We start from the raw sequence: 144,179 nt of genomic DNA on the forward strand, positions 1-144,179 counted from the left end.
GATTATAGTTGAAAATAGTTTGATTATAATTGAAAATTGTTTGATTATAGTTGAAAATTGTTCGATTATAGTTGAAAATAGTTTGATTATAGTTGAAAATTGTTTGATTATAGTTGAAAATTGTTTGATTATAGTTGAAAATTGATTGATTATAGTTGAAAATTGTTGGATTATAGTTGAAAATTGTTCGATTATAGTTGAAAATTGTTCGATTATAGTTGAAAATTGTTTGATTATAGTTGAAAATTGTTGGATTATAGTTGAAAATTGTTTGATTATAGTTGAAAATTGTTCGATTATAGTTGAAAATTGTTTGATTAAAGTTGAAAATTGTTTGATTATAGTTGAAAATTGTTGGATTATAGTTGAAAATAGTTTGATTATAATTGAAAATTGTTTGATTATAGTTGAAAATTGTTCGATTATAGTTGAAAATAGTTTGATTATAGTTGAAAATTGTTTGATTATAGTTGAAAATTGTTTGATTATAGTTGAAAATTGTTTGATTATAGTTGAAAATTGTTCGATTATAGTTGAAAATTGTTCGATTATAGTTGAAAATTGTTTGATTATAGTTGAAAATTGTTTGATTATAGTTGAAAATTGTTTGATTATAGTTGAAAATTGTTCGATTATAGTTGAAAATTGTTTGATTATAGTTGAAAATTGTTTGATTATAGTTTAAATTGTTCGATTATAGTTGAAAATTGTTTGATTATAGTTGAAAATTGTTTGATTAAAGTTGAAAATTGTTTGATTATAGTTGAAAATTGTTGGATTATAGTTGAAAATTGTTTGACTATAGTTGAAAATTGTTTGATTATAGTTGAAAATTGTTCGATCACTGATTCTATTAATTCTTCAACATTGTTTTGTTCAGCATCAGTTGATGTTCATGGTTCATGAACCAAGAAGACAGATGCATTATGGGAACTACAGCACGGCCCACATGGGTTCACGTCTCATCAGAAACACTGAACAAGAAACTTTAATAACGTTAATATTGCTCGTGTCAATGTGTGACTTCTCACTGGAACGACATTCTTTTCATCCTGGATCCTGTATTTGCTGATCAGAGTCATTGATCCTGTATTTGCTGATCAGAGTCATTGATCCTGTATTTGCTGATCAGAGTCATTGATCCTGTGTTTGGCTGCGTCTGAGAGGATCTGCAGGAATGTTTGGTTCTAGTAGAGACTGATCATAAATATGAACTCAGTCATTTTCCATCAGACATGACAAACAAATAAAGACGTTTGCTCTTAAAAAAAAGAAGATTCTTAAACATCTTCCATCACTGGAACAATATTCCCGACTTTTATTCCCGACACCGTGAATGAAAGACGGACGATGTTGGCGCCGGAGTCGAGTTATTTATGGGTCGGTTCTGCTCGTGAAGTCGCTCATATTTCCGCACGAAGAAACGATGCTCGCGCAGAAGAAGAAGTTCAAGTCATTTCCTGTTTGGCCGAGTGGATGATTCACTGCGATCTCTGTTGGCTCCACTTCGCTCCTCCGGGGGCAGGTTTGAGTAAATCATGGAGAGTCGAGACGCTCGTGAATCACAGGATCTCGTGGTCAGCATCTCTGCAGGAGGAGGTGCAGGAAAGCAGCCGACGCTCCACGAAGCTGCTGGAATGAAGCTTGTTAAGCGTGTAGTTGTAGGTTCTAATCCCACGATAATCCTAATCTCCGCCCAGACGCTGGTGTTCTTACATCTCAGGTCCGTGTTCATCCTTCGCTTCTTCTTCAGGCTCGAGGCTCGAGAAACACAAGGCATGGGTTCAACTTCAGTTCAACAGAAGTTCCTCTAGGAACTCGGATTTCCTCGGTTTCCTCTGGTGCACCAGGGTGCTCCCTGTCTTTCACCCTGAAGAGCTGGGATAAACTCCAGCCCTGAGTTCCATCTCCAAGAGAATAAAAGACAAAACTTTATTGAGTTCATTCATTGATTGAAATACTTGAAACAGAAAACAAACAGCATTAGTTAAAGCTGCACTAAGTAACATTGACCAGTCGTTGAGAGTTTGAAAAAGTACAATCAGTTTAAATGAATCAAATCTAATATAACTATCGTCTCTGACCCACTTGCCTAGTGACCACTAACTACCGTATTTTCCGGACTATAAGTGGCAGTTTTTTTCATAGTTTGTCCGGGGGAGCGATTTATACTCTGGAGCGACTTCTGTGTGAAATTATTAACACATTATTAGCGGTATATCATTTCACATGTTATTTTCACACTAAACCACCAGAGGGCGCTCTAGGCCTGTGTTGATCATTTCCACGTAGAAGAGGAAGAATCTTCTACCTCCGGAGTTAGTTAGTTGTTTAAAAGTGACACGAGGATGAAGAGTTATTTGGAGTTACACGGATGGTTTGGTAAACTTGTTAGTTATTGATGCTATAGTTCTCTGAATAACTCTTCATATGTTATGTTAACATACCAGGTTCTCACTTCATGTAACGTAACATTATTCTGTTGTTGCCTCTAGTTTTATTTTTAATTGTCTTTCAAGATCACATGTCTGTTCTTGGATTTTATCAAATCAATTTCCCCCAAAATGCGACTTATACTCCAGTGCGACTTATATATGTTTTTACTTCTTTATTATGCATTTTATGTCTGGAGCGACTCGTGCTCCGGAGACACTTATAGTCCGGAGATGTTGGTCTCTGGTCCATCATCTGAAGCTCACGGAGCTCCGGAGATGTTGGTCTCTGGTCCATCATCTGAAGCTCACGGAGCTCCGGAGATGTTGGTCTCTGGTCCATCATCTGAAGCTCACGGAGCTCCGGAGATGTTGGTCTCTGGTTCATCACCTGAAGCTCACGGAGCTCCGGAGACGTTGGTCTCTGGTCCATCACCTGCAGCTCACGGAGCTCCGGAGACGTTGGTCTCTGGTCCATCACCTGAAGCTCACGGAGCTCCGGAGATGTTGGTCTCTGGTCCATCACCTGAAGCTCACGGAGCTCCGGAGATGTTGGTCTCTGGTCCATCACCTGAAGCTCACGGAGCTCCGGAGACGTTGGTCTCTGGTCCATCAGCTGCAGATCACGGAGCTCCGGAGACGTTGGTCTCTGGTCCATCACCTGCAGCTCATGGAGCTCCGGAGATGTTGGTCTCTGGTCCATCACCTGAAGCTCACGGAGCTCCGGAGACGTTGGTCTCTGGTCCATCACCTGAAGCTCACGGAACTCCGGAGATGTTGGTCTCTGGTCCATCACCTGAAGCTCACGGAGCTCCAGAGATGTTGGTCTCTGGTCCATCACCTGAAGCTCACGGAGCTCCGGAGACGTTGGTCTCTGGTCCATCATCTGAAGCTCACGGAGCTCCGGAGACGTTGGTCTCTGGTCCATCATCTGAAGCTCACGGAGCTCCGGAGACGTTGGTCTCTGGTCCATCATCTGAAGCTCACGGAGCTCTGGAGACGTTGGTCTCTGGTCCATCATCTGAAGCTCACGGAGCTCTGGAGACGTTGGTCTCTGGTCCATCATCTGAAGCTCACGGAGCTCTGGAGACGTTGGTCTCTGGTCCATCATCTGAAGCTCACGGAGCTCCGGAGACGTTGGTCTCTGGTCCATCATCTGAAGCTCACGGAGCTCCGGAGACGTTGGTCTCTGGTCCATCATCTGAAGCTCACGGAGCTCCGGAGACGTTGGTCTCTGGTCCATCACCTGAAGCTCACGGAGCTCCGGAGACGTTGGTCTCTGGTCCATCAGCTGCAGATCACGGAGCTCCGGAGACGTTGGTCTCTGGTCCATCACCTGCAGCTCATGGAGCTCCGGAGATGTTGGTCTCTGGTCCATCACCTGAAGCTCACGGAGCTCCGGAGACGTTGGTCTCTGGTCCATCACCTGAAGCTCACGGAACTCCGGAGATGTTGGTCTCTGGTCCATCACCTGAAGCTCACGGAGCTCCGGAGATGTTGGTCTCTGGTCCATCACCTGAAGCTCACGGAGCTCCGGAGACGTTGGTCTCTGGTCCATCATCTGAAGCTCACGGAGCTCCGGAGACGTTGGTCTCTGGTCCATCATCTGAAGCTCACGGAGCTCTGGAGACGTTGGTCTCTGGTCCATCATCTGAAGCTCACGGAGCTCTGGAGACGTTGGTCTCTGGTCCATCATCTGAAGCTCACGGAGCTCCGGAGACGTTGGTCTCTGGTCCATCATCTGAAGCTCACGGAGCTCTGGAGACGTTGGTCTCTGGTCCATCATCTGAAGCTCACGGAGCTCTGGAGACGTTGGTCTCTGGTCCATCATCTGAAGCTCACGGAGCTCCGGAGACGTTGGTCTCTGGTCCATCATCTGAAGCTCACGGAGCTCCGGAGACGTTGGTCTCTGGTCCATCATCTGAAGCTCACGGAGCTCCGGAGACGTTGGTCTCTGGTCCATCACCTGAAGCTCACGGAGCTCCAGAGATGTTGGTCTCTGGTCCATCACCTGAAGCTCACGGAGCTCCGGAGATGTTGGTCTCTGGTCCATCATCTGAAGCTCACGGAGCTCCGGAGATGTTGGTCTCTGGTCCATCACCTGAAGCTCACGGAGCTCCGGAGATGTTGGTCTCTGGTCCATCATCTGAAGCTCACGGAGCTCCGGAGATGTTGGTCTCTGGTCCATCATCTGAAGCTCACGGAGCTCCGGAGATGTTGGTCTCTGGTCCATCAGCTGCAGATCATGGAGCTCCGGAGATGTTGGTCTCTGGTCCATCAGCTGCAGCTCAAACTGAACATGGTTGAGATGTTCTCGAACTGGTGCACACACGTGTGGAGCTGCAGGAGATGGTGATGTTGCAGCTCCTGCAGGAATAGTCAAGGACACGAGTGGAAGTTGTTGGAAGAGGAAACAAGGCTTTTCCCGGCGGATCTCATTAATGTCTCCAGGAATCTCAACTTGTGGAATATTTAACGCGGCACGTAGTACATTTTAAAAATGAATTAAAAAACAGAGTCAGATCCTGTTTCCGCGAGAGTTGATCCGTGGATTCATGTTTGTGTTTGAAGATCACGGAAAATAAAGGAGACAATAACACGCGTGTGCTGGAGATATTGAACTTTCATCCTTGATGTCAGTGAAGAAACATCTTATATGTTTAGAGTCCTAATGTGTGTGTGTTAAAGTGTGTATGTGTGTGTGTGTTAAAGTGTGTATGTGTGTGTGTGTGTTAAAGTGTGTATGTGCATGTGTGTGTTAAAGTGTGTATGTGTGTGTGTGTTAAAGTGTGTATGTGTGTGTCTGTTAAAGTGTGTATGTGTGTGTGTGTGTGTGTGTGTTAAAGTGTGTATGTGTATGTGTGTGTGTTAAAGTGTGTATTTGTATGTGTGTGTGTTAAAGTGTGTATGTGCGTGTGTGTTAAAGTGTGTATGTGCGTGTGTTAAAGTGTGTATGTGTGTGTGTGTTAAAGTGTGTATGTGCGTGTGTGTTAAAGTGTGTATGTGCGTGTGTTAAAGTGTGTATGTGTGTGTGTGTTAAAGTGTGTATGTGCGTGTGTGTTAAAGTGTGTATGTGCGTGTGTGTTAAAGTGTGTATGTGCGTGTGTGTTAAAGTGTGTATGTGTGTGTGTGTGTTAAAGTGTGTATGTGCATGTGTGTGTTAAAGTGTGTATGTGTGTGTGTGTTAAAGTGTGTATGTGCGTGTGTGTTAAAGTGTGTATGTGCGTGTGTTAAAGTGTGTATGTGTGTGTGTGTTAAAGTGTGTATGTGCGTGTGTGTTAAAGTGTGTATGTGCGTGTGTGTTAAAGTGTGTATGTGCGTGTGTGTTAAAGTGTGTATGTGCGTGTGTGTTAAAGTGTGTATGTGTGTGTGTGTTAAAGTGTGTATGTGTGTGTGTGTTAAAGTGTGTATGTGTGTGTGTGTTAAAGTGTGTATGTGCGTGTGTGTTAAAGTGTGTATGTGTGTGTGTGTTAAAGTGTGTATGTGCGTGTGTGTTAAAGTGTGTATGTGCGTGTGTGTTGAAGTGTGTATGTGCGTGTGTGTTAAAGTGTGTATGTGCGTGTGTTAAAGTGTGTATGTGCATGTGTGTTAAAGTGTGCATGTGTGTTAAAGTGTGCATGTGTGTTAAAGTGTGCATGTGTGTTAAAGTGTGCATGTGTGTTAAAGTGTGCATGTGTGTTAAAGTGTGTGTGTGTGTTAAAGTGTGCATGTGTGTTAAAGTGTGCATGTGTGTTAAAGTGTGCATGTGTGTTAAAGTGTGCATGTGTGTTAAAGTGTGTATGTGCATGTGTGTTAAAGTGTGTGTGTGTGTTAAAGTGTGTGTGTGTCTGATCATCTACAGTGACTCGTGGAGCAACTGGAAAGAAGTTCAACTCAAGAGGAAAATCTAAAAAAGGTCAAATGTGTGTTGAACTGACTCACGTGGATCTTCAGCAGCAACTGTGTGGAGAAGGAGATGTTTGTTGTGAGGCTCAGAGGAGCATCGTTGCTGCAGCTCGACAAATGATCTCCAACATATATATAGAATATTGACACAAACTCTGAGGAAGATGGAAGTTGATTTCTGTGATCGTATCAGAATCTAGAGTTCAAACTGTTGTTTTTCTTTCACTGGTTCATTGAAAGTCTCTTTATAGGTTTAATTCAATCATATTTTGCCTGAAAATTCAATTTATACAAATTTAATTAAATGTTCAAATAGATTTTCATTCATTTGTAGGTTTTAATTTTATTCATTTGTTCACGATTTTATTGATTTGAGACTTTTTTCTTTAAAATGTTGTTTTTTATATTATAAAAACTCTCTCAGGAGGAGGTTGAACCTTCAAGTAGCTGCGGCTCCAGATGGACCTCAACTCTCTCAGGAGGAGGTTGAACCTTCAAGTAGCTGCAGATCCAGACTGACCTCAACTCTCTCAGGAGAAGTTGAACCTTCAAGTAGCTGCAGCTCCAGACTGACCTCAACTCTCTCAGGAGGAGGTTGAACCTTCAAGTAGCTGCGGCTCCAGATGGACTTCAACTCTCTCAGGAGGAGGTTGAACCTTCAAGTAGCTGCGGCTCCAGATGGACCTCAACTCTCTCAGGAGGAGGTTGAACCTTCAAGTAGCTGCAGCTCCAGATGGACCTCAACTCTCTCAGGAGAGGTTGAACCTTCAAGTAGCTGCTGCTCCAGACTGACCTCAACTCTCTCAGGAGGAGGTTGAACCTTCAAGTAGCTGCAGATCCAGACTGACCTCAACTCTCACAGGAGGAGGTTGAACCTTCAAGTAGCTGCTGCTCCAGATGGACCTCAACTCTCTCAGGAGGAGGTTGAACCTTCAAGTAGCTGCAGATCCAGACTGACCTCAACTCTCACAGGAGGAGGTTGAACCTTCAAGTAGCTGCAGCTCCAGACTGACCTCAACTCTCTCAGGAGGAGGTTGAACCTTCAAGTAGCTGCAGATCCAGACTGACCTCAACTCTCACAGGAGGAGGTTGAACCTTCAAGTAGCTGCAGCTCCAGACTGACCTCAACTCTCTCAGGAGGAGGTTGAACCTTCAAGTAGCTGCAGATCCAGACTGACCTCAACTCTCTCAGGAGAGGTTGAACCTTCAAGTAGCTGCAGCTCCAGATGGACTTCAACTCTCTCAGGAGGAGGTTGAACCTTCAAGTAGCTGCAGCTCCAGATGGACTTCAACTCTCTCAGGAGGAGGTTGAACCTTCAAGTAGCTGCGGGTCCAGATGGACTTCAACTCTCTCAGGAGAAGTTGAACCTCCAAGTAGCTGCAGCTCCAGACTGACCTCAACTCTCTCAGGAGGAGGTTGAACCTTCAAGTAGCTGCGGCTCCAGACTGACCTCAACTCTCTGTGCTTCTCCTGCAGGTCAGGAGCAAACATGCCGTTCGGCTGCTTAACCATCGGCGAGAAGAAGGACTACAACAACCCTTCGGACGTGACGGACAAGTACGACGTGGGTCAGCTGGTCAAATCGTAAGTTCATCGCTTGAATCTGCTGCACGTTCAGATGTTCTTTGGTTTCACAATTCCAGTCATTTCTCGAGTCCCTCAGATCAGAGAAAAATGATGTTTCATCATCAATAACTGGTTAATAACGTCAGGTTAGACCATCCTACCTCTGACGACATTTGAACCAGAGCATGAATGACACGCTTGATATAAAGTGTTCAACATCTCATGAATCTTCCACAAGTTTCCACTGACACTGGTGAAGCTTCAGAAACACTAGTGCTGTGTCTCAAATCACATACTTCTCTTAGTATACTAGAAGTTAGTATGCATCAGGATAGTGTACGTACTAACTAGTAACTAATCCTCCACAGATAGTTTGTCTCAAATCACATACTTCTCTTAGTATACTAGAAGTTAGTATGCATCAGGATAGTGTACGTACTAACTAGTAACTAATCCTCCACAGATAGTTTGTCTCAAATCACATACTTCTCTTAGTATACTAGAAGTTAGTATGCATCAGGATTGTGTACGTACTAACTAGTAACTAATCCTCCACAGATAGTATGTCTCAAATCACATACTTCTCTTAGTATACTAGAAGTTAGTATGCATCAGGATAGTGTACGTACTAACTAGTAACTAATCCTCCACGGATAGTTTGTCTCAAATCACATACTTCTCTTAGTATACTAGAAGTTAGTATGCATCAGGATAGTGTACGTACTAACTAGTAACTTATCCTCCACAGATAGTATGTCTCAAATCACATACTTCTCTTAGTATACTAGAAGTTAGTATGCATCAGGATAGTGTACGTACTAACTAGTAACTAATCCTCCACAGATAGTATGTCTCAAATCACATACTTCTCTTAGTATACTAGAAGTTAGTATGCATCAGGATAGTGTACGTACTAACTAGTAACTAATCCTCCACAGATAGTATGTCTCAAATCACATACTTCTCTTAGTATACTAGAAGTTAGTATGCATCAGGATAGTGTACGTACTAACTAGTAACTAATCCTCCACAGATAGTATGTCTCAAATCACATACTTCTCTTAGTATACTAGAAGTTAGTATGCATCAGGATAGTGTACGTACTAACTAGTAACTAATTCTCCACAGATAGTATGTCTCAAATCACATACTTCTCTTAGTATACTAGAAGTTAGTATGCATCAGGATAGTGTACGTACTAACTAGTAACTAATCCTCCACAGATAGTATGTCTCAAACATACTTCTCTTAGTATACTAGAAGTTAGTATGCATCAGGATAGTGTACGTACTAACTAGTAACTAATCCTCCACAGATAGTATGTCTCAAATCAAACTCTGCTGCTACACACTAACAGGAAATGACGCGACAGCTTCTTCTTCTACTACTATTTAACGATGGTTTCAACCAGCTGTAGGAACACTAGCGCCACCTGCTGGCAACACGTTTTCGCAAGTTTGGAAGAAGAAATAATGAAAAAATATGAGAAACAAAATATTTGCGAGATATTTAAGCTGATATCAGCAGCGAAGATGTGTCGTCCATGTATATATATATACTGTATATATGCATATATATATATATATATATATATATATATATATATATATATAAATACATATATATCACGTAACTTCCGTTTACAACGTCACTAAGATGGAGCCGTTTAGTGTAGAAAGTGTCCATCGATCCATACTCAGTTTTGTGGACGTTTTAGTGACAAATGAGTGTGTATGGAGCACTACACTTCGCATACTAAGAATTGAGACGCAATTATGCACTAAAAATACTCACCACGAGTACGCAAGTATGTGATTTGAGACACAGCACAGGTGAGAGTTGAGATGTTGAGATGTTGAGATGTTGAGATCAGATCAGATGTTGACGATGTTTTCAGTTTCATTTTCGTTCAGTCACGAGTCCTTCGGGACATTTTTTCAACGATGCTCTTCAATGATTCCAGAACAACAGTCAGAACAACACGTGTAACATCTGGACAAGGTTTTTACTAGTGGAGCTGAGATGAGAAAACAAAACCAGATAAATGTACTATTCTGTGTTTATAGTCTTTTTTTGACATTAGATTCATGGATACAATAATTCACAGTAATGACCAGTGAGGTATTAAAACATAAACGTGTTTTTTTTCAATGTAAAAAGTGAAAAATACTTTGAAATACCAGATTCAATTGGTCTCACTTCTGGTCTGCGACACGTATCTTCACTGAGGTCAGAGAAACCAAAGGTTCAAAGAGAAATCAAGCAAAGTTTCATGGAAACACTGACGTCCTGTCGACTCATCTGTCACCAGATCAGTGAATCCTCACCAGATGTCAAACCATAAAAGTACTGATTGTTTTCATCGATAATCGTAATAAAAATGATTCCGTGCTCGACCCCGGTGACCCCTGAACTGTTTCACAGCAGCGGGTCGGAGCAGTCGGTTGCATTCATTTCCATCGTGGCTGAAGAACCAAGAGAAACATCTTTTTTGGAAGATGTTCTAGAACATGAAGATCAGTTCCAAGAGTCACACTGACATGATCTAAAGGAAGGAAATCATTTTGGAAATAAATCATAGAAAATACACCAAAAATAAACCTTGTGAAAACCTGGAGTGTACTAGCGTTCTGCACACACGCACTCTGACCTGTGACCCGTGACCTCTGACCCCTGCACTGAGTGAGTATAGAAACCAAAGAGAACTCCAGTCGATGCAGTGAGTCCTAAAGTTTTGTTGAAGGCAAGAAGTTCCTGCTTCAGGAAGTCAGGACAAGAACAAACGTCAAGTGTTTGAGGAGGAACTTCAGACAAAGCTTAACCTTTGACCTTCACCAAACCAAGGGGTCATAATGATTAGAATAAAAATCATAAAAAAAAAAAAGGTAAAATGACTCTTTTTTTCAGGGAGGAGTTCTGTGAGATATTCCGGGCCAAGGACAAGACCAGCATGAAGATGTACACGTGTAAAAAGTTCCTGAAGAAAGATGGAAGGAAAGTCCGCAAGGCTGCGAAGAACGAGATCCTGATCTTGAAGATGTGAGTGTTTGTGTCGTCCTCCTATGTGTCGTCCTCCTATGTGTCGTCCAGTTAAACTTGCATCAGTAACGAATGTTGTCACGTTGACATCGACTAAATTCATCAATTTGAACAAGAAAGAAAGAAAAATGTCAGGAACGAAGCTTTGACGGTTAAACAACATCTCTGAGTTAAACACGTCTATAGTTTAATGAAATACACTTCTAGGTTAAACATCAACTCGTATCAACTCTGGTGTCATTAAACATCAACTAGTATCAACTCTGGTGTCATTAAACATCAACTAGTATCAACTCTGGTGTCGTTAAACATCAACTAGTATCAACTCTGGTGTCATTAAACATCAACTAGTATCAACTCTGGTGTCATTAAACATCAACTAGTATCAACTCTGGTGTCATTAAACATCAACTAGTATCATCTCTGGTGTCATTAAACATCAACTAGTATCAACTCTGGTGTCATTAAACATCAACTAGTATCAACTCTGGTGTCATTAAACATCAACTAGTATCAACTCTGGTGTCATTAAACATCAACTAGTATCAACTCTGGTGTCATTAAACATCAACTAGTATCAACTCTGGTGTCATTAAACATCAACTAGTATCATCTCTGGTGTCATTAAACATCAACTAGTATCATCTCTGGTGTCATTAAACATCAACTAGTATCAACTCTGGTGTCATTAAACATCAACTAGTATCAACTCTGGTGTCATTAAACATCAACTAGTATCAACTCTGGTGTCATTAAACATCAACTAGTATCATCTCTGGTGTCATTAAACATCAACTAGTATCAACTCTGGTGTCATTAAACATCAACTAGTATCAACTCTGGTGTCATTAAACATCAACTAGTATCAACTCTGGTGTCATTAAACATCAACTAGTATCAACTCTGGTGTCATTTAACATCAACTAGTATCAACTCTGGTGTCATTAAACATCAACTAGTATCATCTCTGGTGTCATTAAACATCAACTAGTATCAACTCTGGTGTCATTAAACATCAACTAGTATCAACTCTGGTGTCATTAAACATCAACTAGTATCAACTCTGGTGTCATTAAACATCAACTAGTATCATCTCTGGTGTCATTAAACATCAACTAGTATCAACTCTGGTGTCATTAAACATCAACTAGTATCAACTCTGGTGTCATTAAACATCAACTAGTATCAACTCTGGTGTCATTAAACATCAACTAGTATCAACTCTGGTGTCATTTAACATCAACTAGTATCAACTCTGGTGCCATGAAGTGAATGTTCTTCAAGACGCAGTAACTTCTCATCATGACCATGTTTTACACTTTATTACTTTATAAAGTTGCTCTGAAATCTGGACGAACGAGAGGTTACGAGAGTCCAATATGACGTAATAATGGCTTCACTCCTCCTCCAGCTATAATCATGCTTTGTTTTTACAATGAGTAGCTTGGAGGTGGAGAACATTGATGACGCGCAGTGACAAACCTCCATGTTTGACCAATCACAGCAGAGTTGGTGTGGTTATGGTCAACAAGATTTCATCTTCAGAAAAACAAAGTGTCTTCAGTGGGCGGAGCTTAAGATCACGTACACACTGATGATACAATAGAGTCACACATCACAACAACACACACACACTGATGATACAATAGAGTCACACATCAAAACAACACACACACTGATGATACAATAGAGTCACACATCACAACAACACACACACTGATGATACAATAGAGTCACACATCAAAACAACACACACACACACACTGATGATACAGTAGAGTCACACATCACAACAACACACACACACACTGATGATACAATAGAGTCACACATCACAACAACACACACACTGATGATACAATAGAGTCACACATCACAACAACACACACACACACTGATGATACAATAGAGTCACACATCCCAACAACACACACTTTAACACACACACGAGCATACACAGTTTAACACACTCGCACATACACTCTTTAACACTCACACACACACACTGATGATACAATAGAGTCACACATCACTTTAACACACACACACACACACACAAACATACACACTTTAACACACACGCACACAAACTGACGATACAATACAGTCCAACATCACAACAACACACACTTTAACACACACACACACACACACGAACATACACACTTTAACACACACGCACATACACACTTTAATCAGGCTCTAAGAGAACAATGTTTATAAAAGATGTATTTCGGTCGCCGTGACTGAGAGTGTTGTTGAGAGTGTTGTTATCTCACACTAATCAATGACTCACTTCGTCCACTGATCACTGACACAATCTGCTGGTGTTTCTGTCGACAGTCTAGTTAACTGGTGTGTTTCAGGTGAACCTTCGTTTGCAGCTTTAACTCAGTCTTACTGAACCTGAAGCTGACGACACCTTATCTTCTGACGTGTCTGAAGCTCGTGATCAGGATCACAGGCGATGAGGCGAGAAGGTGTGATTTCAACAAATGACTCGCATCGAGCTGGAAATGATTCTTTAGAAAGTGAAGAAAGGAAACGAAGCGTCCAATCACGAGCGGAGGATTTCGGCGAATCACGTGACTTTGAAAAAAGGTCGAGATGATTGACAGCTCGGCCTGGAAGCGTGTTTTCAATGACATGCAACGACAGATCAGACGATATGAAGGATCTCTGATTGGATTTTAAATGATATTTATGTCACTTTGACTCGCATCCTGGTTCGACCTTCACCGAAGACTTGAAGGTTACTGTCAAAGCTCACGTTGAGTTATTCTGGGATGCACCACCTTGGCTTGCGTGGAGTGAATCCACCAGGACGTTCTTCACGTCATTGAAGCTGATCATGTGATCAGTGTCTCCTCAGAAATAGCTGAGATGGAATATTCATGGAGCTTCTACATGTGACGCTCCACAGAGATCTTCATGTTCCTCACGTCGTTTCTTCTGCGCGAACAGAGACACGAGTCTCTAAACAACACCTTCAGGATCCAGACGGAGCCGCGAGGAAGTGTCAGAAGAACCAGACGTGAGGAGCAGCTCAAGTGTTTGGATCCAGAGACTTGAGATGAATGTTGAGGAACAGCAGTTACCACAGGATGACGAGAAGTTCATCTTCTCCGTCGACGGCAACGGTTCGAACTAGAAAAACTTTTAAACTTTTTCTATTTAATTCAAGCAAACTTTGATGATAATCAACATCTACACTCTTGACGAGCGACACTTTGGTTGCTAAGATACGTCCCTGATCATCAATGAGAAAGAACTCCAGCAATTAATCTTTAAATGTTGAAAAATGTCTTATTTAAAGAAGGTTGAAGGTCATTTAAACTTGAAGAAACACTGACGTCAACATCAATCAACATCTAAAGTTTAGCCTCAGACAAAAACAACAGATCACATGAGGATGGAAAGAATGATTCGACCTTCATTTACTGGTAACATTTCTTCGTTTGACTTCAGACGAACACAAGCAACAAATGAAAGATTGTGTTCCAGAGGTTTTCAGATGTTTACTCGTCTATCAGTGAAAGATCAATATGTTTCAATGAGGTCCATACATGACAACCATCTGGATCCACTGAGCTTCTGAGGGTGTGTTTCGTGAACGTGGGATTTCCAACGAAAACATTAAATGACAATAATAAACTCAATATAGTTCTATTGAGTAGAAACATCATTAAAACTGAGCAAAAATTAAATATTCATCGACAAATTCACGCAATTATTCAACCGAACCTCGACCTTCACGCTGCGACACAATCAATCCCTGGATCGAAACTTCTTCATGAGGAACATGATCATTTTCTCCTGCTGACTAACAGAGTGATGACCTTGAACCTTGACCTCTTCTTCCATCAGGGTCAAACATCCCAACATCCTCCAACTGATGGACGTGTTCGAGACCAAGAAGGAGTACTTCCTGTTCCTGGAGCTGTGAGTTCACCTTCCGCTCGACTCGTAGTGACGCACTTGTGAGGAAGGGGGCGCTGTTGCCCAGAGGTCACCCTGACTGTGTGTGACCTTCACGACCAGCATGTGTTCTCGCGATGATACCGACGCTCGTCTCCCAAGAGACGAGTCTTTTCTTGACTCAATCACAATATTATCAAACCACAATATTCTTCACCATCGACACAAACATGTATTTAACAGAAAACTTTTTCTTCCTGACAGTTTTGACGATAATGACTTGTTTCTATTCATCAGTTTGAGCCACTGTTGCTCGAGGGTCTCTTCGTTCATATGTTCCTCACTGAGGACTTCATTAAGTTCAAGATGAAATGTTGGGACAGCAAGAGAATTTGTTTTTAAAATTGAATAGAAAGAACAGCCAGAACTTTGTCCTTCAGGCTTAATTAGCAAAAGTACTCGTCAACCATTCTGTCAGATGTTTGGAATCAACCTCCTGTCACTGTTGACGTCCAACGACACTCGAGCTCACGCTCGCCAGAGAAGTGAAGGAAAATCTGGACGATCACGACTTCTGCTGAAACTATTTCACTCCAGCAACAAAGTTTACATTTATTTATTGGATAATTATTACATGCACTAACATGCACTGATGCTAGTAATAACGACTTATTTAACTAACATGCACTGATGCTAGTAATAACGACTTATTTAACTAACATGCACTGATGCTAGTAATAACGACTTATTTAACTAACATGCACTGATGCTAGTAAGAACGACTTATTTAACTAACATGCACTGATGCTAGTAATAACGACTTATTTAACTAACATGCACTGATGCTAGTAAGAACGACTTATTTAACTAACATGCACTGATGCTAGTAAGAACGACTTATTTAACTAACATGCACTGATGCTAGTAAGAACGACTTATTTAACTAACATGCACTGATACTAGTAAGAACGACTTATTTAACTAACATGCACTGATGCTAGTAAGAACGACTTATTTAACTAACATGCACTGATGCTAGTAAGAACGACTTATTTAACTAACATGCACTGATGCTAGTAAGAACGACTTATTTAACTAACATGCACTGATGCTAGTAATAACGACTTATTTAACTAACATGCACTGATGCTAGTAAGAACGACTTATTTAACTAACATGCACTGATGCTAGTAAGAACGACTTATTTAACTAACATGCACTGATGCTAGTAAGAACGACTTATTTAACTAACATGCACTGATGCTAGTAACAACGACTTATTTAACTAACATGCACTGATGCTAGTAAGAACGACTTATTTAACTAACATGCACTGATGCTAGTAATAACGACTTATTTAACTAACATGCACTGATGCTAGTAAGAACGACTTATTTAACTAACATGCACTGATGCTAGTAATAACGACTTATTTAACTAACATGCACTGATGCTAGTAAGAACGACTTATTTAACTAACATGCACTGATGCTAGTAAGAACGACTTATTTAACTAACATGCACTGATGCTAGTAAGAACGACTTATTTAACTAACATGCACTGATGCTAGTAAGAACGACTTATTTAACTAACATGCACTGATGCTAGTAAGAACGACTTATTTAACTAACATGCACTGATGCTAGTAACAACTACTTATTTAACTAACATGCACTGATGCTAGTAAGAACGACTTATTTAACTAACATGCACTGATGCTAGTAAGAACGACTTATTTAACTAACATGCACTGATGCTAGTAAGAACGACTTATTTAACTAACATGCACTGATGCTAGTAAGAACGACTTATTTAACTAACATGCACTGATGCTAGTAAGAACGACTTATTTAACTAACATGCACTGATGCTAGTAACAACTACTTATTTAACTAACATGCACTGATGCTAGTAAGAACGACTTATTTAACTAACATGCACTGATGCTAGTAAGAACGACTTATTTAACTAACATGCACTGATGTTAGTAAGAACGACTTATTTAACTAACATGCACTGATGCTAGTAATAACTACTTGTTTAACTAACATGCACTGATGCTAGTAAGAACGACTTATTTAACTAACATGCACTGATGCTAGTAAGAACGACTTATTTAACTAACATGCACTGATGCTAGTAAGAACGACTTATTTAACTAACATGCACTGATGCTAGTAAGAACGACTTATTTAACTAACATGCACTGATGCTAGTAAGAACGACTTATTTAACTAACATGCACTGATGCTAGTAAGAACGACTTATTTAACTAACTAGTAAGAATGAATTGAATTTTGTCTGAACTATGACTTTAAGTTGAGATCGTGAGATCAAAGACGTTAATACTATCGCACATGTTTGGATGTCAACGAGGTCCCTGACAAAGTTGTGCGTCATCTCAACACAACACTCGGTGTCTTCCAGAGCCACAGGCCGGGAGGTCTTCGACTGGATCCTGGACCAGGGCTACTACTCGGAGAGAGACACCAGTAATGTTGTACGCCAGGTCCTGGAGGCCGTGGCCTACCTTCACTCGCTGAACATCGTCCACAGAAACCTCAAGGTGAGAGTCACATGACTCGTGTGTGGTCACAGCAGTGGAGTTGAGCAGATGAACGGCAAGTTTCAACTGTTTTTGTGTTAAAGTCAACTTTAAAATGAACAAGAAATCCGAAGGAAAAAAAGAACCGTGTGCGTGAACATGAAGAAATGAACCTTCTAATGAAAATTCATCCAAAAATATGGGGCGATAAAAAAGTTTTCATTCTGGGTGATTTTTCTTTTGTGTGGAAAAGTGTGGAACTAGTTTTTACATATTACAGCCAATTAACTTATTTATGTGGCCCATCAATCCTGGGCTGGAAGATATCCATGGCTGCACTAAAGCAGCAGCAGCTCTCGACACACACTTTTATTTCCGCGCCTCATTAATCCTGACACAGCATCTTGCAACATTCATTCACACGAGTCCTGAAGTCAGGAGCTCCAGTTAAACACATGTCGCTTCAGTTGGAGAACCTGGTCTACTACAACCGTCTGAAGCACTCCAAGATCGTCATCAGCGACTTCCATCTGGCCAAGCTGGAGAACGGGCTCATCAAAGACCCGTGCGGGACGCCCGAGTATCTGGGTGAGAGTCCAGCAGATCCACAGTCAAGTGAGATGTTGTCGTGATGGACGTGCCTTCTTCTCGCAGCTCCTGAGGTGGTCGGCAGACAGAGATATGGACGACCGGTGGACTGTTGGGCGACAGGAGTCATCATGTACATCCTGTGAGCCTCACATTCATCTTCTTAAATCACACGACTGTAAAACCACTCGTGAAGGATCGAGACTCAACACGATTCATTCGTTAGATTCTGCATTAGTGGCTGAAATACACAGTATTATGTATTCATGACATGAGATCAGCACATAAGTGACCAGGTTTTTAAATGTTAAGAAAACTGTGGTTTTATCAAATAAATACTTTTGTAATTTTAGATCATTTGCTCCTGGAACCTTAACTTGCTGAGGCTGGTAGTAGTTTAGATAGCATAGCATAGCTTAAAATAGCATCGCATAGAATAAGATACCATAGCATAGCATAAAATAGCATAGCATAAAATAAGATATCATAGCATAGCATAAAATAGCATAGCATAGAATAAGATACCATAGCGCAGCATAAAATAGCATAGCATAAAATAAGATATCATAGCATAGCATAAAATAGCATAGCATAGAATAACAGCATAGAATAGCATAGCATAGAATAAGATATAGCATAGCGTAGAATAACATAGCACAGCATAGCATAAAACAGCATAACATAGAATAGCATAGCTAGCAAAGCATAAAATAGCATAGCATAGCATACCATAGAATAAGATATCATAGCATAGCATAAAATAGCATAGCATAGAATAAGATAGCATAGCATAAAATAGCATAGCATTGAATAGCATAGCATAGAATAACATAGCGCAGAATAGCATAAAACAGCATAACATAGCATAGCTTAGCTAGCATACTATAGCATAGCATAGCATAGAATAGCATACCATATTCTAGCATAGAATAACATGTGTCAGTACAGGATTACCACAATTACAATATTCCCACGAGCGCACCGGCCTCTCAATTGATCACAGTTTAGATCGCACTACAGTATTGACAAACGTGAAATGACGATGTTTTGGCGGATGTGACGTATCACGTTAAAAAATATAACTTTGTTGAAAAAACAGAAAACAAAGTGAACGTTGTTTTACACTGATCAGGTATGGTATGGTAAGGTATGATAGGTAGACGTAAATTAAAACCAAATGAAATCTACCTTTTCTAGCGAAAACGTGTTGTTCAGGATCAGTTGTCAATACTTCGACAATATTTCAAACACAATCCAAGACACAAACGGCTCAGATAAAGAGTTAATGTTGTGCATCAGCAACATGTCGGTGACGGTTCTGTGGGTCCAGGCTGTCAGGAAACCCTCCCTTCTACGACGAGACGGACGACGACGACTATGAAAACCACGACAAAAATCTCTTCCGCAAGATCCTGGCGGGAGATTACGAGTTCGACTCCCCGTACTGGGACGACATCTCCGACTCAGGTATCTTCTCTAACAAGCGTGAACTGTCGATGCGTCACTGTCGGCCAAACAAGTCGCTCCATCCATAGAACAAAAGCCTCTTCGCTGATGTTACTGTTTCTGACAGCAAAGAGTCTGGTGACGCGTTTGATGGAAGTGGATCAAGACCAGAGACTGACGGCACAGGAGGCCATAAACCACGAGTGGTAGGAAACTTGTGTTTGTCAAAGCATCGTCAATATAGACCTGAACCTTGACTACAACCAAGAGCCGTGGAGGTGAATCTCATGATAACATAATAAACATTCATATCCGACGATCATTCGATTACCCGAGGAGAAGATCAATATCATGGACCGAGAGAATCAGCATTTATTTTAATTTAGGAACGACTCCTGAAGAGATTCTTTCCAGCTTCGTCAGGAATATTATTTTGAGGAGAAACTTACCGTATTTTCCGGACTATAAGTCGCAGTTTTTCTTTTTCATAGTATTTTCTTTGTTCATATATTGTCCGCGACTTATATTCTGGAGCGACTTCTGTGTGAAATTATGAACACATTATTATATCATTTCACATGTTATTTTCACACTAAACCACCAGAGGGCGCTCTAGGCCTGTGTTGATCATTTCCACGTAGAAGAGGAAGCATCTTCTACCTCCGGAGTTAGTTAGTTGTTTAAAAGTGACACGAGGATGAAGAGTTATTTGGAGTTACACGGATGGTTTGGTAAACTTGTTAGTTATTGATGCTATAGTTCTCTGAATAACTCTTCATATGTTATGTTAACATACCAGGTTCTCACTTCATGTAACGTAACGTACAATTATTCTGTTGTTGCCTCTAGTTTTATTTTAAATTGTCTTTCAAGATCACATGTTCTTGGTGTTGGATTTTATCAAATAAATTTCCCCCCAAAATGCGACTTATACTCCAGAGCGACTTATATATGTTTTTACCTCTTTATTATGCATTTTATGGCTGGAGCGACTCGTGCTCCGGAGCCACTTATAGTCCGGAGAATACGGTAATCAGGATCATTGAAGCACAGGAACAAGATGTTCGGTTAAAGAGGAAGTGATGTCGTTCACAGGTGGATGAACGTTAGTTTCTCAGCGTGATCCTGTGACACGGAGGCAGTTCTTCAAGATCCCGAAACAAAACGCACTGGATTCGGAAACATAACTTTACTCGTTCGTCTCGAGAGTCTACAAGTCGACGAACAAACTCACTGAAGAACTACAATTATAAACGTCACCTAAATGACTAAAAAGACTAAAAGACTTGTTTCACCATCAGTGCTGGAGAATATCACTCGTTTTTTTAAACCTTCAAAGGATTTCAAGCAAAATTCAAACTTCCTTTTAAACTCACGCTCATGTCGACTCAACGTTGATCTATGGTTTTATATAGTTCGATAGAAACCAGTGCTCAGTCGTGTTCGTCTTCATCTTCGTCCTAAAAGACACTTAACAACATCTAAACACCTCCATACGTCTGTAAGGTCTTTACTGAAGCTCCAGGTGACAAGAATGATCAGAAAAATCTTAATCAATAACTAACTTTAAACGAACTGAATATCGGCGGGAGCTCCGGTGTAGTCGTGCGTCTTTTTGGGCGAAGAAAAGTGAGCAACGAGCACAATATGGATTTTATATAGAACAACATTTCTGCTTTAACTCCACATGACATGAGAGAAGATCATGAGTGGGGTTTAAATTCTGGGTGAACTTCAAGTATACTAGACTATAATGAGAAACAAACACCTGGAGATACAAAACAAATGACACCTGTGTTGATATCAAACAAGAACATCTTTGCAAAATGTCAAAAACACAAGAATAAAGTTGACGTTTCAATCATGGTTTCACCTCCAGGATCTCTGGTGGTGCAGCTTCAGACAAGAACATCAAGGAGAACGTCTGCGCGCAGATCGAGAAGAACTTCGCCCGAGCCAAGTGGAAGGTGAGCGTCTTCCTCCCGAGCGTCTTCCTCCCGAGCGTCCCTCAGAGTCTGAGCTTCCTCGTCCGTCCGCAGAAAGCCGTTCGCGTGACCACCATCATGAAGAGACTCCGAGCCCCCGATCACGGCGAGTCCAGGGCGGCCAGTCCGGCAGCCGGAGCCCCCGCCGACCCCACCGCCCCTCAGGCCGCGGCCGACCCCTGCGTGCCGACCCCCGCCGCCGCGGCGCCCGAGGGTCCCGCCGCAGAATCGGACCAGGCGGCGCCCGAGGCGGCGCCACCGCAGCCGAGCCCGGAACCACAGGAGGCGTCGCGCTGCAACGGCGACGCCTCCGCCCTTCATGCGGACCCGGACGCCGGGACCGGACTGGGTTAGACCACCTGTTGACCTGTGACGACCAAGACCGCGACACTCCTGCACTCTGTACATTCGCTGCTAGCATGGTGACACAGACTCTGCTTCTCTTAACTTCAGTATTAGCTCCAGAGGCTGCTTTCCCCGAGTGATGTTGCTTCTTTACCGTGGATCCGTCTCTGGATCCGCAGCTGAACCCACACGAGGAGGGAATACTCTTTATCGTTCATGGTTTTGGGTCGAAGGAGGTTTTGACTCGTGTGTCTTTAACGTGTCCTTCGATGACCAGCGTAGATGAAATATTGCTTTAGAATCTTCACTCATGTCTTTATTCTCCCGTCCAGAACGCTCTTGTAGGACAAGCCATGTTAAGAATCCCACGTTATGCAAGACACACGTTTTCAGGCACAAACACTTCTTAAAATCAACCTTTTTTATCTTCTCTCAGAGTTTACTTTGTGAGACAAATGCATGAATTTATTCCAAAAATCTTTTCCTCTTATGGACAGTGTTGCTAAACAATCGAGGCTCTTCGGAATATATGTGTGTTTGTTTAAAATACAGAGAAACAAAGTGAAGTTTGACAAACACAAGAATCAACTTTGTCTTTTATTACAAAACTGTTCAACATTAATAGTAAAACAGTTTATTCACAGGTTAACGGAACCTCTTGCCTGTTTGAGACACTGGCTCCTGCAAGGGTTTGAGTTACGTCGTCAGTTGCTCATGATGTCAAAAACAGTGTCTTTGTAACAGCCACAAAACAAAAGTATTATAAGATAATTTAAGATATATTAAAGCACAGAACAGCCATAAATAAAGATTTAACTAGTGTATTAATATATTAAATGAAAGTTCTACGTGTAAATGCTTCAAAAAAAAGAAAACAAATGAATGTTTTCACGACACTTGAGTTCTCGCTGATCTTTTTCAATATATTTAAGACACTTTTGTTTGAAAGACTCAAGAAAAGACTCAAAAAGCCAAGATTTTCAGCTGAAATTCTGCAAAAAGACGAGTGTTTTCAGGCAGAAATACATTTTTGTCCGGTTACAGAGACGACACCTTCTCTTAAACCACACACACTTTCCATCACTTTAGACGAGTCGTATGGAGGTGGAACAGACGACCAAAGACGTCCTTGTATCAACAACATCTCTTCGTTCTCCACCGATTTGTTCTGCTGCGAGAACGTGTCTAAAGTTGAAATTATCATCACCCAAGAAAACTGTGTCGTGGATCAAGAGGTTTGAGGGACATTTTCGATGCCTAAACTTAACACTCGCTTTAACATATTAGGATGATTTTGTTGTTGTTATTTTTTATCTTGGCAGCTCGACACGTAAGCACATGGTTCGTTGACTTCCTGCTCAGGAAAGAATCTCACAGCTGTAAAGATTCTGTACATAGAGACCTTCGTAGAAGTAGCCGAACCCGCATGTATTCTCTCTCCGGATGAACATGTGCTTCATCCGCGGCTACAAGCCATGCTAACGTTGCTAACGCTGTTCCTTTCCCGTCCACCGCCGAGACGCCGTCGTCTCCGTCACGCGTAGACAAGAACTTCATTAGATCAGTTCTATGCAGCGAGTATTTGTAGCTTCCTTTTCTTTCTTAGACAAACTAGTTCCGTGACTCGTTACGCCACAAATGTCTTAATATTATTTCAACTGTACAAACAAAACGTGCATTAACTGACCATGTGTGGCTTTCATCGAGGACATCGGTTTGTCGGGGCCTTGACCCTTGACCTTTTTCACACCGATAACATTTGACATTTTTAATTGAGTTCCACACTTGAGTGTCTCTTGGCTTGTGTTAGTGGGTCCCGTATGATATAGATAAATACATACAGAGTTTTCTGTAGAAGGAGCAATATATTCGACTTTAGAAACTGTGATCATTGATGTTCTGAGTAGATGATCGTCCTCGTACCTGTTGACGTCCGAGGAGCTCGGCATACATTAGTTTCATCTGTTATGTTGCTATTATTATTGATGTTCAGGAGGGTCGTTATTTGAATCAGCGTTGATCTTGTTGACCAACGATGAGAATGAACAAATAATAATGATGACGATGAGACATTAACCATCACAACTATATCATTACAGTTCATCGTTGACTTAATACCATCGTTTCTGGACCATAAGCTGCAACTGTTTTCTCACACGTTCATCTCACCAAGAGTTAAAAACACACAGTGTTTGGTTGTTAAACCAGATCCACTGTCTTTAAATCAGAAAAATCGATGAGTCATTATCTCGTCTACATCCAGCTGTTTTACTGTCGTGTTCCAGGCACTGCGAGGGAAATATTGATTTAAAACTTAAATTCAAACACTTCTGTAAACCATGTGATGTTTACACATCCTGGTCCACAGAGGTAGTTTTGGTTTTAAGTGGGCGTGGCTTATCTTCAGGTGCGGCCTGTGGTCCTCGATGATGGTACAAAACATGAACGCGATGAAAAGAGTGACTTTGACGACCCGACAATGTAACAAATACACAGTGTATGCCCGGCTTCACACACCATTAACACTTTATCGCACAAATTTACTGTGATTCAGGATTCGGCGTTGTTTTGTTGTCGGATGAGTCGCACAACATTTGTATAGACTTTTGATCAAAAAGGGACATTTGCTACGAAGGATCATATTTCTTACTTTTATTGATCTTGTATTTTATTGATATATATATATATATATTGATTGGTCTGCAGGCCGGTCATGTACTTCTTCTGTTCAACGAGAGGCTTTATTTACTTCTGTGTCTACAGAGAAGAGGCGTCAACGTTTCTACACGTGAGGGTTCCATCCAATTACACGCAGTTGCACTACATAACCACTAGAGGGCTCCACCTCCATATTAAGTAAGTAAATACAGCAAAACAAGTAGTTATCAGACAAACATGTTTATTTTCACAGACCCATTTCAAATACTAAATTATAGTCAACATAGCAGATAAAACACACAACTTAATTCACTGTATTTTCAGACTATACACACAAAACCCTTTCGACACTTTCTCGAAGTCAACATGTATTGGCCTGAAGTATTCATTCTTGTACTCACTGACCTCTAACCAAATTGAATGAGGTACATGGTACTCTGTTGGCGAGCTGCTCCCCGAGTCACTGTAGTTTTAACTCAGACTCTCATAGTATTACTCCACGAGTCAATGCAGTATTACAATGCGTGGATCCATAGTAATAGTACTACAGACTGCACTATATTAATTTAGGGACATGTTTAAACCTGTATAAGTACAATAAACACTTACTAGTGTTACTAGTAAAATTGTTGTACTTGTCGTATATTTTAAAATTCATCATAAAAGCTTGTGAGTCGTCGTCGTCTCAAAACTTTATTGACATTACAGTCTAGCGTCTAAACAAACAAACCTCATTGGTCGACAGTAGCAATTTATACATTTACATCCGTGAGAAACGAACGAGGAGAAAACGAAAGATGGATTCTTCTACACAGTAATATCCTATAAGTGTTGACACGTGTAGACGTCGACTCCTCTTCACACATCATGACTCATGTTGTTCACGATGGAAAACGTCACAAGACTCTTCTCTGGGTTCCTCACTTCCTGTAGCACCTCCAGGTGTTTCTGTAACTGTGATGTTGGACCAGAGGTCGCCTGAAGGTCCTTGCATTCGTGAGCTCTTGTATTGTATCTTCGACGAGTCGATGACTTCGATGGTAATAAAAACTCAACTCATCCGTCTCAGCGACTGTTTGTGCTGAAATGTTTTGGACCATGATTTCTTGGAGGAGATGGTGAACAGCTTGCTCTCTCTCTCGCTCTCTCTCTCGCTCTCTCTCTCGCTCTCTCTCTCGCTCTCTCGCCTCCGAACCCGGCGAGAGCATCTGTGTTGCAGCTTTTGTCTCGGTGCGAACTTGAGCTTCCAGAAATCCCTGCAGTGTCATTTGCCGGCACTTCTGGATACTCGAGTCACTTTCCCTCGGAATAGAAACGCTCTTGTCAGGCTCCTCTGGCTCGTCGCAGCTTCCTCTCCAGAGGTTGGTGCTTCTGCGTTGCATCCACTCGCGTCGACTCCAGGGATCGGTTTCCTCGCAGTCCTGGTGACTCACTGTTATGCTCCAGTGAGAGGCGGCGATGAGAACAATCATATCTGATCAACATAAAAACAAATGACATCATCCGTCCACGGATTCACCTGCACATGTGCCGACTGTCAAATCATCATGGAAGTAGTTTGAAGAGCTCGTCAAAAACCTGTCAATACGACAGGTATCACGATACAGGCTCAACGATACACAGCCTGAATATTAGCATGTATATTGTAAATAAAAACATCATTTATTTTACACCCACTTTTTTTTAGCATTGAGTTCAATGTGACCTCGAGGAACTCACTTGCACAACACACGTGCGATAGAAGCAAAGCAGAGACGCAGCCGCTCTCACCCCAGAGAGATGGAGTCATTCTTAAAGTTTAATTCACATGTTCCTCGTCCCTTCATCCCCTAAAACTGAAATGTAAGTAAGTAAGTAATATTTATTTATATAGCGCTTTTCCAGACCAGGGTCACAAAGCGCTTAAACAATCAAAACAATACTCAAAAAAGTACATACTTTAAAGATCAAGATAATACTGAGAACAACACAGGAGTTCCAGAAAATTAAGGAAAAGCCTGAACAAATAGAAACGTCTTAAGATGTTTCTTAAAAGAGTCAGTAGATCATCAAGCGCAAAGAGAGAGAAGATCGTTCCAAAGCTTAGGAGCAACAGCCTGAAAAGATTTCTCTCCTCTGGTCCTGAACCGTGTGCAAGGAACCATAAGTAGATTCTGATCCACAGACCTCAGAGCCCGAGCTGGGGTGTAAGGCTGGATCAGATCAGTGATGTGTCTTTCATTCTCACGCTCCATTCTCCCCTCACTCGTCAATAAGACCCAGAGATACTCAAACTCCTTCACTTGGAGAAGGAACTCGTCCCGAACCCGAAGAAAACACCTCATCATGCAACGTCTGAGAACCATGGACTCAGATTTGTACCATCTGAATTTCATCCACTTGTCTCCAACAGCTCCAGTCCTCATCTGATGAAACAGAACCCGATGAATATACAAAATAAAGTAACAGAATGATTGGTTTTAAAGTATCTTGAACAATTATATATGCTTCATAAAAATACTAAAAGTGTTGTTCACATCCAATGTTCTGCAGAAATATGAACAAAGATGATCTTAAACAACAACAGTACAATAGTAAGTATAAAACAAATGACATATACTCAAAGTAAATAAACAATACATTGTGACGAACACAATGATAAAAAATAAGAAACAGAAACAGTGATTTCTATGAGGCTGTAGTTGCTCAAAACGTTTCTATCCTGCCATCTGCTGGACGACGATGAGCAGCGCAGTATGAACAGACCATATTATTCTCACTGAGCGTCAGCAGGGGGCGCTGTTGTCTCCTCGTCGTGAGTGCGTCTCACTTCTCTCGTTTGAATTATTGACAAAGTCCAGATGAACAAACCAGAAGTAAACGCACGAGTCTCCGTGATCCTCGAACCACAGAGAGCGAGAAGATCCTCATCCAAGTGATGGTGAAGATGAGAAGAGAACGAAGGTTTCTTATCAAACACTGAGACTTCTGTGAGGAGCAACATGAGATACTGACTCAGTCTTCTGTGAGGAGCAACATTAGATACTGACTCAGTCTTCTGTGAGGAGCAACATGTTAGATACTGACTCAGTCTTCTGTGAGGAGCAACATTAGATACTGACTCAGTCTTCTGTGAGGAGCAACATTAGATACTGACTCAGTCTTCTGTGAGGAGCAACATTAGATACTGACTCAGTCTTCTGTGAGGAGCAACATTAGATACTGACTCAGTCTTCTGTGAGGAGCAACATTAGATACTGACTCAGTCTTCTTTGAGGAGCAACATTAGATACTGACTCAGTCTTCTGTGAGGAGCAACATTAGATACTGACTCAGTCTTCTGTGAGGAGCAACATTAGATACTGACTCAGTCTTCTTTGAGGAGCAACATTAGATACTGACTCAGTCTTCTGTGAGGAGCAACATTAGATACTGACTCAATCTTCTGTGAGGAGCAACATTAGATACTGACTCAGTCTTCTGTGAGGAGCAACATGAGATACTGACTCAGTCTTCTGTGAGGAGCAACATTAGATACTGACTCAGTCTTCTGTGAGGAGCAACATTAGATACTGACTCAGTCTTCTGTGAGGAGCAACATTAGATACTGACTCAGTCTTCTGTGAGGAGCAACATTAGATACTGACTCAGTCTTCTGTGAGGAGCAACATTAGATACTGACTCAATCTTCTGTGAGGAGCAACATTAGATACTGACTCAGTCTTCTGTGAGGAGCAACATTAGATACTGACTCAGTCTTCTGTGAGGAGCAACATTAGATACTGACTCAGTCTTCTGTGAGGAGCAACATTAGATACTGACTCAGTCTTCTGTGAGGAGCAACATTAGATACTGACTCAGTCTTCTGTGAGGAGCAACATTAGATACTGACTCAGTCTTCTGTGAGGAGCAACATTAGATACTGACTCAGTCTTCTGTGAGGAGCAACATTAGATACTGACTCAGTCTTCTGTGAGGAGCAACATTAGATACTGACTCAGTCTTCTGTGAGGAGCAACATTAGATACTGACTCAGTCTTCTGTGAGGAGCAACATTAGATACTGACTCAGTCTTCTGTGAGGAGCAACATTAGATACTGACTCAGTCTTCTGTGAGGAGCAACATGAGATACTGACTCAGTCTTCTGTGAGGAGCAACATGTTAGATACTGACTCAGTCTTCTGTGAGGAGCAACATTAGATACTGACTCAGTCTTCTGTGAGGAGCAACATTAGATACTGACTCAATCTTCTGAGGAGCAACATTAGATACTGACTCAGTCTTCTGTGAGGAGCAACATGAGATACTCACTCAGTCTTCTGTGAGGAGCAACATTAGATACTGACTCAATCTTCTGTGAGGAGCAACATTAGATACTGACTCAATCTTCTGTGAGGAGCAACATGTTAGATACTGACTCAGTCTTCTGTGAGGAGCAACATTAGATACTGACTCAATCTTCTGTGAGGAGCAACATGTTAGATACTGACTCAGTCTTCTGTGAGGAGCAACATTAGATACTGACTCAGTCTTCTCTGAGGAGCAACATTAGATACTGACTCAGTCTTCTGTGAGGAGCAACATTAGATACTGACTCAGTCTTCTGTGAGGAGCAACATTAGATACTGACTCAGTCTTCTGTGAGGAGCAACATTAGATACTGACTCAGTCTTCTGTGAGGAGCAACATGAGATACTGACTCAGTCTTCTGTGAGGAGCAACATTAGATACTGACTCAGTCTTCTGTGAGGAGCAACATTAGATACTGACTCAGTCTTCTGTGAGGAGCAACATTAGATACTGACTCAGTCTTCTGTGAGGAGCAACATTAGATACTGACTCAGTCTTCTGTGAGGAGCAACATTAGATACTGACTCAGTCTTCTGTGAGGAGCAACATTAGATACTGACTCAGTCTTCTGTGAGGAGCAACATTAGATACTGACTCAGTCTTCTGTGAGGAGCAACATTAGATACTGACTCAGTCTTCTGTGAGGAGCAACATTAGATACTGACTCAGTCTTCTGTGAGGAGCAACATGAGATACTCACTCAGTCTTCTGTGAGGAGCAACATTAGATACTGACTCAGTCTTCTGTGAGGAGCAACATTAGATACTGACTCAGTCTTCTGTGAGGAGCAACATTAGATACTGACTCAATCTTCTGTGAGGAGCAACATTAGATACTGACTCAGTCTTCTGTGAGGAGCAACATTAGATACTCACTCAGTCTTCTGTGAGGAGCAACATTAGATACTGACTCAGTCTTCTGTGAGGAGCAACATTAGATACTGACTCAGTCTTCTGTGAGGAGCAACATTAGATACTGACTCAGTCTTCTGTGAGGAGCAACATTAGATACTGACTCAGTCTTCTGTGAGGAGCAACATTAGATACTGACTCAGTCTTCTGTGAGGAGCAACATTAGATACTGACTCAGTCTTCTGTGAGGAGCAACATTAGATACTGACTCAGTCTTCTGTGAGGAGGAACATTAGATACTGACTCAGCCTTCTTTGAGGAGGAACATTAGATACTGACTCAATCTTCTGTGAGGAGCAACATTAGATACTGACTCAGTCTTCTTTGAGGAGCAACATTAGATACTGACTCAGTCTTCTGTGAGGAGCAACATTAGATACTGACTCAGTCTTCTGTGAGGAGCAACATTAGATACTGACTCAGTCTTCTGTGAGGAGCAACATTAGATACTGACTCAGTCTTCTGTGAGGAGCAACATTAGATACTGACTCAGTCTTCTGTGAGGAGCAACATTAGATACTGACTCAGTCTTCTGTGAGGAGCAACATTAGATACTGACTCAGTCTTCTGTGAGGAGCAACATTAGATACTGACTCAGTCTTCATTGAGGAGCAACATTAGATACTGACTCAGTCTTCTGTGAGGAGCAACATTAGATACTGACTCAGTCTTCAGTGAGGAACAACATTAGATACTGACTCAGTCTTCTTTGAGGAGCAACATTAGATACTGACTCAGTCTTCTGTGAGGAGCAACATTAGATACTGACTCAGTCTTCTGTGAGGAGCAACATTAGATACTGACTCAGTCTTCTGTGAGGAGCAACATTAGATACTGACTCAGTCTTCTGTGAGGAGCAACATTAGATACTGACTCAGTCTTCTGTGAGGAGCAACATTAGATACTGACTCAGTCTTCTGTGAGGAGCAACATGAGATACTCACTCAGTCTTCTGTGAGGAGCAACATTACATACTGACTCAGTCTTCTGTGAGGAGCAACATTAGATACTGACTCAGTCTTCTGTGAGGAGCAACATTAGATACTGACTCAATCTTCTGTGAGGAGCAACATTAGATACTGACTCAGTCTTCTGTGAGGAGCAACATTAGATACTGACTCAATCTTCTGTGAGGAGCAACATTAGATACTGACTCAGTCTTCTGTGAGGAGCAACATTAGATACTGACTCAGTCTTCTGTGAGGAGCAACATTAGATACTGACTCAATCTTCTGTGAGGAGCAACATTAGATACTGACTCAGTCTTCTGTGAGGAGCAACATTAGATACTGACTCAGTCTTCTGTGAGGAGCAACATTAGATACTGACTCAATCTTCTGTGAGGAGCAACATTAGATACTGACTCAGTCTTCTGTGAGGGGCAACATTAGATACTGACTCAGTCTTCTGTGAGGAGCAACATTAGATACTGACTCAGTCTTCTGTGAGGGGCAACATTAGATACTGACTCAGTCTTCTGTGAGGAGCAACATTAGATACTGACTCAGTCTTCTGTGAGGAGCAACATTAGATACTGACTCAATCTTCTGTGAGGAGCAACATTAGATACTGACTCAGTCTTCTGTGAGGAGCAACATTAGATACTGACTCAGTCTTCTGTGAGGGGCAACATTAGATACTGACTCAGTCTTCTGTGAGGAGCAACATTAGATACTGACTCAGTCTTCTGTGAGGAGCAACATTAGATACTGACTCAGTCTTCTGTGAGGAGCAACATTAGATACTGACTCAGTCTTCTGTGAGGAGCAACATGAGATACTCACTCAGTCTTCTGTGAGGAGCAACATTAGATACTGACTCAGTCTTCTTTGAGGAGCAACATTAGATACTGACTCAGTCTTCTGTGAGGAGCAACATTAGATACTGACTCAGTCTTCTGTGAGGAGCAACATTAGATACTGACTCAGTCTTCTGTGAGGAGCAACATTAGATACTGACTCAGTCTTCTGTGAGGAGCAACATTAGATACTCACTCAGTCTTCTGTGAGGAGCAACATTAGATACTCACTCAGTCTTCTGTGAGGAGCAACATTAGATACTGACTCAGTCTTCTGTGAGGAGCAACATTAGATACTGACTCAGTCTTCTGTGAGGAGCAACATTAGATACTCACTCAGTCTTCTGTGAGGAGCAACATTAGATACTGACTCAGTCTTCTGTGAGGAGCAACATTAGATACTGACTCAGTCTTCTGTGAGGAGCAACATTAGATACTGACTCAGTCTTCTGTGAGGAGCAACATTAGATACTGACTCAGTCTTCTGTGAGGAGCAACATTAGATACTGACTCAGTCTTCTGTGAGGAGCAACATTAGATACTGACTCAGTCTTCTGTGAGGAGCAACATTAGATACTGACTCAGTCTTCTGTGAGGAGCAACATTAGATACTGACTCAGTCTTCTGTGAGGAGGAACATTAGATACTGACTCAGCCTTCTTTGAGGAGGAACATTAGATACTGACTCAATCTTCTGTGAGGAGCAACATTAGATACTGACTCAGTCTTCTTTGAGGAGCAACATTAGATACTGACTCAGTCTTCTGTGAGGAGGAACATTAGATCACGTCATCACGTGAGCTCCTGCAAAAATTGCCAAAAACAGTCGTTTTAACGACTACTTGTCCGGATATTATGCTCATATCACTTAAGATATGTCTCAAGCATCTCGGATCTATGATCGTGATGCTCTTTTCAACATCAGAGAGTCGATGGAGGACTTCACTCGCGACCGTTACCAACGTCCGGTGAACGTGTTTCCGGCTCCGCTTCTCATCGACTCGGACTCTGTGGAATATCGTTTGATCTCTCGAGTACCGGGCGATTTCCACAAGGGATCGAGTCGGGCTGGAGTACAGGTCAGGATGAGACGCGCAGTTGCGATCGCTCGGAACAACTCTGACGTCATCGAACGTCATCGGTGTTTGATCGACATTCCTCTCACTGTGTGTGACGACACATCAGCGCTGCCGTCTGTCCAGACCTCAACGAAAGGTGGTAAGATTTTTTCATTTCCTCTCTTTAATTCGACTTTTACAACCGAGTTGAACTTCAGTGACAGCTGGTACCCACGTGACCGCTGTTCGCTTCAAAAGATCCCGCTCTGCGCGCCTGTCAGTGACGCGGCGTCGTCAGTGACGTCATCGGTGCTGAATGTGGGACTTCTTAATGTTCGCTCCATTACTAATAAATCCTTTATTCTTAATGATCTTTTCACAAGAGTTAATTTGGATTTATTATGTCTTTCTGAGACTTGGCAGAGAGAGGAAGAGTTTATTCATCTGAACGAACTCTGTCCAGTAGGGAGCGCTGTCCTGGGGAAGCCTCGCCTCTCTGGTCGTGGAGGAGGTCTTGCTAGTGTTTTTAGGGAGAGTTGTTCTTGCAAAGTGATTCAGACACAGGAATTCACTTCTTTTGAGTCTCAGATGATCTTGGTTGGTTCTACAAGACCTTTCTATTGTGTGTCAATCTACCGTCCGCCTGGTCCTGCGGCGATGTTCTTGAAAGACTTTAGTGACTTCTTATCTTCCATTATTCAGATGGAATCTGTTCTTATTCTTGGAGACTTTAATCTTCATGTTGATGACGTCACATCTTGTTCTGCTAAAGAACTTTTAACTTTAACTGAAGCCTTTAATTTTGAGCAACATGTTTCTGAACCCACTCATCAAAAAGGCCACATTTTAGACTTAGTTTTTACTCTTGGCCTGAACATTTCTAATGTATCTGTACATGATGTCCATCTGAGTGATCATTCTCTTGTCTTGTTCAACCTGGACTTCATCCCTGAACCTAAGCCTTTGAAAGTTAGGTCTCAGAGGCGTGTCATCTCAGCCGATACTGCAGACAGTTTTTCTGCTATGTTTGACCGTCTTTCCTTTGATGACTGTCCAGATGTGGACAGTTTGATTCACTGTTTTACTGATCATTGTGTTGAAATACTAGATCAAGTGGCACCTGTTAAATCGAACTTGAAAATTCAGAAAAAACGGTGCCCTTGGACAAATGAAGATCTCCTGAGTCTGAGGAGACTTTGTCGAAAGACTGAGCGTCTCTGGAAGTCTACTAAACTTGAGGTGCACAGACTTCACCTCAGGGATCTGTTGACTTCTTACAATGAGATGGTAGAAACTGCTAGATCTGATTACATCAGAAAACTGGTAGCAGCAAATAGGAAAAACCCCAAAGTTTTGTTTGACACGATTAATTCTCTCGTGTCTCCTGCTCCTCAAATCACGCCGGTCTTCTGTGAAGCTGACAGCAATGCATTGTTGAGATTTTTCATTGACAAAATTAAATTGATCAAAGAGAAAATCTCTCCCCCTTTGTTGGGAACCCCTACTGTCTCTGAGCCCATCTCCTCCTCTTGGTCATCCTTCTCTGCTGTATCTTTGGGTGATATTTCAGCACTAGTGAACAAGATGAAACCCTCCTCTTGCTCAGATGACGTCCTTCCTTGTAGGCTTTTTATCAAAGTATTTGATGTAATTGGCCCCTGGGTTACCAATATGGTGAACCTCTCCCTTTCCACAGGGGTTTTTCCCAATGCATTTAAACATGCCATTGTGGAGCCTCTGCTCAAAAAACCAGGCTTAGACCCAACTGACCTCAGTAATTTCAGGCCTATTTCTAAGCTCCCTTTCTTGTCCAAGATCTTGGAGAAGGTGGTGTCCGAGCAGCTGTCTTTGTTCTTGGATCAGAGCGACATCCATGAGAAGTTTCAGTCTGGCTTCCGTAAACATCACTCTACGGAGACAGCTTTATTGAAAGTGTCCAGTGACATCATGATGTCGGCTGACTCTGGTAAATTCACTGTTCTGGTTCTCTTGGATCTGTCGTCAGCCTTTGACACAGTTGATCACCAGATCCTGCTGAGAAGACTAAGGGATGAAGTGGGACTGTCTGGGTCTGTGTTAGAATGGTTCTCATCTTACCTTTCTGGGCGCAGTTTTAGTGTATCTGCCAATCAAATGAGGTCTGAATCGGCAGATCTGTTGTGTGGAGTCCCTCAAGGTTCTGTTCTGGGTCCTTTATTGTTTTTGCTGTACTTGATTCCCCTTGGTAAAATCATTCAGAGATTTCCAGATGTTTCTTATCACATTTTTGCTGATGACATCCAGCTCTACTGCTCTTTTGACCCAACTGAGCCCCAAAGGCTGAACAGCTTAGTCAATTGTTTGCTAGAAATCAAACAATGGCTGAGTGATAACACTTTACAGCTTAATGTGGACAAAACTGAAACTCTGGTGATTGCTCCTGATGATACGATTCCAGGGTTGAGTCAGTACTTGGGTGACTTAGGTCAGTCTGTCAAACTGAGCCTGAGAAACCTGGGTGTTGTATTTGATAAAGACATGTCTCTTGTTCAACACTGTAGAAAACTGACCAGAAACTGTTTCCTTCAACTGAGAAAAATCTCTAAACTTAGGAAAATGCTGTCACAACATGATCTGGAGCTTGTAATCCATGCGTTTGTTTCTTCTCGTCTGGACTATTGTAACAGTTTGTTTTCATGTCTTAACAAGAAGGAGCTGTCTCGCCTGCAGTTGATTCAGAACTCTGCAGCGAGAATTCTGACCCGCTCTAGTAGAAGAACTCACATTTCTCCGGTCCTTAAAACTCTTCACTGGCTTCCAGTTTCTTTCAGGATCAACTTTAAAATTCTGGTTCTTACTTTCAGATCTATTCATGGTCAGGCTCCTCCTTACATCACTGATCTGATCCAGCCTTACACCCCAGCTCGGGCTCTGAGGTCTGTGGATCAGAATCTACTTATGGTTCCACGCACACGGCTCAGGACCAGAGGAGAGAAATCTTTTCAGGCTGTTGCTCCTAAGCTTTGGAACAATCTTCCTCTCTCTTTGCGCTTGATGGAGTCTACTGACTCCTTTAAGAAACATCTTAAGACGTTTCTATTTGTGCAGGCTTTTCCTTGAATTTCTCGAACTCCTGTGTTGTTCTCGGTGTTGTCTTGATCTTTGAAGTATGTACTGTTTTGAGTATTGTTTTGATTGTTAAAGCGCTTTGTGACCCTGGTCTCGAAAAGCGCTATATAAATATATATTACTTACTTACTTACTTACATTAGATACTGACTCAGTCTTCTGTGAGGAGCAACATTAGATACTGACTCAGTCTTCTTTGAGGAGCAACATTAGATACTGACTCAGTCTTCTGTGAGGAGCAACATTAGATACTGACTCAGTCTTCATTGAGGAGCAACATTAGATAATGACTCAGTCTTCTGTGAGGAGCAACATTAGATACTGACTCAGTCTTCAGTGAGGAACAACATTAGATACTGACTCAGTCTTCTGTGAGGAGCAACATTAGATACTGACTCAGTCTTCTGTGAGGAGCAACATTAGATACTGACTCAGTCTTCTTTGAGGAGCAACATTAGATACTGACTCAGTCTTCTGTGAGGAGCAACATTAGATACTGACTCAGTCTTCTGTGAGGAGCAACAGAACCACTGGCCTGATAAGATGTAGATATGCTGTCATCTCTCCAGGGTCGATTGATGTGATGAAGCTCTGCATGAAAGTTCTGAGGGTCTCTGTTCGACAGGCTGTGTTTGCATGACAAGAAAACAGATCCACTGCTGAGGTCGTGTTCATAACCTGGAGCTGAACAAGTTCTGTAACATATTTGTGACTTAAATAAAAAAACTAACAGCAAAAAGAAACTTTGGTAAAAGTTAAATCGTCACTTTTGTTCTAGAGTTCATGTTGATTGATGTCAACGTAGATAAAGTATTAGATTTATTAAGATTATTGACGTCAACTATGTTACAGAGACGTGAACGATTGTTAAAAGATACGACAAGTACAACAATTGTACACGTATATAAGTGTTTATTACTTAAACAGGGTTTAACTATTTGGAAATGACTAAATGTAGTGTGGATTCGCAGTATTACCCCACCAGGTATAATACTACGGAGCTTCGCAGAGTAACACTACGATGACTTGCGGCTTCCTAGTTTACATTTGAAAGATTTTTGAGCGCCGTTTATCACATAAAATCTGTTTGTGGTCAACCACGATTAAAACGTAAGTTTCATGAGCTGCCCTGAAGATTTTTGAAAAAGATTTAAGGATTATAAGTGCACCTCATAGTCTGAAACATATGGTAAAGGTATTTGTTTGATTCATCTGTTATGAAGGCTGTAATTGAGTCAAAGAATAAATAACTAGCGTCTGATAACTACTGGAAGGGTTTTAATGTAATGGGATTAGGTGTTTGAATGGAGACAGAACCCTCTAGTGGTTGTGCAGCACAACTGCGTGTAATCAGTTACACAACGGTTACAACCCTCGACTTAATGTGTAGAAAATATTGTAAATGTTGACACTAATTTAATCTGTTATCTTTGGCACAAAAACTCATGTTCTTTCACTATAAATAAACTATTAAGTTAAGGTTTAATTAACATATGTAGATCATTTAACATAAGAAACATGTTTGACTTGTTGAAGAAAAGAAAGTCGATCTCCATCAAACCAGCTTCTTCCAGAAACAACTGCCATGAATAATGAAACAGTCGTCGTGACATTTGGGGAAACACAGCCTTGTTAATTATTTACACACACTTTGTTCTGCCCAAATATTTATACTGTGAGCAGCAGATACTCGTCGTGAATCATACATGCAGGTGAGATCCTCGACCACAAGATCATCCCTGGACTGTCCACGAACAAATCCTTCTGAGAAACACCAGTGCTGTGTCTCAAATCACATACTTGTGTACTTCAACTTAGTAGTTTTAGTGCATAAGTGAGTCTCTAAAAGTTGTGTGTCTCTCACAGATGTGCGTATCACAGGTGTGTGTCTCACAGGTGTGTCTCTCACAGATGTGCGTATCACAGGTGTGTGTCTCTCACAGGTGTGTGTCTCTCACAGGTGTGTGTCTCTCACAGGTGTGCGTCTCTCACAGGTGTGTGTGTCTCACAGGTGTGCGTCTCTCACAGGTGTGTGTCTCTCACAGGTGTGTGTCTCTCACAGGTGTGTGTCTCACAGGTGTGTCTCTCACAGGTGTGTGTCTCTCACAGGTGTGTCACTCACAGGTGTGTGTGTCTCACAGGTGTGCGTCTCTCACAGGTGTGTGTCTCTCACAGGTGTGTGTCTCTCTCAGGGGTGTGTCTCTAACAGCTGTGTGTCTCTCACAGGTGTGCGTATCACAGGTGTGTGTCTCTCACAGGTGTGTGTCTCACAGGTGTGTCTCTCACAGATGTGCGTATCACAGGTGTGTGTCTCTCACAGGTGTGTGTCTCTCACAGGTGTGTGTCTCACAGGTGTGTGTCTCTCACAGGTGTGTGTCTCTCACAGGTGTGTGTCTCTCACAGGTGTGTGTCTCTCACAGGTGTGTGTCTCTCACAGGTGTGTGTCTCACAGGTGTGTGTCTCTCACAGGTGTGTGTCTCACAGGTGTGTGTCTCACAGGTGTGTGTCTCTCACAGGTCTGTGTCTCACAGGTGTGTGTCTCTCACGGTGTGTGTCTCACAGGTCTGTGTCTCACAGGTGTGTGTCTCACAGGTGTGTGTGTCTCACAGGTGTGTCTCACAGGTGTGTATCTCACAGGTGTGTGTCTCACAGGTGTGTGTCTCTCACAGGTCTGTGTCTCACAGATGTGTGTCTCTCACAGGTGTGTGTCTCTCACAGGTCTGTGTGTCTCACAGGTGTGCGTCTCTCACAGGTGTGCGTCTCTCACAGGTGTGTGTGTCTCACAGGTGTGCGTCTCTCACAGGTGTGTGTGTCTCTCACAGGTGTGTGTCTCTCTCAGGGGTGTGTCTCTAAAAGTTGTGTGTCTCGCACAGATGTGCGTATCACAGGTGTGTGTCTCACAGGTGTGTCTCTCACAGATGTGCGTATCACAGGTGTGTGTCTCTCACAGGTGTGTGTCTCTCACAGGTGTGTGTCTCTCACAGGTGTGTGTCTCTCACAGGTGTGTGTCTCACAGGTGTGTGTCTCTCACAGGTGTGTGTCTCACAGGTGTGTGTCTCACAGGTGTGTGTCTCTCACAGGTCTGTGTCTCACAGGTGTGTGTCTCTCACGGTGTGTGTCTCACAGGTCTGTGTCTCACAGGTGTGTGTCTCACAGGTGTGTGTGTCTCACAGGTGTGTGTGTCTCACAGGTGTGTCTCACAGGTGTGTGTCTCACAGGTGTGTGTCTCACAGGTGTGTGTCTCTCACAGGTCTGTGTCTCACAGATGTGTGTCTCTCACAGGTGTGTGTCTCTCACAGGTCTGTGTGTCTCACAGGTGTGCGTCTCTCACAGGTGTGCGTCTCTCACAGGTGTGCGTCTCTCACAGGTGTGTCACTCACAGGTGTGTGTGTCTCACAGGTGTGCGTCTCTCACAGGTGTGTGTCTCTCACAGGTGTGCGTCTCTCTCAGGGGTGTGTCTCTAAAAGTTGTGTGTCTCGCACAGATGTGCGTATCACAGGTGTGTGTCTCACAGGTGTGTCTCTCACAGGTGTGCGTCTCTCACAGGTGTGTGTGTCTCACAGGTGTGCGTCTCTCACAGGTGTGCGTCTCTCACAGGTGTGCGTCTCTCACAGGTGTGTGTGTCTCACAGGTGTGCGTCTCTCACAGGTGTGTGTCTCTCACAGGTGTGTGTCTCTCTCAGGGGTGTGTCTCTAAAAGTTGTGTGTCTCGCACAGATGTGCGTATCACAGGTGTGTGTCTCACAGGTGTGTCTCTCACAGATGTGCGTATCACAGGTGTGTGTCTCTCACAGGTGTGTGTCTCTCACAGGTGTGTGTCTCTCACAGGTGTGCGTCTCTCACAGGTGTGTGTGTCTCACAGGTGTGCGTCTCTCACAAGGTGTGTGTCTCTCACAGGTGTGTGTCTCTCTCAGGGGTGTGTCTCTAAAAGTTGTGTGTCTCGCACAGATGTGCGTATCACAGGTGTGTGTCTCACAGGTGTGTCTCTCACAGATGTGCGTATCACAGGTGTGTGTCTCTCACAGGTGTGTGTCTCTCACAGGTGTGTGTCTCTCACAGGTGTGCGTCTCTCACAGGTGTGTGTGTCTCACAGGTGTGCGTCTCTCACAGGTGTGCGTCTCTCACAGGTGTGCGTCTCTCACAGGTGTGTGTGTCTCACAGGTGTGCGTCTCTCACAGGTGTGTGTCTCTCACAGGTGTGTGTCTCTCTCAGGGGTGTGTCTCTAAAAGTTGTGTGTCTCGCACAGATGTGCGTATCACAGGTGTGTGTCTCACAGGTGTGTCTCTCACAGATGTGCGTATCACAGGTGTGTGTCTCTCACAGGTGTGTGTCTCTCACAGGTGTGTGTCTCTCACAGGTGTGCGTCTCTCACAGGTGTGTGTGTCTCACAGGTGTGCGTCTCTCACAGGTGTGTGTCTCTCACAGGTGTGTGTCTCTCTCAGGGGTGTGTCTCTAACAGCTGTGTGTCTCTCACAGATGTGCGTATCACAGGTGTGTGTCTCTCACAGGTGTGTGTCTCTCACAGGTGTGTGTCTCACAGGTGTGTGTCTCTCACAGGTGTGTGTCTCTCACAGGTGTGTGTCTCACAGGTGTGTGTCTCTCACAGGTGTGTGTCTCACAGGTGTGTCTCTCACAGATGTGCGTATCACAGGTGTGTGTCTCTCACAGGTGTGTGTCTCTCACAGGTGTGTGTCTCACAGGTGTGTGTCTCACAGGTGTGTGTCTCACAGGTCTGTGTCTCACAGGTGTGCGTCTCTCACAGGTGTGTGTCTCACAGGTGTGTGTCTCACAGGTGTGTGTCTCACAGGTGTGTCTCTCACAAGTCTGTGTCTCACAGGTGTGTGTCTCACAGGTGTGTGTCTCTCACAGGTGTGTCTCTCACAAGTCTGTGTCTCACAGGTGTGTGTCTCACAGGTGTGTGTCTCACAGGTGTGTGTCTCACAGGTGTGTGTGTCTCACAGGTGTGTGTCTCACAGGTGTGTTTCTCTCACAGGTGTGTGTCTCTCACAAGTCTGTGTCTCACAGGTGTGTGTCTCACAGGTGTGTGTCTCTCACAGGTGTGTGTCTCACAAGTCTGTGTCTCACAGGTGTGTGTCTCACAGGTGTGTGTCTCACAGGTGTGTGTCTCTCACAGGTGTGTGTCTCACAAGTCTGTGTCTCACAGGTGTGTGTGTCTCACAGGTGTGTGTCTCACAGGTGTGTGTCTCTCACAGGTGTGTGTCTCACAAGTCTGTGTCTCACAGGTGTGTGTCTCACAGGTGTGTGTCTCACAGGTGTGTGTCTCACAGGTGTGTGTCTCACAGGTGTGTGTCTCTCACAGGTGTGTGTCTCACAAGTCTGTGTCTCACAGGTGTGTGTCTCACAGGTGTGTGTCTCACAGGTGTGTCTCTCACAAGTCTGTGTCTCACAGGTGTGTGTCTCACAGGTGTGTGTCTCTCATGGTCGACCGTCAGTTGCTCATTAAATTAAAAGTTCACTAATAATTCAAACGCACTCATTCCTCCTCACTCTTGTGTCGAGGAGTCGAATGGTTCGTTATTTTCAAACTAATCTGTTTCCTTTTGGAGTTAAAAGAGAAAATATAAGTTCATTTCAAATGTATTTTCGCGGGTGATGTTTGTCTTTCTGTTTGCTGACGACGAGCATCATGTGATCGACTTTCGTTTTTATCTAAAAATGTATTAAATTAATATTATTTATCAGATTGTTTTCATTAACACCCAAATAAAATATTTATATACAGAAATATTGAGTCATGAAGTTTTTCAATAATAAAACTCAACAAAAGTCAAACAAATTTTGTTACTTTGTCTTCAAATTCTAACGATAATTATCATTAGAGTAACGACTTAAAACACTAAAACAACTGAAAGGTGATCAAAACCATGAATACATTTAAAAATATTTCAATAAAACATGATTTGAGCCTAAAGACAATCAAATATCATGAATGTATATATGATGTGAGCAGGAAACACGTGTTTAATGAGTCGTATCGACCCGTGAGTCGAGTCTTATCACAAACACTGTTAATGCGAGTTAATGATCCGTCAATGAAGCGAGTGATTGATTGACACGAGGACTCTCTGATAGAGACGTGCATACGTGTCACTTTGACAGATACATCTTTATTCCAAGGATTCAGTGGAAAACATTCAATATCAGGACATTCACAATGAAGGGGGAGCATTCCATCTTAAAAAATATAGAGCTTTAATTCATCAGTCAGCGACAACAATGTGAAGGAAGAGAAGAGGAATTTACACATCATTTCTTTTTTTCCAGAACCAGCGACGACGGAGAGTAAAAGTACAAAACAAGAGACGACACTTTATAAAAATAACACATTGCACGACCGTTGCTCGTCTCCATTGATCCCGAGCCGAGGATGAATTATTGATGCGTCTTCCCAGCGGCGCTGATGGAGGCTGAGTGCAGGCGAGAGACAGGGCGTGTTCAGACGCTTTAAACAGACTCTTGCTTCCAAACATGCTCGTGTTACAGCTTCAACCTTGACCTCGTTCCAGTCATTCATAAAAAAAAAAGCTCAGGTTTGACTATTTACAGGAAACTGTATAAATAGGTGAGTCGGGAGTGGAAGCTGCATCATGCAGGGGCGTCGAACCGACAACCCCACGGATGAAGGAACATCATCGTAGTTACAGTACAAACACGGGTTCATGCACACAGTGGCAGCTTCTGCTGAGACTCCTGGGATCCTCGGAGATCCACAGAGATCCTCAGAGATCCTCGGAGATCCTCAGAGATCCTCGGAGATCCTCAGAGATCCTCGGAGATCCTCAGAGATCCTCAGAGATCATCAGAGATCCACAGCAGCAGCTCTTCAGGCAAACATGCGAAGGACCTTCAGGATCTTCTCCTCATTACCCAGGAGTGCTTGAGACATGCTGACGTCATGGTAACGGACAGAGAGAGGATCTGGTGTGATTGACAGCTGTTTTTGGTCCACGAGAGTTTTGGTTTGTGAGTCGACGCAAGTATTTGTTGCACAAACGCGGAGAAAAATCATCTGAATCCATGGTTTGTTTTCGTGGCCTTGTTGCCGTCGCCGGCGTTCTTTGGGATGTCAATCAATTATTTGAGCGTTTGGTTAAAGTGTTTGTTTGTGAAAATGTTTATTATTCGTTTGACTAACACGAGTTTGTGTTGCTGTTGTTTGTGTTGTTTTATTTCTGCCTCCAGACATGAGACGCTTTGAAGAACAAACGTCGACCTTCACGTTTCATTTCTTGGGAGTTTGACTCGTGTCGAGGTTTTATGTTCGAGCGGCAGATCTTGGGTCAGTTTTGAAACTAGTTTCTAATCTGCGACTTCAATATTTCTGAAGCCAATATCTTCCTTTTGAGTTTAAATCACATAAAGTTACCACTTTATTTAAACAAAAGTTCACTTTGTGCTTTTAATTCCATGTCAATAAAGCCGTGGATCATTATGTGCTTTAAAACCATGAAACGTTCAGTCAGAAAACCATTGAATTCTCTCTGGTTGTTGGTTCGAATCCCAGAAGAAAACATCCTCACGTCTGAGCGACGACATTATGTCACAATCCATCCTCTGAAGCAGGAAAAACATGTAGTTTAAAAAAAAAAAAAACTGGTCAAGAATCCGTCTCCTGGACCGACCCTGGCCTGGACCGACCCGGGCCCGGTCGGACCGGGTCCACTCGTCATGGGTCCGCTCGCAGCATCCGGTCCACGGAGAGACGCTTTTGTGAAGGACCACGAATGAGACTCGATCCCATCGCCTTCGACTCATGATCACAACGACGGTAACAGCAACAATAAAATAACATCAACGAGAACAAGTTTTGCCCCAAAAGTACCTTTTGATGAAGAGCATGTTGTATAAGTACAAGTCCACAGATGATACTATGTACAACCTACAATAAATACTGTGTATCATATATCTGATGCCAGTGGAGTCTCACTGCTCTTCTCTTCTCCGTCTGTGCATTTTTTCATTCTCTCAGTGAGTCTCTCCCGGGTCCGGGCGGGTCAGAACCGCCTCATGTCTCCTCCTCCCCGTGATGCCGGCGGTTCCGAGGCTTCTTCTGCTCCTTGAGCTCCTTCGGGTCTTTGCTCTTCACGGGGGCCGCCAGCGGGTCCCCGGACTGCCAGTAGTCCTGGCAGTACTGGTTGATGAGGCTCATCTCGGGCTGGCTCAGGATGGTCAGCAGGTCCTTGTACTGGACCGCGCTGGGGGTCCACTGGGTGCTGCTGGAGTGCAGGGCGGACGGCACCGGACCCCCGCCTCCCTCCACCAGCACGTTGTTGACGGCCCGGCCCGACAGAACCACCAGCTGCAGCTTGACCAGCGTGTGTTTGAAGTTCTTCTCCGTGGCCGTGCACTGGTACATGCCGGAGTCGGAGGGCTGCAGGGCCCGCAGGAGGAGGCCCTGCTCCGTCTTCAGAACCCGACCGTCGCAGCGGATCTGGACCAGCAGGAGAGGATCAGTGAACACATGAAGCTTTTCTCATCAAAGCAGATTCAAATGTTGCTCATGTTTTCAGAAACTTTATTCCCTTTTAGCTCTCGATTAAAAACTTTTGTTTCTCAATTAAAAACTTTTATCTTTCAAAGAAAAACTTTTATCTCTGATTGAAAACTTTTAGTCTTTCAAAGAAAAACTTTTATCTCTCGATTTAAAACTTTTGTCTCTCAATGAAAAACTTTTATCTTTCAAAGAAAAACTTTTATCTCTCAATGAAAAACGTTTATCTCTCAATTAAAAACTTTTATCTCTCAATGAAAAACGTTTATCTCTCAATTAAAAACTTTTATCTCTCAATTAAAAACTTTTGTCTTTCAAAGAAAAACTTTTATCTCTCGATTTAAAACTTTTGTCTCGCAATGAAAAACTTTTATCTTTCAAAGAAAAACTTTTATCTCTGATTGAAAACTTTTAGTCTTTCAAAGAAAAACTTTTATCTCTCGATTTAAAACTTTTGTCTCTCAATGAAAAACTTTTATCTCTCAATGAAAAACTTTTATCTCTCGATTTAAAACTTTTGTCTCGCAATGAAAAACTTTTGTCTCTCAATGAAAAACGTTTATCTCTCGATTTAAAACTTTTGTCTCGCAATGAAAAACTTTTGTCTCTCGATGAAAAACTTTTATCTCTCAATTAAAAACTTTTGTCTTTCAAAGAAAACGTTTATCTCTCAATTAAAAACTTTTGTCTCTCAATGAAAAACTTGTATTATTATTTGTATATTAAGAAGCAGAGCCGGCCGTCCCAACAGGCGAACTAAGAGGCTGGTTGTGAACAAAGTGTTTAAACTCTTGTTCCTTCTGTGATCCTTCTATAAACAAGACATTTCTGATGAAGTCCCATAGTGCACTGCAACAGTCTAAGCATGTCCAGATGTGTCTTGAAGATCAATATATGTAGACTATTTACAATAAAACTTCTTGTTGCTTCAGTATTAAAAACACTTTCATAAAACGTTTGTTTTCCACGTGAAGCTCGTTCACCTCTTTCCTGCGGTCGCTGTTATCTCGCTGCAGATGCCACTTGATGAGGGCGTGAGGCGAGCGAGCCTGACACTCCAGGAAGCTGCTGCTGCCCTCCACGCCGTACTGGACCATCTCCAGGGTGTTCTTGTTCGCTAACACAGCAGAGGACAATATAAATATACACTTCATTAGGTCTAGTGATTTTTTATCATGAGTTACGACCATATATATATATATATATTCTACTCATCGGCTCTCATGTTGTTGACGTGTGGATATAAAATAAAAAGTGATTTCATTATCATTTGATGATGAATCTGTGAAGAAAATACAAGAGATTCTATGTTGTTGATGCTAATAACACTTCTTTTAATTCACTAATGTTTAAGTACAGTTGAGTTGGTTTATTTGATCATATATTTGACTACGGTTTGGTTTTTATTTAAAAATATAATTATAGTTTTCTGATTTTAACAAATATAGAGTGAAAATATATAATGAATAAATAAACAAAAGACATTTTTATTTAGAATTGAAAAACGACAAACGTCAGATACAACAAAATCGATTTAAATGATAAAGTTATTTGGTGAGTTAAGCGTATCTTTAAAAATTGATATAAAGAAGATAAAAATTAAACTTTCCTTATAAAAGAAGTGATAACATAAACTGTAGTTTCAAAATAAGTTATTTAATCATTTCAATAACTAGAAATAAATCACCAAAGACTCATTTTAACAGAGATTTCAATTCTCCTCCAGATCAACCCACCGTTGGAGTTGAAGCCTCTGCACTGACGGATCGGGTTCCCGTACTTGACGTCTTGCCTCCTGCTCCGTCTAAAGGGATCAGACCAGTGATGCCGAAGAGAGAGAAAACACACATAAAGCAACAGCAAACCATTCAAAGCCATCCAAGAACACAGTGTTAGAGCCACTGCAGTTATTCACGTTATTACTGTTGTTATTATTATTATTGTTATTATTATTATTATTGTTACTAACACATGCGCAACAGAAATCATCAACCATCACAAAACATTTTAAAGGAAATATATAATATAAGTTAGTGGCATTAGCACATGCTAACACTTCTGTGGGAGTTTGTTAGCTCATGCTAACACTGCTGTGGGTGTTTGTTAGCTCATGCTAACACTGCTGTGGGTGTTCATTAGCACATGCTAACACTGCTGTGGGTGTTCATTAGCACATGCTAACACTACTGTGGGTGTTTGTTAGCTCATGCTAACACTGCTGTGGGTGTTCATTAGCACATGCTAACACTGCTGTGGGTGTTCATTAGCACATGCTAACACTACTGTGGGAGTTCGTTAGCTCATGCTAACACTGCTGTGGGTGTTTATTAGCTCATGCTAACACTTCTGTGGGTGTTTGTTAGCTCATGCTAACACTGGTGTGGGTGTTCATTAGAACATGCTAACACTGCTGTGGGTGTTTATTAGCACATGCTAACACTTCTGTGGGTGTTTGTTAGCTCATGCTAACACTGCTGTGGGTGTTTATTAGCTCATGCTAACACTTCTGTGGGTGTTTGTTAGCTCATGCTAACACTGCTGTGGGTGTTTATTAGCACATGCTAACACTGCTGTGGGTGTTTACCTCTTCTGCGAGGCTGAGTAGCGAGAACACGACTTCCCATCCCAGGCACAGTAAGGGTCTCTGGCGAGGCAACAGTCGGCACAAGCTTCTCCGTAGACGTCGCAGCGGTGAAGAGCTAACTGTGTCAAGCCGATGTTGGACGAGACGTACAACTGTTGCTGTAGAGAAAAATATAGAAAAGTGTTAGAAAAGCTTTGATGGAAAAACAGCTTCTTCTGAACGAATGTGACGACGACAAATGTGAATTTAAATTATATCTTATACATTAAATTAATATTATTAAAGACTTAATATAATATTAATCTATTTAATATTAATTTCAAAACATAACATAATTTGTTGAGCTACATGGAAGATAGCAACTTAGCATGGCTATGACATTAGCTCGGTAGCTAACAAGCTAAATACATCTATAAACATTGTTGACATACTTTGATATTAAACTAAAAGATAATATCTATAGGTTTAGATTTAATCAGAAGAATTTATCCAACACTGGATTCACTTCCTGGTTCCTCAGAGACTCGGGATAAACAAACATGAAGATATTAAAGCAAAATGTTAAAAAAAATGAAGCTTCCAGTTAAGTTTAAGTTATAAAGACAAATGTTATTTATTTTCAAAAAAAAAAAAAAATGTAGTGATTTATTTATTAACATTCTAGTAACAATGTTTCAAAATAAATAAATAAATATTTTTAAAAATAAAATGCATGAAAGTATATTCGCTTCTATCTCTATATTTATTTATTTTCAATTAAATAAAACAAAAATCATTTAGTGATTTATTTATTAACATCCAACAAAGTGATGAATTTTTCAAAATAAATGAGAAAATAATAAAAAAAAAATAAACATGTTATTGTAAATAAATAAATATTTAGAATAAATACATGAAAGTTGTTGTTGTTGTTCTTTCTCACAAAGTTACAAAGTGAAACCTTTCAAACCAAATAAACTTTATAATGGTACGTTTTTTTTAAACGTTAATTCATGGTATTTCACTCAATAAAACAATTATTCACAAAAACGTTCCATAATTAATGAATTAAACCAACATTTCTCAGAGTTGGATCAGTCGATTGAAACGTTCGGTATTTAAAATTGATTTAAAAACTTGTGTCTCTGAGACGAACACGATCCTGGTTCTTACCCGTTTGGACGAGATCTTCATGGTGGTGATGGGCGTCGGAACCTGAGAGCGAAAGAACAACTTGTGAATCATTTTACTTCACGAAAGCATCAACTCTGAGCCTAAAAGAACAAGTTGTGTTGAATCATTTCATTTCACCAAAGCATCAACTCACCCTGAACACCTCCACCTCCTCCAGGACCAGCTCCTCCGTCTGCAGGCTGTCGCTGGGCAGGACGATGACTTTCTGAACGGTTCCTTTGTCTGTGGAGCAACACACACACCTGTCAGTCACACACACACCTGTACACACACACACTCCTTCCTGTCATCAGCCCCTTCACTCTCCAGTGTGTTCCCCCGCCAGAGTTAATCTTCACACCAACAAAACGACTTATTCCATCTCAAGATGACAGACTTCCTGTCGTCCTGCTTCTCTCTGCAGTTCCTCTGACGTTCCTCTGACGTTCCTCTGACGTTCCTCTGACGTTCCTCTGACGTTCCTCTGACGTTCCTCTGACGTTCCCGGGTCGTCCTGAGAACCGTCAGCGTCACGCCTGAGATGGACGAGGACTCGCGCCTCAGTGCGAGGCCCGGCATGTGCCAGAAGAAGGAGGAACATTCCTGCCTCGCTCTCGGGCCGCGAGCGTCGAGACAAGACTCCAGTGTGTCGTCACAGAAGCTTCCGAGGATCGTCTTCCGTCACCACTGGGCAGGATTAAGGTGAGATTCAAACTTCTTTTAATTCTTCCCCCTCCTGCTGCTAATCCTCGCCCTGGAGGTTCAAATCCCTTCAGTGAACGAACAAGCTTTTGATTTGTTCCACAAAAGCAAGAATTCTTTTCTCCACTGAAGATTCCAGGAGACAATCCTCTTGTCTCTGACCCTCCATCACTGACCGACCAGAGGGTCAAGAGTCACGTCGACCCAACATCTACACAGACATGAAGGACAGTAAAAACCCACCTGTTCCCAGGAAGAGGACTTCGTAGTTGCCGTCCGCCGCCGTCACCTGGTCCACCGTGACGGTGGTGAACTCGTAGTCCACGTTGGTCCTGACCACCAGGGGGCGCTTGTGCATGGGGTACACGGCGTTGTACATGGCGGGATGGTTCCTCATGAAGTTGATCACCTCGTCCGGGTAGTCTTTGGTGGACTTCATGTTGGGGGTGAAGGTCCCGCCTGGACACTGCGGGGGGGAACGTTCTGGGTCAAACCTCAGGACGCGTGGAGTCGTCTCAGCTGGTCTTCATCTGAGGGAGGACTTACTGTGCCGGGTCGAGGGTACGGGATCTTCCCGGTGTAGGCCACCCACTGGTAGTTGGGACCCTCTTTGTGGGCGAAGGGTCCGTTGAAGACCATGCGGATGTCGGCCATGGAGTAGACGCAGACGGCCGAGCCCTTGAAGACGGAGCTGTGGGAGCGAGAAGAACCAGAAGATCAACGTGAGAAGTTTGAGATTCTTAGACATACTTTCATGTTTCACACATGAACTGAACGTACATGTTAGCATTAGCTCACCTGCTAACTTTAAATAAGACCTTTATGACTTTATTGTGTCTCAATAATTCAAGTTTATTCATCAAAGATTCAAGACACGAGCAGGAAGACAATGTTTGTGTCAATAAACTTAATGTCATTATCTTGCATTAGTGTTTACTTACTAGTAAGTCATTTTTATTTATATAGTGCTTTTCCAGAAGGCGATTATAATAATCATCATAGATTATAATCTATGATGATTATTATAATCTATGATGATTATAATCTATGATTATCATAGATTATAATCATCATAGATTATAATTCTCATAGATTATAATCATCACTGTATTATTAAATTCACTGGATAGATATAATCTATGATGATTATAATATATGATAATCTATGATAATTATAATCTATGATGATTATAATCTATGATGATTATAATCTATGATGATTATAATATATGATAATCTATGATAATTATAATCTATGATGATTATAATCTATGATGATTATAATCTATGATGATTATAATCTATGATAATTATAATCTATGATGATTATAATCTATGATGATTATAATCTATGATAATAATAATCTATGATGATTATAATCTATGATGATTATAATCTATGATAATTATAATCTATGATGATTATAATCCACTGATGATTATAACCATCATAGATTATAATCATCACTGTTTTATTAAATTCACTGGATAGATATAATCTATGATAGTTATAATCTATGATGATTAAAATATATGATGATTATAATCTATGATAATTATAATCTATGATGATTATAATATATGATGATTATAATCGATGATGATTATAATCTATGATAATTATAATCTATGATGATTATAATATATGATGATTATAATATATGATGATTATAATCTATGATGATTATAATATATGATGATTATAATATATGATGATTATAATCTATGATGATTATAATCAATGATAATTATAATATATAATGATTATAATCTATGATAATTATAATCTATGATGATTTTAATCTATGATGATTATAACCATCATAGATTATAATCATCACTGTATTATTAAATTCACTGGATAGATATAATCAATGATAGTTATAATCTATGATGATTAATCTATGATGGTTATTAGAATCACTGGATTATTAGATTCACTGGATAGTAATATTATTATTATTATTATAGTAATATTACTGCAGTGAAGAATATTCTCACAAGTCATTTTAAAGCTTCTCAGTTCAAAGTAAAGCAAGAGTTTGTGACTCGTCTCTGATCTTCAGACATCATTGACTTGTTTGCACTGAAGTAGAAAAACTCACCCGGAGACGGAGAAGACGCCGTAAATAACTGGGTTCTTGGTGTCCTGGGTCGGCTGAATGTAAACATCTCCTGAAAGAGAGAATCACGTCGTGACTAATATGAACCGGAACCAAAGGACCTCCGACTCTTCATGTGTGGACGCACTGGATGGACTCGTGTGTTTATGATCTCATGAGAACCACAGAGTGTGTTTCCATCAGACCTTCATGAAGCCCTGATGCTCCACAGACCTGCTCAGACGGATGACTCCTCCAGGACAACATCACAGGTGAAACGTAAATGTAGGACAGCTGCTCCGTCCACACGAGAGTCCATGTTCATGAAGCTCAATCATGATGTTCTCACGCTGAGCACAGACAGTGAAGAACCTTCAGAACCCGACCCGGATTCAAGTCCCAGGAGGAACATTTGACTGGTTCTGATTAAACCATCATTTAACTTTATTCCTTTAATTTATCATTATTTTATTAACTTTTTGAAAACAAGATATAAAAAAGCACTTTATGAAAATTATAAAAGCAAAAACCCATAAAATTTACAAACAAAAGAGGAAAAAAAAGGAATTCAAACAAAGATCTTTAGAACAAAACATGATAAAGAAATAACATTAAGTAAATAAATAAATAAATTGTGACATATTTAATTTTTATATATATTTCATGTAAAAATATCACATAAACACTACAAGAAAAGAGAGGTTCAAACAAATATATTGACGAAAATAAAGGCTAGTAATAGTTTTGTTAAACATTTATAACAGTTTAAAAAATATGTCATTACTATAAAATAAGTCAAAGTTTCAAATGAAGCCTCTTTATCTTCATCAGTTCATCATTTATCAAAATAAACCTGTTTTATCGTCAACAATAAATGAATCATCGATAAATTCTTACGTGAATGATTTGAATATTTATGTGTATATTTACATAATAGTTTAAGAAGCGACGCACACGTCCTGAAGCAGTCGTGAAGCCACCAACATCTGATCCAGTCGTGAAGGACACGAGAAGACACTGATCAGATGTTGTCGTGAAGGACACGAGAAGACACTGATCAGATGTTGTCGTGAAGGACACGAGAAGACACCGATCAGATGTTGTCATGAAGGACACGAGAAGACACTGATCAGATGTTGTCGTGAAGGACACGAGAAGACACCGATCAGATGTTGTCATGAAGGACACGAGAAGACACTGATCAGATGTTGTCGTGAAGGACACGAGAAGACACCGATCAGATGTTGTCGTGAAGGACACGAGAAGACACCGATCAGATGTTGTCGTGAAGGACACGAGAAGACACTGATCAGATGTTGTCCTGAAGGACACAAGAAGACACTGATCAGATGTTGTCCTGAAGGACACGAGAAGACACTGATCAGATGTTGTCATGAAGGACACGAGAAGACACTGATCAGATGTTGTCCTGAAGGACACGAGAAGACACTGATCAGATGTTGTCCTGAAGGACACGAGAAGACACTGATCAGATGTTGTCCTGAAGGACACGAGAAGACACTGATCAGATGTTGTCGTGAAGGACACGAGAAGACACTGATCAGATGTTGTCCTGAAGGACACGAGAAGACACTGATCAGATGTTGTCGTGAAGGACACGAGAAGACACTGATCAGATGTTGTCCTGAAGGACACGAGAAGACACTGATCAGATGTTGTCCTGAAGGACACGAGAAGACACTGATCAGATGTTGTCCTGAAGGACACGAGAAGACACTGATCAGATGTTGTCCTGAAGGACATGAGAAGACACTGATCAGATGTTGTCGTGAAGGACACGAGAAGACACTGATCAGATGTTGTCGTGAAGGACACGAGAAGACACTGATCAGATGTTGTCCTGAAGGACACGAGAAGACACTGATCAGATGTTGTCGTGAAGGACACGAGAAGACACCGATCAGATGTTGTCCTGAAGGACACGAGAAGACACTGATCAGATGTTGTCCTGAAGGACACGAGAAGACACTGATTAGATGTTGTCCTGAAGGACACGAGAAGACACTGATCAGATGTTGTCGTGAAGGACACGAGAAGAAACCGATCAGATGTTGTCGTGAAGGACACGAGAAGACACCGATCAGATGTTGTCGTGAAGGACACGAGAAGACACTGATCAGATGTTGTCGTGAAGGACACGAGAAGACACTGATCAGATGTTGTCCTGAAGGACATGAGAAGACACTGATCAGATGTTGTCATGAAGGACACGAGAAGACACTGATCAGATGTTGTCCTGAAGGACACGAGAAGACACTGATCAGATGTTGTCCTGAAGGACACGAGAAGACACTGATCAGATGTTGTCATGAAGGACATGAGAAGACACTGATCAGATGTTGTCCTGAAGGACACGAGAAGACACTGATCAGATGTTGTCCTGAAGGACACGAGAAGACACTGATCAGATGTTGTCCTGAAGGACACGAGAAGACACTGATCAGATGTTGTCCTGAAGGACATGAGAAGACACTGATCAGATGTTGTCGTGAAGGACACGAGAAGACACTGATCAGATGTTGTCGTGAAGGACACGAGAAGACACTGATCAGATGTTGTCCTGAAGGACACGAGAAGACACTGATCAGATGTTGTCGTGAAGGACACGAGAAGACACCGATCAGATGTTGTCCTGAAGGACACGAGAAGACACTGATCAGATGTTGTCCTGAAGGACACGAGAAGACACTGATTAGATGTTGTCCTGAAGGACACGAGAAGACACTGATCAGATGTTGTCCTGAAGGACACGAGAAGACACTGATCAGATGTTGTCCTGAAGGACACGAGAAGACACTGATCAGATGTTGTCCTGAAGGACACGAGAAGACACTGATTAGATGTTGTCCTGAAGGACACGAGAACGATCAGATGTTGGAACAGACGCTGCAGATAAAGTCAAGAGAAGGAAGCTTTGAGCTGACTTGACAGCACCGCGGTGCGTTCAGGGCTCCGGGGGAAACTGCTATATTAATAACAGCAGGAAACAATGGAGGCTCAACCTTCCCTGAACGAGTGCGAACATCGTTTCACTCTCACCTCGTCCTGAGACTGTTTCGCTTTTTAACTGCGTATCGACGGAACGAAGCCCTCGACGCTTCACGGTTATAATGGAACTAGAATTCTGATCTAAATGTGTTTCTGTGCGTCTCAGTGTTTACGTGTCGAACTCTTGGGCCGACGTTACTCATTACGCTCGGAATTGCCAAGTACAGCAAAACAAATGAACATAAATACTCCCGAGAGTTGAGAGCAAACACACGACGCTCCAATAATACAGCTGCCCTCGAACCTCGGCTCCTGAACCAGGTGAACAAAGAGGCTCTTGGAAAAGGATCCCTTTCAAATCTGTCACAGATGGAAGTGTTTTTTCCAGAAGTCTTTTCTACTCAACAGAACTTCATATTTTCAAGATTAAATTCAAGATTAGTGGAGGTTTTGTTATGTGATGATATTTCTAAAGATACTTCATTAAGAACGCAGGGTGTGGAGACGACTGAGACAAACCCTCATGTTCATTATCTTCAGAGTCATCTGTTCTTTTTAGAGAAAAACATGTTTGTTCATTTTAATGTAGCGACAGAAGCTCAGTCGTCTTCATCTTCGTCCAAAAAGACTCTTAACAACATCTAAACACCTTCGAACTGCTCGACTGTAACGTCTTTATTGAAGCTCCAGAAGAATTGATCAGAAATAAAAAGTCTATATTTTAAGATGTTTTTTAGCAGAAGCTAAGAGGCTAACATGCTAACATGCTAACATGCTAACACGCTGCACAGACAGGAAACACTCTCTGGTCTGATGTCGAAACACTTTAACTTCCTGTGTGAAAACTTCATTAAATGAATGATAGTTCACGTAATAACATTGTTTAATAAGACATTAAATATATTTAAAGTGATTTAAAACGAGAGAGAGTCAAATGGTGAAGATAATAAGATAAAAAGAAGTTAAAGTAAGAACCTTAATTTAGTTTTACTTTTAATGAAGGCCAAATAAATACTTTCAAATGGCCCAATATGGCCCACAGACTGTACTTTGTTGAGTTAACTGAAACAAAAGATCCAAACACTGCGAGAAATGTTGTTGAATGAGAAAGAAAACGAAGCATCACTGGACTGAACACAGAGAGTGTTTAGATCAGACAAATATAAACGTTTGTAAATATTGTATTTGACCTTCATGACCTTTGTCTGGATGAGATCAAAGTGGTTTCAATGAAATCATCAAAGTTAGAAAATGCACTTCTTTATCTTTCTTTGGAGTTTTATCATAAATAAATCATGGTTAGTGACTCTGCAGTTAACCTGGTCACTTGTTAGATCCAACTAAATTAATTTCACTATTGAAACAAGTGGTCTTGGTGTCGTTTCCTCATGTGTCACTTTCTGCACTTTAACACACTTCAAACCAACACACACACACACACACACGCGCACACACACACACACACACACACACACACACACACACACACACACACACACACACACACACACACACACACACACACACTTGTCCACACAAGCCTGAGTCAGCAACACAAACCAGGAGCCGAACAAACTTCCTCTTGAGCCAAAATAACAACCAACGCTTTTCCACAAATGTCTGGAGCGAACAGAACCGAGACAGAACCGAGACAGAACCGAACAGAACCGAGACAGAACCGAGACAGAACCGAACAGAACCGAGACAGAACCGAGACAGAACCAAGACAGAACCGAACAGAACCGAGACAGAACTGAGACAGAACCGAGACAGAACTGAGACAGAACCAAACAGAACCGAGACAGAACTGAGACAGAACCGAACAGAACCGAACAGAACCGAACAGAACCGAGACAGAACCGAGACAGAACCGAACGGAACCGAGACAGAACTGAGACAGAACCGAAAAGAACCGAGACAGAACCGAGACAGAACCGAGACAGAACCGAACAGAACCGAGACAGAACCGAGGCAGAACCGAGACAGAACCGAGACAGAACCGAGACAGAACCGAGACAGAACCGAGACAGAACCGAGGCAGAACCGAGACAGAACCGAGACAGAACCGAGGCAGAACCGAGACAGAACCGAGACAGAAACGAGACAGAACCGAACAGAACCGAGACAGAACCAAGACAGAACCGATGGACGGTTCGAGCAACAATGTGTCGTTTATGCTGCGACGTTTGACACAGAAATAAAATCTTTCATTTCATTTTGTCAAGTTTCATGTTTGTTTTCTCGACTTCTCTTCACACTGTTCATGAAAAAAGCTGCTCGACACGTTAGTGCAGTTGAAAGAGTTCAACCGTCATCTGAACATATGGAATAATAATAATATTAATGAATAATAATAATAGAATCATGAGCACGAAACAATACATAAATACATTTCAACAAGAGTTTAAGTTTAGTAAGTAAGTAAGTAGGTAATTTTTATTTATATTGCGCTTTTCCAGACCAGGGTCACAAAGCGCTTAAACAATCAAAACAATACTCAATAAAGTATATACTTTAAAGATCAAGATAAAACTGATAACACAACAGGAGTTCCAGGAAATCAAGGAAAAGCCTGAACAAATAGAAACGTGTTAAGATGTTTCTTGAAAGAGTCAGTAGATCATCAAACACAGATGTTTCTTGAAGGAGTCAGTAGATCATCAAACACAGATGTTTCTTGAAGGAGTCAGTAGATCATCAAACACAGATGTTTCTTGAAGGAGTCAGTAGATCATCAAACACAGATGTTTCTTGAAGGAGTCAGTAGATCATCAAACACAGATGTTTCTTGAAGGAGTCAGTAGATCATCAAACACAGATGTTTCTTGAAGGAGTCAGTAGATCATCAAACACAGATGTTTCTTGAAGGAGTCAGTAGATCATCAAACACAGATGTTTCTTGAAGGAGTCAGTAGATCATCAAACACAGATGTTTCTTGAAGGAGTCAGTAGATCATCAAACACAGAGATGTTTCTTGAAGGAGTCAGTAGATCATCAAACACAGAGATGTTTCTTGAAGGAGTCAGTAGATCATCAAACACAGAGATGTTTCTTGAAGGAGTCAGTAGACGTCACGCTCTAGACGGACGAGTGTCTTCACAACGCTTCAGCTCCACAAACGACAAACAAACTCTCGACTGAACAAACTCCTCGCGACCTTGAGCACCTGAGCCTGGAAGAAGTTTCTTCTAAAGTCCAACTGAATAAAAGAGGGAGTGAGGAAGCAGCCAAGCGGCAGATCAGCAGGGGATGAGGATCTGAAGTTTTGCTTGTGTCGACAAACGAGCGTCAGACTCGATTCAAAAGAGTCGAGACAATCCTTCAGCGAGAACCAGGTCGAAGGTCAGATGGATCCAGATTCACAAAAACATTGAACACAACTGTCGTCACTTGACGTTTCCAGGAGTGAATGTTAGATCCTTCAGAGTGAGATCAGGAGTGACTGTGTCTTCATGGGTTCTCGTCTCTGGTGGATGAGTTTCTTCAGGTCCTCACACCTCGAGCTCCAGGCTCGTGCAGAAGGTGAAAAGTCTCACAGTCTCAGTCGGAGATTCGATCCTCTCGCCGTCAGCTCTTTGACTGACAGCTCCGGCCAGAGAAGAGCCGTCGACTCGCTCCGGTTACATTTGTGCTCTTTTGGCCACGAGAAGAGCGTCGGACAAAAGAGTCCCGAGCCAAGAGTCTCGCTTTCTCAGGGAGACACGGAGACTTGGCAGGTGCTCCATGAAATCACCTTCTTCATACATCAGATTAGATCATACATGACAGGAACCTGAAAGTGAATATGTCAGGAATAAATCCAAGCCTGTCGTCTGTCTTTTTCTCTCGCTCGCCATTCAATACGTTTCTGTCAAGATGATGAAGTGGATTCAAGTCACAGAAGAAAAAGAACGTCACGCTGCTCAAGAACTTCTGGAGGATCGAGTGTAAGTTCCAAAGATCTTCATAGAAGATGTGTGTTCTTTGTGTTAGCGTGTGTTTGTGTGCGCGCTGTGTTGTGTGTCTCTGGTGTTGAAGGTGTGTTTGTGTGCGTGCTGTGTTGTGCGTCTCTGGTGTTGAAGGTGTGTTTGTGTGCGTGCTGTGTTGTGCGTCTCTGGTGTGTTTGTGTGCGCGCTGTGTTGTGTGTCTCTGGTGTTGAAGGTGTGTTTGTGTGCACGCTGTGTTGTGTGTCTCTGGTGTTGAAGGTGTGATTGTGTGCGTGCTGTGTGCGCGCTGTGTTGTGTGTCTCTGGTGTTGAAGGTGTGTTTGTGTGCGAGCTGTGTTGTGTGTCTCTGGTGTTGAAGGTGTGTTTGTGTGCACGCTGTGTTGTGTGTCTCTGGTGTTGAAGGTGTGATTGTGTGCGTGCTGTGTGCGCGCTGTGTTGTGTGTCTCTGGTGTTGAAGGTGTGTTTGTGTGCGTGCTGTGTGCGCGCTGTGTTGTGTGTCTCTGGTGTTGAAGGTGTGTTTGTGTGTGCGCTGTGTTGTGTGTCTCTGGTGTTGAAGGTGTGTTTGTGTGTGCGCTGTGTTGTGTGTCTCTGGTGTTGAAGGTGTGTTTGTGTGCGAGCTGTGTTGTGTGTCTCTGGTGTTGAAGGTGTGATTGTGTGCGCGCTGTGTTGTGCGTCTCTGGTGTTGAAGGTGTGTTTGTGTGCGTGCTGTGTGCGCGCTGTGTTGTGTGTCTCTGGTGTTGAAGGTGTGTTTGTGTGCGTGCTGTGTGCGTGCTGTGTTGTGTGTCTCTGGTGTTGAAGGTGTGTTTGTGTGCGTGCTGTGTTGTGTGTCTCTGGTGTGGAAGGTGTGTTTGTGTGCGAGCTGTGTTGTGTGTCTCTGGTGTTGAAGGTGTGATTGTGTGCGCGCTGTGTTGTGCGTCTCTGGTGTTGAAGGTGTGTTTGTGTGCGTGCTGTGTGCGCGCTGTGTTGTGTGTCTCTGGTGTTGAAGGTGTGTTTGTGTGCGTGCTGTGTGCGTGCTGTGTTGTGTGTCTCTGGTGTTGAAGGTGTGTTTGTGTGCGTGCTGTGTTGTGTGTCTCTGGTGTGGAAGGTGTGTTTGTGTGCGAGCTGTGTTGTGTGTCTCTGGTGTTGAAGGTGTGATTGTGAGCGTGCTGTGTGCGCGCTGTGTTGTGTGTCTCTGGTGTTGAAGGTGTGATTGTGTGCGTGCTGTGTGCGCGCTGTGTTGTGTGTCTCTGGTGTTGAAGGTGTGTTTGTGTGCGTGCTGTGTGCGTGCTGTGTTGTGTGTCTCTGGTGTTGAAGGTGTGTTTGTGTGCGTGCTGTGTTGTGTGTCTCTGGTGTGGAAGGTGTGTTTGTGTGCGAGCTGTGTTGTGTGTCTCTGGTGTTGAAGGTGTGATTGTGTGCGCGCTGTGTTGTGCGTCTCTGGTGTTGAAGGTGTGTTTGTGTGCGTGCTGTGCGCGCTGTGTTGTGTGTCTCTGGTGTTGAAGGTGTGTTTGTGTGCGTGCTGTGTGCGTGCTGTGTTGTGTGTCTCTGGTGTTGAAGGTGTGTTTGTGTGCGTGCTGTGTTGTGTGTCTCTGGTGTGGAAGGTGTGTTTGTGTGCGAGCTGTGTTGTGTGTCTCTGGTGTTGAAGGTGTGATTGTGAGCGTGCTGTGTGCGCGCTGTGTTGTGTGTCTCTGGTGTTGAAGGTGTGATTGTGTGCGTGCTGTGTGCGCGCTGTGTTGTGTGTCTCTGGTGTTGAAGGTGTGTTTGTGTGCGAGCTGTGTGCGCGCTGTGTTGTGTGTCTCTGGTGTTGAAGGTGTGTTTGTGTGCGTGCTGTGTGCGCGCTGTGTTGTGTGTCTCTGGTGTTGAAGGTGTGTTTGTGTGCGAGCTGTGTTGTGTGTCTCTGGTGTTGAAGGTGTGATTGTGTGCGTGCTGTGTGCGCGCTGTGTTGTGTGTCTCTGGTGTTGAAGGTGTGTTTGTGTGCGAGCTGTGTTGTGTGTCTCTGGTGTTGAAGGTGTGATTGTGTGCGTGCTGTGTGCGTGCTGTGTTGTGTGTCTCTGGTGTTGAAGGTGTGTTTGTGTGCGTGCTGTGTGCACGCTGTGTTGTGTGTCTCTGGTGTTGAAGGTGTGTTTGTGTGTGCGCTGTGTTGTGTGTCTCTGGTGTTGAAGGTGTGTTTGTGTGTGCGCTGTGTTGTGTGTCTCTGGTGTTGAAGGTGTGTTTGTGTGCGAGCTGTGTTGTGTGTCTCTGGTGTTGAAGGTGTGATTGTGTGCCCGCTGTGTTGTGCGTCTCTGGTGTTGAAGGTGTGTTTGTGTGCACGCTGTGTTGTGCGTCTCTGGTGTTGAAGGTGTGTTTGTGTGTGCGTGCTGTGTTGTGCGTCTCTGGTGTTGAAGGTGTGTTTGTGTGTGCGCTGTGTTGTGTTTCTCTGGTGTTGAAGGTGTGTTTGTGTGTGCGCTGTGTTGTGTGTCTCTGGTGTTGAAGGTGTGTTTGTGTGCGAGCTGTGTTGTGTGTCTCTGGTGTTGAAGGTGTGATTGTGTGCGTGCTGTGTGCGCGCTGTGTTGTGTGTCTCTGGTGTTGAAGGTGTGTTTGTGTGCGAGCTGTGTTGTGTGTCTCTGGTGTTGAAGGTGTGATTGTGTGCGTGCTGTGTGCGTGCTGTGTTGTGTGTCTCTGGTGTTGAAGGTGTGTTTGTGTGCGTGCTGTGTGCACGCTGTGTTGTGTGTCTCTGGTGTTGAAGGTGTGTTTGTGTGTGCGCTGTGTTGTGTGTCTCTGGTGTTGAAGGTGTGTTTGTGTGTGCGCTGTGTTGTGTGTCTCTGGTGTTGAAGGTGTGTTTGTGTGCGAGCTGTGTTGTGTGTCTCTGGTGTTGAAGGTGTGATTGTGTGCCCGCTGTGTTGTGCGTCTCTGGTGTTGAAGGTGTGTTTGTGTGCACGCTGTGTTGTGCGTCTCTGGTGTTGAAGGTGTGTTTGTGTGTGCGTGCTGTGTTGTGCGTCTCTGGTGTTGAAGGTGTGTTTGTGTGTGCGCTGTGTTGTGTTTCTCTGGTGTTGAAGGTGTGTTTGTGTGTGCGCTGTGTTGTGTGTCTCTGGTGTTGAAGGTGTGTTTGTGTGCGAGCTGTGTTGTGTGTCTCTGGTGTTGAAGGTGTGATTGTGTGCGCGCTGTGTTGTGCGTCTCTGGTGTTGAAGGTGTGTTTGTGTGCACGCTGTGTTGTGCGTCTCTGGTGTTGAAGGTGTGTTTGTGTGCGTGCTGTGTTGTGCGTCTCTGGTGTTGAAGGTGTGTTTGTGTGCGCGCTGTGTTGTGGGTCTCTGGTGTTGAAGGTGTGTTTGTGTGCGTGCTGTGTTGTGTGTCTCTGGTGTTGAAGGTGTGTTTGTGTGCGTGCTGTGTTGTGCGTCTCTGGTGTTGAAGGTGTGTTTGTGTGCGTGCTGTGTTGTGCGTCTCTGGTGTTGAAGGTGTGTTTGTGTGCGTGCTGTGTTGTGCGTCTCTGGTGTTGAAGGTGTGTTTGTGTGCACGCTGTGTTGTGCGTCTCTGGTGTTGAAGGTGTGTTTGTGTGCGTGCTGTGTTGTGCGTCTCTGGTGTTGAAGGTGTGTTTGTGTGCGTGTTGTGTTGTGCGTCTCTGGTGTTGAAGGTGTGTTTGTGTGCGAGCTGTGTTGTGCGTCTCTAGTGTTGAAGGTGTGTTTGTGTGCGCGCTGTGTTGTGCGTCTCTGGTGTTGAAGGTGTGTTTGTGTGCGCGCTGTGTTGTGCGTCTCTGGTGTTGAAGGTGTGTTTGTGTGCGCGCTGTGTTGTGGGTCTCTGGTGTTGAAGGTGTGTTTGTGTGCGCGCTGTGTTGTGTGTCTCTGGTGTGTTTGTGTGCGCGCTGTGTTGTGTGTCTCTGGTGTTGAAGGTGTGTTTGTGTGCGTGCTGTGTTTTGGGTCTCTGGTGTTGAAGGTGTGTTTGTGTGCGCGCTGTGTTGTGTGTCTCTGGTGTGTTTGTGTGCGCGCTGTGTTGTGTGTCTCTGGTGTTGAAGGTGTGCTTGTGTGCGTGCTGTGTTGTGTGTCTCTGGTGTTGAAGGTGTGTTTGTGTGCGCTGTGTTGTGTGTCTCTGGTGTGTTTGTGTGCGCGCTGTCTTGTGTGTCTCTGGTGTTGAAGGTGTGTTTGTGTGCGTGTTGTGTTGTGCGTCTCTGGTGTTGAAGGTGTGTTTGTGTGTGTGTTGTGTTGTGTGTCTCTGGTGTTGAAGGTGTGTTTGTGTGCGCGCTGTGTTGTGCGTCTCTGGTGTTGAAGGTGTGTTTGTGTGCGCGCTGTGTTGTGCGTCTCTGGTGTTGAAGGTGTGTTTGTGTGCGCGCTGTGTTGTGGGTCTCTGGTGTTGAAGGTGTGTTTGTGTGCGCGCTGTGTTGTGTGTCTCTGGTGTGTTTGTGTGCGCGCTGTGTTGTGTGTCTCTGGTGTTGAAGGTGTGTTTGTGTGCGTGCTGTGTTTTGGGTCTCTGGTGTTGAAGGTGTGTTTGTGTGCGCGCTGTGTTGTGTGTCTCTGGTGTGTTTGTGTGCGCGCTGTGTTGTGTGTCTCTGGTGTTGAAGGTGTGCTTGTGTGCGTGCTGTGTTGTGTGTCTCTGGTGTTGAAGGTGTGTTTGTGTGCGCTGTGTTGTGTGTCTCTGGTGTGTTTGTGTGCGCGCTGTCTTGTGTGTCTCTGGTGTTGAAGGTGTGTTTGTGTGCGTGTTGTGTTGTGCGTCTCTGGTGTTGAAGGTGTGTTTGTGTGTGTGTTGTGTTGTGTGTCTCTGGTGTTGAAGGTGTGTTTGTGTGCGCGCTGTGTTGTGTGTCTCTGGTGTTGCAGGTGTGTTTGTGTGTTCATCAGAAAGCCTCCAGGAGCGACGCTCCACAGATCAGCTCCAAACTCTCGACAACAAACACAGTTTACAGGTTCGTACTCACGGAGTTCGTCGAAGTGCGTCTCCATGCCGTCGGCTCCCGGCACTGAGCAGATGAGGCGAGCCTTCAAGAAGGTGCTCCACTTGTTGACCAGGCAGCAGTGACCGCCGTCGTCGTTCTGAGGCGAGCGAGAAGAGGTCAACGTTACTGTGCGAAGATGATGTCAGAGGTCAGAGGTTATTGATGGAACCAAATCAATGATTACATCTTAACACATGTTTAGTCTTGTTCAATGTTTGAAAATCCTCATTTTGAAAGTACTTTAACATTTAATTTATAAATAATGGGACAGGAAGTTTAGTTTGTCATATTACCATCTGGATCTACTGTTTTCTATAGGGATTTGTCTCCAAAGCCCCCAAATCTTTCTTCCTCGCTTACTGGGTTTTTAAAGAAAGTTCCAGAATATTACTGCCATGATAATGCCTTGAATTTGATTCCAATGATATTTCAAATCATTGGTTATCAAAAAAAACAGGTGAAAATATATCTATATATAATCTATATATATATATACAGTATATATATTTATATATATATACTGTATATATATATATATATATATATATCTATATATATAAATATATCTATATATATATAAATATATATATATATATATACTGTATATATATATATAGATATATATTTATATATATATACTGTATATATATATATATATATATATATATAGATATATATATACAGTATATATATATAGATATATATATATATATATCTATATATATATAGATATATATATATATATATATATATATATATATATATATATAGATATATATATAGATATATATAGATATATATATATACTGTATATATATATATATATATAGATATATATATATATATATACTGTATATATATATATATATATATAGATACATATATATATCTATATATATATACTGTATATATATATCTATATATATACAGTATATATATATAAATATATATACTGTATATATATATCTATATATATATATATATCTATATATATATACTGTATATATATATCTATATATATATATATATAGATATATATATATATAGATATATATATATATATATATCTATATATATATATAGATATATATATATATATCTATATATATCTATATATATATATATATAGATATATATATATATATATATATATATATATATATATATATATCTATATATATATATAGATATATATATATATATCTATATATATCTATATATATATATAGATATATATATATACGGCACGGTCACCCTTCACAGAGTAGTGTTTCTACGGCACAAACCGTCGGTTCCCACTGTTACGTAACAACAAGTCTTTACAGGAACATTTATCAACCGTCGTTTGCAACATAAAGTCAGAAAACGTTGAGTTAAAACAAACTTCTGTTGATTTAACTCAACGTTAGAGACTCAAAGATTCTCATGAAGACGTCAAACTCCTTCTCTTAAATCTAATGACTTTAACAAAGATGATAAATCTTTGTGTGGCTCCAATACTTCGTGACCTTCTTAAGCGTGTGATTCAGGTGCAGAAGACAGAGATTGAATCACAGCACAGACGTGTAGAAACAAACACACGTGACCGAGAGCCTGGATCCAGGAAGGGAAGCGTGTCTGTGTGCCGGGTCGCTGTCTGACCCTCAGATAAACACCAGCAGCAGCTGCGAGGACGAGCGCCGGCGACACATTCTCGGGTCAGACCTGCACGAGGATCATGGAACCTGAGCTCTGGGTGTCAGGAGTCGCTTCAACGCCGTCGCTGAGACACACGTTGATCTGCAGCCATGACTCTTTGAAAGCTTTAGGAGTCGCCGGGAGGAGAGGTCGGAGGACCGCGACCCTAGAGGTCGGAGGTCGAGCTCATAGACAGAGAGATGCATTGTGGACCAGGAGGTTAAAGACACATGTGGATTCCAGCACATCAACGTGGACCAAACACTGTAAACACGGCGGCGCGGCGGGTGGTTTCCCTCGGGACTCGTCCTCGTGTTTACATCCCAGAACAAACAGTACACACCAGGCAGATGCGTCCGATCCGGGACTGGGTCACGGGGGTCTGGCCCATCTCAGAGGACTTCTCCCGGAAGAAGAAGTAGAGCTTGTCGTCGTTTCTCTCGGCGCTGTCGGGGATGAGCTTCACGTGGACGAAGGTGGGGTCTGTGGGGTCAGAGGTCACACGAAGAGAAGGTTATTCAAACCTGATCGAGACAAAGACCACAGAAGATCCTTCAGCTAGAGGCTGGTTTAGCTTCTAAAACGATTTACTGTTTGATGCTCAGAACAAGAACATATGTTGAGCAAAAATACACTTTTTCGTGACAAAACATTGTTTTTCTTCAACAAACATACTTTCAGATGCGGTCCAAGCTATTACGGGGCCCTGAGCAGAATGTCCCCCCCGGCCCCCCTCACCATCATTCCAGAGGCTACACTGTCTGTGTTGAATACGTGTTAAATATTTACGTTTACACACGATAAGTTACTCAATGGACTTCATTTTGTTTTTAGTTTTATTAAAAATGTGAACTTACGAAACAAAAAAAGGAAATGACGTCACATTATCATCTTACGAAATAAAAAAAATAAACGTAATTAAACGTCAATAATGCCTCATAAAGAACATAGAAATAAAGAATACCACAGTTTTGAAATGTTGCCAAAACATTAGTATTTTTTCAGAAACTTCCTTGTTTTTCTGGAATCAATTAAAACGTCATCATAACAAGTGTCATGTGATGAAGAAACATTTGTTTGTATCGTTAAAAACATTTAAAAAGATATTTGTAAAAAGCCTCTGATGGCGAAGGAAACACTCGTCAAGTTTCATCATCATCTTCACGCTTTAGACTCTAGAATGTTTGACGACATCATGTCACGATGAGTGAACTAGTCGAGTGAACATGACACCAGTGACTGATGTTTCAAGACCGTAAACAAGGACTTGGACGGCGGTGTTTGGCCCCCGAGCCGAGCACATCATGATCCTAACGTCATCACAGACCAGGTTCAGGCTCGACCCGGCGCGAGGAAGAAAAGTACCGTTGAGCCATCTGGAGTTGTACTGATCCGTCCGCATCGCCGTCTTCGAGCCCAGAGTTCGGAAAATGGCCGAGTCTGTTCCCATGAAGTCCACGTAGACGCCGGCGTAGAGTTCTCCGTCTGTCGGCAATCAAAAGGTACGACTTTAACGTCAACAAACCCAACACAACAGCCATTACATTATGACCACCACTTTCATAACTTCTCAGCTCAGATGAGTTTGTTTCAGTTGTGCTAACATGCTAACATGCTAACATGCTAACGAACCAGACCTTGGGTCAATCTTATATTATGATCTTTTATTTGAATTTAAATCTCATAAAGATGTGAAATAATGAATGTTTTTTTACTGAACGCTCGCTTGTTCCGCCTGCAGTTCTTTTCTTGTTATCCACCAGTTACTAACAGTTTGTTTAGACTAGTTCATTAGAACTTGAGAAGCGCTGAGTCAGTGCATACCTCCTCCAAGGAGCTTGTTTCAAATTAATTTATTTAAAAAAACATCATCATTTAAAAATAAAATAAGATTTGTTATTTATTTTGGATAAATGTAAGACATTTTGTCTTGTTTGGGATTTGAACCAGTGACCAGTTAAACCTGGTAGTTAAGATTTCAAGTTATAATGAAACCGAGTCACTGTTTGAAGGTCATCAAGGTTTAGTGAAATGTAAAATAACGGTGATGACGTGACGTGTGATGTGCAGGCGAGCAGAGGATCAACTGATCTCATGCGAGCGTCAGCAGCTGATCTGGTGCTCATGTGAGGAAACTGTGGCTCAGATCCACACGGATCCACTGGAGGCGACTGTGGTGACTTTGACTGAAGAATCTCTGAAGAACTGATGAGACAACAAGAGTGTTGAGCTCTTCGATGATACAATGATATTCATCACATTTGAACAACCAGTGTTTTATAATGTTTACAATCATTTCTTGTTGTTCAACTTTGGTTCTATTTCTTTACACTTGAAACGATGGTTGAAGTCAGTTTTAACAAGAACCGCCTTCGTGTCCATCTTTTACTCTGACAGTAACACTTCCTGTCTTGACCTTTCAAGGTCAAAGACAACCTTAACATCTTCAACTGCTACTTCCTGTTTCGAGCCTCAGAACAAGATGTTTGTCGAGCAACATTCAAGGAGGAGGAAGAGAAAGAGAATTTATATCTACAAGAACAAACATCATGTAACTGCAGTGAAACTCTCTCTTGATGATACTTGTGAACTTCCACCGTGTCTTCACTCTCTTCATCGACCTTGATCTCCATGGAAGGTTGACTTCATGTCTCCCTCAATGTTCTCTTAATACTAGGAATGTTTCTAAACTTTCATTTTGAAATCCTCGTCTGAGGTGAAGGTAAAAATCCAACATGAGTCTCTGATAAACTCACAACATCATGTGTGGTTTAAAGGTTAAAAAGTAACATATAAAACAACATTTGAGTCGTAAAGATTAAAAAGAAACAAAGAAAACAACATTTGTGTCGTAAAGGTTAAAAAGTAACATATAAAACAACATTTGAGTCGTAAAGGTTAAAAAGTAACATATAAAACAACATTTGAGTCGTAAAGGTTAAAAAGTAACATATAAAACAACATTTGAGTCGTAAAGGTTAAAAAGTAACATATAAAACAACATTTGTGTCGTAAAGGTTAAAAAGAAACAAACAAAACAACATTTGTGTCGTAAAGGTTAAAAAGTAACATATAAAACAACATTTGTGTCGTAAAGGTTAAAAAGTAACATATAAAACAACATTTGAGTCGTAAAGGTTAAAAAGAAACAAACAAAACAACATTTGAGTCGTAAAGGTTAAAAAGTAACATATAAAACAACATTTGTGTCGTAAAGGTTAAAAAGTAACATATAAAACAACATTTGTGTCGTAAAGGTTAAAAAGTAACATATAAAACATCAACATTGAAACAGTTTCTTTCACAACGAAGCGACTCACTGATCAAGGCCGACACACTGTTGAGCTTCGGGTCGTACGAACACTTTCCTTTCCCAGATTCTACTCTTCCCGGCTCCAAGTGGAATATTTCTTCCTGAAATGGAAAAATCACACAGAGACGGCAATAAATTCTGGCTCTTCATCTTGTCACGGAGCGTCCCTGGAGAGCCGGAGAATTAGGAAGCATGTGCTCTCCAGCGGCTCCCGAGGGACCCGAGGGCCTGATGGGGGATGAAGTATTGGAATAATGAGCGTGCGTTCATACAGAAAAATACATGCAGGGAAAGACGGGAATCTTGGATCCAGAAGAAAACACCGAGCGCTGCCTCTCCCTGAATATCAAGTCCCTGCAGTTGAACCGACAACCCTGGAAATATTCTACGGTTGTTCGCGTTCGTTGATAAAACGTAATGAACTGGTTTCATCTGCTGGTAAGTGATTAAATATTAAGTGCGGGTCAACGTCGAGTCGAACTCATGGTCCACTGGTCTGGGATTAAAGTCACGTCCGTGCAAATAAGAAGGTGTTGAGAGTCGCTGCCAACACAGCAGATGGTTCCTCACACAGAAGGTCAGAACCAGGTGGACGTGCCAGAGCAGAACATGTGGCGAGACGTTCATATTCTACTTCTTCTCTTGTTCAGAGACATAGTCGTGTCAAATACGTTTGATATTTTGGGAGAATTCCATCAGAAAAAACTAATAAAGCTATTTCTCTTTTTCTAGACATAAAATCCGTTTGATTTATGTAAAAATGTATTTTTTCTTCACTATAAAGTTCTATAGAATTAACAACAACATGCTTCAATCATTTAAATTACATCAGATTATCCATCAAGTTATTCAAATGTATATCATTTATAACATAACATATGCAAGATACAGTATATACATTATAAAACTAAATAAATGTAAACTAATTACTTCTAAATATTTTAATACAACACACAACAGAAATAACACAATTATTATATTTGTTAATCTTTGCAAATGTGTATAATGGTTAAATACTTTATTTATTACGTTATTAAAATACTTTTGCATCGTAAACGTAGAATTTAAATAGATTATTTGCCTTTTTTTAAACAGTGTCTAAAGTCTTGTATTAAAAGATATTGTTCATCTTGTTAAAAACACTGATGTGTTAGTTTAACGTCAGTAAAGTTCTGAAGCGTGTGACCTTGAATCACCTTCGATAAGAAGCATCAGAACCAACATGGATCCAGTGATTTCATGACCATGCAGACGATGACCAAACAAAGTGCTGAGTCATGCTGGGACGATGGTGCTAACGGAATGATATTAGTGCGAGGATGATGGTGCTAACGGAATGATATTAGTGCGAGGACGATGGTGCTAACGAAATGATATTAGTGCGAGGACGATGATGCTAACGAAATGATATTAGTGCGAGGACGATGGTGCTAACGAAATGATATTAGTGCGAGGACGATGGTGCTAACGAAATGATATTAGTGCGAGGACGATGATGCTAACGGAATGATATTAGTGCGAGGACGATGGTGCTAACGAAATGATATTAGTGCGAGGACGATGGTGCTAACGAAATGATATTAGTGCGAGGACGATGGTGCTAACGAAATGATATTAGTGCGAGGACGATGGTGCTAACGGAATGATATTAGTGCGAGGACGATGGTGCTAACGAAATGATATTAGTGCGAGGACGATGGTGCTAACGAAATGATATTAGTGCGAGGACGATGGTGCTAACGAAATGATATTAGTGCGAGGACGATGGTGCTAACGAAATGATATTAGTGCGAGGACGATGATGCTAACGAAATGATATTAGTGCGAGGACGATGGTGCTAACGGAATGATATTAGTGCGAGGATGATGGTGCTAACGAAATGATATTAGTGCGAGGACGATGGTGCTAACGAAATGATATTAGTGCGAGGACGATGGTGCTAACGAAATGATATTAGTGCGAGGATGATGGTGCTAACGAAATGATATTAGTGCGAGGACGATGATGCTAACGAAATGATATTAGTGCGAGGACGATGATGCTAACGAAATGATATTAGTGCGAGGACGATGATGCTAACGAAATGATATTAGTGCGAGGATGATGGTGCTAACGAAATGATATTAGTGCGAGGACGATGGTGCTAACGAAACGATATTAGTGCGAGGACGATGATGCTAACGAAATGATATTAGTGCGAGGACGATGGTGCTAACGAAATGATATTAGTGCGAGGACGATGGTGCTAACGAAATGATATTAGTGCGAGGACGATGGTGCTAACGAAATGATATTAGTGCGAGGACGATGGTGCTAACGAAATGATATTAGTGCGAGGATGATGGTGCTAACGAAATGATATTAGTGCGAGGACGATGGTGCTAACGGAATGATATTAGTGCGAGGACGATGGTGCTAACGAAATGATATTAGTGCGAGGACGATGATGCTAACGAAATGATATTAGTGCGAGGACGATGATGCTAACGAAATGATATTAGTGCGAGGACGATGGTGCTAACGAAATGATATTAGTGCGAGGACGATGGTGCTAACGAAATGATATTAGTGCGAGGACGATGATGCTAACGAAATGATATTAGTGCGAGGACGATGGTGCTAACGAAATGATATTAGTGCGAGGACGAGGACGATGAGGCACAAACAAGCGTGACGGCCGTGATGCAGACTCCGCCCACACCTGCAGTCCGAGCGTCTCGTGGACGGCGCCGAGCTCGGCGGCGCGACTGGCGCGTCCTCGGGCCTGAGCCAGCTGCAGATACATGGACGTCTAGAACAAGAGACACAGTTACGCCGCGAGGAAGGTCACGTGACCCTCGGAGCGTCTTCACGAACACACGCGTGATGTTCAGGACAAGAATCAAAATGTGTTTCCAACAAATACTCCTCGTGGTTGCAGGTTTGAATCCCAAACTGTTGTATTTCATTGTTTCTCTTTTAACATGTTTTATTGAGAATGTCTAATGAGCTCCTTTGCAGAGGTTTGCATCGTCTCAGTGCTTTTCAAGTTGCACAGTTTTACTGAACGACTTATGAACGTGTGTTTAGATGTTGGTCAAACTGTTGCCATAGTAACAGCCGATCATGAAAAGGTCACGTTTATAGTTCATCTATTTTCACAGAGATGAATATGAATATAATTTTATTATTATTTAACAGTTATTGACTAGAAATTCATTGAATGATATGTTCAGCTTATGTAGATTTATTTTGTTATTCAAGAATGTCCACCAAATACCTAAGAGGTTTAGAAACGGATAAAACTAAAGCTTTGAGGATTAATTTTTCTATCTTGGTTCATTCGAGCAGAATCAACGTGTGGGAGTTGAAGTTAAAAGAATCAATTATTTTCTCAATTAAATGTTAGGTTCTCTAGTGTGAGGTTCTCTAGTGTGAGGTTCTCTTGTGTGAGTTTCTCCAGTGTGAGGTTCTCTAGTGTGAGGTTCTCTAGTGTGAGGTTCTCTAGTGTGAGGTTCTCCAGTGTGAGGTTCTCTAGTGAGAGGTTCTCCAGTGTGAGGTTCTCTAGTGTGAGGTTCTCCAGTGTGAGGTTCTCTAGTGTGAGGTTCTCCAGTGTGAGGTTCTCCAGTGTGAGGTTCTCTAGTGTGAGGTTCTCTAGTGTGAGGTTCTCCAGTGTGAGGTTCTCTAGTGTGAGGTTCTCCAGTGTGAGGTTCTCTAGTGTGAGGTTCTCTAGTGTGAGGTTCTCCAGTGTGAGGTTCTCCAGTGTGATGTTCTCTAGTGTGAGGTTCTCTAGTGTGAGGTTCTCTAGTGTGAGGTTCTCTAGTGTGAGTTTCTCCAGTGTGAGGTTCTCTAGTGAGAGGTTCTCCAGTGTGAGGTTCTCTAGTGTGAGGTTCTCCAGTGTGAGGTTCTGTAGTGTGAGGTTCTCTAGTTAGAGGTTCTCCAGTGTGAGGTTCTCTAGTGTGAGGTTCTCTAGTGTGAGGTTCTCTAGTGTGAGGTTCTCCAGTGTGAGGTTCTCCAGTGTGATGTTCTCTAGTGTGAGGTTCTCCAGTGTGAGGTTCTCTAGTGTGAGGTTCTCTAGTGTGAGGTTCTCCAGTGTGAGGTTCTCTAGTGAGAGGTTCTCCAGTGTGAGGTTCTCTAGTGTGAGGTTCTCCAGTGTGAGGTTCTCCAGGATGTGTGGCACGAACACTGAGGGATTTAGTTCCCTGAAAACTCTGCTGGTCATAACGAGGGAACAAGTGTGATGTTTAGAGAGCGAGGTGTTCATGGTGAGGTTACGAGTCCTGGCCTGGGTGAGGAAGTCCAACAGGTCCCATTAAAGGTTGAGACTAAACAGAGGAGCTTTGACGGCTCACGAGGGACTCGAGTCTGGACAAGTCTTCACAATAGAGGCGAGTCAAGAGGAAGGTCAAGGGAAGAAGGAGAGAAACCAACACCGAGGGGAACACGAGGAAGAGCCTGACCTGAGGTTTGCGTCCGCGGTTGACGAAGGTGCAGACGGGGTTGTAGGCTCCGGTGCCGCACACGTACAGCTGGGTCCGGTTCCAGGGTTCGATCAGACGGATGAAGTTCGCACACTCCACCTGCAGACACGCTCGGAGAGTGAGAACCTGTCGTCGCGCCGAGCTGAAGAACATTCCATGAACATACGACAAACTTTGAAGAAAAACAATCCAACGCTCCTGGAACGAACACCGCCACGTAGGAAAGTTTCAGCTCTGGTTTGTTTAGTTTCACACTCTCGGGTGAAGGTCGGCGGGTGAGGCGTGTGTGCTGTGTCAGCGAGTTCACTCACCTTGGCGTCCTTCCCGCTCACCAGACACTCCTTCCTCCGGGCCTCCGACACCGGCCAGTGGATCTGCAGCAGAAACACCAGGTTCAAGATCAAACCTTTGAGAGGAGGACGACTCCTCTTACAATGTGAGGCTCCTTGTTGATGTCGTGAAGGTCCAGCGACAGGATGTGGTCTTTGCTGCCGATGTACATGCGGTCGTGGTCCTCGTCCATGCGCAGGATCTGGTAGTCGGTGGTGTTGAGGACGAAGGCGAAGTGGTGAGCGGTGCCGGTGGACCTGAGCTCTGTGGAGACACGAACAGAAGCTGAACATTCCTGTCGGACCTGATGGATTCAATCATCTAAAAGTCTTTTGTCACGACGGCAGGTCGACGAGTGATTCATGTTTCGAACGCAGCCATGGCTCAGGGGTGTTCTGGCATCTTTTCTGACAGTCGAGCCGGAGATTTAAGACTTTATTACAGGTAATAACAGGAAGCCGAGCAGATGAAGGAACGGTGTGTTGTGTGAGAGGAAAGTAGTCATTAGAACATCCATGATGTAAACATGAGCTCAGAGTACACGTGTAGTAAACATGTCGAAGTACATCATTTTAACCCCAGATCACACGTCTTAAACATGTACAAATCTTCTTTAACTCTGACATTATAAACTTCTTCACTAACATCCAGTCCCAGCCTTTCGTTGTGTGTCCACCACCTGCTACCTTCTGGCAGTGGGCGGGGCCTTCGTAACCATCGCCCAATGACACTCGTCGTTTTCCACGCAACACAAAGACGAAGAACTACAACAATGGAGGTCAATGGTTCACTTCCTCGATCTGCAGCCTGAAGGTCTGAAGCTTGTCCAGATCGTTCTCCTTCTCTTGTTGTTTTTTAAAAATGAGTGAGTTTGTTGATCTCTGACCAACCCGTGGTCGCCTGGAACCAGAACCTGCTCGGACGTGTCGTGCTGACGAACACAACGATGGACCAGGAAGAGTCGAGATGTTTGGACCCGCGATGGAAGTTACCGACACGTGTCCAGAGGCTCATTGAGGCCGAGATCTGATTGATTTAATCCACAAAGAAAAGCAGCTCATTGGTTCCTTTTCTAGCTGGTTCAGGTCCAGTCACATCTGGATCAAACATCTGAGCGCGTCGTACACATCTATCAAACTCCAGGTCTAAGATCTGTTCGTTCAAAGTGTCTCGTTGATGTGAGTTAACGTTAACGTGACGATGACTGTGTTTAAGATAAGTTAAGGCTCAGAGATCATGGAAGTTAAAGTGGATTGTGAGAAGAAACTGATATAATGAAGATCGATTGAGAATGAAAAACAATATTCTCGTTAAATCAATGTACATTTGGTTCGACCTTGACCTGATGAAAGACCTTGTGACCCTGGGGTCGCGTCAGTACAGTCGTGAATCTACTTAAGTATCTCCAAACATTTCAGATGTAACGATGTGTAGTAGCGACCCGATGTGTTACTTCACCGACTCTACACACATTTTTACAAGTTCCAGTCAAAAATAAAAACAAGTTCTGAAAATAAACCTGATCTGATCGAACCAGCGGCGACACATTATCCAACAGGTCCGGTCAGGCGAGCGGGTCTTCCTGCCGGCGCCGAGTGTTTGCTCGATTCTTCACTCCGAGGTTCATCAACTCTAAACAACAGGCTGAGGCCACACCGTGAGCAAACACACTTTATCTGGGCTGGCGTTCATAAACTGCTGGACAAACAACCTCACCAGAGAATAACTCTCTTTGCTGAAGAAAATGTTCTGGTTTCAAGAGCAGGAAATCTAGTCGTACGTGTCGATGAAATCAACTCTAAGTTTAAACCCACCAGATGTGAGTCACAGATATTAGCGGCGTTAGCTTCTCTATATTGACACAGAAGTCTTGAGTCACTGAAGGATATTTACAGGTCAGGGCTGTGATTGACAGCTGTCGAGAGTCCTGCGGTCAGGAGCAACAACATGTGGTCGGACCCTCTGATTATTTGTGTTGAGGTCTTAAGTTGAATGATGAGTCCCACTGCACTCCCGCGTGTTTGTGTATGTGGATTAGTGCGCACACACGCATGTCGCACACGCACACACACGCGCACACACACACACGCACACACACGCACACATTCCTTGGACGTCTCCGAGCAGGTTGTCAACTCCTCGCCGCGTGTTTGTTGTCGCAGAAGCTGGACGACCATCTGTCGCTGAACGAGAGGCACGTCAACACTTCCTGATGTTTGTGGTTTTCACGGACGTACCAACGGATAAGGAAGCTGACGCTACACATTACTAGAATACTTTACTATAATACTATAATCTACTGTGTGTATAAAGTGTTTTTAGTTGAAGCGAACATTGTCGTTGAAGACTTCTTGAATCTAAAGATATATTGTTTGCAAAAAAATTACACTTTTCTGCATTTCTCTGGACGTACATGTACTGGTCTTGATGCATCAAACATCCAGATGTGTCACCAAAAGTGTGAAGATATTCCAGTGGATTTATCATCACGAACTTCCCAGTAAGAAACTTTATCTCGTTTCAAAACAAAGCCCGACGACAACATTTCTACTGTCAGAACCAGGAGTTCACAAATGGTAAATGGTTCTCACTTATATAGTTATATATGTTCTCCGCTTATTCAGCAACACTTTACACTAAGTTACACGTTCACACACTCACTGGTGGCAGTAGGCTGCGACGCAGCGCAAGCTCAACCATCAGGAGCATTCAACATAAAGGGGGGACGGAGGGTCTTAGCAAGTCTATGACAAGTGAGTCTAAGACAAGTAAGTCAATGACAAGTGAGTCTATGACAAGTGAGTCTATGACAAGTAAGTCTATGACAAGTCAGTCTATGACAAGTAGCCTATGACAAGTAAGTCAATGACAAGTCAGTCTATGACAAGTCAGTCTATGACAAGTCAGTCTATGACAAATAAGTCTATGACAAGTCAGTCTATGACAAGTAGCCTATGAGAAGACCATATGACAAGTCAGTCTATGACAAGTGAGTCTATGACAAGTGAGTCTATGACAAGTGAGTCTAAGACAAGTAAGTCAATGACAAGTGAGTCTATGACAAGTGAGTCTATGACAAGTAAGTCTATGACAAGTCAGTCTATGACAAGTAGCCTATGACAAGTAAGTCAATGACAAGTGAGTCTATGACAAATAAGTCTATGACAAGTCAGTCTATGACAAGTAGCCTATGAGAAGACCATCTATGACAAGTCAGTCTATGACAAGTGAGTCTATGACAAGTGAGTCTATGACAAGTGAGTCTAAGACAAGTAAGTCAATGACAAGTGAGTCTATGACAAGTGAGTCTATGACAAGTAAGTCTATGACAAGTCAGTCTATGACAAGTAAGTCTATGACAAGTAAGTCTATGACAAATAAGTCTATGACAAGTCAGTCTATGACAAGTAAGTCTATGACAAGTAAGTCTATGACAAGTGAGCCTATGACAAGTCAGTCTATGACAAGTAGCCTATGAGAAGACCATCTATGACAAGTCAGTCTATGACAAGTGAGCCTATGACAAGTAAGTCAATGACAAGTGAGTCTATGACAAGTCAGTCTATGACAAGTAAGTCTATGACAAGTCAGTCTATGACAAGTGAGCCTATGACAAGTGAGTCTATGACAAGTAAGTCTATGACAAGTCAGTCTATGACAAGTCAGTCTATGACAAGTAAGTCTATGACAAGTCAGTCTATGACAAGTGAGCCTATGACAAGTAAGTCAATGACAAGTGAGTCTATGACAAGTCAGTCTATGACAAGTAAGTCTATGACAAGTCAGTCTATGACAAGTGAGCCTATGACAAGTGAGTCTATGACAAGTAAGTCTATGACAAGTCAGTCTATGACAAGTGAGTCAATGACAAGTCAGTCTATGACAAGTAAGTCTATGACAAGTGAGTCAATGACAAGTGAGTCTATGACAAGTAAGTCTATGACAAGTCAGTCTATGACAAGTGAGTCAATGACAAGTCAGTCTATGACAAGTAAGTCTATGACAAGTGAGTCTATGACAAGTAAGTCTATGACAAGTAAGTCTATGACAAGTGAGTCAATGACAAGTCAGTCTATGACAAGTAAGTCTATGACAAGTGAGTCAATGACAAGTCAGTCTATGACAAGTAAGTCTATGACAAGTGAGTCTATGACAAGTCAGTCTATGACAAGTAAGTCTATGACAAGTCAGTCTATGACAAGTGAGTCTATGACAAGTAAGTCAATGACAAGTCAGTCTATGACAAGTGAGTCAATGACAAGTCAGTCTATGACAAGTAAGTCTATGACAAGTAAGTCAATGACAAGTGAGTCTATGACAAGTAAGTCTATGACAAGTCAGTCTATGACAAGTGAGTCAATGACAAGTCAGTCTATGACAAGTAAGTCTATGACAAGTGAGTCTATGACAAGTGAGTCAATGACAAGTGAGTCTATGACAAGTGAGTCTATGACAAGTGAGTCTATGACAAGTGAGTTTATGACAAGTCAGTCTATGACAAGTGAGTCTATGACAAGTGAGTCTATGACAAGTCAGTCTATGACAAGTCAGTCTATGGCAAGTCAGTCTATGACAAGTCAGTCTATGACAAGTGAGTCTATGAGGTCCAGGTCTACTCTGGAGGTCTGCACTGGCACAGCAGGTCTTTCTATCAGTGGACAGTCAACACTCGACTTCCTCTCGGAGAAAAGTCAACTCTCTGGAGCTGAGAAGGAAACCAGAGCCTGGATCGCGTCTCTCCTCGTACTCAGCAGAACTTTTGCTCCTCATTCGTGGCGTTCTTGTTCGTTCCTGTCCACGTGCAGCGAGATGTGCGTGATGTGTGTGATGTGTGTGTGTGATGTGTGTGATGTGTGTGATGTGTGCGATGTGTGTTATGTGCGTGATGTGTGTGTGTGATGTGTGTGATGTGTGTGATGTGTGTGTGTGATGTGTGTGATGTGTGTGTGATGTGTGTGATGTGTGTGATGTGTGTGATGTGTGTGCGAGTGCAGTTACACCGAGAGGCAGGAGCAGCTCATCAGTCACTCAAGCATCACAATGAAGGGATTTGAACCTGAAACCTTCAAGTCCTTTTAAAAAGAGACGATTAATAAAATAGATTTGAAGTGAGAGAAGATGTTTGGAAACATGACGCGTGTGAAAGTTAACACTTGCTGTTGAAACAAGAGAAACGATTGTTTAAAACTCACAAATACATGAAACAATGAGATTCAAACATAGCTTCAGAATTAGAAACTATTTGTTTTAAAGTAGATTTATTTCATGTTTTATCTTGAATCAACTTTTTTTTAATCAGACGATTACGAGTAAATCAAATAAAGTAATAAATCAAACACATTAACTTCCCTCTAAAGACTCAACATTTGGATATAAAATAATAATTTATTTGTAATAATCGCGTCGAAAAAGAACCGACGATGTTTGACGGAGAACGTGTCGTCAAACTTCTGCTCCAGAGACGTCGACAAGTCAAAGCAGATCTTTTTCTCTTTTCAATTAATCGCCGACGGGTCGACATTACTGAGCAGATGTGTTCGGACAAGAATCGATCCGAGAAGAAAGACTCGCTCGTCAAACGGTTTTTCTGCACCTGGACCGAAAATCACAAGTTTGTATTTATTTGTACTTCACTTCCTGGATTCTTTGTATCTTCTCACCAGGACGTCTGGAGCCACTGAGGTGACTCCACCGCTGATGTCGACTCTGATGTCGTGTAATGACGCGACACGACAGGTCGACCACATCGTGACCCGAGTCCAGTCCTGAGGCGTCGCTGAGGCCGAACGTGACAATTACGGTGTTAGCAGGGAGTGACGTGATCTCACACATCAAAGGAGACCCGAGTCCACGAGTCCAGGAACCTGGTCTGAGTCTGTCTAACTGCTGACTCATGCTTTGATCACAGAAACATTGACGCCCAGCGTCAAAGTGACTTGATTGACAGCTGACTTTGTTTGAAAATGAGCAAAACCCTTAAAAGCCCTGGAGTCTGAAATGACAGCAGTGCATCATGGGAACGCAGCAGCTGGTGGACGTAGCTTAGCGACTCTTTAGGGATCAGATGTGAAGCATTACTCAGCAAAATAAAGCAGTGAGCAAATATATTTACTTGTTACTACACTATCACAACACCAGAGTCAAGTACTCGACAATACTACAAATATATGTACTTGTTACTACACTATCACAACACCAGATTCAAGTACTCGACAATACTACAAATATATGTACTTGTTACTACACTATCACAACACCAGAGTCAAGTACTCAACAATACTACACATATATGTACTTGTTACTACACTATCACAACACCAGAGTCAAGTACTGGACAATACTACACATATATACTTGTTACTACACTATCACAACACCAGAGTCAAGTACTGGACAATACTACAAATATAATTACTTGTTACTATACTATCACAACACCAGAGTCAAGTACTCGACAATACTACAAATATAATTACTTGTTACTATACTATCACAACACCAGAGTCAAAAACTGGACAATACTACACATATATACTTGTTACTACAGTATCACAACACCAGAGTAAAGTACTGGACAATACTACACATATATACTTCTTACTACACTATCACAACACCAGAGTCAAAAACTGGACAATACTACACATATATAATTGTTACTACAGTATCACAACACCAGAGTAAAGTACTGGACAATACTACACATATATGCTTGTTACTACACTATCACAACACCAGTGTCAAGTACTCGACAATACTACAAATATAATAACTTGTTACTATACTATCACAACACCAGAGTCAAGAACTGGACAATACTACACATATGTATACTTGTTACTACACTATCACAACACCAGAGTCAAGTACTGGACAATACTACACATATACTTGTTACTACACTATCACATCACCAGAGTCAAGTACTGGATAATACTACACATGTAGAGGAGGGACTAGAACTCCTTGTCAAGGTTAGCATAGCTAGCAAGCTAACTAGAAGTATATCAATGTGAAGATCAAACAACTACTGACTGAAGAATATTGTCAGGGAATGTGCGACCTTTGACCCCATGACAGCATGTCTGCCTGACCGAACACGTATGTTTAGTGTTGTTTGTTCTGTTGCTGTGACTCGTCTCTCGCCGTCTTTCACGCTGCGTTTAGCTAAAGTGCTGCACATCATTACCCCCCTCGTATCTGATGCTCTCCGTCCATTAAAGACGTGACACCTGACGGTTCAGCGCCGTCACCACCTCGTTACCGGCTGGCCCCGGGAGCCCCGCCGCCGACCCCGGGGCCCGGCCCGCTCTATAATTAGACCCGCCCCCCCCACACTAATGGCATCAATTTGTTTCCTCTGTCAGCTGTGAGCTGCTTTCACGAGGAGACAACATGTCTTTTGGATGACGCTCTGGCAGCGACGAGCATCACTTCTACAAACACTGATAACAAAAGTATCAACACATCTATCAACTTCCTGTACAAACCAACACACACCACATCACCGCTTTAGCGCCGCGGGATAAATGTTTACATGTTACTATAATTTAATAGCGTTTTGATTTAAACAAGTTTTACCTTAGCTAACAGTTGTTAGCATCATATTTATATTAGTTTAATTTATCACTGAGACTACGAACGATGACTTTATCATAACTTATTATAACCTAACTAGAAGAGTTTTAGAAGATTGTTATTATGATGTCATCAAGACTTCCATCTACGTGACAACAGTTAGCAGCTATGCTAAGAAAGTAAACAATTGACTCGTCTTTATGATTTCGCTAAACTGGTTATTTTTTAGCATTTTAGCTTCATTGGTTTTAGCACGTTCATGGAATATAATTGTAGAATGAACTATTTGTAGCTCCTACACTGTTCATAGTAAGTTACTTAGTTAACCTTCTTTGATAAGATCTGATACTATCGTAGTATTACTAGTTAATAACTTAAACACTAACATGTGATCTTAGTTAACCTTCTTTAATAAGATCTGATACTATCGTAGTATTACTAGTTAATAACTTAAACACTAACATGTGATCTTAGTTAACCTTCTTTGATAAGATCTGATACTATCGTAGTATTTCCAGTTAATCACATAAACACTAACATGTGATCTTAGTTAACCTTCTTTGATAAGATCTGATACTATCGTAGTATTTCCAGTTATTAACATAAACACTGACATGTGATCTTAGTTAACCTTCTTTAATAAGATCTGATACTATCGTAGTATTTCCAGTTAATCACATAAACACTAACATGTGATCTTAGTTAACCTTCTTTGATAAGATCTGATACTATCGTAGTATTTCCAGTTATTAACATAAACACTGACATGTGATCTTAGTTAACCTTCTTTGATAAGAGCTGATACTATCGTAGTATTTCCAGTTATTAACATAAACACTGACATGTGATCTTAGTTAACCTTCTTTGATAAGATCTGATACTATCGTAGTATTTCCAGTTATTAACATAAACACTAACATGTGATCTTAGTTAACCTTCTTTAATAAGATCTGATACTATCGTAGTATTTCCAGTTAATCACATAAACACTAACATGTGATCTTAGTTAACCTTCTTTGATAAGATCTGATACTATCGTAGTATTTCCAGTTATTAACATAAACACTGACATGTGATCTTAGTTAACCTTCTTTGATAAGAGCTGATACTATCGTAGTATTTCCAGTTAATCACATAAACACTAACATGTGATCTTAGTTAACCTTCTTTGATAAGATCTGATACTATCGTAGTATTTCCAGTTATTAACATAAACACTAACATGTGATCTTAGTTAACCTTCTTTGATAAGATCTGATACTATTGTAGTATTACTAGTTAATAACAAACACTAAAATGTGATCTTAGTTAACCTTCGTTGATAAGATCTGATACTATCGTAGTATTACTAGTTAATAACAAACACTAACATGTGATCTTAGTTAACTTTCGTTGATAAGATCTGATACTATCGTAGTATTTCCAGTTAATCACATAAACACTAACATGTGATCTTAGTTAACCTTCTTTAATAAGATCTGATACTATCGTAGTATTACTAGTTAATAACATAAACACTAACATGTGATCTTAGTTAACCTTCTTTAATAAGATCTGATACTATCGTAGTATTACTAGTTAATAACATAAACACTAACATGTGATCTTAGTTAACCTTCTTTAATAAGATCTGATACTATCGTAGTATTACTAGTTAATAACATAAACACTAACATGTGATCTTAGTTAACCTTCTTTGATAAGATCTGATACAATGCTTTGGAACGATCTTCTTCTCTCTTTGCGTTTGATGATCTACTGACTCCTTCAAGAAACATCTTAAGACGTTTTTATTTGTTCAGGCTTTTCCTTGATTTTCTGGAACTCCTGTTGTGTTATCAGTTTTATCTTGATCTTTAAAGTATATATTTTATTGAATATTGTTTTGATTGTTTAAGCGCTTTGTGACCCTGGTCTGGAAAAGCGCTATACAAATAAAAATGACTTACTTAATTACTTACTATCGTAGTATTACTAGTTAATAACATAAACACTAACATGTGATCTTAGTTAACCTTCTTTGATAAGACATGATACTATCGTAGTATTACTAGTTCATTGGGTTGATGAGAAACATTCTTTGAGAGAGAAACAGTGAAGAACTGGTGAAGAAACATCTCAGTCTGGATTGGAAACATCTGCACAAACATCTTCAGCTGAAGCAGCTCCAGACAAACAGTGACTTCCTCTCGTCCTCTTATCTCTGCTCAACAACTGCTGCCGATCCATCTCTTCAGAAGTAACTTCTTCGATCCTGAATAAGAGAATTATCTTCGCCGTCCAGGCTTCTGCGAGGACTGACCAGCAGGACACACTACGAGGTCAAAGGTCAGCAGGCAGTCGCGGCTCTGCTTCAGGCTCCTGTTTAATCTGGGATTAGGACGAGGGCGAGCGTTATCTCAGTCTCAGAGGAATCAGGAAACAGGGATTGAGTTAAAGTGGCATTACGGTGAAGCCCGTCCAGATTCCTCCTCAGTCGAGACAAACTAGCTCGGGACCCTGGCTCCGCTGCACGTCACATGCACGTCGACCGTAAATAACCAGATGTATGGAGTCTGTCTGGACACACTTATGCTCGGCTCGTCCAGTTTCCGGAGCAGAGTTAGCATGAAAAATTCATTTTCAGGCTGAATCTGTTCCAGGAGAGCAGATGCAGCTCGTAAGTCAAGATGAAGAGTCCAGTCGCAGCGAGATCCTCCTCATCTCCACCTGGTTTCATGTCAAACATCAACCTTCTCTCGCTGGACTTTGTGGAGAGAAATACTTTCTTCTGAACATATTAATACATGTTTTTAAAATGTTATAATGATGTTTTTTAAAAAGTTCCTGTTTTACATCATCATATTGAAATATGGTATAAAGCACAGTGGAGAACGAAGATGGAGACATGAAGGAATCTTGTCACTTCAGTCCATAGCTTTGCTAGATGTTCTGGAAATCCCTGTAGAAACATCACAGGTTGGATCCATAAGGTCCATTAGCTCCATCCAACATGTCAAAGAAAAACTTTCGTTTTGACATTGATTTAAAGAAGGAAGTCAAGAAGAAAATCTTTTGAGTGAATCAAGTTCGTGTTCGTCTTAACGTCTTAAAGTTCTTGAAATCGAATCAAGAGTCTCTTGGCAGAGAGTGAAGGCTGCTGGGAAACCGTGGCAGGGATAAGTGCGACCGGTGCTTCCCGGCACGCCAGGGGCACGGACACAGGATACGTCAGCATCACATGTCTGAATGTATGTGACAGCGCCGGACCACCTCCGCTCTGGTGGGTCATTGTTCTGGGCCTCACTGTGGGAGTCCAGATGTGACGGAGGTTTCCTCCTCCAGACTTCCTCCACACGGCGGGCGTTTGCCAGCTCAGCACTTCCTGCTCTAAAGAGTGTGTTTGCGTAGGAGGCTGGAATATCTCCCTGGAGGCAGAAGATGCTGGTCAAAGCACTGACGTCAGCTCAGCCCTTCTCTTCGAGCGACGGACGCCCCGTTAGGTTCGGATCATCCTGTGTTTCCCAGGCATGGCGGGACAGGAAGAGGGATTATCAGTAAATCCCGTCGGTCATCACGGTCGTCGCGTTCTTCCTCTCGACTCGCTCGCACTGTTCGACTGCGCTCATCTGAGGTTAACACGATTAGCTTCGACAAACAGCTTTGTGTGTGTTTGCGCCGCTGCTTCCTCCCCGCGATCCATGACACCGGGAGCGAGGGTCGCACCGACGCCGCTGAGGTCACGGGGTCAAGACGAGACGATAGTAGAGTCTCGGTCGCCAACGACTCCGGAGATAAGGGGTTCACTTAAAGACGCCCCTGTAATCTCACCCACTGAGGAGAGTTGTGTTGTGTTGTGTTGTGTTGTGTTGTGTTGTGTTACACTTTCTAAAACTGCAATTGAGCACCAAACTAAGAACGACAAACACAACTTTGCTGGGACGACACCCTCGTAACACAACTTTCTGCCCATGAAAACCAAACACGTTTGGATTTTGGAAAACCTTTTTCTGCAGTTTTTCGGTTTTGTGTTAAACCTCTAGACTATTTTAAACACAAAAACACGTTTTAAACACACAATATATGTTTTGAACTGCATGATTAAAACGATCGATTTGTTTGAATGACAGGATATATTTGTAAGATAAACTCGTGTGTAAGGTAAGATAAGGTAAAACTTTATAAATTGTTTTTTTTCCAATAGCCACAGAAAATACAGCATTTTTTTATAAAAAACAAATCAAAATAATATAAGAACAAGAACAAAAAGACAAAGAACAAGATGACACAATATAAGTCTAAAGATAAAGATAAAGAACATAGATAATAATAATAATAATAATAATAATAATAATAATAATAATAAGATAGATCAATAGATCAAAGAAAAACAACAAAGACAAAGGATACAAAGACTAACATAGAAGTGTGTGTGTGTGTGTGTGTGTGTGTGTGTGTGTGTGTGTGTGTGTGTGTGTGTGTGTGTGTGTGTGTGTGTGTGTGTGTGTGTAGTTGTGTCTCAATGTTGTGTTACGAGATGTGACGTGAAGTTTCATAAATAGGTCGACAGAGCTGATCATCTTTGATACGTCGAACACGATCAAAGTTTGAATTTTGGATGAACTATGACTTTAAACACAGATGGAGTCGATGAGAGGAAATAACCCATGATGCACCTTGGTGGTCGAACTCTACTAGTTACAGAAAATCAAGTGAAATTAGAGGCTGATTATTTGATCAAAGACATGTTGTCCTCGCGTGTTGTTACATCTGTAGAGACTCGTCAGTCTATAAACTGTTGTTCGAAGCTCCATGTCCATGTACGGTGCTGTTTAGGAGACTGTGGGGGGGCGGGTGGGGGGTCAGTGAGTTTACCAGATTGAGCCGTCCCAGTGTCACTGGTTAATCTCCTGCAGCTAACATGGTGAACACTCTGCTAACTGAGCGGCAGCGAGGGAATGACATGTCTGCCTCATCCCTCTGTTGTCACACGTGAACTAATGACATGCATCGCATGCATCTTCAGACACGCTCGGATCAGGACCTCGCACACCAGGACCGTCACACATGATCATCTTTCACGAAACATTTTCTTCCTCTTCCTGATTGAACAATTGCACTAAAGTCTCACCAGATGGAAGCGAAAACCAAGATCGCGTGAAGAGTTCTGGCTGGTGCTGAACGCTGGAGCCGAGGTCGTGTTTGAGTTGGAACCGCAGCCCGAAAGCTCATCCCTGAAGAGAAACACGAGACAAACGACAGCTTCCTCGTCCATCACGACCCGACGGTGCTGCCCCAGAAGGTCCTCCACCAGCACCTGACTTCTTTATTAAACCATGACTTCTTTATTAAACCATGACTTCTTTATTAAACCATGACTTCTTTATTAAACTCTGACTTCTTTAATAAACTCTTGACAGCTGACAGACGACGCTACACATGGCAGGAGAAACTCCTCCATTGTTCTCCAGAGATCTCCAGAAACAAACCACGGTTGTCCAGGCTCTTCAAGACTCTAAGATCTGCCGACACCTCAGACTTGTGTCGACAGAAAACAGCCCTAAAAGGACAATGATGGTGTAAAGTAGGTCACGTGTTCACTCAACCTTCACAGAATGAAAACCTTCTGATCACAACGATGGTCGAGTCGAACCCGGACGGTCCGACAAAAGCGAGTCGAGTCCACTCTGGCGACGAGTCGCTCTTCAATCCCGGCGGAAGCTCGAGTCAAAACAAAACCTCATTCTGTCCAAAACAAGCCCCGCAGCTCTCGGAGCCACTAAATATAGCAAAGTGACCGAGGAGTGAAAACGCGACTGTCAATCATTGATTATCAGGACATTCAACATGTTCACTCGCTCTCAGGTCCGATGAACGTCAGCGACACTGAGACCAACTGACGCTCGAACTCTCCAGACCTCCATGATTAAGCAAAGACAAAACATGCTGAGACTAATTTCACGAACATGTCGGTCTGAGCCTCAGACGATGTTATTCCAGATCATCGTGAGGTGGTTTTAAATAACTACGTCCTTCTATAAATCCTTATATAGGAGCAGAATATCTTCGGCTCTGTTTTCAGTGAAAACAAGCAAAATACTTTTGTTTAAAATAAATAGAATTGAATTCTTGTGCAACACATCAAATGTGATTCATATAAACATTCATATTACATTATTATTATTATTATATTACACTGTTATTGACTTGAAAACAACATGATGACAAAACATAAGCGACTGTTTTGCTTCTTTCTTTAAGTATTTAAGTATTTTTAATGACATTTGACATGAAGTCACAATAAAGATAAAGTGTTTTTTTTATTATTATTATTTAAAAAATACTTCATATGAGTCTGTCAATCAATATCTATTTTGTCTTTTAAAAACCTTCCCCCAACACATGTACGCTGAACTTCCTGTCACCTGCCCAGGTGTCTCAACAGTCGCATCTAATATTGTCAAGTACAAATAAAATATATTTTATTTTCATTTTAATGTCAATAGCATTTTACATTGATCACCAAGACAAACCATTAACCTATTTTGAAAAAAAGCTATGTGAGTTTAGCTTAATTAAAAACCTGGAAAATATTAATTTTGGAAACTCATCTAAGAATTCTAACACAAGAAAATGATGTCATTATGTCAAAATAAGTATCATTTCATGTATGTAGAGTTTTAATAACATTTCATTAGCTAAGTTAAACACAGACATTTAATCCCTGGGCATTTGTTAGCATAGCTTGTTAGCTTCGATATCTTCTCAACTAGGATTAGCATTAGCATTAGCATACTGTTTGTATTAGCGATACATGGTGTCACTGGCATCATTAGAACCTCAGTGTCTGAAACTGATGAAGTGACGATTATACAGACATTTCCGATCAAGACTCAAATGTAGGTCAAAACAGTTTTTGAGGCTAAACGTGTTTTGCTCATGAACACAGAGACAGGTTGAAAGTTCAACTATTCCTGGACATCATATCCGCAGAACATTAATCCACGAATAATCCGCTGAAGGACGACTTGTTGCAGCAGCTGAGAGCTCGTCGCTCAACAGCCAGAACTCCGGGGTCGAGACTCGTGCTCGCCACTCTGTGTAATGACTCATTGATCTGAGCTCCTCAATCCTTATCTCTCGTGATGGCCTCGTCATCACAGCCTGTCACGAGCTGATGCTGCCAGTGAACGGATTCATATCAGAAACTAAAGCTTTGTTTCCTTCATGAACAACTTCCTTCTTAGCAGGCGAGTCAACGTCTCCATCTGTGGTCCTGGTGTTGAGAAAATCTCCAGATAATAAAGTCTTCATGCACCAGCGTCACCTCAACATCAAGAGGAGCCTTCAGACACAACTGGCCAGTATTGTTTATAAACAGTTGGTGTTAAGTGTTTCTCCGACAGGGTCCGAAGTATTTCTCCGCGAGAGTCCGAAGTATTTCTCTGCGAGGGTCTGAAGTATTTCTCTGTGAGAGTCTGAAGTATTTCTCTGTGAGAGTCCGTAGTATTTCTCCACGAGGGTTTGAAGTATTTCTCTGCAAATGTTCGAAGTATTTCTACTTGAGGGTCTGAAGTATTTCTCTGTGAGAGTCTGAAGTATTTCTCCGCGAGAGTCCGAAGTTTTTCTCTGCGAGGGTCTGAAGTATTTCTCTGTGAGAGTCTGAAGTATTTCTCTGTGAGAGTCCGTAGTATTTCTCCACGAGGGTTTGAAGTATTTCTCTGCAAATGTTCGAAGTATTTCTACTTGAGGGTCTGAAGTATTTCTCTGTGAGAGTCTGAAGTATTTCTCCGTGAGAGTCCGAAGTTTTTCTCTGCGAGGGTCTGAAGTATTTCTCTGTGAGAGTCTGAAGTATTTCTCTGTGAGAGTCCGTAGTATTTCTCCACGAGGGTTTGAAGTATTTCTCTGCAAATGTTCGAAGTATTTCTACTTGAGGGTCTGAAGTATTTCTCTGTGAGAGTCTGAAGTATTTCTCCGCGAGAGTCCGAAGTTTTTCTCTGCGAGGGTCTGAAGTATTTCTCTGTGAGAGTCTGAAGTATTTCTCTGTGAGAGTCCGTAGTATTTCTCCACGAGGGTTTGAAGTATTTCTCTGCAAATGTTCGAAGTATTTCTACTTGAGGGTCTGAAGTATTTCTCTGTGAGAGTCTGAAGTATTTCTCCGTGAGAGTCCGAAGTATTTCTCCGCGAGAGTCCGTAGTATTTCTCCACGAGGGTTTGAAGTATTTCTCTGCAAATGTTCGAAGTATTTCTACTTGAGGGTCTGAAGTATTTCTCCTTGAGTGTCCGAAGTATGTCCCAGCGAAGGTCCAAAGTATTTCTCCAAGAGGGTCAGGGGGTTTTCTCCTTGAGGGTCTGAAGTATTTCTTAACAAGGGTCCGGAGTATTTCTCCCCTAGTGTCCGAAGTATTTCTCCATGAGGGTCCGGAGTATTTCTCCACAAGGGTCCAAAGTATTTATCTGCCAGGGTCTGAAGTATTTCTCTGTGAGAGTTCGAAGAATTTCTCCGCCAGGGTCTGAAGTATTTCTCCACAAGGGTATGAAGTATTTCTCAGCGAAGGTCAAAAGTATTTCTCCAAGAGGGTCAGGGGTATTTCTCCATGAGGGTACAAAGTATTTCTCAGCGAAGGGCCAAAGTATTTCTTCAAGAGGGTCAGGGGTATTTCTCCATGAGGGTACGAAGTATTTCTCAACGAGGGTCCGAAGTATTTCTCCACAAGGGTTCGAAGTATTTCTTCGCGAGTGTTTTAAGTAATTTTTCGCAAAAGTGCAAAGTATTTCTCCCAGTGTGTGAAGTATTTCTCTGAAGACTGGACGATCAATACACTCGAGAGAAGCTTAAATAAGTTCAATCATCAGATCCTGGTCTGGATGTTGAGGACGAACTTTACCGTGAGCTCTGGAGTCTCCACGTCTTGACAGAAGCACAGAAACTGTAAAACTTGGACTGCCTGAGAGATTTTAATGACCACTCAGAGTTTCCTCGCTCACTTCAGATGTGAAACTCGACCTGACAGCCTGACACTTGACTGACAGGCCAGATACTTAGAGCCGCTCGGATAATAAGCTGCAGTTCCAGCAGACGATCATCTACAGCTGCTTGTTTTAGGGATTCAACCAGCCTGGGAACGTCACGGATCCCAGATCTGTTCATCCGTTGAGACACAATTGGTCGGAAGAGGAAAATTAAAACCATGTATAGGAAGAGAATATTTCCAGGGGCCCCAGTGACGAGATGATCTGACGTGAGGAGCCTCAGGAGCTTCTGCTGAGGTGTTCGGATCGTAGCCTGGAGACGACAGTCGTGACGTCGCAACAAACGTTGTTGACTTGTGGAAATAAATGTTTGGCCATCAATGTTTGTCTTTTCTCTAGAAGTAAAATCCAAACCTTTAACCTTTTTTATGACCTTGATCTTCATCATCTGTTTGTCTCGTTGGTTCATCAAAATAACTTCATTCAAAAGTGATTTGTTGATTAAAGTTTATATTCCTGCGCTGTATACGTTAACCTTAAACCAAAAGAACCTCTGGTGTCTTTCCTCTCGTCCTCAAATCTAAAGAACCTCTGGTGTCTTTCCTCTCGTCCTCAAATCTAAAGAACCTCTGGTGTCTTTCCTCTCGTCCTCAAATCTAAAGAACCTCTGGTGTCTTTCCTCTCGTCCTCAAACCAAAAGAACCTCTGGTGTCTTTCCTCTCGTCCTCAAATCTAAAGAACCTCTGGTGTCTTTCCTGTCGTCCTCAAACCAAAAGAACCTCTGGTGTCTTTCCTGTCGTCCTCAAACCAAAAGAACCTCTGGTGTCTTTCCTCTCGTCCTCAAATCTAAAGAACCTCTGGTGTCTTTCCTCTCGTCCTCAAATCTAAAGAACCTCTGGTGTCTTTCCTCTCGTCCTCAAATCTAAAGAACCTCTGGTTTCTTTCCTGTCGTCCTCAAACCAAAAGAACCTCTGGTGTCTTTCCTCTCGTCCTCAAACCAAAAGAACCTCTGGTGTCTTTCCTCTCGTCCTCAAACCTAAAGAACCTCTGGTGTCTTTCCTCTCGTCCTCAAATCTAAAGAACATCTGGTGTCTTTCCTCTCGTCCTCAAATCTAAAGAACCTCTGGTGTCTTTCCTGTCGTCCTCAAACCTAAAGAACCTCTGGTGTCTTTCCTCTCGTCCTCAAACCTAAAGAACCTCTGGTGTCTTTCCTCTCGTCCTCAAATCTAAAGAACCTCTGGTGTCTTTCCTCTCGTTCTTAATCCAAAAGAACCTCTGGTGTCTTTCCTCTCGTTCTTAATCCTAAAGAACCTCTGGTGTCTTTCCTCTCCTTCTTAAACCTAAAGAACCTCTGGTGTCTTTCCTCTTGTCCTCAAACCAAAAGAACCTCTGGTGTGTCTTTCCTCTGGTTCTTAACCAAAATAACCTCTGGTGTCTTTCCTCTCGTTCTTAATCCTAAAGAACCTCTGGTGTCTTTCCTCTCGTTCTCAAACCAAAAGAACCTCTGGTGTCTTTCCTCTCGTCCTTAAACCAAAAGAACCTCTGGTGTCTTTCCTCTCGTTCTTAATCCTAAAGAACCTCTGGTGTCTTTCCTCTCGTTTTTAAACCAAAAGAACCTCTGGTGTCTTTCCTCTCGTTCTTAATCCTAAAGAACCTCTGGTGTCTTTCCTCTCGTTCTTAAACCTAAAGAACCTCTGGTGTCTTTTCTCTCGTTCTTAATCCTAAAGAACCTCTGGTGTCTTTCCTCTCGTTCTTAAACCTAAAGAACCTCTGGTGTCTTTCCTCTCGTTCTTAAACCTAAAGAACCTCTGGTGTCTTTTCTCTCGTTCTTAATCCTAAAGAACCTCTGGTGTCTTTCCTCTCGTTCTTAAACCTAAAGAACCTCTGGTGTCTTTCCTCTCGTTCTCAAACCTAAAGAACCTCTGGTGTGTCTTTCCTCTGGTTCTTAACCAAAATAACCTCTGGTGTATTTCCTCTCATTCTTAATCCTAAAGAACCTCTAGTGTCTTTCCTCTCGTTCTTTAATCTAAAGAACCTCTGGTGTCTTTCCTCTCGTCCTCAAACCAAAAGAACCTCTGGTGTCTTTCCTCTTCTTCTTTAATCTAAAGAACCTCTGGTGTCTTTCCTCTCGTCCTCAAACCAAAAGAACCTCTGGTGTCTTTCTTCTCGTCCTCAAACCAAAAGAACCTCTGGTGTCTTTCTTTTTCCTCTCGTTCTTAAACCAAAAGAACCTCTGGTGTCTTTCCTCTCGTTTTTAAACCAAAAGAACCTCTGGTGTCTTTCCTCTCGTTCTTAAACTAAAAGAAACTCTGGTGTCTTTCCTCTCGTTCTCAAACCAAAAGAACCTCTGGTGTCTTTCCTCTCGTTCTTAAACTAAAAGAAACTCTGGTGTCTTTCCTCTCGTTCTTAAACTAAAAGAACCTCTGGTGTCTTTCCTCTCGTTCTTAAACTAAAAGAAACTCTGGTGTCTTTCCTCTCGTTCTTAAACTAAAAGAAACTCTGGTGTCTTTCCTCTCGTCCTTAAACTAAAAGAAACTCTGGTGTCTTTCCTCTCGTTCTCAAACCAAAAGAACCTCTGGTGTCTTTCCTCTCGTTCTTAAACTAAAAGAAACTCTGGTGTCTTTCCTCTCGTTCTCAAACCAAAAGAACCTCTGGTGTCTTTCCTCTCGTGCTTAAACCAAAAGAACCTCTGGTGTCTTTCCTCTCGTCCTTAAACCAAAAGAACCTCTGGTGTCTTTCCTCTCGTTCTTAAACCAAAAGAACCTCTGGTGTCTTTCCTCTCATCCTTAAACCAAAAGAACCTCTGGTGTCTTTCCTGTCGTCCTCAAACCAAAAGAACCTCTGGTGTCTTTCCTCTCGTCCTCAAATCTAAAGAACCTCTGGTGTCTTTCCTCTCGTCCTCAAATCTAAAGAACCTCTGGTGTCTTTCCTCTCGTCCTCAAATCTAAAGAACCTCTGGTGTCTTTCCTCTCGTCCTCAAATCTAAAGAACCTCTGGTGTCTTTCCTCTCGTCCTTAAACCAAAAGAACCTCTGGTGTCTTTCCTCTCGTCCTCAAACCAAAAGAACCTCTGGTGTCTTTCCTCTCGTCCTCAAACCTAAAGAACCTCTGGTGTCTTTCCTCTCGTCCTCAAATCTAAAGAACCTCTGGTGTCTTTCCTCTCATCCTCAAATCTAAAGAACCTCTGGTGTCTTTCTTGTCGTCCTCAAACCTAAAGAACCTCTGGTGTCTTTCCTCTCGTCCTCAAACCTAAAGAACCTCTGGTGTCTTTCCTCTCGTCCTCAAACCAAAAGGACCTCTGGTGTCTTTCCTCTCGTCCTCAAATCTAAAGAACCTCTGGTGTCTTTCCTCTCGTCCTCAAATCTAAAGAACCTCTGGTGTCTTTCCTGTCGTCCTCAAACCTAAAGAACCTCTGGTGTCTTTCCTCTCGTCCTCAAACCTAAAGAACCTCTGGTGTCTTTCCTCTCGTCCTCAAACCAAAAGAACCTCTGGTGTCTTTCCTCTCGTCCTTAAACCAAAAGAACCTCTGGTGTCTTTCCTCTCGTTCTTAAACCAAAAGAACCTCTGGTGTCTTTCCTCTCATCCTTAAACCAAAAGAACCTCTGGTGTCTTTCCTCTCGTTCTTAAACCAAAATAACCTCTGGTGTCTTTCCTCTCGTTCTTAAACCAAAAGAACCTCTGGTGTCTTTCCTCTCGTTCTTAAACCAAAAGAACCTCTGGTGTCTTTCCTCTCGTCCTCAAACCAAAAGAACCTCTGGTGTCTTTCCTCTCGTTCTTAAACCAAAAGAACCTCTGGTGTCTTTCCTCTCGTTCTTAAACCAAAAGAACCTCTGGTGTCTTTCCTCTCGTCCTCAAACCAAAAGAACCTCTGGTGTCTTTCCTCTCGTTCTTAAACCAAAAGAACCTCTGGTGTCTTTCCTCTAGTTCTTAAACCAAAAGAACCTCTGGTGTCTTTCCTCTCGTCCTTAAACCAAAAGAACCTCTGGTGTCTTTCCTCTTGTTCTTAAACCAAAAGAACCTCTGGTGTCTTTCCTCTCGTCCTTAAACCAAAAGAACCTCTGGTGTCTTTCCTCTTGTTCTTAAACCAAAAGAACCTCTGGTGTCCTTCCTCTCGTTCTTAAACCAAAAGAACCTCTGGTGTCTTTCCTCTCGTTCTTAAACCAAAAGAACCTCTGGTGTCTTTCCTCTCGTTCTTAAACCAAAAGAACCTCTGGTGTCTTTCCTCTCGTTCTTAAACCAAAAGAACCTCTGGTGTCTTTCCTCTCGTTCTTAAACCAAAAGAACCTCTGGTGTCTTTCCTCTCGTTCTTAAACCAAAAGAACCTCTGGTGTCTTTCCTCTCGTTCTTAAACCAAAAGAACCTCTGGTGTCTTTCCTCTCGTTCTTAAACCAAAAGAACCTCTGGTGTCTTTCCTCTCGTTCTTAAACCAAAAGAACCTCTGGTGTCTTTCCTCTCGTTCTTAAACCAAAAGAACCTCTGGTGTCTTTCCTCTCGTTCTTAAACCAAAAGAACCTCTGGTGTCTTTCGTTCTCTGCCGCGCCTGTTTGATTTCCCTGAAAACATTTTAATTGATGCAGCAATTAAGCGGGACAAGTCGGAGCAGATCCTCCGTGAAGTTCTCCGCCTCCCCGGGCGAGTTCATCTTGAGAATGTTCAACATTCATCATCGATGTATGTCTTGCTCTGCAGCCAGAGAGAGTCGGACTGTATTTGAGAATAATCACACATAATTGCAGCGTGTTTTGCTCGGGAATGCAGAAAATTGTCCAAATGAAACACATTTATAGAGCAAACCCCGCATAAATAAAAACAAATAGTGTCTTTGGAGATTTCATTAAATCGCTTGTGAGAAGAGAAGTGGAAGATAAGAACAACTTTGAACTACAATATCAGTCAAATTATACACGATAACTCTTTATAAACATCTTTAAATGAGACGTTAATAGAGAGAATCTGAGAATAGACAGATTTATATTCAGAGAAGCAAGTGCTCATCGAATAATTATTATCCACGTTATTATCTATGAAGAATGTATAAAATCCTCCAGTAAGAACATGTCGCTGATCTGGCAATAGTTTCATTAAAAATATCTACTGTTTTAAAATCTATAAATAATATCCGCCAGTGTAAAGAGGGACTGTCCGTGTGTTGAAATGAAAAGATTCTTTAAGTAAGAGCAACAAACTATTATTAATGTGACAGAACTGTCACAGGAATATTGTTTAAAACAAGCTTTATTAGGCTTTGATAAATTAACATAGGATTGTTGTTTAATTTGTATTATTTTATTCCAAACAACTTTAGTTGTATGAAACTACCAGTTCATACAAAACTCTGTTTCTGAATTCTGAATTTCTGATATGCTCTAGTAGAAGAACTCACATTTCTCCGATCCTTCAAACTCTTCACTGGCTGCCAGTTTCTTTCAGGATCATTTTAAAATTCTAGTTCTTACTTTCAGATCTATTCATGGTCAGACCTTCCATCAGTGATCTGATCCAGCCTTACACCCCAGCTCGGGCTCTGAGGTCTGTGGATCAGAATCAACTGATGGTTCCTGAACTTCCGGACCAGAGGAGAGAAATCCTTCCATCCTGTCTGATGTTGTCTTGGTCTTTTTAAATGTCTATCGTTTTTGATTGTTTGTGACGGTGGTTATTTTTATATTTAAGTCGTGAACATACAGTATGTTTTGTTGTTGTTTAAAGGAAAATTAAATAATTAAATAAAAAGTAGTATCATTTGAGCAAAACTAAATATGAAACATTTAAAATACATGACATGGAACTAATGTTTGGATGTTTTGCACTTCACTGACCTTTGAAGCGTTAGATATTAAAATAGAAGTTGTTGAAGTGCAGCTCCTCAGAGTCGTCGTCGTGACAGAGATAAGTGTCTTCTCTCTCACAGACCTCGGAGGTTAAGAATGATGTATTGCTGGCAGAGCAGATATTTATCACAATCTACCTCCAGGCTCTTCTTTTATTTCCTAACAAGCGTGTGACGACTGAAGCAGGAACCGCCGCAACATTCCAGCGCTCACCTCGTGCCAAAGAAATCCATTATGACCACATCAAAACTAGCATAATCCCGAGTCATTGCGCCTCCTGAGGAAAGACAATTAAAGGGGATTTACGTTGTGTGTTTTGGCTTCTGCGGCGCATTTAAGCAGCGTTCACAGCTAATCCCTAAAACCAGATAAATGCGAATTAAAAAGTTTATTTCTAGGTGTGAGTCTCCTCTTGACTCTGGGCAGCAGAGAAGGTTCGTCTCCAGGGTCGGCCCTCGCCCGGCGTCTGTTGCTAAGTGAGCGACGATGTGCGACATGTTGAAGTGGGAATGATGAAGAGGCAGAGGTTGGACGGTGAAGAGGCTCATGCATCCGTCAACGAGCCTCCTCGTTATTCTTCTGGAACAGGACGCAACTTGACTTCCCTCCTACCATGTTGCTACACAGTGGAAACAGAAGCCTGAGATTATGCAACCAAGCATTTATTGAAACGTGATCTTCATGTCTGTCCTTATTAAAGCAGCTTTTATGTAATTACTGTCATGAAACGAAACGGATTTTTGTCTGACGTCCAAACTATTCTCCGACATGTTGCCGGGCGACATCCACACGTCTTTAAGGTGAGCCACGATGACCGTCTCCGGCTGTTCTCCTGCCAGAGTGGACTTACTTTACTACACATTTGTCTCAACAGTTGGATGGAAGTTGATTTACTCGAATAGAAGTTTGTTTTTTCACATGAGCAGCAGATAAGAAGTCAAACAGAAGATGAAACCTTCAAATTCATTCATCAGAAGCTGTCAACAGCGCACCAGAAAAATGTTGTTGACAAAAGATTGTTACATCCGGACTAAAAGTTTGTGGGTTTGATCAGTTCTTGTGATGTCATCATGGCTAGTTAGCTCCCTGGCTTGACGATCGTGATTCAATACTAATTCAATTCAATTCAATTCAATTCAATTTTATTTAAAGTGTCTTATCATAACAAAGTTATCTCAAGACACTATACAGTTGAAATAAGACTACAGTTGATTAAGGAAAAATAGATCCAGCAATTCAACAAAGAGCAAGAAACAAAACACTGTACAGTGAGCAATGGCGAGGAAAAACTTCCTTTTAGAAGGCAGAAACCTCGAGCAGAACCAGACTCATTGTTGACGGCCTGCCGCTTTGACCGGCTGGGAGGAAGGATGGGGGGGTAGACAGATGGATTAGGAGAGGAGTGAGGGAGGATATAGTGAGAGAAAAGAGGAGAGTGTAGGAGAGTCCATGGGGGTGCTGGAGAGAACTCGTACTATCTCTCGCTCTTTCTCTGGTTCCTCATAAACCTGAACTAGGTTTTGAATTTTTATTTTATTTTGTTTATTTGATTCATTACAACGAGGTATTATTTGATTGAAGAGCAACACTTCAATCACTGAGAAGTTTCTTCAACAATCTTTACATTCATCGAGCGTCATTTCCCTCCAAATTAGTTCCGATCACTTTTTTTTCCTCATGTAGGAAAACAAGCGAAGCTACTTATTCACGTCGGCGCTTATTTGTCCTCTGAAAACCTCCCCTCGGGAGAGGTTCTCCTTTCCTAAAGAGGGGCCTCTATTAAAAAGCCATCGTTCACGAGGGGTCCGAACCCGTGACACCGGTGGGCACCGGGACCCGTGAACAGTGAAGGAGAAGAATTCTAGGTTAATTACGGCCTTTAAAATAGCAAACACTCGTCGCGGTGGAGCGGAGCCTGACAGAGTTACGAGCGCCGCCGGAGAGACCGGGCCGAGCTGAGTGATGGTCGCGCTCACCTGAGGTGGGTTCGGTCAGCGAGAGTTATTATTTACCATTAACACACAGGCTTTAAATCCAACAGAAACAAATCCTTTCTAACGCCATCCCTCCTGAAACTCGCTACAACATGTCCTGGAAGCCGAGGCAGGAGGAACCGAACACACCGGACCCTTGAGCACGACTTCAGATTGACACCACTTCCCTCTGACAGAAAAGTGCATCTTGGACTGGAAGCCTGTTTGTCTTTGCACAGAAAAGAAATGCAAAGTAGGTTCTTGTGAATCTCTGGGAAACACCGCGGGACGTCCCTCGGGGGGAAATAAATACGAGCACTGAGAGCCTGACGGTGGCGCTGGCTTTAAAGTATTCATTAACCTACAGCTGAAGAGAAACAAGAGATCGGGTTCGGAAGTCAAAGGAGGGCCAAGTACACTAAACAACTTTTAGCTTCGGAGGAATGAAGAATAAACCTGGCGAGTGTAAAACACGAGAGGTTAAAGTGAAACCCATCATCTACATATTACATCCAACAATTGATCTTTACTTCCTCTGTTGACTCTGGTCTCTTAAAGGCTCATTTTTCACTTCAATTCTTCACTTCTTCCTCCTGTTACTGCTCTTTGGACCTGGACCTCTATAGGACGCCCAGAGAAAGGCCCGTGGGACCACATTCATGGCAAAATAAAGCTGGTTTGACGTGCACCCCCAGGTCTCCCAGAACGTGAATGAACCTCTGTGAATACGAACCTACACAAACGCCCTCGGAGCTATAGGACCTCTGCATGGCAAGAGTATGTGGGCGACAACAATCAATAACCAGGAGGGGCACTGTCCCCCCTTTTCCTTCACCAATCCCGAGACAGTGTCGCAGCGGGAGGGAGTCCGACAGGGATGGGTCATTGATAAAACACACTGCCAGGGGGGGTCAAACCCGGCCTCAGCGAGGGCCGAGTGGGATGTAAACCAAAGTCCATCCCCGCATTGCAATTAACACCTACGCCGCGGCCGTCGTTAGAGATTCTTCGAATCAGCATTTGAAAACACAAACAGAACAAAAGCTTCAAAGGGAATCGAGCTCTTAAGAGTCACGCCTTCCAAACACACTCAGAAGCGAACGAACAACAGCATCAACCTCCGATACTGGGAGATAAGATAATAAATAATCCCTCTTGGTGTTGCTGAGAGATTGAAATCCTGATGATCCACAATGTTAACAAGCATTTAATGGTCTTCCTCAAGATAAACGACGACTCTTCCTCCTCGTGTTGTAACTCACGCCGGCGCTCAAAGAGTGTCGTGTTTCTGCGCCTCATGTGCCGAAGCCACAGCGTGAGGTAAGGATTGTGTTCTCCAGGCGCCCGTCAGGCTGTGGCGCCACCGTCACACGACGTCGGTCCGGCCCGCCACGGGTCCACGAGTCAGAACCTCTGAGCAGGAACACGACCAGGATCTCTGAGCAGGTTGATCACTGTCACCGTTTGTTGTTGTCATGGCTGGACGGATTCTTCTGCTGCCAGAGGAGCCTCTCGTATCTTCAAGAAGCGTCGGGTGAGAAGCGACTGAAACACAATCCTCCTCTGACAGCGGGTGAGAAATTATGTCGTGGTCGTAGATCAGGGAGAGGTTGTGGCCTTGACCTCCCGGAGACCCGCCTGCGTGACCTTTAGAAACAGAAAAACTTCATCGTCTGAATGATGTTCTCGATGAAATACTTGAGTTTGAGCTGCACAAGCTGACAAAAGGAAGTGTGTCCAGCAGACACACATGTCGGTGGAAATAGCTCGACACACATCCGACACCGGGATGAAGTAACTATTGATAGGACGTAGAAGAGAAAACGATCTGAAAATGTGCTTTCTTGGCAAGTGTCGGCAGCACTGAAGCCCCAGATCCCTTCAAAGGCAGATATGTCCGCGCCGGGTTCTGAACCCGATACGAGCGGCTTCAGAAGCTGGAGAGTCGGGCGGTGGCGAAATGTGAGATTAAGTGGACGGTAGTTCAGAGTTGTATCAGTTTGTGGGTGTGAGAGCAGGAATACGAACCTGTTTCCCTCGTTCATGTTCTCAGGACGAGCATGAGAACGAGGTCCGGACCATTATTCTGTCGGACACTTTAATCTGCACCGGAGACACACGAGTGCTAAGAATATACTCTTCAGTCTCAGCGGGAGTCGCGGGACAAAGCCTTAACCTGTTTATCCAGTCGCCGCTAATACCTGTTTTAACAGGTGAGGAGAGTCACAAGAGCCCAGAGGAAGTCCTGATTATGAGCCACGACCAGGACCAGCGTTAGGTCAAGTCCAGTTCAAAGAGGCCCCAGAGTTAAAGACATCACGTTTCTCCGGCAAATTGGAAACACTGCGTTTAATTGGACCTGACAAGCTTCCACGTCTTGACGGACACGGTCCACAGTTACCGCGCTGAGACGCCCTTAATGTCGCCCGGGGAACCAATTACACTCCGGCATTAAACAAGAGTCGTCTGAAGAAGTTTGTTTTTCTTGCTCCAGACTAACAAGAGTTCAGAAGACGTGAAAGTGAAGACGGACAGAAGAGTCTTGTGCGAGACCTTCTCACTTTCACGACGAGTAACTCGACTCGCGGTGTCAACTTCACAGGTGAGACCCCGGACCCGAGACCAGTGAACCCACAGTATCCTGGTTTCAGCAGATAGTAAAGGAGCGCGGTGTTGTGTGCAGGGAATCCCAAGCACCCGGCTATTTTAACTTGGGGTCCTGAGCCCGGGGGGGCGGGGGGGGGGGGAATGAAAGAGAGACCACACTGACTCCAACTTGAAGACTTTTCTCCTGCTTATCTGCCCTCACCTGCTGACATGAGAGATCCAATGACCACCTGCCAGATGCTGAAGGAAGTGATCCACGAGGATATGAAACATTCCGACCACACGGGAGATACAACCATCGACGCGTAACATCTTCAAACAAAGGTATCGAGTCTAAAGCCAGACTTGAACATGCTGGACAACAGATAACAGCCTCAGCTGTGGGCGGGAGGTGCCGACAGGAGCTAATGGTTTTCTAATAATGCTTTCCAACGACCCCGTGACCGCATATATATTGGCGGCGAGGAAACTGGCGCCGCCGCAGACGGACACGTGATCGCCGGCGTGTGCTCGGGTGGAAGTGACGAGAGGCAGCGAACATCACACGTCTGTCCAACACTTTCACTCAAGGTGACGAGAGACGCTTGTTTTTCTCGTCCATGACCACGGAAACGCTTCTAGCTCCGGCTCTTGAATGTGTTCTACGGATGGCGTCAGAGGTGGGATTGTCATAAGAATCCAAAGAAGGAACTAAAGGTAAAGATTAAAGGAAATAACTATTTAAAACATCATTAGGTTGTTTTCAGTGGCGACATTATAATAACTAAACAAAATATGTTTTACCTTCCTTTTAATTATTACAGCTAAGTCCAAATATAGATTTTTATGTGAGATTCCGACACATATATCTATATATATCTATATAAATATATATAAATATATATATAAATATATATATAGTGACCAAATATCCGGCGCATCTCTCCTAGAGAGGAATACAAGTGAAGTTTTGAGCTGGAAGTTAACGTACATTGTTTAAGTCAACAAAGATACTCAGTCAGTAAACACTTAAGGATGCTAAACAAAATGATACTCGAGATGCAGTCCATCTTTTTCAGATGCTGTATTTAACCAAAAAGTTTATAGTCCACCAGGAGGCGATCTAGATTTGTTTTTCTGACTTGGCAAAAACACATTTAACGTTTACAAAGATTTATGAATCTGCCTGTAAAAAACCTGGTATTAAACGATTCCAGTCACGGTCGTGTTCAGCAACAGTAGCTTCGAATGCTCTGGGGATCGAAGGCGATCGATCCATCATTCGCGGACAAACTGGGTCACGGTCGCTGAGCAGCAGCGGCTCAGACCCGACACATAATCGATGTTAGATTCCTGACCCGTCTCCCCTGGAGCCGTCAGAGCCACAGACCATTTAACAAGTCGCTTATCCTTGAGCGCAGCTGGAAGCGTGTCTGGTCAGTGACAGTCGTACGACGAGAAGATCGATGAAGATAAATTCATTTGGACGAGACTGAAGAAAGTGACGTGGATTGAATGGATGATAACAGCATTGCTGTGGACGGTGGATCGTGTTCTCAGTATATCAGCGGAACATTGTTTAGAAATTAATTGTCATTCATTTGAACACGAGGCTCAGCCTCAGTTTAAACTCCATGCTTGGACTCTGCAGCAAGTGTATCGTGGATCTTCTGTGGAGACGCTGAGGTTTGGGACGAGGCCAGAGCATCAGTGGTTTGACCAGAGCTTCGTTCCTGCAAACCATCATTAAAGTTGACAAACATGAGTCCAGTCTGTGGTCTGGTGCTGTTGACATGTGGCTTTAACCAGAGGGAGCTTCACTCAAACACCTCCAGTCAGACCTTCTACTGCAACGTTCGACATTATACACAAACTGAGGAGAGAAGCTGCTCCTAGAACGAGGTCAAGCGAGATAAGTGGTTGAGATAACTTCTCCTGGAGGCGCCGACATCTGGAGCCCACGAGGAAAGAGCAATAAAAGCAGCTTAAACATTAACAAGTAGACACTATTTTATCCTGCTGCGGTCTACTGTATGTTCGGAGCGGCTCCAAGAATGACTGGAATGTCACCTCCGAGGGGAGCTTCTGACCCTTCACACCCACACCAGCACCCCCTTCGTAGACCCCGCTGAGGAGCCGCGACACAGACGTGTGGTCGTCACAGTGCGGATCAGGAATATTGGGAAGGACGGCGAGCTGGAGCCACCTGCCCTCGGAGCTGAGTCGGGATGCTGACCCACATTCTGAGGACCCAGGATCTGGCCCTGATCCTAAGGTGGGGGGGCGGGTCTACAATCCTAATGACCCGCTGGTATTAAAGTCTCTTTCCAGCAACACAAACTAAAAACAAGATCCGAGACACAGATGAATCCAACCTATCAACAGAAAAACACTTTTATATTTCACAAGAAAGTCTTTTTAACTTCAGTGAACGATTTAAACCAAAGCTTTGTTGTCTTTTCATGAACCTTGATTTACAATCGGCTCCGGCTTCGTTTGAACAAAAATGATTCTGATGATAGAGAAGCAAACTTTATATACTGTGTATAACTATATACACGTGATGATGATGAAGATGATGATGAAGATGATGAAGAAGATGATGATGTTTCATTGAAACTGTGATGGTACCGACGTCTTTGTAAAGCCATGAAAGGAGCAGGAGACAGAAGATCACACGAGCACTTAAAAAGCTCAAAGACGCAGGATTTCGATGCGTATCTGGTGATGCATGAGCGCAAATATGTCACGGATGTGGCCACGACATGCAGTCGCGCTGACGGAGAAACTTCATTGAGAAAAGAATCACAGCAGCCGGAGAAGAAACACTTGTGCAGGTCGACCTCGAAGGGACGTACGGTCCAAACAAACACTCTTTTCTCTTTTCTCTCACTCTTTTCTCACTCTCTCCTTACAGTTGTAACTCTTTGAATTTATTCCCTTTTTTAATTCGACATGTAAACAAACAGCAAATATAAAGTTTAATATATTGAAGACTGTACGTCAGAAGTTATTTTCTTGACTCAAAGCAGCAAAGATCATTTTAAATAAGTAGGATTTGACAGATAAATCCATTAAATGAAGTTTGAGCCTTTGATTGACAATAATGTAACGTCTCTCACATCAAACAACTTGACAAACTCACTTTGACACATAAACATACAGATCCAAACCATTGACCCCAAAGTTAAATCATTCAAACTGTGAGAAGAAATGTTGATGTGAAGAAAAAAGAGGCTCAACATGAAATGATGTCAAACTATTCAAGAAACTGAAGTTTATTTGGTAACATTTTAGTGTTGATCAAAGGAAATGTTTAGATCGAGGTCATAACAAACACAAATGATTTATCGAGATCAACACAAACACACATGTTTTATCGAGATCAACACAAACACGTTTCATGAAGATCAACACAAACACAAATGTTTTATCGAGATCAACACAAACACAAATGTTTTATCGAGATCAACACAAACACAAATGTTTTATCGAGATCAACACAAACACAAATGTTTTATCACGATCAACACAAACACAAATGTTTCATCGAGATCAACACAAACACGTTTTATGAAGATCAACTCAAACACAAATGTTTTATCGAGATCAACACAAACACAAATGTTTTATTGAGATCAACACAAACACAAATGTTTTATCGAGATCAACACAAACACAAATGTTTTATCACGATCAACACAAACACAAATGTTTCATCGAGATCAACACAAACACAAATGTTTTATGAAGATCATCACAAACACAAATGTTTTATCGAGATCAATACAAACACACATGTTTTATGAAGATCATCACAAACACAAATGTTTCATGAAGATCAACACAAACACATATTGAAGGAGCATCATCTTCTTCACGTTCATGAGTCTCACATGTAAACAGAAGAACTTCTTCTTCAACCAAACACCAGACGACATCACGAGCCTGTGCTTCACTCTCTTCCTCTCACAGGAGACGAGATAAGCCCGAACAAAGTCCACGTCCAAGGTTGATCCTCCACTTAATGACACTAATCTTGCTGGAAAGTGTTTCACGAGATACTATTTGTGACAGAACTTCAGACTCACAAATATTCCCTGAACGTGTGTCGAGTATTTATGTTTTCACTCAGAGCGCACGTCTACGGGGTTCAGGTCCATCCACAGCGGAGCCAGGGCCTCAAGGTCCTTAAGCTCTCAAGTCTCAGGTGAATCATCTTGAAACGTTACGAGGAGTCGTAGAGTTTGACTCTTGGTTCACGACATGTGGTGACAATAAAAGTAACAAATCCTTGAAGGTTTCTCTTGGTTCAGGTTCTGAGTCAGATGTGAGGAGAAGCTGCTCCACACTCTTGATGCTGGAGGCTGAGGCCCCGCAGGAGGTCCAGGCAGGAGCTCCTGAGACCCCGCAGGAGGTCCAGGCAGGAGCCCCTGAGACCCCGAGGCAGACCCGCCACAAGAAGGATTATGTCCCGGGAAGAGTTGGACCAGATCCATTCTCTTATGAAACCATCAACGCTTTGATGATGAGATATTTGACTTCACACAAGAATTCAAATGATTCGACACTAAAATTAAACAGTTCGATTGAAGACAATGTTTGATGAACTTGTTTCTCATTAATATTTGAAAGATTTTAGTTTTTATTCTCTTGTCAAACGAAGAATCTGAACCAGAATCAGTGAAAATAACAGATTCATTTCGACACGAACTGTTGATCGACACAATTATTATTATTCATTAACATTATTGAAATATATTTTCTAATCTAATCTAATCTAATCTAATCTAATCTAATCCAAACTGATTTTATCGCATTTTATCTAATGTAATGTAATGTAATCTCATCTCATCACGTCTCATCTAATCTGATTTTATCTAATCTAATCTAATCTAATCTAATCTCATCTCATCTCATCTCATCTCATCTCATCTCATCTAATCTGATTTGATCTAATCTAATCTAATCTCATTTATCTCATCTCATCTCATCTCGTCTCATCTAATCTGATTTGATCTAATCTAATCTAATCTAATCTCATCTCATCTCATCTCATCTCATCTCATCTCATCTCATCTCATCTCATCTCATCTCATCTCATCTCATCTCATCTCATCTCATCTCATCTCATCTCATCTCTTGTCATCTCGTCTCATCTAATCTGATTTTATCTAATCTAATCTAATCTCATGTAATCTCATCTCATCTCATCTCATCTCATCTCATCTCATCTCATCTCATCTAATCTGATTTTATCTAATCTAATCTAATCTCATCTCATCTCATCTCTTGTCATCTCGTCTCATCTAATCTGATTTTATCTAATCTAATCTCATCTCATCTCATCTCATCTCATCTCATCTCATCTCATCTCATCTCATCTCATCTCATCTCATCTCATCTCATCTCATCTCATCTCTTGTCATCTCGTCTCATCTAATATGATTTTATCTAATCTAATCTAATCTAATCTAATCTCATCTCATCTCATCTCATCTCGTCTCATGTAATCTGATTTTATCTAATCTAATCTAATCTCATCTCATCTCATCTCATCTCATCTCATCTCATCTCATCTCATCTCATCTCATCTCATCTAATCTAATCTAATCTAATCTCATCTCATCTCATCTCGTCTCGTCTCATCTAATCTGATTTTATCTAATCTAATCTAATCTAATCTAATCTCATCTCATCTCATCTCATCTCGTCTCGTCTCGTCTCGTCTCGTCTCATCTAATCTGATTTTATCTAATCTAATCTAATCTAATCTAATCTAATCTAATCGAATCGAATCTAATCTAATCTAATCTAATCTAATCTCATCTAATCTAATCTAATCTAAGTGAAAAGTCATGTGTATTCCAGGTAATGATGTACATTAACATAAATGATGAGTTTAATGATTCAACACAGGATTAAAACATAAAATATATTTGTTTATTCCTTCATTAAACAAATACTAGTTTTTATACGTGTTTCCTTCATTTGTGTTGAATTAAACTCATCTTTAAACAGTTATGAACTAAAATGCTATATTTGTTAAAGTGAATAAATATTACACGTTAGCATCACATGTTTATAAATCTTTGTTTCTTCTGCTCACTCGTGGAAACTAAACAAGCGTCGACGCATCAAAGATCCTCCAGAGAAACAACAGCCTTAAAAAAGCAATTAAGTGGAGCTGCTGCTAATATTGAGCGTGGGGGGGGCGCGTCCTCTGAGAGAGGCCGAGCACCAGACTGTGAGATTCATATTGACTCAGGTGAGCAGCAGCTCCTGAACTTCCAGCATCTGAGGCTCGAACTTCACAACACATGGAAGCAGGAAGGAGCTGCAGCGTCGCTCGACTGTTAAATCCTTGAGATTAAGAAACGCCGTCGACAAGAACTTCATTATGTTCTCGTGTCGCTGAGAGAAGAAAACATTTCTGGACCAGAAGCAAATCTTCATCTGCAGCCGGACAGGCTTGCTCGCCGCTCTGCTTGGCTGCTTCTGGCAATTTACTCTCCATAACACACACACACATGCACACACACACCTACACACGCACACACACCCACACACACCTACACACACACACCTACACACACACACCTACACACGCACACACACACGCACACACACACACACCTACACACACACACCTACACACGCACACACACACGCACACACACACACACCTACACACACACACCTACACACGCACACACACGCACGCACACACACACACACACACACCTACACACACACCCCCACACAAACACCTACACACACACGCACACACACGCACGCACACACACACACACCTACACACACACACCTACACACACACACACACACACACACACCGACACACACACACCTACACACGCACACACACACACCTACACAAACACACCTACACACACACACCTACACACGCACACACACGCACACACACACACACACACACACCTACACACACACACCTACACACGCACACGCATGCACACACACACACACACCTACACACACACCCCCACACACACACCTACACACACACGCACACACACCTACACACGGACTCACACGCACACACACAAACACACACACACGCACACACACACACAAACACACACCTCTTCAATAGAAACCAACTCATCTGAAGCGAAACACATTTAAATGTTAGGAGCAGATTTGATTTGATTTGATTTGATTTGATTTGATTTGATTTGATTTGATTTGATTTGATTTGATTTGATTTGATTTGATTTGATTTGATTTGATTTGATTTGATTGTTTGTTTGTTTGTTTGTTTGTCTCTGATTCAATCGTGAAGATGTTCGAGTCTCGATGATCAACAACATTATTATCAGCACAAGAAGCTCTGCAGTGGCTCTGAAGGACCCGCGGGTCTGGACCCACCAGGAGAGGAAGAAGGAATGAGGGCAGGTGAGAACAAGTGCAGGATGATTGACAGCCGGGGCCGACATGGATCCGGAGAGAGGATTTACCTTTGAAGGAGATGAAGACTCGAGGAGCCGCCATGGACTCGTTGATCATCTGGTTCCCCAGAGCGGAGCGAGCCAGCAGGACCAGGATGAGGTTGAGGAACATGATGGAGGTTCGAGGAAACACCAGCTGCAGGAGGAGAAGAACGACTTTGTTTAAAGAACAAGTTTCTCTTCTTCACTAAATCACTTTCTTTATCTACATTTTTAATATTTACTTTTCAAAACAGGAACACATTTGTCCAAATAAAACACAAATTTCTCGCACCAAGTGTTGAAAATAAAAACATTAAACGTAGGTCAATCCAAAGAGGGTCGAAGGTGAGTGGAGAGTCAAAATGGCGGAGCGTAAATCTTGATGTAACGACAGGTGTCAATCAAAAGTGATACGCTTCATGTTCCCGAACGAAAGAGTTTTACATCAATTATACATAAAGAAAAGGATAAAACTCATCCATACTTTAACTTTGTTAAATCTTCCAGATTTTACAAAAGAACAAACAAACGTCCAGAGAAGTCAAACTGACTGATCATCAGTTAAGTTTCTACGACATGAACTCGAACCACAGAAGCGTCTCAGTCGTGAACTTAAGATCCACGTCTGGCCAAGAAGAAAAGACGCAAAAGGTTTGGATCCTGATCCGTGAGGTTCTCTCCAGGTTAGATTCTCTCCAGGTTAGATTCTCTCCAGGATAGATTCTCTCCAGGTTAGATTCTCTCCAGGATAGATTCTCTCCAGGTTAGATTCTCTCCAGGTTAGATTCTCTCCGGGTTAGATTCTCTCCAGGTTAGATTCTCTCCGGGTTAGATTCTCTCCAGGTTAGATTCTCTCCAGGTTAGATTCTCTCCAGGTTAGATTCTCTCCGGGTTAGATTCTCTCCAGGTTAGATTCTCTCCAGGTTAGATTCTCTCCAGGTTAGATTCTCTCCGGGTTAGATTCTCTCCGGGTTAGATTCTCTCCAGGTTAGATTCTCTCCAGGTTAGATTCTCTCCAGGTTAGATTCTCTCCAGGTTAGATTCTCTCCAGGTTAGATTCTCTCCAGGTTAGGTTCTCTCCAGGTTAGATTCTCTCCAGGTTAGATTCTCTCCAGGTTAGATTCTCTCCAGGTTAGATTCTCTCCAGGTTAGATTCTCTTGTAACACTTTCAATCTCTGGAGACACAACATTCTTGGAGGTCACACAGTTGATGTTCCTCACTGAGGAACGAGTCAAAACCTTCTTCTCTGAAGCACATTTAGCTTCATGTCAAGGTAATGATAATGTAATAATAATAGTAATAATACTGTAATAACCTTCAACAAGTGTCTCGTTCATGAAGTGACTCTGACACATCTCCAGCGACGCACGAGCCTCACGAGCACAACTATGTGTGAGAAGAAGAGTTTCTAATAAAAGCTTCTTCACATCTCACTGTTTCCACGACACGTGCGCGTGCCAGTCTGGGAAACAAAGCCTCGCGCGCGTCACGCACGGAGAAGTCAACATTCTTGTGACCAGATGTTCACGTCGTGACAGTGACGTCACGTGTCCAGCTGCTCAAACTTGATTGACACTTCGTGTGTTGGTTCACACGCGCGGGGGACAACAAACAAACGTGCGCGCGCGCGCGAGGAGGAGACGCGTCATGGATCAGCGGATCGATCAGTGGATCGATCAGACACTCAGAGGCTTCGATCGATCACTTCTAACGTGTCTTCTTGTAAACAGTCACAATTTACACACGTTTATTCCACAATAATAGCCGTATTTATGGTGAACGACCCGCAGTAATAAGACAATAATAACACAATAATAACACAATAATAACACAATAATAGTCCCCCTCACACACGCCTTACCTTGTCAACACAACACAACTCTTGATCCCGACATGTATGAATCCAAAGCTTCTGAATAATCCGAGAATAATCTCAATAATCTCAGGAGTGAAGGATCTTCAGGAGGTGCTGCGCTCACATCCCGGGAGGTCAGATGCTCGCGCGTCCATGAAGGTCCAGCAGCTCCGCAGGAAACTTGTGTCTGACGGAGGAGGCTGGACTCGAGGCTGGACTCGAGCAGGTGGATGTCTTGGACACACCCACGGGGCGGGCGGAGAGGAAGAGCCGCCCGCCCGCGCTCCCGGTCCCGCGGGAGGGAAAACAAACACACCTTCAGCGTCGACACACAATTAAACATCAGAACATTATTTTAATGTGTGTGAACGTGATCACGTGGTTATGGACATTATTGTCATAGCGTTTTGTGTTATTATTCATCATTAAAGTGTTTTTTATTTTATGGTTCTCACTGAGGAACGAGTAAAAACCTTCTTCTCTGAAGCACATTTAACTTCATGATCCTCAACATCTCGACATCAGCCTCTGTTGATTGACGTGTCAGGATAATGATAATGTAATAATAATAATACTGTAATAACCTTCAACAAGTGTCTCGTTCATGAAGTGATCTCCAGCGACGTTTTGTGTTATTATTAATCATTAAAGTGTTTTTTATTTTGCCTATTTTATATCGTATATATTTATTGGCCAATTTATTTTATAACAAACAATTTTTATTTCTCGCTTTTTCCGTCACTGCCATTTTCTTTTAAACGTGTTATAAACCTTAACACTTTTGTGATTTTCTATCATTGTTTAATTATAACATTTTTTTATATTAATTAATGTTGTTTTTTTTCCATTATTCCATCTGAATCCCCAAAACATTTTGAAGTATTTCTCACTTTTTGAGTTTGAGCTGATTTACTTTCTAGCAAATATTGTTGTTGTTTTTGTCAATTTTCAATTATCTTTATATTGCGTTTTTTTATTTAATTTTTTTAATGTAATTAAATTCTAAAATCTCCCAATTTTAGGCGAAATAAAGGTTTTATTTTATCTTTTCTTTGCATAAATTCTGGTTTTGTTTTCATATTTGCAAAGATTAAGACAAACTTTGTGTTGATACATATGTTCAATTATTTCATTTCTATCGTTGACTTTTTATTTCGTTTTTACAACTTTTGACCGATTCTTTGGGCTTAACATTAAAGATGATTATTTATTCATGTTATTATTCTGTTCAAATCATCTTTAGCTCAAAGTATTTTGATGTTTCCACGAAGATTCTCTCAAACAGAACAAAGATGTTTTAATGTCGCGTCTGATAATGTTTGCTTGACTATGAGCTTCGGCTCCACGGCTTCAGTCCATCTGAGCGACACAATGTCGCGATTGTTGCTGCGTCACAAATGAAAAGTCTTATCTGGACCTGCTTGATTTGAAAAGTCTGTGTCGCGGTGACGTGAAAATCTCCATTTAAAAGACTCATTTCCTCGTCTATTCAAGCCAGGATTGGACTTTTCAAAGTCGCAGAGTTGTGGAGGTTTTTTTTCTCCCCGAGAATATTAATCATCGTCGGCTTTTTAATCACATTTCCTCCCACCGTCCTTTCACACCTGCTCTATCTGCCGCCATTCAGGCCGGATCTTTAAATTGCCTTCGCTGCTCCCGCGGTCCGAGCCCTCGGAGAGTTGGAGGAAAAACTTGGGGATAAATTGGATTTTTGGAGAAAAGAGTTGAACTTTCCGCATGAACGTCGTAAGTTCTCGCATCGACACGAACCTCTCGTTCAGTCTCAGCTTTGACTTCAACATCCGGTCGAAGGTTGGAGTCGAACCGTGAAAACACTCGAGGTCTTGAAACCCAAGGTGTGTTTGTTCCAACATCAGCGCTGGATGAAGTCACGCCGAGCAACATTCCAGCGGTGGGTTTCAAATATTCTAGAAGGTGGAGACGTCGGCGATAAATCCGTTCTCACGACGACTCCGTAGATTCCTCTGGAGACCAAACATTGACCACAAACCGTTTCCCGGCCTCAGAAAATGTCGTTTGGAAATTCACAGCCGTGTTTTGGTCTGAATCTCCATGTTTAAGAGAATATTTATCATAACTTGAGCCTCGGTCGCAGTCGTCGGAAGAATCGTTGACGCTCGTCGTCTGGAGAAACATCTCATGAAGTTTCTGATGGAGTTCATATGGAAATACCTTCAGTGAGACTCGTGTCGTTCACACGGTTTTACAAACATCCTCCGGTTTCATACGAGGTCGACTCGAGTCAACCTTCGTTCCTTCCAAACGTTCTTGTTCTTCTTCTGCTTGTTCTTGTTATTCTTCTTGTTCTTCTTGTTGTTCTTCTGCTTGTTCTTGTTCTTGTTCTTGTTGTTCTTCTTGTTGTTCTTCTGCTTGTTCTTGTTATTCTTCTTGTTCTTCTTCTGCTTGTTCTTGTTCTTCTTCTTGTTCTTCTTGTTCTTCTTCTGCTTGTTCTTGTTCTTCTTCTTGTTCTTCTTGTTGTTCTTCTGCTTGTTCTTGTTATTCTACTTGTTCTTCTTCTGCTTGTTCTTGTTCTTCTTCTTGTTCTTCTTGTTGTTCTTCTGCTTGTTCTTGTTATTCTTCTTGTTCTTCTTCTGCTTGTTCTTGTTATTCTTCTTGTTCTTCTTGTTGTTCTTCTGCTTGTTCTTGTTATTCTTCTTGTTCTTCTTCTGCTTGTTCTTGTTATTCTTCTTGTTCTTCTTGTTGTTCTTCTGCTTGTTCTTGTTATTCTTCTTGTTCTTCTTGTTGTTCTTCTGCTTGTTCTTGTTATTCTTCTTGTTCTTCTTCTTCTTCTGCTTGTTCTTGTTATTCTTCTTGTTCTTCTTGTTGTTCTTCTGCTTGTTCTTGTTATTCTTCTTGTTCTTATTGTTGTTCTTCTGCTTGTTCTTGTTATTCTTCTTGTTCTTGTTCTTCTTCTGCTTGTTCTTCTTCTTCTTCTGCTTGTTCTTCTTGTTGTTCTTCTGCTTGTTCTTGTTATTCTTCTTGTTCTTCTTGTTCTTCTTCTGCTTGTTCTTGTTCTTCTTCTTGTTCTTCTGCTTGTTCTTGTTATTCTTCTTGTTGTTCTTCTGCTTGTTCTTGTTATTCATCTTGTTCTTCTTCTTCTTCTTCTGCTTGTTCTTCTTCTTCTTCTTCTCTCTTCCATAGGTGACCCTCCCTAACTTCAAAATAGTTATTTTCTAACATCCCCATCATTCCATCTCTCTTCCATCTCCACATCTACTCCTGCTGCTCTTCTTCTGCCACAGATCACCTGTGAACGTCGTCTCCACTCGTTCTTCCACTCGTGTCCTCATCACTTCTTCATGTCCTTCACGACCTCATGGGTTCACATCCCCTTCATTCTTCATCTAACGTAACATAACAAAATTATTATTATTATATTATTATTAAACTTTACACGTAAAAGTGTCAAACATGTAAAAAAAGTGTTTATTTTCAAATATAAATTGAGCAAATAAAGTCAATAATCTTTTTCAAACGTGGAAAGACAGAAGGTCAGTAGAAAGGTCGCGTGGCTTCACTAAGAGTCAACTTTCATAAACAGAGAAGAAGAACCTGAACCTGTTTCTAAAGGTTCTTCTTCATCTCCAGTCAGTCGCACAGATATATTGAGTCAAGAGGATGATTTGGGTTTTTATCGACACCGGTTCTGAAGCCACATCTGTGCTTGAAATATTGAAACATAATAACATTTCTAAGCCGGTCCGACTCTCTCAGTGTCGTCATCATGGTTCTAGCAGCACCTTGACGGAACCGAGGGTTGATCCTCACACGCCTCAGTGGTTTTGGAAGAAACACCAACCGTGAGAATCTTCTGCAGACACTTGAGTCAAACTTTTGATATATTTCAATATTTGAAAAGCTTCAACGGAACCAACAAGATTCGACGACTTCACTGGAAACACCGTTCGCTCGTGTTCTCGGCAGATAAGAGAGTTTGTCTCGCAGCTTCATGAAGCTGTTAGCATTTAAATGAGCCAAACATCTAGATTTTGATGGTTTCGTGAAAGTCGTGACCAAAAAGTGACTTTTTTTCCTTGAACAGAATCTGTCTCCGAGGACGAGGAAGTTTCCAGACGAGTACGAGTTCCAGTCGCTGCCAGTGACTCAGACTCGTGCTTCAAATGATTCAATGAGTCGGTAAGTCTTCTGTCCAGGAGTCGACGAGGAAGGATTCAATTGTTGATTCAATTCAACAAGAACAACAAGATTCTGTCAAAATCAAGTCCAGAAACTCATCATAAAGTCTTTGTGTTTGATTGTGCGTCCGAGACTCACAACCTCGGTTCACAGAGTGACTCGTCGAGACTCATCTCTACAGTTGTATTGGAGTTTGACCACGAAGGAAGGTCGCTCCAGGAGAACCTGGTCCAGACTCTTCAACGTGTCTTCAAGGTCAACGTGAACCTTCAGACCTCCTGGCACTGAGCAGTGAGTGGAGTTCCTGGAAAGAGACTTTAATGTCGTCACAGTTAGAATAGAGACAACGAAGGTTCTTGTTGAATGAAAACATCTAGAGATGGACGATCAACAGTGAGTTTGTATCAATGACTACAGAAGAATCGTGGAGACCAGAGAGACCTTGAGAGCTTCTAGAACCTGTGCAGACAATAAATACGTTTTCAAGGGTCATATCTAAACAAGTAAACATCCTTTATTAACCTGAAGTTTTAGTTTGATAAACCTTGTTCACTCTCTTCTTCACTCTCTTCTTCACTCTCTTCTTCACTCTCTTCTTCACTCTCTTCTTCACTCTTCTCTTCACTCTCTTCTTCACTCTTCTCTTCACTCTCCTCTTCACTCTTCTCTTCACTCTCCTCTTCACTCTTCTCTTCACTCTTCTCTTCACTCTCCTCTTCACTCTTCTCTTCATCTCTTCTTCTCTTCACTCTCCTCTTCACTCTTCTCTTCACTCTCCTCTTCACTCTCCTCTTCACTCTTCTCTTCACTCTCATCTTCACTCTTCTCTTCACTCTCCTCTTCACTCTTCTCTTCACTCTCCTCTTCACTCTTCTCTTCACTCTCCTCTTCACTCTTCTCTTCACTCTCCTCTTCACTCTCCTCTTCACTCTTCTCTTCACTCTCATCTTCACTCTTCTCTTCACTCTCCTCTTCACTCTTCTCTTCACTCTCCTCTTCACTCTTCTCTTCACTCTCCTCTTCACTCTTCTCTTCACTCTTCTCTTCACTCTCCTCTTCACTCTCCTCTTCACCCTCCTCTTCACTCTCCTCTTCACTCTCCTCTTCACTCTCCTCTTCACTCTTCTCTTCACTCTCCTCTTCACTCTTCTCTTCACTCTTCTCTTCACTCTCCTCTTCACTCTTCTCTTCATCTCTTCTTCTCTTCACTCTCCTCTTCACTCTTCTCTTCACTCTTCTCTTCACTCTCCTCTTCACTCTTCTCTTCACTCTTCTCTTCACTCTCCTCTTCACTCTCCTCTTCACTCTTCTCTTCACTCTCCTCTTCACTCTTCTCTTCACTCTCATCTTCACTCTTCTCTTCACTCTCCTCTTCACTCTTCTCTTCACTCTTCTCTTCACTCTCCTCTTCACTCTTCTCTTCATCTCTTCTTCTCTTCACTCTCCTCTTCACTCTTCTCTTCACTCTCCTCTTCACTCTCCTCTTCACTCTTCTCTTCACTCTCCTCTTCACTCTTCTCTTCACTCTCCTCTTCACTCTCCTCTTCACTCTTCTCTTCACTCTCCTCTTCACTCTCCTCTTCACTCTTCTCTTCACTCTCCTCTTCACTCTTCTCTTCACTCTCCTCTTCACTCTTCTCTTCACTCTCCTCTTCACTCTCCTCTTCACTCTTCTCTTCACTCTCCTCTTCACTCTTCTCTTCACTCTCCTCTTCACTCTTCTCTTCACTCTTCTCTTCACTCTCCTCTTCACTCTCCTCTTCACTCTCCTCTTCACTCTTCTCTTCACTCTCATCTTCACTCTTCTCTTCACTCTCCTCTTCACTCTTCTCTTCACTCTCCTCTTCACTCTCATCTTCACTCTTCTCTTCACTCTCCTCTTCACTCTTCTCTTCACTCTCCTCTTCACTCTTCTCTTCACTCTTCTCTTCACTCTCCTCTTCACTCTCCTCTTCACTCTTCTCTTCACTCTCCTCTTCACTCTTCTCTTCACTCTCATCTTCACTCTTCTCTTCACTCTCCTCTTCACTCTCCTCTTCACTCTTCTCTTCACTCTCATCTTCACTCTTCTCTTCACTCTCCTCTTCACTCTTCTCTTCACTCTCCTCTTCACTCTTCTCTTCACTCTCCTCTTCACTCTTCTCTTCACTCTCCTCTTCACTCTTCTCTTCACTCTCATCTTCACTCTTCTCTTCACTCTCCTCTTCACTCTTCTCTTCACTCTCCTCTTCACTCTCCTCTTCACTCTTCTCTTCACTCTCATCTTCACTCTCCTCTTCACTCTCCTCTTCACTCTCCTCTTCACTCTTCTCTTCACTCTTCTCTTCACTCTCCTCTTCACTCTTCTCTTCACTCTCCTCTTCACTCTCCTCTTCACTCTCCTCTTCACTCTTCTCTTCACTCTCCTCTTCACTCTTCTCTTCACTCTTCTCTTCACTCTCCTCTTCACTCTCCTCTTCACTCTCCTCTTCACCCTCCTCTTCACTCTCCTCTTCACTCTCCTCTTCACTCTTCTCTTCACTCTCCTCTTCACTCTTCTCTTCACTCTCCTCTTCACTCTTCTCTTCATCTCTTCACTCTCTTCTTCACTCTCCTCTTCACTCTCCTCTTCACTCTTCTCTTCACTCTCCTCTTCACTCTCTTCTTCACTCTCCTCTCCACTCTCCTCTTCACTCTCCTCTTCACTCTCTTCTTCACTCTCCTCTTCACTCTCCTCTTCACTCTTCTCTTCATCTCTTCACTATCCTCTTCACTCTCCTCTTCACTCTCCTCTTCACTCTCCTCTTCACTCTTCTCTTCATCTCTTCACTCTCCTCTTCACTCTCCTCTTCACTCTCCTCTTCACTCTCCTCTTCACTCTTCTCTTCATCTCTTCACTCTCCCTCTTCACTCTCCTCTTCACTCTCCTCTTCACTCTCCTCTTCACTCTTCTCTTCATCTCTTCACTCTCCTCTTCACTCTTCTCTTCATCTCTTCACTCTCCTCTTCACTCTCCTCTTCACTCTCCTCTTCACTCTCCTCTTCACTCTCTTCTTCACTCTCCTCTTCACTCTCTTCTTCACTCTCTTCTTCACTCTCCTCTTCACTCTCCTCTTCACTCTCATCTTCACCCTCCTCTTCACTCTCCTCTTCACTCTCCTCTTCACTCTCCTCTTCACTCTCCTCTTCACTCTCTTCTTCACTCTCTTCTTCACTCTCTTCTTCACTTTCCTCTTCACTCTCTTCTTCACTCTCTTCTTCACTCTCTTCTTCACTCTCCTCTTCACTCTCTTCTTCACTCTCCTCTTCACTCTCTTCTTCACTCTCTTCTTCACTCTCTTCTTCACTCTCCTCTTCACTCTCCTCTTCACTCTCCTCTTCACTCTCTTCTTCACTCTCCTCTTCACTCTCCTCTTCACTCTCTTCTTCACTCTCCTCTCCACTCTCCTCTTCACTCTCCTCTTCACTCTCTTCTTCACTCTCCTCTTCACTCTCCTCTTCACTCTTCTCTTCATCTCTTCACTCTCCTCTTCACTCTCCTCTTCACTCTCCTCTTCACTCTTCTCTTCATCTCTTCACTCTCCTCTACACTCTCCTCTTCACTCTCCTCTTCACTCTTCTCTTCATCTCTTCACTCTCCTCTTCACTCTCCTCTTCACTCTCCTCTTCACTCTCCTCTTCACTCTTCTCTTCATCTCTTCACTCTCCTCTTCACTCTCCTCTTCACTCTCCTCTTCACTCTCCTCTTCACTCTTCTCTTCATCTCTTCACTCTCCTCTTCACTCTCCTCTTCACTCTCCTCTTCACTCTCCTCTTCACTCTTCTCTTCATCTCTTCACTCTCCTCTTCACTCTCCTCTTCACTCTCTTCTTCACTCTCCTCTCCACTCTCCTCTCCACTCTCCTCTTCACTCTCTTCTTCACTCTCCTCTTCACTCTCCTCTTCACTCTTCTCTTCATCTCTTCACTCTCCTCTTCACTCTCCTCTTCACTCTTCTCTTCATCTCTTCACTCTTCTCTTCACTCTCCTCTTCACTCTCCTCTTCACTCTTCTCTTCATCTCTTCACTCTCTTCTTCACCGTCCACCCAGTCTTGAGCGTAGAATCCTGGTGATGGTTCCTCCAGCGAGTGGTTCACTGATGAAGTGTGTGAGTCTGAGGAAGTGCATCATCTCCGGCGAGAGTGTGAGCCACGAGCATGTGAGTCGTTTATAAAACAACTCTTTTTTAGAAGGAACGTCGAGTCAGCCATGTCAGTGTCCTGGGACTCTCACTCCAGCACTTGGACCACCTTTCCTCTGCCTGGACCTGTGGTCGCTGCCCTCAAGTCCTGTTGACTTTGGCAGGCGGTAAGGTGTGTCGACTTCTGCGAGTCAATGTGGCACTTTACTGCCCGTCTGCCCCCCTCGCTCTGGGGAACCACAAGCCACGGCGCCCCAATGAAGGAAATGGCTTTGATTTCCTTCCACTTTTCACACATCAAATGGGAAAAGGTTGAGGAAACGTAGGACCAAGCTGGGTAAACATTCTCCGGGTACAAGACGACAATTTAACTGTTGCGTATAACATGCAGCGTAGTTTCTACTCGGCCTCGGTGTTGACTTAGCGTGAAAAGTAAACATGTGTAATTGAATAAAATCACAGGCAGAGACATCGAGGAACACCCGACCCACTTATGCTTCTCAATACACCTCTGTTCTCCATCTGGGCTGTCGGGCTCGTTCTCCGTCAGCGTTGAGATTTGAACAAATAAACCAGAGCTGAGGTTATGAATGTAGGATTTTTTTAAGGCTGAATATGAATCACACGTCGCTGTCGTCATGCTTCCTCCTCGCAGCAGCTTCCTGGGAGGTTCTGGACAGAGATGATGTTGTAACTTCACTTGAAACTCTCGGGAGACTCGTGAAGACGATTACATCAGAGACGGACCGAGACCACGAGAGTGACTTCACTCTGGGATCCGAACATGTGTTGACATTTTCTCAATGTCACGAGATTATCATTTAGGAACAAGATCGTCTTGTTTTTAATGCTTTTGGTTTGTGTTTGACAATCATTTTTCTTGCTTTTTTTATTAAAAGAAACTTAAATTTCACAAAAACAATGGTTTCCACAAGAAGTGATTCAGAGAATTCAAGCGCGTGAATCTTTACACAATCTCCGATGAAACGATGATGATTCCTGATGATGTCACGAGAAGATGGAAGTTCCTCTGGACGCCTTCATTTCCTGCTCTCTTACCAAACTAACGTGAATATATAAAACCATTTCTTTTACCTCATTTGTACATGTATGAAGTATCATTCGACCTAATTCTGTTGTGTGTTTAAAATATATTGACATAGATTTAATTGTACATTGAAAGAAGTGACACATGTTGTTTAGAACCATTAACATTATATATAACATTATTTATTGATTTAAATGAATCACTGACTCATAAAAAACTTTAAAAACTACAGTTTCTTTGTCAAGAGGTTCGTATGTTGGAATGTGAGCGACGATGATTGACAGAGATTTGAATCCGACACATGAAGCTGGAAGTTTACGGAGCCTTTAGTCGAGTGAAGACATTTTTCACTATGAATTTAAAACAGATAAAAGGTAAGAAAAGAAAAGGTAAAAATAACCGAGCGTCTAATGGCTACAGATAAAAATATGAAAAGGTCATTATCTGTACAAGAACTGGTCGAGAAAAAGTAATAAATATGAGAAGGTTTTTGGATCATGAGGCATAAAGATCCTAAAGTCTTTTTACAAAAGAGTTTCCAACTTGACCTTGAATAAGCTGAAGACAATCAAAGTTTTGATACATTTTTCTCAAGAATTCGATTCATCACAGTCTAATTTACCACAACATTTAAGTACTTTGTTGCTAATGTTCAACATGTCAAACACTTGAGTTCTCACGATGATCTTCTATCTCAGTTGTTGAGGCGACAGAAACATTGTTTCGGTTCAACTTTTATCTTCAACGTTCTGTGGGAACTAAAGGCTCGGTTGCTATTGTTGCTCCTGGTCCAGGATGTTCTTTATCTCCTCTGTGAGTTTATCTCTCGCCTCCCGAGCATGAATCACGACACACCAGAATGTGGAAGAATGGACTCGGTACCATCGCCTCTGGTCCACACGTGAAGGTCACGTGAAGGTCGTGTGAAGGTCATGTGGAGGTTAAAATAAAATGTTATTGACATTGAAGGTTTGCTTGATGAACATTAAAGAAATCAAGTCTTAATCTTCACTTGTATTCGTGCCTGAAGTTAAACATGAAGTAAGAATTAAAGTTAAACATGAAGTAAGAATAAAAGTTAAACTTGAAGTAAGAATTAAAGTTAAACATGAAGTAAGAATTAAAGTTAAACATGAAGTAAGAATTAAAGTTAAACATGAAGTAAGAATTAAAGTTAAACATGAAGTAAGAATTAAAGTTAAACATGAAGTAAGAATTAAAGTTAAACATGAAGTAAGAATTAAAGTTAAACATGAAGTAAGAATTAAAGTTAAACATGAAGTAAGAATTAAAGTTAAACATGAAGTAAAAATTAAAGTAAACATGAAGTAAGAATTAAAGTTAAACATGAAGTAAGAATTAAAGTTAAACATGAAGTAAGAATTAAAGTTAAACATGAAGTAAGAATTAAAGTAAACATGAAGTAAGAATTAAAGTAAACATGAAGTAAGAATTAAAGTTAAACATGAAGTAAGAATTAAAGTTAAACATGAAGTAAGAATTAAAGTTAAACATGAAGTTAGAATTAAAGTAAACATAAAGTAAGAATTAAAGTTAAACATAAAGTAAGAATTAAAGTTAAACATGAAGTAAGAATCGAAGTTAAACATGAAGTAAGAATTAAAGTTAAACATAAAGTAAGAATTAAAGTTAAACATGAAGTAAGAATTAAAGTTAAACATAAAGTAAGAATTAAAGTTAAACATGAAGTAAGAATTAAAGTTAAACATAAAGTAAGAATTAAAGTTAAACATGAAGTAAGAATCGAAGTTAAACATGAAGTAAGAATTAAACTTAAAGTCCAAATGTTTGTGAGTTTTTCACACCAGAGTTGATCTTGTGGATTCTAAACAACAGCAAACTTGTTTAAAAGAAGAAACACGCAACACAAAAGTGTGTCATCGTTCATACTTGTGTGTTGAGTCACTTGAATGTCTTTGATTAAAGAGCAGAAACAGCTGATACTGAGCGAACGACCAGCAGATTAGAGATGACACAGGTTCAATAAAGTCCCAGAAGCATTTATTTCTGTTGTGTTGCTGCTCGGTTGGGTCGACTCAGCTCTACCTTGACGTTCACGACTGTAATCTGCGGCTAAAGTGAGGCCTTTAACAACCTGTTGCGTCACATGGTGTCACAACAAGAAGGTTGATCTGATTCAAGTCGCAACTCGACCTCCTTAAATAACTGAAGTGTTGAAGATCTGACGGGTCGTTCCATGACGAGGAGGTCATGGGATCTGGTCTCTCTGCTCTCTCTGGTCTCTCTGGTCTCTCTGATCTCTCTGGTCTCTCTGGTCTCTCTGGTCTCTCTGGTCTCTCTGGTCTCTCTGGGTCCAAAAGAATCAGGAAAAGTTATGAATGTATTTGAATTTTCAAGATTGATAGAGAAAATTAACAGTCGATTAAATGGAGTTTTGAAGTTTTATCTAGATTCAGGAAGTTTTCATGAAAAAAAATGATAAAAGCATGAAATCAATGAAATAAATCTTCTCTCAAGTGACTTTGGTAAGAAAATCTACAAATATTATTATTATACAATAATATTATGAGCTTGATCAGTCTATTAGAACCTTTAACCTCCTTTAACTTCTTTTTGAAACAAAACACATCATTAAATCATGAAATCATTGAGTTTTTTAATAGATTGATTTTTAGAATTGCTTTTACAAGTGAGTAAGTAAGTAAGTCATTTTTATTTGTATAGCGCTTTTCCAGACCAGGGTCACAAAGCACTTAAACAATCAAAACAATATTCAATAAAGTATATACTTTAAAGGTCAAGATAACGCTGATAACATAACAGGAGTTCTAGAAAATCCAGGAAAAGCCTGAACAAATAGAAACATCTTAAGATGTTTCTTGAAGGAGTCAGTAGATCATCAAACACAGATGTTTCTTGAAGGAGTCAGTAGATCATCAAACACAGATGTTTCTTGAAGGAGTCAGTAGATCATCAAACACAGATGTTCCTTGAAGGAGTCAGTAGATCATCAAACACAGATGTTTCTTGAAGGAGTCAGTAGATCATCAAACACAGAGATGGTTCCAAAGCTTAGGAGCAACAGTCTTGAAGGATTTCTCTCCTCTGGTCCAGAAGTTCAGGAACCATCAGTAGATTCTGATCCACAGACCTCAGAGCCCGAGCTGGGGTGTAAGTCTGGATCAGATCACTGATGGAAGGTCTGACCATGAATAGATCTGAAAGTAAGAACCAGAATTTTAAAATGATCCTGAAAGAAACTGTCAGCCAGTGAAGAGTTTGAAGGAGAAATGTGAGTTCTTCTACTAGAGCGGCTCAGAATTCTGGCTGCAGAGTTTTGTATGAACTGCAGGCGAGACGATCCTTCTGGTTTAGACATGAAAACAAACTGTTACAATAGTCCAGACGAGAAGAAACAAACACATGGATTATAAGATCAAGATCATGTTCCGACAACATTTTCCTAAGTTTAGAGATTTTTCTCAGTTGAAGGAAACAGTTTGTGTCAGTTTTCTTCAGTGTTGAACAAGAGAATGTCTTTATCAAATACAACACCCAGGTTTCTCAGGCTCAGTTTGACAGACTGACTTAAGTTACTAAAGTACTGACTCAACCCTGGAACCTTATCATCAGGAGCTTCACCAGAGTTTCAGTTTTGTCCACATTTAGCTGCAAAAAATATATATATATATATTTTAATTAATGTAATTATTATTTACAAAAAGTGAAAAACTGTTGTTGTTCTATATATTCTACGATCATCATTTCATGTACTTCTCCATGAATATCTCAGTATATATTTAAAATACACAACAAGTCGATACATCTCTGTAACATCCCCTCAAAAAAAATCCATCCTGGCCCCGAAAAACCTTTGAGTCATAAATTGAAGTGAACGTTCTTCCTCCCATTTTTATGACAGCGACTGACGTCATGATGTTCATCGTTGGATCAGCTCTGGGTGTTTGAGGATTAAAACTGATGTTTTCATCACTCGACAGAGACACACACACACACACACACACACACACACACACACACACACACACACACACACACACACTGGACTGAACACACACCGCCCAGGACGCGCGGAAACATCACGTGACTACAGCAAGAATCCTGGAACAATTGTTCTCATGTGTGGAGTTTCTGCTGATGTCGTGGGTGAGAAGGTGTCGAGAGAGAATCACAGAAATGTAGACATTTTTCAAACCTTGATCTCGCGACACTTTTCTGGATCTCAAGAGTCGAAGCTTGTTCCAAAGGTGGAGGAAAAACTTCAGGTTCCATGAGAGCATCTCAGTTGGAAGATATGTCATCGTCCTGTAACTAGAATGAGTGTAATGTTAGCATAACTAGACCAAGTTTAATGTTAGCATAACTAGAATGAGTGTAATGTTAGCATAACTAGACCAAGTTTAATGTTAGCATAACTAGAATGAGTGTAATGTTAGCATAACTAGACCAAGTGTAGCGTTAGCATAACTAGACCAAGTATAACATTAGCATAACTAGAATGAGTGTAATGTTAGCATAACTAGACCAAATGTAAGGTTATCATAACTAGACCAAGTATAACATTAGCATAACTAGAATGAGTGTAATGTGAGCATAACTAGACCAAGTGTAATGTTAGCATAACTAGACCAAGTGTAATGTTAGCATAACTAGAACAAGTGTAGCGTTAGCATAACTAGACAGAGTGTAATGTTAGCATAACTAGAACAAGTGTAACGTTAACATAACTAGACCAAATGTAAGGTTATCATAACTAGACCAAGTATAACATTAGCATAACTACAATGAGTGTAATGTAAGCATAACTAGAACAAGTGTAACGTTAACATAATTAGACCAAATGTAAGGTTATCATAACTAGACCAAGTATAACATTAGCATAACTAGAATGAGTGTAATGTTAGCATAACTAGAACAAGTGTAGCGTTAGCATAACTAGACAGAGTGTAATGTAAGCATAACTAGACCAAGTGTAACGTTAACATAACTAGACCAAATGTAAGGTTATCATAACTAGACCAAGTATAAAATTAGCATAACTAGAATGAGTGTAATGTTAGCATAACTAGACCAAGTGTAATGTTAGCATAACTAGACCAAGTATAACATTAGCATAACTAGAATGAGTCTAATGTTAGCATAACTAGACCAAGTGTAATGTTAGCATAACTAGACCAAGTATAACATTAGCATAACTAGAATGAGTGTAATGTTAGCATAACTAGACCAAGTGTAATGTTAGCATAACTAGACCAATTATAACATTAGCATAACTAGAATGAGTCTAATGTTAGCATAACTAGACCAAGTGTAATGTTAGCATAACTAGACCAAGTATAACATTAGCATAACTAGAATGACTGTAATGTTAGCATAACTAGACCAAATATTTGAGGTGTCAGGTGTGGAGAGTGTGACTCGTGTAGAAGATCATCCTCGGATCACAAATGTACTTTTTCAACTCCAGCCTCTCCTGCAGCAGTTTCTCTCTTCACTCCTCCGGACGAGAGACTCCAGCTACTGAAATATTGAGGCAGATATATTTCACTCTTCATCCTCCATAACAATGAGCCAAAGTCTGCTCCGAAGGAAAAGAGATCAAGCTCAGGTGTGTCCACCACATGTTCCTCCAGATGTTTGAGCTCCAGGTGACTCTGGTTTCCTTCATGCTCTTGTAATTATCAAAGTTAAATGACTTTCATGCTGATATTTGAGCAGCTGTCAGTCATTTACATTCACTGTGTATTCAATTATTAGAGACTTGATCATCAGCCTGTTCAAACATGTTAATAATAATAATAATAATAGTTGTAGTAATAATAATAATAATAATAATAATAATAATAATAGTTGTAGTAATAATAATAATAATAATAACAATAATAATAATAATAATAATAGTTGTAGTAATAACAATAACAATAATAATAATAATAATAATAATAATAGTTGTAGTAATAATAATAATAATAACAATAATAATAATAATAATAATAATAATAATAGTTTTAGTAATAATTATAATAATAATAATAATAATAGTTAAAGTAATAATAATAATAATAGTAATAGTAATAGTAATAATAGTAATAATAATTATAATAATAATTATAATAATAATAATAATAATTGTAATAATAATAACAACAATAATAATAATAATAATAACAATATTTATAGTAGTAGTAATAATAATAATATTAATAATGATAATAATGATGATAATTATAATAATAATAATTATTATTATTATTATTATTATTATCAATAATAATAATTATTATTATTATTATAACAATAATAATAATATTTATAGTAGTAATAATAATAATAATAATAATAAAAATAATAATGATGATATTGATGATTTGCCTTTTCTCTGAAAATATTTCAAGGACACCCTGGACAGCTAGCCTTCAAGCTCACACTGGTTTGTTCTGCCTCACAGCAAGATGGTTGCAGGTTCGATTCCAAGTAACAACCCCTGGAAACCGATCCTTCCGTGTGGAGAAGTTTCTCTGTGAACTCGCGTGTTTTTCCTCCGACGCTACATTTTATTTGTGGAGTCGAACCTTCTAATGATCTGCTCGGCACCAAACAAGCATGTTCTGGGAACAAACCCAGAGTTTTCATCGACCACAAGTTGTTCTAGAATTTGGAGCTAAAGAAATCAAACATTCTTCAACCAATTAGCAAACGCCGTTAAACACGTGTTCATCCAGAGAACAGAACTCTCCATGAACCACTCGGTGGTTTCCTTCCTTCAACTCCTGCTCGTCTTACGACACGAGTCGCTGGCATCGAACCCTCAACCCGTGCATGAACTGAAGAGTCTTGTTAGCGTGAGTCACTCCGTAAAATACCCTTTTGCAGAGAAAAACTTCCCTCACTGGCTTCTCTCTGATGGAAACATTTGTGTTATTTATGTTTAGTTTGACATGTGAAGTGTTTACATCAGCAACGAATCTGTTGTTAAGTTAAGATGATGACACTGTTGCTTAATAAGAAAAGTGTGTATGTGCGTGTGTGTTAAAGTGTGTATGTGTGTTAAAGTGTGTATGTGTTAAATTGTGTATGTGTGTGTGTTAAATTGTGTATGAGTGTGTGTTATAAAATGTGTATGTGCGTTTGTGTTAAATTGTGTATGTGTGTGTTAAAGTGTGTGTGTGCGTGTGTGTTAAAGTGTGTATGTGCGTGTTTGTTAAATTGTGTATGTGTGTGTGTGTTAAATTGTGTATGTGTGTGTGTTAAAGTGTGTGTGTTCAAGTGTGTGTGTGTGTTAAAGTGTGTATGTGTGTTAAAGTGTGTATGTGTGTGTATGGGTGTGTGTGTTAAAGTGTGTATGTGTGTGTGTGTTAAAGTGTGTATGTGCGTGTGTATGTGTGTGTATGGGTGTGTGTGTTAAAGTGTGTATGTGTGTTAAAGTTTGTAAGTGCATGTGTGTTAAAGTGTGTATGTGTGTTTGCATGTGTGTGTTAAAGTGTGTATGTGTGTTAAAGTGTGTAAGTGCATGTGTGTTAAAGTGTGTATGTGTGTGTATGTGTGTGTGTGTTAAAGTGTGTATGTGTGTTTGCATGTGTGTGTTAAAGTGTGTATGTGTGTTTGCATGTGTATGTGTGTGTGTATAACCTGCTGAGCCTCGAACCCATGGTTGCTGAAGATCCATTGACGGTTCAACCTGGAGTCACTAACCTCAGACTCTTAAAGCCTCATATACTAAAAGTTGAAAATATGTTGAATATATGTTGAGTATACGTTGAATATACGTTGAATATACGTTGAATATACATTGAATATATGTTGAATATACGTTGAATATACGTTGAATATACGTTGAATATACGTTGAATATACGTTGAATATATGTTGAATATACGTTGAATATATGTTGAATATACGTTGAATATATGTTGAATATACGTTGAATATATGTTGAATATACGTTGAATATATGTTGAATATACGTTGAATATACGTTGAATATATGTTGAATATACGTTGAATATATGTTGAATATACGTTGAATATACGTTGAATATATGTTGAATATATGTTGAATATACGTTGAATATACGTTAAATATATATGTTGAATATACGTTGAATATACGTTGAATATATGTTGAATATACGTTGAATATACGTTGAATATATGTTGAATATACGTTGAATATACGTTGAATATACGTTGAATATATGTTGAATATACGTTGAATATACGTTGAATATACGTTGAATATATGTTGAATATACGTTGAATATACGTTGAATATACATTGAATATATGTTGAATATACGTTGAATATACGTTGAATATACGTTGAATATATGTTGAATATACGTTGAATATACGTTGAATATACGTTGAATATATGTTGAATATACGTTGAATATACGTTGAATATACGTTGAATATATGTTGAATATACGTTGAATATACGTTGAATATACGTTGAATATATGTTGAATATATGTTGAATACATGTTGAATATACTTGACCAACGATTGTGCATCTTTTGAAAGAAATCACAATCTTGGAGAACGTTTCCTCAAACATGGGTGGATACGACTAGATTGTGTTTGTTCTGATGTAAGTGTCGGGTCATAACGACCCACTGGTCTGGAGGAGGAAACAACCTCCACAGGAAGGCGTCAGTAAAAGTCTTCGGGGCAAAACCCTGGAATAAGAAAGAATGAAAGGATTGTTTGTGGCCTCGAGCATCTTAAGTTCCTCCTTCAGCTGTTGTCCTTCAACGTTTGAGGCCATTAGCATCTTTAGCGGGAGGTTAGCGGAGGAAACGACTGCACCTGACCGAGCGCACAATGGAGGTCAAAGACAACACAACGACAACACAACGACAACACAACGACAACACAACGACAACACAACAAGTCAGAGGAGGATTTTTAAATCTCAGCTTTAAACACTGAACAAAGAAAACCACCCATTTAGATCTAAATGACACAATGTGTTTATCTTTCCATCTCACAGTATTTTCAAAGTAGCATAAGCTAAGCTAATGCTAACTTCCTGTCCAAGACAGAACGTCAACATTTGATCCAAAAGTCTTTTTTTTTTCAGATTCTAAAGCAGCGACGTCAACTAACAGTCGTCGTGTTCCGTCCTTTATCTTCAAGACGCACCTTTGAATAAAACAAACATCCCCCGCTAACACGCGCTAATGCTAGCCGGAGGTTTCCTGCTGTGAGGATCAGCTGGAAAGCACCGGGGGTCCATTGACAGGGAAATGTTCCTGACGGGCCTGAAGAACTTCTTTGTTGAACGACCAGAGTTTAACCACGTGATCAAAGTTTTCTTCTAAACTTTAATACGTGTCAAATATGTTCCGTGTTTTTAGCGAACCTGTGTTAAAATGTTTCATCATTTCTTCACGTTTGTTGGTTTTTAACTTCGTTTTCAGTGAGAAAGTTCCTTTAAATCATTTTTCCTGTGAGATTTAATCTACATGTTGGATTTACTCAACGATCAGAGTTTTAAACGTACACAATATTCATTCGATTATTAATATAAACAACACAACAATATAATATAAACACAAAACAACAATAAATAATACTGTGTCAGCTTTTATATTCAGATGTTTTGAGGTAAATAAAAGTCAACACTTAACTACTGACGTTAATTCACGTCTTATTCACCTTCGTTTTTGTTGCCAAGTTGGCGAAACAATCCTTCGCTACTGCCCCCTGCAGGTGAAGAATGTTAGGGTGAAAGAAAAGATGTCGTAACACGAGATTAAAACTTAACGATGATCATTGAAATCAGCTTCAAAATAATGAAATAAATCCCCGACTCGTGACTCGACGTGACGAACGACTCACATGGAACCGATTCACGAATGAGACACAAACAAAACTTGAAGGATTTGATTCAAAGTTTGTCACAGATCGTGACGGAGCAGAAGCAACACGTCGAACAAAAGAAGATCAAGACGTTTAAAATCCTCTGGACAAACTAAACATTATTATTTAATTCAAATTATTATTTCAAAAATCGTTTAAATTCCAAGTGTTTATTTCCAACGCTCGCTGGTCTCAGAGCTTCTTCTTTGATTCCTGAGCTCGGCCTTCACATCACGCCGGAGACGAAGACACCGGCGTCGCTACGAGGGTTTCCATGGCAACCGGCGCGGTGTTTTTAACGAAGCGAACGGAGTCTAGACCTTCGCAGGCGTCTCGGGTGAAGCAGGAGGAACCAAGACTCCTTTCATGTGACACATCACAGCGATGCTAATGCTGCTCTACCCCCTCCATCTTTGAGTCGCCGGGTCGCCATGGCAACCAGGGGTGTGAACGATAACATTTGTTTCCAGAATATACGCTCGAGCTTCTTTGTGTGAGTCTCGCACAATTCGTTCTCACAATGTTTACTACACAACAACTTCATAATGACATCGTGATATTGTGATTAATAAATATGACGGATTTATTTGACTATATTGAATTTTATCTTGTTTACAGTCGGATTACGAGCAATTAATGAAACACTTTAATAAATAAATAAACACAAATCAAGAGTTTACTTATTTTAATTTGATATTGATATTAAAAGTCAAAAGGTAAACTTCAAATGTAAAAAAAAGGTCACAGAATATACCGGTAAATATAACATATAACAAATGTAATTTAGTCCATTAATGATGATGTCACATGTTTTCTGACCTTCATGAGACGAACTTATGGATCGACGTCTTCATGTGAAGCTTCTGAAGAAACAGTGATTCATTTTTTCTAAACTCACAGATTTAACCAGAAGCAGTGGCTGCAGTTATTGGTGAATCATGAGCCGAGGGAGGACGAGACATTCCTTTGTCAGATGGAATCTTGTTCTTTACCCTTTTTCACTGGAGAGAAAACAAAACTGTGAAAATATGAATCCATTCATCGAAGCAGACGATTCCAGGAAGAGTAACTTGTTTCAGTTTTCATTCTTGACGACTTCCTCCTGTGAGTTCAAGTGAGTTCGTCAAGTGAAGGTCATTCGTAAAGACACTTGTTCAGACTCGGTGACCTTGAGTCGTCAGGACGAGATGTTTGCAGACGAACGTGTCTCTGATGTTTCCAGAAGTGTTAAATACAGACGCAGGACCTGAGATGTTGCTCGTCTGTTACTGAAGTTTTGAAGCCAATCTTGGAAATGTGTTCTCAGGATTCCAGCCACTTGGCAATAGTATTCAAACGTATTTAATATGCGTTGAAAATATTTATTTTTTTATTTACGTTGAATATATGTTAAAAATACGTTGAATAAATGTTGAATATATGTTGAATATACATTAAATATACGTTGAATATATGTTGAATATACGTTGAATATACATTAAATATACGTTGAATATACGTTGAATATACGTTGAATATACGCTGAATATACGTTGAATATACGCTGAATATACGTTGAATATACGCTGAATATATGTTAAATATACTTTGAATATATGTTGAATATACGTTGAATATATGTTGAATATACGTTGGATATATGTTGAAAATACGTTGAATATATGTTGAAAATATGTTGAATATATGTTAAATATACGTTGAATGTACGTTGAATATACGTTGAATATATGTTGAATATACGTTGAATATACGTCTAATATATGTTAAATATACATTGAATATATGTTGAAAATATGTTGAAAATACGTTGAATATATGTTAAATATACGTTGAATATATGTTGAATATACATTAAATATACGTTGAATATATGTTGAATATACGTTGAATTTACATTAAATATACGTTGAATATACGCTGAATATACGTTGAATATACGCTGAATATACGTTGAATATACGCTGAATATATGTTAAATATACTTTGAATATATGTTGAATATATGTTGAATATACGTTGAATATATGTTGAATATACGTTGGATATATGTTGAAAATACGTTGAATATATGTCAAATATACGTTGAATATACGTTGAATATACGTTGAAAATATGTTGAATATATGTTAAATATACGCTGAATATACGTTGAATATACGTTGAATATATGTTGAATATACGTTGAATATACGTCTAATATATGTTAAATATACATTGAATATATGTTGAAAATACGTTGAATATATGTTGAAAATACGTTGAATATATGTTAAATATACGTTGAATATACATTGAATATACGTTGAAAATACATTAAATTTATGTTGAAAATACGTTGAATATATGTTAAATATACGTTGAATATACGTTGAATATACATTAAATATACGTTGAATATACGTTGAAAATACATTGAACATATGTTGAAAATACGTTGAATACATGTCAAATATACGTTGAATATACGTTGAATATACTTTGAATATTCGTTGAATATACGTTGAATATACGTTGAATATATGTTTAATATAAGTTGAATATACGTTGAATATTCGTAGAATATACATTGAATTTACGTCGAATATACGTTGAATATATGTTTAATATACGTTGAATATACGTTGAATATTCGTAGAATATACATTTAATTTACATCGGATATACGTTGAATATACGTCAAATATACGTCAAATATACGTTGAATTTACGTTGAATATACGTTGAATATACGTTGAATATTCGTTGAATATACATTGACTATACGTTGAATATACGTCGAATATACGTTGAATATACTTTGAATATTCGTTGAATATGCGTTGAATATACGTTGAATATACGTTGAATATATGTTTAATATACGTTGAATATACGTTGAATATTCGTAGAATATACATTGAATTTACGTCGAATATACGTTGAATATATGTTTAATATACGTTGAATATATGTTGAATATTCGTAGAATATACATTGAATTTACGTCGAATAAACGTTGAATATACGTCAAATATATGTCAAATATACGTTGAATTTACGTTGAATATACGTTGAATATCAGTGAATATGACTCTGAGAATAATCAACATCAGTCGACATGAGAGAAGAAAATAACGTTTGAATTTTGTCTGAACCATGACTTTAAGAAACATTTAGGTTTTTAAACGATCGTTCGAATGATTCTAATCCTGTATTTCATGCAACTGTGGAACAATCTTGAATTAAAAGATGAAGAAGAAAAACCTTCATCAACACTGAAGGTCTCGGGTCGACCAGCGATCAGCAGCCGTTCAGAACCACTGATGGTGGCCTTTGATAGCTCCGTCATCAGAGGCGCCGCTTGGCAGCTTCATTAAGAGACAGATTAACATCTCATTGTCCTGCACGAGTCTGTCGGCACCAGACCCGGATCAGCATCACGACCCGCATCCCTTAACGAAGCTCCGTATCCCAGCATGCCTCAGGTGATCCGTGCAGGTATCTCATTAGCTCTGTGGCCATGTGTGGCATTTGGAGCATCTGGACCTCCAGTCGCTGACGGACGTCTCCTTTCATCTCACGCCAGACTCTCTTTCATGTGAGGCGTGAGCAGAAGATCTCCATCCAAGTCACGTGACCACCAGAGGAAAGCGAGCGTCGCTATCGTGTTGGAGGTCGAGCAGAAAATGTCGCGTCAACGGTCGCGTTGGTGTTTATGCAGCAGTGATGGACGACGTTTTCTAACACAAAGACTCACACACTTTCCAAGACACACAACATCTGCACAACAACACCAGTGATCAATCCATGTGTTTGTGTCTTCTCGTCTGGACTATTGTAACAGTTTGTTTTCATGTCTTAACAAGAAGGATCGTCTCGCCTGCAGTTCATACAAAACTCTGCAGCCAGAATTCTGAGCCGCTCTAGTAGAAGAACTCACATTTCTCCTTCAAACTCTTCACTGGCTGCCAGTTTCTTTCAGGATCATTTTAAAATTCTGGTTCTTACTTTCAGATCTATTCATGGATCAGAATCTACTGATGGTTCCTGAACTTCAGATCTACTGACTCCTTCAAGAAACATCTGTGTTTGATGATCTACTGACTCCTTCAAGAAACATCTGTGTTTGATGATCTACTGACTCCTTCAAGAAACATCTGTGTTTGATGATCTACTGACTCCTTCAAGAAACATGTGTGTTTGATGATCTACTGACTCCTTCAAGAAACATCTGTGTTTGATGATCTACTGACTCCTTCAAGAAACATCTGTGTTTGATGATCTACTGACTCCTTCAAGAAACATCTGTGTTTGATGATCTACTGACTCCTTCAAGAAACATCTGTGTTTGATGATCTACTGACTCCTTCAAGAAACATCTATGTTTGATGATCTACTGACTCCTTCAAGAAACATCTGTGTTTGATGATCTACTGACTCCTTCAAGAAACATCTTTGTTTGATGATCTACTGACTCCTTCAAGAAACATCTGTGTTTGATGATCTACTGACTCCTTCAAGAAACATCTGTGTTTGATGATCTACTGACTCCTTCAAGAAACATCTCTGTGTTTGATGATCTACTGACTCCTTCAAGAAACATCTCTGTGTTTGATGATCTACTGACTCCTTCAAGAAACATATGTGTTTGATGATCTACTGACTCCTTCAAGAAACATCTCTGTGTTTGATGATCTACTGACTCCTTCAAGAAACATCTGTGTTTGATGATCTACTGACTCCTTCAAGAAACATCTGTGTTTGATGATCTACTGACTCCTTCAAGAAACATCTGTGTTTGATGATCTACTGACTCCTTCAAGAAACATCTGTGTTTGATGATCTACTGACTCCTTCAAGAAACATCTGTGTTTGATGATCTACTGACTCCTTCAAGAAACATCTATGTTTGATGATCTACTGACTCCTTCAAGAAACATCTGTGTTTGATGATCTACTGACTCCTTCAAGAAACATCTTTGTTTGATGATCTACTGACTCCTTCAAGAAACATCTGTGTTTGATGATCTACTGACTCCTTCAAGAAACATCTGTGTTTGATGATCTACTGACTCCTTCAAGAAACATCTCTGTGTTTGATGATCTACTGACTCCTTCAAGAAACATCTCTGTGTTTGATGATCTACTGACTCCTTCAAGAAACATATGTGTTTGATGATCTACTGACTCCTTCAAGAAACATCTCTGTGTTTGATGATCTACTGACTCCTTCAAGAAACATCTGTGTTTGATGATCTACTGACTCCTTCAAGAAACATCTGTGTTTGATGATCTACTGACTCCTTGAAGAAACATCTGTGTTTGATGATCTACTGACTCCTTCAAGAAACATCTCTGTGTTTGATGATCTACTGACTCCTTCAAGAAACATCTGTGTTTGATGATCTACTGACTCCTTCAAGAAACATCTGTGTTTGATGATCTACTGACTCCTTCAAGAAACATCTGTGTTTGATGATCTACTGACTCCTTCAAGAAACATCTGTGTTTGATGATCTACTGACTCCTTCAAGAAACATCTGTGTTTGATGATCTACTGACTCCTTCAAGAAACATCTTAAGACGTTTTTATTTGTTCAGGCTTTTCCTTGATTCTCTGAGACTCTTGTGTTTGTCTCAGTATTATCTTTAAAATATATACTTCATTGAATATTGTTTTGATTATTTAAGTGCTTTGTGACCCTGGTCTGGAAAAGCATTATATAAATATAAATTACTTACTTACTTAAATCCAGAGATTTATCCTGGAGTTTAGATCCAAGTGTTCCATCATATGTTCAATAATGTATGAAATACTTTTGGATTCACTGATGTTTTAAAGACTAATAAAGAGCTTGATTGTTCTTCTGTCGTCTTCATATCAAACACAACGACAACTGAATCAACGACAACTGTATCAACGACAACTGTATCAACGACAACTCCACGAGCCGACGACGAACGACGACACAAGTTTTCAACCGTGAGTTTATCTCGTAGATTCAGATGAAAACATTCAATTCTTGGTGTGAAAATAAAAACATTCCTGGCGTGTTTCACACTCGACTCGAGTCAGAAGAAGAAACACTTTCACTGACAGTTGTGTCTTCAAACGACTCTGTAATTATGAGTCACGAACTCAAACGTCTTCAAAGATCCAAACATTCCTGGCAGGAGCTGGACGAGCCGTGCAGATGTTGTCGGGTCCAGACCCGGGTCAGGTTCGTACGATTGTGTCCAAAACTTTAAGACGATCGGGAAGAAAATGTTTGAAAATAAGAGTCACTTGTTTAATGTTCCAGTCGTGTGTTGAAATGAAATGAACATAAAACGAGATTTTTAAATGACAAATGTTTTGTTTAAAAACATCTACATTTATATGTTTTATTAAAATGTCTTAAACACATTATAAGTAAGATTTTATGTCAGTTAAAAATGTCATTTAAAACATTTATTCATTTAAAAAATATCAATTCACAGGTCATGGGTTCACAGTACATTTGGTCTTTAATAACATTAAAGGGTCTTTAACTTGGTTTTATCTTAACAGTCGTTTCTTGAATCCAGTGTTTCGTGACTTTACAGAATCTAATCTTTAACTCAAACCAGTGACTCAGATCTTAAAGTTCATGTTTCACTGAAGAATGAAGTCATTCATGGTCATAGAAGTCGTGAACTGATGCAGCGTTTGTGTCAAAGAACCGTCAAAAATCATTGAAAACATAATAACTTCATGAGAACATGCGTGACCTTCACGTCCGACCGACTCCTGACAGTGATCTGAGGAAAGTAAAGGTCACGACCACCGTCCTGATCCGGTCCATTACGACGACCACACCATCCTGTCACGGCCACACGTGAATAAAAAAGTCACGCTTGTTTCACGCCTCGACTCAAAGGTCAGTCGAGTCCAATCAAGGCAGGCGTGGATGGAAGTTGAATTCTGTCGTTTCCCTGTTTCTGGCGAGGAACGACATTTCAGCGTCACTTCAGCTGATGGAGGAGAAAGAACTTTTCATTCACACTTTCTTTTTTTTCCACCTGGCGAAAGAACACAGAGAGCCCGACCTTCGTCGCCACAAGTTTGATTCGTCCCACTGTGGGTCACACGTCGTCATGTTCAACTCTGTCTATAAAGTTTTCTTTATTGCTTTCAAAGAGTGTTTTCTGACCAGCATCAGTTTATTTCTCTGACGATATCTTGACTCTCGCTTCATCCACTGAAGGGTTGAGTCTCCGGCGTCTGGTCCTGATTTGACTTGTTGGGTTCCATCGACGTCCCGTCCGACCCTGATGTGCGACTGTCCTGAGAAAACACTTTTAACCTCAGGATTCATCGTTAAATAAAGTGAAGAAAACATTTCACTCTCTTGAACTCACCGTTCGTCCAAACAAACGTCAAACCATCTTGTAACCTTTACCTCGTAACCACGACACGTTAGAACAACAAATGCTACTAATGCTACTAATGCTACTAATGCTACTAATACTACCAATGCTACTAATGCTACTAATGCTACTAATACAAATAATGCTACCAATGCTACTAATGCTACTAATGCTTCTAATGCTACTAATGCTACTAATGCTACTAATGTTTCTAATGCTACTAATGCAACTAATACTACCAATGCTACTAATGCTACTAATGCTACTAATGCAACTAATACTACCAATGCTACTAATGCTACTAATGCTACTAATACAAATAATGCTACCAATGCTACTAATGCTACTAATGCGTCTAATGCTACTAATGCTACCAATGCTACTAATGCTACTAATGCTACTAATGCTACTAATGCTTCTAATGCTACTAATGCTACTAATGCTACTAATGCTTCTAATGCTACTAATGCTACTAATGCTACTAATGCTTCTAATGCTACTAATGCTACTAATGCTACTAATGCTTCTAATGCTACTAATGCTACCAATGATACTAATGCTACTGCTACCTCGTGAGAGATTTGATTGGATCAGACGTGTGTCAATCAAAACAGCTGGTGATTGAAGGTGAAAGTCATGAAATGAAGAAGTGAGACAGTCGTCATTTATTTTCATCATTTACTGGATTCACTTGTTTTTTAAACACATGTGAACATAATTTCAACACTGAATAAAACGTACAAAATTGATCCATCTTTCGGTTCGATACATACAACATGCATATGTTGTGTAACTTACATATTTTCGTACCGTGGGCTGAAGAGTGAACCAGGTTCAGGTCAAACATACAGTTTCGCTGACTCCACACAATTCCAACCAACAACTCTACTGTTATCACTAGTATCACTTCCTCACGATCACGAAACATATAAACATTGAATTTATCATCCATGAAAACTTGACCTCAGGTCGTGTGAGAAATCCAACGTCATAAACAGTGGTTTTGGTTCTGATCCAACATCCAAACAACCTCGAGTTCTTCCATGAAAATGAACGAGTGAAGGAGAAACTAAACGATCACGTCTGAGACGCTCGAAGGTTGTTGTCGTGCGAAGACGCATCTGTTCTTCGTTGTCAATCTGTTCGAAACACGTGTGATCGGGAGTCGAACCCTCGACCTCCTGCTGCCGTAAACAGTCCAGGATCATCGAATTAAGACGTCTTTAAAACTCTTCCACCTCGAGTCTGATCTTCATTTAAACCGGTTTTCTTGTTTAGTCAGTGTTTTCCTCGGAGGCTCTGACTCGCTCTGGGAATCTGTCGTCGTCCTTTGAACTCCGTAGACGATCAGCAGAAACGAAAATATCTGCAGGAGGTTCAGCTTTGTTAGCATCGTTAGCATCGTTAGCATTGTGTTTATCATCGGAAGAGTTTACTGAGGGAGCCTCCTGGTGTCATTAAACATCAACTAGTATCAACTCTGGTGTCATTGAACATCAACTAGTATCAACTCTGGTGTCATTAAACATCAACTATTATCAACTCTGGTGTCATTAAACATCAACTAGTATCAACTCTGGTGTCATTAAACATCAACTAGTATCAACTCTGGTGTCATTAAACATCAACTAGTATCAACTCTGGTGTCATTAAACATCAACTAGTATCAACTCTGATGTCATCAAACATCAACTAGTATCAACTCTGGTGTCATTAAACATCAACTAGTATCAACTCTGATGTCATTAAACATCAACTAGTATCAACTCTGGTGTCATTAAACATCAACTAGTATCAACTCTGGTGTCATTAAACATCAACTAGCATCAACTCTGGTGTCATTAAACATCAACTAGTATCAACACTGGTGTCATTAAACATCAACTAGTATCAACTCTGGTGTCATTAAACATCAACTAGTATCAACTCTGGTGTCATTAAACATCAACTAGTATCAACTCTGGTGTCATTAAACATCAACTAGTATCAACTCTGGTGTCATTAAACATCAACTAGTATCAACTCTGGTGTCATTAAACATCAACTAGTATCAACTCTGGTGTCATTAAACATCAACTAGTATCAACTCTGGTGTCATTAAACATCAACTAGTATCAACTCTGGTGTCATTAAACATCAACTAGTATCAACTCTGGTGTCATTAAACATTAACTAGTATCAACTCTGGTGTCATTAAACATCAACTAGTATCAACTCTGGTGTCATTAAACATCAACTAGTATCAACTCTGGTGTCATTAAACATCAACTAGTATCAACTCTCCTGACATGTAGTGAATGTTCTCCGAGAGGTTACGAGAGTCCATTATGACGCTGTAATCATGCTTTGTTTGTACAACGAGTCCCTTGGAGGTGGAGACCATTGATGACGAGCGGTGACAAACCTCCAATCAGAGCAGAGTGGGTGTGGTTATGGTCAACAAGATTTCATCTCCAGAAAAAGTGGGCAGAGATATTGTTACAAGTTAAGTCTTCCTGATAATAAAATAACTTATAAATGAAAATAACATTTATTCATTATTTGACGAGAAGTTAAACTGCTGACTCATCAAGTTAAACTGCCGACTCACCAAGTTAAACTGCCGACTCATCAAGTTAAACTGCCGACTCATCAAGTAAAACTGCTGACTCATCGAACATGAAACATTTCTATGGACTTGATGACTGAAGCTGAACGTCTGACTCACGGTGAAGAACTTCACTGGATGGTTTGTGTTCAACTACACAAAGAGTGTGTTAATGAAGCGACAACTTTAGCTTCACAACAACACGACGAACAAACGCACATTTGTACAAACATGTCAATCAAACGTCGGCGCGGAACCGAATCTAAAATGAAGCGTCAATCATTGAAATTACGATCAAACAAACCTCGATCCGAGCCTCAGGGTCGTGTTGTCACGACGACGCATCTGATCGTCGACATTCCTTTATTTATCTTCGTTCTCTTTAATTGTCGAGCTCTTATCTCGACAGACGTTTGTCAAACGCTGATATGTTGTCGTGAGGGTCGAGGCTTCATCACGACGACTCTCCGCACGGAATATCAAGAGGCTGCTGGGAAACTTTTGTTCTGCCCAGAGGAGGATGCGGGTGTTTAGATGTTTAGATGAGGCTTGATTGCTCGAGGGCTCGAGGCAGTGTGTGGTTCAGGATCAAGAGTCTTGGACCACAGAACATATTTGACACGATCCAAGTGTCCAAGTCTCTTCCTGACAAACAACCATATCTATGTTTAAAAAAATGTTTTATTTATTATTATTTTGAGCTTATTTATGTGTGTCTTCAGTTTCAGTAGAAAGTTAAAGAATAATAAGAAAATAATTCAACAGATAATGTGTTTGTTGAATTATGAAGTCAGTGGTTAAGATAATAAACAGATAATTAAGATAATAAACTGATAATAAAAAATAATTAAGATAATAAACTGATAATAAACAAATAATTAGGATAATTAAGATAATAAACATATAATATACAGATAATTAAGATAATAAACATATAATATACAGATAATTAAGATAATAAACTGATAATAGACTGATAATTAAGATAATTAAGATAATAAACATATAATATACAGATAATTAAGATAATAAACATATAATATACAGATGATTAAGATAATAAACTGATAATAAACACATAATTAAGATAATTAAGATAATAAACATATAATATACAGATAATTAAGATAATAAACTGATAATAAACCAATAATTAAGATAATAAACTGATAATAAACACATATTAAGATAATTAAGATAATAAACATATAATATACAGATAATTAAGATAATAAACTGATAATAAACCAATCATTAAGATAATTAAGATAATAAACTGATAATAAACACATAATTAAGATAATTAAGATAATAAACATATAATATACTGATAATTAAGATAATAAACAAATAATTAAGATAATAAACAGAGAGAAAAGATGACGTCATGTCTGAGTTTGTTCGAGCACTGACTTCAAATAAAAGATTGATTTTGTTAATAATATCATAATTATCATCTTTTATATTATGCTTGTTATTATTATTTGTGTATTATTATAGGTGTGTTATTATTATAGCTGTGCCGACTCACCGACTCACCGACTCACCGACTCACCGACTCACCGACTCACCGACTCACCGACTCACCGACTCACCGACTCAGTGATAATGAGGGAGGATTGTGAGATGAACGAGTGACTGAAGGTCTAACGTTGTAAATAAAGTCATGTGACTCGAGCTGAAGGTAAAACCTGATCAACATCTCTGGACTAGATGACGATTCACTGACGAAGCTGGTGTTCGCTCTGAGCTCACGTAGATCTTTCTTTCTTTCTTTCTTTCTTTCTTTCTTTCTTTCTTTCTTTCTTTCTTTCTTTCTTTCTTTCTTTCTTTCTTTCTTTCTTTCTTTCTGTCGCCTTCACAGTCTCTGTTGTTGTCGGCGAAACAGCCTCGAGCTCTAAACACGAAGCCGAGGTCGAGGGAATGTCGGGAGTTTACGGTTTCAAGGTCGTAAAGCACGAGGATGGGAAGATGAATTTACTCTTTTCTGCTGTGACTCGAGTTCATGACTCACTCAGATCAGTGAGTCACTCAGCAAACATTGAGTTTCACAATAAACATTTCATTTCCTCTCAAATACAAACTGATCAACTTTAGTTTATGATCAGAATCATGAGACGAAACAAGTTCAGAAAGTTTTCTTTCACTTCCTGAAACATTTCTGTTTGACTTTAAACTGAAAAACAATGATTTGATTGAAACAAACACTTTTTATTTTTATTCTAATTATGTCTTTTCCTCATTTCTAACCAATGTTTTAACAACTAATGTTGGTTTAATTTCTCTTGTTTTCTGTCAAGATTGATGTGAGGATTTAGTTTCTGTTTGTCGGTGTTTGAATCGTGTTCGTGGAATATTGAGATTGAACATGAAGTTCTGAGATTTGAAGAAGATTCTTCTCTCGGACGCTCAGAGTGATGATGAATCCTGAGAGAAAACACTGAAACTAACACCTCCACGTCTGGAGGGTCGGGGTCTGGACTGACCTTCTCCTCGTCCATCATGTCTGACATTCCTCCACGAACGAGTCCAGCCGCGGATCATCTCCAATCAATGTGGGCTCAGTAATGAGAGATAAAGGTTCCTGTGAGACCCCAGAACCTCCAGCACCGATCCCCCCCCAAACATCTTCTTTATCTCAGTAGTGAACGACCCCTGAAGTCTCGTGATCCCAAATCTCTGCTATGTTTATTGGAAGAGACTCTTCAGGCAGGTTCTCCTGAAGATCTTCCACTGGACTGTGGATCTGACTCTGGATCTCCAGGCCTGGACCAGGAGGTCTCGGATTATTACGAGTCACCAAGCGGGGACACCACAAGATCAAGGCGCTCGAGGAGATCGAGTGTCCGGTGGACTCGTGGTTCCGAGCTAAATAAACCCGGCATGTTCTGCGGAGACACTCGAGCTGGACGTGTTGATGGACACTTGACTGGATTCTGACCCTTCGACACCTGCAGACGCCCTTTGACACCTCGATGACCTTTGTCTTCCGACGATGTCCGTCCCGCTGGTCGACGAGTCTAGAGTTGTTGTTTTTTTTACAAGGTCAAAGTTCACACTGTAGTTTTCCTCAGCTTTTGTCTTTGGCGAAACGATTGGTGAACTTTGACCCCAAGGGAGGAATGGACTGTAAAGAAAGTAACAATGTCTTCTGTGTGTGAATGTGGTGAAGAAGTGACTCCCGTCGTTACAAGAGTAGATATAGACGTGAAGAACATGGAAAGCATGTTCGACTCACGGAGTTAAGAGCTTCTTACACGAGCTCTTAGGATGGAACACATGGAAGCAGGATGTCCTTGATTTATACCATATTAAGAACTTGTTAAATACTGAAGGTTTCACTGATTTCAGCTCCTGTTTAATCGTTTTAAGAACAATAATAATCCACCTGAACTTAGTCTCTGAGGTTTTGGGCGTCACCTGGTTAAAAAATCTTTAAAATTCTATACATTTTGAGAAACAAAGCAAACCTACGTTACTGACTTAACAGGAAACTCAGGGTCGTTGTGCTGGTTTTAAAATTATATCATAATTATAAAAATACATTGAATAAATAAGTGTGTAAAATGTAACTTTAATTACATTTCCACTGTTTCAGTTTCTTAACGAAGGTTTCATTATAACGTGAATTTGTTTCTTCTTCAAGACATTTATACATTTTCTTGTTGTTTTTCTAAAACAGATCCTTAAAGAGAAGGAAAGATACAAAGATGCTCTTTCTACTCACTCAGGATTTTATATTTCACAAACTTTTACCTTATTTTCCTTGAAAACGAAATCTCTATTTTGAAACATAAAGTATAATAAATTAAAACACTTTTGTTCATTTAAAAAAACCTTAAAGTACCTCATCAAAACAATCGTCATCACAGAAAAATAAACATTTTAATCCTAAATTCAACAATATTTTCAAACCTACAGAACCTTCTGCTCAAAACCATGAACTCACTTCACTTCTGCTCCTTCAAACCTGCAGCTTCAGATTAAAGGTCCAATAACAGGCCGAGTGAATGTATTATTGAGGACCAGCAGTCAACAGCTCGACCCCCACAGAACGAACCCGAGGTGCTGCTTAGAGACGCCGACATGTAGCAGCTTCTCTAATGAGACGAGCAGAGAAGGTCTCGCGTCGACATCCATCAATGAATAATGAATCAAAAAATCTAATGTGGATCTTGAACCGTCTCTGTGTTCGAGCTCCAATCTCACCGACGTTCACCAAATAAACGTTGGGTCGTCGAGCGTCTTCGCCGAGTCTCTGGTTTTTAAATCGAGTTTTCGATTCATATCATCACGTTCGTGGTGATGCTGGTCGGAGGAAGATCCTCGGATGTCAGGCAAGCATGTGACCTGAGGCTGGTCTTGTCTGTACTTCAAGAATCAGGATTGATTTGTCATCATTACTTTGATTGATAGATTGTTATCCCTTTACTTTTCATACCAGCTGAAGTAAAACAGGTTCATGAACGGAACCTTTAAGGATCACTTTCACACTTCAACCATCAGAACCATCTTAACTTTTCAACCATCCTTTTACGTTAGTTAAAAACGGGTCGATGGTTCTAATCCCAGTCCAGCAGGAGTTTGAAAAGATTCTCTTTTATTGTGGTTTTATTTTGTAGTGTTACTTCCTGTTTCCTCCCACGTGAACCTAGTTGTACGAACACACACGTGTGGATCAATAATCACCTGCTTCATGTCCAGCCTCAGGTCAGACCAGTGTCCAGATCAGTTTCATGCAGTGGTCAGTGGCTTCGTGTTCTTCCTGAGATCAGTGTTTTGCCTTCATAGAGCCTGAGTGTGTTCGTTGTTATTCTTAGCGAGTGTTTTGACCTCCGTGTTTCTCTGTTCTTTCAGGTTCAATGTTCTTTCTGTTCCATTTTATTCACGGGTTCGGTGGATGTTTTGGCCTTTTGGAAATTTTGAGTGCTTTGGATTTGTTGTTTATTGGATTGTGGACTTTGATTGTTTTGTGTTGGATGATTAAGATTAAATTGTAAATATGTTAGGTTAGGTTAGGTTAGGTTAGGTTAGGTTAGTTATGGTCAGGTCAGGTCAGGTCAGGTCAGGTCAGGTCAGGTAAGGTAAGGTTAGGTTATGTTAAGTTAGGTTAGGTAAGGTTAGGTTAGGTTAGGTTAGGTTAGGTTAGGTTAGGTTAGGTTAGGTTAGGTTAGGTTAGGTTAGGTTAGGTTAGGTAAGGTTAGGTAAAGTAAGGTTAGGTAAAGTAAGGTTAGGTTAGGTTAAGTTAGGTTAGGTAAGGTAAGGTTAGGTTAGGTTAGGTTAGGTTAGGTTAGGTTAGGTTAGGTTAGGTTAGGTTAGGTTAGGTTAGGTTAGGTTAGGTTAGGTTAGGTTGGGTTGGGTTAGGTTAGGTAAAGTAAGGTTAGGTTAGGTCAGGTCAGGTCAGGTCAGGTTAGGTTAGGTTAGGTTAGGTTAGGTTAGGTTAGGTTAGGTTAGGTTAGGTTAGGTTAGGTTAGGTTAGGTAAAGTAAGGTTAGGTTAGGTTAAGTTAGGTTAGGTAAGGTAAGGTTAGGTTAGGTTAGGTTAGGTTAGGTTAGGTTAGGTTAGGTTAGGTTAGGTTAGGTAAAGTAAGGTTAGGTTAGGTCAGGTCAGGTTAGATTAGGTTAGGTTAGGTTAGGTTAGGTTAGGTTAGGTAAGGTTAGGTTAGGTTAGGTTAGGTTAGGTTAGGTTTGGTTAGGTTAGGTTAGGTTAGGTTAGGTTAGGTAAAGTAAGGTTAGGTTAGGTTAGGTTAGGTTAGTTTAGGTTAGGTTAGGTTAGGTAAAGTAAGGTTAGGTTAGGTTAGGTTAGGTTAGGTAAAGTAAGGTTAGGTTAGGTTAGGTTAGGTTAGGTTAGGTTAGGTTAGGTTAGGTTAGGTTAGGTTAGGTTAGGTTAGGTAAGGTAAGGTTAGGTTAGGTTAGGTTAGGTTAGGTTAGGTTAGGTTAGGTTAGGTTAGGTTAGGTTAGGTAAAGTTAGGTTAGGTTAGGTTAGGTTAGGTTAGGTTAGGTTAGGTTAGGTTAGGTTAGGTTAGGTTAGGTTAGGTTAGGTTAGGTTAGGTTAGGTAGGTTGTTCTTCAGGTGCTTGAATGAGAGCGCCTTCCTCCTCTGTTACAAAAGATGCTTCGTTTTGTATTTTATATTTTAAGAAAATTATCCTTAAAAAAAAGATGAAATCATATTTAATCCAGCTGAAGAAACTATCTTCTAACTAAAAATCTAGTTAAGGTCAATAAAAAGAAAGTCAATGATGAAAAAGGCACAAAAGACAAGAACCACTTCGAGAATCTGCTGGAGCTGCAACAAGAGAAGAATGTGACATATTTGGCAACAACGGACGAACATCAATTATGTGAAAGTCTCTCTTGGGATTCATTGGATCCGACACTGAGGAGGAGCTGCTGAAGCCACAGAACATGAACTAGAGCAACAAGAGAGAGAGGGAGAATGAAGTAAGTCCCTGATATTTAAAATACTAACCAACACTAGTTTTAATATGT

The 144,179-nt window shown here is 41.1% G+C and overlaps 2 protein-coding genes across 3 annotated transcripts in view; one reads left to right on the plus strand and one right to left on the minus strand.

Annotated features, from left to right (window-relative positions):
- Positions 1-21,768, plus strand: part of LOC148069917 (caM kinase-like vesicle-associated protein) — a 47,500-nt gene extending 25,732 nt beyond the window's left edge. The window contains exons 2-11 of the mRNA XM_087801339.1: positions 7,795-7,902; positions 10,792-10,923; positions 14,791-14,865; positions 17,270-17,408; positions 17,855-17,975; positions 18,042-18,117; positions 19,306-19,442; positions 19,549-19,627; positions 21,301-21,388; positions 21,461-21,768. Of these exons, the coding sequence (XP_087657465.1) occupies positions 7,808-7,902; positions 10,792-10,923; positions 14,791-14,865; positions 17,270-17,408; positions 17,855-17,975; positions 18,042-18,117; positions 19,306-19,442; positions 19,549-19,627; positions 21,301-21,388; positions 21,461-21,760 (1,242 nt within the window). The 5' untranslated portion in view covers positions 7,795-7,807 and the 3' untranslated portion in view covers positions 21,761-21,768. The remainder of the gene's footprint in view (positions 1-7,794; positions 7,903-10,791; positions 10,924-14,790; positions 14,866-17,269; positions 17,409-17,854; positions 17,976-18,041; positions 18,118-19,305; positions 19,443-19,548; positions 19,628-21,300; positions 21,389-21,460) is intronic.
- Positions 21,769-41,721: 19,953 nt separating this feature from the next.
- Positions 41,722-108,667, minus strand: LOC148069918 (semaphorin-3F-like). Of its 2 annotated transcripts, XM_087800095.1 has the most exons (19): positions 108,509-108,667; positions 106,673-106,799; positions 72,358-72,518; positions 72,236-72,298; positions 71,904-72,023; positions 70,166-70,255; positions 67,471-67,564; positions 65,516-65,635; positions 64,494-64,633; positions 62,456-62,570; positions 50,669-50,738; positions 49,110-49,254; positions 48,807-49,029; positions 48,016-48,104; positions 47,862-47,903; positions 46,708-46,867; positions 45,862-45,942; positions 45,109-45,242; positions 41,722-44,065 (listed from the first exon to the last, which is right to left on the minus strand). In XM_087800095.1, exons 2-19 carry the CDS (start codon positions 106,773-106,775, stop codon positions 43,640-43,642), a joined length of 2,376 nt encoding a protein of 791 aa, XP_087656221.1. In that variant the 5' UTR covers positions 106,776-106,799; positions 108,509-108,667; the 3' UTR covers positions 41,722-43,639. The 2 variants fall into 2 exon arrangements, with proteins under 2 accessions (XP_087656221.1, XP_087656222.1); XM_087800096.1 differs by lacking the exon at positions 70,166-70,255.
- Positions 108,668-144,179: the final 35,512 nt, after the last annotated feature.

The sequence above is a fragment of the Callionymus lyra genome, chromosome 10 (genome assembly GCF_982586985.1).
Source record: "Callionymus lyra chromosome 10, fCalLyr1.hap1.1, whole genome shotgun sequence".
Taxonomy (NCBI): domain Eukaryota; kingdom Metazoa; phylum Chordata; class Actinopteri; order Syngnathiformes; family Callionymidae; genus Callionymus; species Callionymus lyra.

Coding starts and splice junctions, on each gene's coding strand:
- LOC148069918 (XM_087800095.1), bottom strand. CDS start 106,775: ATGTTCCTCAACCTCATCCTGGTCCTGCTGGCTCGCTCCGCTCTGGGG. Junction 72,299..72,357: donor TCAACAAGGAGCCTCACATT/GTAAGAGGAGTC, acceptor TTTCTGCTGCAG/ATCCACTGGCCGGTGTCGGA. Junction 44,066..45,108: donor ACAGCGACCGCAGGAAAGAG/GTGAACGAGCTT, acceptor CTGCTGGTCCAG/ATCCGCTGCGACGGTCGGGT.